The sequence below is a fragment of the Natrix helvetica genome (assembly GCF_964273705.1).
Source record: "Natrix helvetica genome assembly, chromosome: W".
NCBI lineage: Eukaryota > Metazoa > Chordata > Lepidosauria > Squamata > Natricidae > Natrix > Natrix helvetica.
This window is the reverse complement of record NC_138555.1, coordinates 763826-901336: the sequence shown is the minus strand read 5'-3', so window position 1 is coordinate 901336 and position 137511 is coordinate 763826. Positions and strand designations below refer to the sequence as shown.

General features: G+C 46.5%; 4 protein-coding genes across 4 annotated transcripts; 1 reads left to right on the top strand and 3 right to left on the bottom strand.

The window, feature by feature from the left end:
• Nucleotides 1-31794: 31794 nt before the first annotated feature.
• Nucleotides 31795-40265, top strand: LOC309400249 (uncharacterized protein; the record flags this gene model as incomplete). The annotated part of the gene is made up of 4 exons (XM_081968663.1): nt 31795-32179; nt 34573-37766; nt 38484-38538; nt 38674-40265. The coding sequence occupies 4 exons, from the start codon at nt 31795-31797 to the stop codon at nt 39303-39305; spliced, it is 4266 nt and encodes a 1421-aa protein (XP_081824789.1). The 3' UTR covers nt 39306-40265.
• A 13955-nt stretch (nt 40266-54220) lies between these two features.
• LOC309400648 (uncharacterized protein) lies at nt 54221-64288 on the bottom strand. Its single transcript, XM_081969213.1, has 5 exons — nt 64065-64288; nt 61365-61497; nt 56193-59413; nt 55340-55394; nt 54221-55236 (listed from the first exon to the last, which is right to left on the bottom strand). The coding sequence occupies exons 2-5, from the start codon at nt 61459-61461 to the stop codon at nt 54620-54622; spliced, it is 3990 nt and encodes a 1329-aa protein (XP_081825339.1). The 5' UTR covers nt 61462-61497; nt 64065-64288; the 3' UTR covers nt 54221-54619.
• A 19227-nt stretch (nt 64289-83515) lies between these two features.
• LOC309400649 (uncharacterized protein) lies at nt 83516-113230 on the bottom strand. The gene is made up of 5 exons (XM_081969214.1): nt 113107-113230; nt 111014-111146; nt 104046-107269; nt 84558-84612; nt 83516-84436 (listed from the first exon to the last, which is right to left on the bottom strand). Exons 2-5 carry the CDS (start codon nt 111108-111110, stop codon nt 83808-83810), a joined length of 4005 nt encoding a protein of 1334 aa, XP_081825340.1. The 5' UTR covers nt 111111-111146; nt 113107-113230; the 3' UTR covers nt 83516-83807.
• Nucleotides 113231-124710: 11480 nt separating this feature from the next.
• Nucleotides 124711-125521, bottom strand: LOC309400328 (GTPase IMAP family member 4-like; the record flags this gene model as incomplete). Its single annotated transcript, XM_081968741.1, has 2 exons — nt 124711-125360; nt 125491-125521. 2 exons carry the CDS (start codon nt 125519-125521, stop codon nt 124711-124713), a joined length of 681 nt encoding a protein of 226 aa, XP_081824867.1.
• Between the last annotated feature and the right edge of the window lie 11990 nt (nt 125522-137511).

Here is a 137511-nt window from a genome sequence, read left to right as displayed (position 1 = left end):
GGGTGGAGTCTCTGGCAGCCATAGCAATGGACTGTCACGGGAGAAGGCACCTGGTTGCCTTGAAAAGAGGGGGTGCTTTGAATAGAGGGGTGCAAAGTGACTTCTGTAGGCAGGGCTGTGTATGGGGAACATAACCCAAAAACAGGCATTGTGACTTAAGAGCCAAGGGGAGAGATGGCCTGTTTTGCATTAGCTTCTTTCTTTGGCCTTTTTATCCTCAATCACGTGATCTCCAGGCGGCGCAGGCACCAGAGATACCATTCACTTTTGCTTTCGCTTTCCTGCTGTTCAGATGCGTTTGCTTTCTCAGTGCCTGGGATCGGGAAGGGGAGGGGAGGGGGAGACGCAGGGAGGTGATGGATCCAGTTATGGTTGCAGATGAGGCATTCCCCAGGCAGGGGAGACATTCAGAGCCCTTGGGAGAACAAGCAGAGCAGAAGATTTCCCGATTGTTAGAACTGGGGAATCTCAGAACTGGAAGGGATTCTTGAGATCATCTGCTCACCCCAACTGCCCACCCAGAGCTTTGCAGATCTTTTTTTTTTTGTATTTTTTTAAATTTTTGAATAGTCACAAACAAGACACAACAAACATCATCAAAACATATTCCATTACAAATTATAAAAAGTGTGTCAATTGGTTACAAAGAACTTTCGTGCATCCCTTCCACAGTCATCACTTATAATCCATATCAAATTTATATATTTTACATCAAATATATTTATCTATATTACTATCATCATACCTCATCTTTCATGTGACTATAGTTGTTTTAACATCCCTTTATAACAAATATTCCAAAATTCAAAGCAAAACCACATAATGACATTCCATTGTCTGTTTTCAATATCATCCAACAACAGTCTATCTTTCTGAAACATTCTAAATAAAAATTAATTATGTTTGATAACAAAGTTTCTAAACCTCCTTTCTTAATCACTGTTTACAATTTATATCCAATTTCAATATTATAGGCTTTCATACATAACTAAGTTTCAAAACTTCCTTTCATGGTCACCATTTAAAAATTTATACCAAATTTCCTCTTGTCAAACCAATGTATATGTATACATTATATCATTATCAATTATTTATCTAACTATATATATGATCAATCCAATTTCAATATTATAGGCTTTCACACATAACAAAATTTCTACACTTCCATTCATGGTCACCATTTAAAAATTTAGACCAAATTTTCTCTTGTCGAACCAATACATATGTATACATTATATCATTATCAATTATCTATCTAGCTACATCCATTATCACTTCATTTTAACATAATGCTCTAATTTTAACTGTTTAGCTAGTATTTTGTTAATAGTTTTCACATCTCAACCTGTGTCTTTCCAGTAGTAGTACAGCCTTATTTCTTTTGCCTTGTGTGGGACGTCCTCCTGGACCAACTAGTGAGTGTGTGGTGTGAGGGACATGTGCTTGCAGCCCCGTTTATTGGCCAGAACCGAACTAAACCTCCAGTCTGGACTGGACGAGGCTCGAGCGCCTGAAATGTCTGACAGGTCAACAGCTGAAACAGTGGTGAAATCTAATTTTTTTTCCTACCGGTTCTGTGGGCGTGGCTTGGTGGGGTCATGTGACTGGGTGGGTGTGGCTATGTATTCATGTCACTGGGGGAATCAAAAGACAGAAACTCACTTTAACAATGTCCTGCTGGAGCAGGGTTGGACTAGATGACCTCCAAGTACCTTCCAGCCTTGGGTTATCCTCAGAAACTGTGTCTAGTGCCAGGTTTGTAGTCCTTCCTTCCTCTCCTTTTTCCCTCCCTCCCTTTCTTTTTCTTTCTTTCTCAGCACCCCCCCCCCTCCCCACATCTCCCATTTTTGGCCTAGCAGGCCTCAGGGAAGCCCAAGGAATAGATAAAGAGCCCCTGGCAGCTGTAGCAGGTATTCAAAGGTTCCATGATTACCTCTAAGGATGTTTTTTTTGAATTAATGACAAGCCTCTCTTGGCTCTGTTGGCAGGCGACAAGCAAACCCCTCAAATTCTGTCCACTCGCATGTCGAGGTGGACCATATTCCTAGCAGCATATTATTACAAGTAACACATTGTCACGGGAAGAATTTAAGCCATATTGATGCCCCCCCCCCCCTTTTAAATACTTTTTATTAAACATTTTAATCTTTAGAAACAGAAAGAAAAACACCAAAAGAAAAAAGAAAAAACCAAACATACATAACTATATAAAGTAATTATATAGCCTTCTGCATCGGCTTTCCTGTTTAGCCTTTACAGTTCTCCATTCTGGATTGCCTTCCTATTGTCTAATAATATAATAACAGTGCACATATGTATATGTCTCTGTTCTCTTGTATATATGTTTGTCTTATGTGTATTTTTTATCTGTTTGATTGTACGCCGCCCCGAGTCCTTCGGGAGAGGGTTGCGGCTAATCAAATAAAATTATTATTATTAGTAGTAGTAGTAGTTGTTAAGTAAGTAAGCTCCCCGTTAGGAGAGCGAGTGTGCAGAGAAGCGTAATGAGAGTGGTATGGATGAACATGCACAAACAGCATACAAGGACACTGAATAGTATAAAATATAGTAGTTTACTATGTGGAAATATAGAGATATTCAGAGTCTAGTTAACAGTCCTAGTCATACACAGTTCAGTCATTCAGTTATCAAATAGCCAGTCTAGCACACAAATCAGCTAACAGTAGCAAACCACAGTGCCTCACAATACACCGACCAGCGTCTAACAAACAGAGAGCTAACAGCCATTCTGGCTCCCTCTTATGGCTGCTTGAGGTAACAAGCCAATTACATCTCTTTAGCATTTAAAGTAACAGATACATTTGTTACAATCATAGCTTATATACCTTGCCAAGCCAAGCCTAGGGTTACATCCCTAACAGTAGTGACACTTGTAGTAATATTAATTGTTCATAACACCATTATATTTACATTCCCTATTTCCTGTTTTGGCTTCTGTTTTCTAGCCACTTATAAATTCTAATCCATATTTTATAGAAATCCGATTCTTCTCTTTCTTTTAGTTCTATTGTCATTTTATCCATCTCTGCACATTCGAGTACGTTTCTGATTATTGTTTCATCTGCAAGTGTATTGATTTTTTTCCAGTTTTGTGCAAAAACAATCCTAGCTGCAGTGAGTATTGCAATTCAATATATTGTTATGCATTGAAATTGTTTATCCATTTTTTTGGTCTAATAGTTCTAATAAGAATGCTTCTGGTTTCAGTTCTATTTTTTGCTCCGTAATTTCTTCCAACCATTTCTGAATTTTGCACCAGTATTTCGTTGTTCTGGGGCACGTCCACCACATATGGTAGAATGTTCCAGGCTTGTAGCAACATCTCCAACATTTGGGGGATAAATTTGGGTACATTTTGGCCAATCTCACGGGGGGCAAATGCCATCTATAAAACATTTTATAGAGGTTTTCTTTGTAAGATACTGCTGTCGTAAATTTATAAATTCTTTCCCATAACACAGGTCTGTGGCTAAAAAGCTGTTTGATTACATCGTTCTGCAAAAATAATTTTTCAAGAGCTGTTTTGGTTATTCCACGTAATCTTTTATGTTTTTTGGTGCGCTGAATCCGAAAATGACCTCCATTTTGTCATAGGACATCATGTTTCCTGACAATTTAGGTAACTATGTTAGATAAGGCAATACCTCAAAATAAATTGAAATAAGCGTATAAAATTAAAGTTTTATTACAATATTTTCATGAAAATCCTTTTTTGAACTGAAATGAGCTCACCTACAGACACTAAACTCGATTCTTCTTCCTTGTGAGGCTCCTCTTGGTGCATTTACGCTTGTGAGTAGCATCTGGAATGTCTCTCTGAAGTATCCAACAGTAGTCTGACATCATTGTAGTGCTCCATTTTCCCTGGTATCTCCTTTCCATCTCTTTAATGTCTTGGTGGAATCGTTCACCTTGTTCCTCACTCACAGCTCCCAAATTTTCAGGAAAGTAGTCAAGGTGGGACTGGAGGAAATGCACTTTCAAACTCATCAGGCAACCTAAAGCTTGAAATGCTTTCAGCATTCTTCTGATGATCTTTTTGTAGTGAGGATCTTTGTTATTGCCTAAAAATTTCTGTACGACTTCTTTAAATGCCATCCACCCTTCTTTTTGAGGATCCGTCATGGTATTGACAAACTCCTGATCAACTATAAGCCTTCTAATTAATGTCTGGTCTGACGAACACACCTTCCTTCAATTTTGCCTCCGACAGGCATGGAAACTTGGTGACCAAGTATTTGAAGCATTCTCCATCTCTTGGAAGTGATTTTACGAAATGCTTCATCAATCCCAATTCTATGTGGAGAGGTGGTAGAAGAACTTTATGGGAAGGTACCAAAGTTTCTTGGAGGACATTTTTTTCACCAACTGTTAGCACCCTCAGCTGCCAACTCTTCTTGGTCCAGTGATTTTGTCAGTCTACATGGGGCTTCCCTTGAGATGCACTCGGAGACTTCAGTTGGTCCAGAATGCGGCCGCGCGGGTGATTATGGGGAGTACGAGGTACTCCCATGTGACACCTCTCCTGCGCGAGCTGCACTGGCTTCCTGTGGTCTATCGGGTGCGTTTCAAGGTTTTGATAACGATCTTCAAAGCGCTCCATGGCTCAGGACCTAGTTACTTGCGGGATCGTATCTTGCCCCATACATCCCTGCGACCAATTCGCTCACACAGAGAGGGACTTCTCCGGGTGCCGTCCACCAGACAGTGTCGGGGGGCGACGCCTAGGAGCAGAGCCTTCTCTGTGATGGGCCCAGCCCTGTGGAATGACCTCCCCCCTGATATCAGGACCACCTCAGTGGTGGGTTTCAAAAAATTTTGGAACCTACTCTGTGGGTGTGGCCTCCTTTGTGGGAGTGGCTTGCCAGCCATGTGACCTGGTGGGAGTGGCTTGCCAGCCATGTGACCGGGTGGGAGTGGCTTGCTGGCCATGTCACCGGGTGGGAGTGGCTTGGCAGTCATGTGACCGGATGGGAGTGGCCAAGACAATGTCACTGAATTTTTTGCCCCAATGAATGATCTACAAAAAGAAGATATCAAAAAGGAAATTTATTATTTTGTGCACTTACTACTTAAATAAGATTAAAATAAGTACACAAAACAATAAAAGAGCTACTTACAGAAGGTAAGTAGCTTACTACTTACTACTTGCATTTCAAAGGAAATAAATACATATTTCATTTTACACATGTTAACAGCTGTTGGAATTGTGTTTGCACAACAGTGGAAAAAACAAAGATATGAAAATGAATAAATATTAGAATGTGCAAGAATGAATAAATTGACAATTAAAACCAAGAAGGCTTTGAATACTTTTTCACATGGAATTTGTTTTATCAATTGCTAACTAACAGAAACAGCAATTAGAAATCTAAAAGTATGAAAGAAAACACCAATTATGAAAGGAAAGGTCATTAAAATGTATAAGGAAATATTATTAGTACTTGATCATTATTAATGTGTAGATAACTGCAGGACATTACATACCCACAAACACAAACTATGACAGTGCCAGGAAAACACACACACACACACACACACAAAAACAATTTCCCCCCAAAAGACTGCAGATGAAACCAGTTTTTTTCCCTAACCCTAAGAACAGGAAAGACAAAGCCACAGGAATAAAAACCATCAAGGCATTGTGGGAAATTATAAAGGATAGTGCCAGGAAGCTCACAGAACCAGCAACCACCTCAGAATTACCTAAACAACCAGGTATCACACAGAAACACACAAAATATGGCAAAGCTGCCTTGCACCAACCTGGCCTGCCCATAGAAAAGAAGCCACCTTGAGACACATATCATACACCAACCTGTACACTTAAAAGCAACATATTGCATCACAAATAAAACATTTGCAAAAAGGAATAACATTTTTTGTAATAAACATTCTATAAACAATAAATAAATAAAAATTCCCTAAAAATAATTAAAAACCACCAGGTTCAGAGAACACCAAAGGACCCCACAGTCCTCTCCCTCCTTATCTTTTTCCTTTTTGTCCTTCGACTTCTCCTCCTCCTCCTTTCCCCACAACCCCATCTAGCACTGATGATGTTACCTAGTTTGGTAGTGAAATGTCTGTAAAAAAACCAGCAAGCTCAGAAAGCAGCAAGGATCCCACTTTCCCCCACCTCCTCCCTCTTTCTCCTTTTTGTCCCCCCCCCCCAAAGACTGCAAATGAAACCAGTGTTTTTTCCCCCCTAACCCTAAGGATAGGAAAGACAAAGCCACTGGAATAAAGACCATCGAGGCATTGTGGGAAATTATAAAGGACAGTGCCAGGAAGCTCACAGAACCAGCAACCACCTCAGAATTACCTAAACAACCAGGGTGAAACACATTAAATGTGGCAAAGCTGTCTTGCACCAACCTGGCCTGCCCATAGAAAAGCACCCACTTTGAGATATATAAACCTGGTCTGAACACTTTTAAGCAACATATTGCACCACAAAGAAAACATTTGCAAAAAGGAATAACATTTCTTGTAGTAAATATATTTTATAAACAATTAAAACATAAAAATTCCCAAACAATAATTTAAAAAAGATATTCTATAAATAAAAAAAAATCCTTAAAAACCATTGTTAAGTATTCCACCAGCAATAATTTATACTGTAACCATTTCAAACTATTCCACACACAATAATTTAAAATGAAACCATTAAAAACATTCAATACACAATAAATTACAATAAAACAATTTAAAACAATTCTATACACAATACAGTTTAAAGTATTGAGTATAGAATATTTTAAAATGGTTTATTTTAATTTATTTTGGATAGAATCTTTAAAAACAATTTAAAAAAAAGAATCCACAAACAATAATTTGAAGTAAACCATTTTAAAATATTCTACACTCAATACTTTTAAGTAAAATTATTTTAAAAAATTCTATGCACAATAAATAAAATATTATTTTAAAATACATTAAAAAAATAAAAGAAAAAAAAACCAAGTCACTTACCAGCAGGCAGAATCAGCAGCACTCCGATGCGATGGGTGAATGCAACAGGCAGCATACAGAGAGAGGCAGCAGGACAGGTAAGACTGTCACTAAGCAGGCCGCCTGGCAGGCTTAGCCAGCCAGGCAAGGCTGGAGAGGGGGGGCGGGGGGCTTTCAGCCCTCCATCGAGGAACCTTGCCGCCCGCCGCCCGCAACGGCCCTGCGAGTCCCCGGCTTCCGCGAGAGAAGGCCGCGAGGCCTTGCCTCGCGGAACCTTGCCTCCCGCCGCCCGCGACGGCCCCGCGAGCCCCCTGCTTCTGCGAGAGAAGGCCGCGAGGCCTTGCCTCACGGAACCTTGCCTCCCGCCGCCCGCGACGGCCCCGCGAGCCCCCGGCTTCCGCGAGAGAAGGCCGCGAGGCCTTGCCTCGCGGAACCTTGCCTCCTGCCGCCCGCGACGGCCCCGCGAGCCCCCTGCTTCTGCGAGAGAAGGCCGCGAGGCCTTGCCTCACGGAACCTTGCCTCCCGCCACCCGCGACGGCCCCGCGAGCCCCCGGCTTCCGCGAGAGAAGGCCGCGAGGCCTTGCCTCGCGGAACCTTGCCTCCCGCCGCCCGCGACGGCCCCGCGAGCCCCCGGCTTCCGCGAGAGAAGGCCGCGAGGCCTTGCCTCGCGGAACCTTGCCTCCTGCCGCCCGCGACGGCCCCGCGAGTCCCCGGCTTCCGCGAGAGAAGGCCGCGAGGCCTTCCCTCGCGGAACCTTGCCTCCCGCCACCCGCCCGGCCTACGCCAGCCCAGCGCTTTAGCGAGGAAATGCCCAGAGGCCTTTCCTCGGTGAAGCTAGCCTCCCGCCCCCCCCCCTCGCGCTTAGTTGCTTACCTGAGGGAAGCAGCAAGCTCCTGGAAGGCGAAGGGAAGAGAGTTTTGAAATGGAGGACCCGCTTTTTAACAGGTCGCCTCCAGACTGCTCACTGATTGGCTGGACTCCAGCCAATCAGTGAGCGGCGGCTGGGCTAGCTAGTTTAGTGCGGACGGGCGGGGGAGCGAGCGAGCGAGCGAGCTGCGTTGGGACAGCAAGGGCGATCGAGCGACAGGGCCGGTGCCGGTTCCCAGAAGTTACTTCCGGGTCCGGTTACTTCCGGGTTCCGTCTGGAACCGGTTCGCGCGATCCGGTGAGAACCGGTTGAAACCCACCACTGGACCACCTCTGACCTCCACTCCTTCCGCGTAAAGCTCAAGACCCACCTCTTTCAAGTAGCTGGCCTGGCTCAACCATAGTTTTATCATATCGCTCCTGACGGGTTTTTTAATTGTGTATTTTGTATTGTACTTGAGGGGATTTTAAATCGAAATTTTAATGCTATTTTATTCATTTGTTTACCTCCTCCATGCACATGTATATGTATATGTTTATGTATTGTTTATATTTGTATTTTTTATGTGTTTTAATTGTACGCCGCCCCGAGTCCTTCTGGAGAGGGTGCGGCTAATCAAATAAAATTTGATTGATTGATTGAGTCTCGACTGTCCCATAGACACAGAAAATAAGGGTATTTGGTATACCCAGCTTGTTGCCCGAGCAGCATGCACAAGACTTGCCCACACACTTGCCAACCATGGTCTTCATATTTAAGTTTACGAAGAACCAATTCCAAGTTCTCGTAGGTTTCCTTCAAGTGTACGGAATGACCTACAGGTTTGGAAGCGTAAAAACCGTTGTGGAGTAAAACTGCTTTGAGACTTCTTTTTGAAGAATCTATAAAAAGACGCGATTGCTCTGAATCATATTGGATTTTAAATTGACCCATCAGACCTTCGACATCGATGCAATAAACCAACTTGTCTCCCTGGGCGAAGTAAGGAACGAACTCCTTTTCACGATGTCTGAACCATGAAGATGACACTCCTGGCAACAATAAATTCCTGCTTTTCAGCCTTGACCCGAGTAACTCAGCGGCATCTTTGGGAAGATTCAAGTCTCTTACCAAATCATTCATCTCCTCCTGAGAAAACAATTTTGGTCTTGTATCATCTTCAAAGTCAGAACTCGATTCATCATCTGGTTCAGGTATGACTTCACCTTCATCGGAGCTAGGTATCTCTTCCAAGGAAGCAGGGGGCTTGGGAACTGGTATATCTGTGCCATGGGGGATGGGACGAATTGCTGAGTGAAGATTGGGGTATGAAATGGAATGCTTCCATTTGGAATTAAACCCTTTCACATTGCATGAACAAAAGTAACAGTCATCACTATGGTTCTTTTGCTCTCGCCATACCATAGGAATCCCATAACGGAAAGATTTTTTCTTACCCTTGAACCAGTTTCGGAGGTCCTCAACACACTTTTGCACACTTTTTGAGGCGCCCAAACTTTATCTTGATCTCCAATTTTTAGTCCAAAGTATGCAAAGTATACTTTTTTCACAAAGTCTGTAGTATTCTGCCGTTGCTTCAACACTGTATATTCACCACAGATGAAACAGAAACTGTCTGGCAAATTAATACACTTTTGCGGAGCCATAGCCTAACGGTTGAAGAATGACGAGGTAACATGAATTGCGATGAAAAAGTGTGAACAGCCTAGAACAGTGGTTCCCAAAGTGGGCAGTACCGTGATCTGGGGGGCGGTGGGATGACTTAGGGGGCGCTAAGAGGCAAGAGGGGCAGCAGGGGGTTGCTAAGAGGCAAGGGGGCTGCAGGGGGTTGCTAAGAGGCAAGGAAGGTGGCAGAGGAGTGCTGGAGGTGGCCCCCTTGCGGGGCGCAAGACTCTACTTGGAGTGACAGGGCCATAGAAGGGGATATGGTATGTTGTGTGTAAGTAACAAGCCCCAGAAAGGCCATCCAGCCTCCAGCGAGAGCCTCATACCAGCGATAGGGAAGAAAACGGAGAAACACACACCTATGGGTGCATTTAAAAGCAAAGCGGAGAAGCCGACTCATTTCTTTCCCAAGGCTCCTTCTCCCCACTTGGGAGCTCCTCTCAAAATCCTTACCCCCAAAGCAAGGGCTTTGCCTGGCTATTCTGTTTTGTGCCCCTCCTCCCTGATTTATTTATTTTTTAAAAACCCGGATTGAAAAAAGCGATTCAGGGTCACTGTAGGAACCGAGCTTCCTTCGGCGAGTTGAGGCACCAAAGTCCGAGCGTATCAGCCTCCTGTCTGCTTTGCAGCCCAGAAGTGGGAGAGCAGAGAGGCGGGTTCCTAAGTCCAGGAGGGAGGGAAGGAGGGAGGGAGAGAGAGAGGGAGAGAGAGGGGGGGAGGAGGGCTGCTGAGTCTCTTTGCAAGAGGAGGCAGAGGAGGGGGCTGCCTCTCTTTCTCTGCCAGCCTGCACTGGAGCAGCAGCCCTTGCCAGCCAGCAGTGCGGAAGGAGGGCGCTGCCCGTCCCACCGTTAGAGCCTCTGTTTCTCTCCCACCCACCCACCCACCCACCCACCTCGGCCCACCACATGTCAAGCCTGCAGCGCCCCCTCCAGCTGCTTCAGCCCACGCCCCTCCAGTTTCATTAAGCGCGGAGCAGGCCAAAGGTGAGGCGGAGCAGGTTTTGAGGGAAGGCGAGCATGCAAAGGGGGCTGCAGGGAGACCTAGTGATGCAACGGCAGAGGCCTTCCTGCATGGCGACAGAGCTTTATTCTCCTCCAAAACCACGTCTTCCCTCCCTCCGCCCCGCCTCTCCCAAAATCTCTGGCCCAATGCTCGGGCTGCTCCCTGGCCCCAGAGAGAAGAGCGCCCTGCCAATCATAAATATAGCAGGGAAGCTGAGGAGGCGGGTGGGAAATACATGGGGGGGGGGAAGGAATCCGTTGTACCCACAAGGGAGATTTGCGTGACAGTAAATGGAATGGTTTCATTGGAAGTCGGGAAGAAATGGGCCATTTCAATATTTAAGGTTTAAATCTAGAAATCGGGTTCTAGTTTTGGGTACCACAAGTTCCCCTTGTGGCTTGTGCAGGCAAAGAGAGGATCAGAGTCCTGAGCTCTTCCTCCGCCTGTGACCAGGTTTTTTAAAACGGGGATCCTGGAGATCTACAGTTTGGGAAATAGCTGATTGCCACTTCCTTTGAAAAGACATTCACTTCCTCAAGCCCATCCATCACATTAAGAATTTACTGAACAGTGAAGTAGTTACTAAATTTTACCAAGTTTACTAAGTTACTAGTTACTAAGGTTCTTGATAAATAACTATCAGACTTTGAAAACCTGGCATCACTGGATCATGTTCAACAATTTTGTTGAATTAACATTAACTAAAAAGTTTCTTAAATTGCATTGTGAATAAATGTGCAATTAATTATTAGTTTTGAATTTTACTGTTACTATCTTCCTTCCGTCATGCAAACCGCCCAGTCACATGACCCCCCCAGACACGCCCACAAAGACACGCCCACAGATCTAGTAGTAAAAAAAAATTGAATTCCACCACTGGGTGGGTGGGGGGGCACTGAGGATCAGTTTGTAGCACCAAGGGGGTGGCGGACTGAAAAAGTTTGGGAACCATTGGCCTAGAACCAAGATCCTGATGATGATTCGTGCACAAGTGTGGCATGCAGGAGATAGCAGCTCTGTGTCTGTACACGAGACATCCCAGTGCTGGCCACGCCCCTTGCACTGACCGGAGATGCTGCTCTCTGCCCTGTGTCTCCCTCCCACTGGATTCTTCAGGGGAGATTAACCCCTTCTACCATTAGAAGCACAGGCTTAAAACTTGCTTAGCTTATGTATATATTGCTGACCATCAGATTTACGGTGCTATTTTTTTTTACAAAACTCGGACAAACCCTTTAAAGTTTTTTTGGCATTTTATAGCTTAAATACACTTATCTGAATCAATTAATAGTAATTTGGAATTTAAATTTGGTTAAAAACCCATAATATAAAAAAAATACCAAAAATTTAAAAAATTTGATGAATTTGAAGACAATTTTGCATGTTGTAGCAAATCATGATGTCTAGGTGTTTTTTCAATATTTTATTTCTTTTCAGCACATCAAAATACATGGAAAGTAGATGAAAATTATAATTTATCCCATTTTTCTAACTCTATATTATGGCCAAAATTTCTTTCCCAGCTAATCATTGTCTCATTTACCATTTCTTCCTCCATTTTATGTCTTAAAAGAAAATTATATAATTTGGTAATCATTTTTCCTCCTGTTTCTAATAATATTTTAACTAATTCCATTTGTTTCTCGTGTATTCCATACTGTTCCCAATCTTTCTTTTTTTTGAATTTTTAAAATTGTTTTAATTAAACAAAAACACAAAAAAAGAATCATTACATCTTGCAGAAAGCGTGTCGATTGGTTACAAATAGATTTCATGCGTTACTATCACAATCATTATTTATACTTCCTTCATATTGAATTGTACATTTTAAATCAAAAATCGTTATGTATTTTATGATCAATGTACCACCATTCTCATTTAACTAGAATTATTTAAACGTGCTTTTACCTGGAATCATTTCTATTTAAAGACACAACTGCCTACTGGCATTCATTAGCCAGTATTTCAATAAACCTCCAATAATTACCCTTTTATAACATATTGTCCCCCCCCCCAATTCACTATTTAAGGCTTATATCTAATTGCTTTTACCAATGCCAACACATGTAGAAATCGTTAAACATTATCCATTAACGTTTCCTTGTTATTATTGTATTTAGCTAAAAATTATTTACTATTTATATCACATCTCCTCTCTTCAGACCCAAGAAAGATTATATCTTTATAACAAAATCTAAACAAAAATGTATTAGTAAAATTGATAAATCTTTTTCCCAGGCCCCGATTTGTAGTTTATATCCAAATTGCTTTTGCTAATTGAAATTATTATTTCATTATTATTGTCATAATGAATTATTTTTTAACGAATAAACATTTAAAGAAACATTCTAAAAGCATCCACATAATCCTACTTGTTAATCACCCAAAATTAACTAGGTTTTTAATTATCAACATTCATTATCAGCCTGTATCTCTCCAGTAACAAAACAATTTTATCTCTTTTGCCAGTTGTTGCGTCAATTCTCTTATTAACTTCTTTATAAGGTTTTTAAAAACTTCTCTCCGCACTTTTTTGCTTAAAAGATCTCTCATATAGTCTCGTTGCCCTTGACCTGGTGTTGAAATTAACATATCTTTGATTATCAGACATATTTCTGAAGCTGTTTCTCTTCTTAATTCCATCATCAAATCCATATCTTGACAGGAGGGATAGAGCTCCAGATTATTATTAAATTCACTTTTCCATATTCCCTTCTTTCCACTTTCACTCATGAATGCTCCATTAGTAAGTTCATCTGTTATCTTATCTTTATCTTCTATGTCTTCATTCTCTTCTTTAATTTTGGGGGCTCCAACCTCTTCATCTTTTGCTGTATAAGACAATAGTCTATCCAATTTCTTCTCAAATCTCCTAAATCCTTCCAATATATTTTGAATTCCATCCAAAAAATCTTGAAAACTTAAGGTCTCCTCATCTGCATATTGATACATATTTCCAAGAAGAAAAAAGGAAGAGAGAGGAGAAAGAAGGGGAAAAAAGTCTAAAATCCACTGCCACTCTAGCCTTCGATGTCTCTTTTATATATATAAGTGCCTTTATTTTGAAATGCCCGGCCACCAACTGTAGTCCTGCTGAATTGCTGATGGGCCAACGCGTCCGGACCAATTTAGACTAGCTGCACCCCAGTTACTCCACCGAAAAGCCCCTGGACTCAAACAGCCATGCCCAGACCTTCAAAATAGGGAACTGAGTATAGGACCAGAACTACTGGGGTGAATCCCGGTGGCTACCAGGACACATAATCCAAGTAACCAGGCCCTGCTCTTACAGGGTTGAACTGGACAATGGCCGAGTCTGGCGCTGCCACATTAACCAACTATGGGGGTGACAGTACAACACGACCAGGCCGCAGCACAACTGGCCCCAACCAGACCCGGCAGAAGCCACAGCCTCCCAGGACAACTCCAGTCCACGCAATCCACTCTATGGACAACGGAAACGGTCTTGTCACCTGACTCACCTGTGGAACCGGGCCTTCCGCAAAGAATGGAGCCTCCAGTTGAAGTTGCCATGCAGTCGCTCGGAGTTCCAGAGGACGGGCAGCAACATCCTCCTCCTCCTCCTCCTCCTCCTGAATCCGCCCCTGAAATGAGACAATCTGGGTGGAGCCATAGGCACCCTGCGTACTTACAAGATTACACATGTGCCATCCAGAAGGAAAGACCTGAGGGAAAGTAGAGAATCCTGAAGGAAAGGTGGAGAGAGAGGCCTGAGGGAAAGGGAAAGTGAGAGAAAGGCTGAGGGAAAGGTAAAGAGAAAGGGGGCTGGGGGAAATAAAGATACATCTAGAATGTTGGCTATTCCTTCCAACTGAATGTCATCCACAAATTTGAAACTTTGGTAAACAATGTTTGTACCTGTTGCAAACTGATGGGATCATCTAGGTGCTTTCTTGCAATACGTTTTCTCTAGCATGTTACTACATCAGGGGGAAACTCCGTTTAGATTTTTGAGGAAAATGTTATCATTTTCCTTCTGCTTTAAAGGCTGTTTTAGTTCCCCGAAAGCAAACGTTTTGTGGCGTTTTTTTTCTCTGCATGATTTGGTGGAGTAAGGGGAACTAAAAGCAATATTCTAAGCTATCCCCTCACTTTCTTGCTATGCTGCTCCCAGTTCCATGCCCAGCTGCAGGCACCCTGTGTACTTACAACATTACACATGGACCATCCTGGGGTGAATTTCGGTGGCTACCGAGACACATAATCGAAGTAACCAGGCCCTGCTCTTACAGGGTTGAACTGGACAATGGCCGAGTCTGGCGCTACCACATTAACTAACTATGGGGGTGACAGTACAACACAATCAGGCCGCAGCACAACTGGCCCCAACCAGCCCCAGCGGAAGCCACAGCCTCCCAGAACAAGTCCAGTCCACACAATCCACTCTATGCCCCGACAACAGAAACGGTCTCATCACCTGAATCACCTGTGGAACTGGGCCTTCTGCCAAGAGTGGAGCCTCCAGTCGCTGAGAGTTCCAGAGGACGGGCAGCAACATCCTCCTCCTCCTCCTGAATCCGCCCCTGAAATGAGACGATCTGGGCGGAGCCATAGGCACCCTGTGTACTTACAAGATTACACATGTGCCATCCAGAAGGAAAGACCTGAGGGAGTGTAGAGAATCCTGAAGGAAAGGTGGAGAGAGAGGCCTGAGGGAAAGGGAAAGTGAGAGAAAGGCTGAGGGACAGATAGAGAGAAAGGCTGAGGGAAAGGTAAAGAGAAAGGGGGCTGGGGGAAATAAAGATACATCTAGAATGTTGGCTATTCCTTCCAACTGAATGTCATCCACAAATTTGAAACTTTGGTAAACAATGTTTGTACCTGTTGCAAACTGATGGGATCATCTAGGTGCTTTCTTGCAATACGTTTTCTCTAGCATGTTACTACATCAGGGGGAAACTCCGTTTAGATCATCATCTGACTCACCTGTGGAACTGGGCCTTCCGCCAAGAGTGGAGGCTCCAGTCGCCGGGAGTTCCAGAGGACGGGCAGCAACATCCTCCTCCTCCTGAATCCGCCCCTGAACTGAGACAATCTGGCCGGAGCCGTAGGTAACCTGCGTACTTACAAGATTACACATGCGCCATCCAGGAGGAAAGACCTGAGGGAAAGTAGAGAATCCTACTCTAAGGAAAGGTGGAGAGAGAGAGAGCCCTAAGGGAGAGGGAAAGAGGCCTGAGGGAAAGGTAGAGAGAGAGGATGAGGGAGAGGATGAGGGAGAGGTGGAGACAGAGAGCTCTGAGCTGGAGAGGAGGCAATCGGGGAGAGAGGCCTATGGGAAAGGTAGAAATAGGGATCTGAGGGAAAGGTAAAGAGAGTTGCCTGAGGGAAAGGTAAAGAAAGAGAGGCCTGGGAGAAATGAAGAGACATCCTGAGCCTATCATCGAGAGCCAGGATGGCGAACCTATGGCATGCGAGGCGTTGCCCTGTCAGCTGGCCAGCGCGCATGCGCGCACTAGCTAGCTGAGTTCAGCCTTTTTAAAAGCCATTTTTCGCCCTCCCCAGGCTCCAGAGGCTTTATAGGAGCCTGGAGAGGGTGAAAAGTGTCTCCCCTGCGGAGGCTTCAGGAGCTTCCCTGAAGCCTCTGGAGTGCAAAGAAAATGGCTCTATGGGCAAACCGGAAGTTCGGGAACGGACTTCCAGTTTGCTTGTAGGGTCAGTTTAATTAATAATAATAATAATTTATTAGATTTCTAGACCGCCCCCTCTCCCCTCTCCCCTCTTAAGCCCTCTGGAGGCTTCAGGGACCCTCAGGAGGCTTCCCTAAAGGTTCCGGGGGACTAAAAACGTCCCTACGAGCTCATAAGGTCATTTTTAGTCCTCCAGAATCTTCAGGGAAGCCTCCTGAGGTCCCTGAAGTCTCCAGAGGGCCTCCCGGGAGGGGGGGCTGTTTTTGCCCTCCCCAGTCTCCTATAAAGCCCCTGGACCCTGGGGAGGGTGAAAAAAGCATGCAAAAATGGGGGGAGGACCTGTCATGCATGCATGCACACTGGGGGGGTCGCATGTTGCATTATGGGTGTGGCATGCCCGCGCATGACCCCCCTGCGCCCCCCCCACTTATGGCACACGAGCCAAAAAAGGTTCGCCACGCTGATCTAGAGTGTTGGCTATTCCTGCCAACTTAATGTCATCCACAAATTTGAGACTTTGGTAAACAATATCATCTGTACGCTGATGATACTCAGCTGTACATTTCCACCCCAAACCACCCCAACGAGGCTGTCGAGGTGATGACCCGGTGTCTGGAAGCCGTCGGGGTCTGGATGGGGGACAACAGACTCAAGCTCAACCCCTCCAAGACTGAGTGGCTGTGGCTTCCGGCACCTCGGTTCAGCCAGTTGACACCATCACTGGCCATAGGGGCGAGCAATTGCCCCCTGTGGAACGGGCGTGCAATTTGGGCGTCCTCCTAGATGCCCGGCTGTCAATGGACGACCATGTGGCAGCCGTGGCAAGGGGGGCGTTCCACCAGGTTCGCCTGGTGCGCCAATTGCGCCCCCTACTGGATCGGGATGCCCTACGCACGGTCACTCATGCACTGGTGACGTCTCGGCTGGACTACTGCAACGCCCTCTACATGGGGCTTCCCTTGGGACGCACCCGAAGACTGCAGCTAGTCCAGAACGCAGCCGCACGGGCCATCATGGGGAGTACCAGGTACTCCCACGTAACACCTTTCCTGCGCGAGCTGCACTGGCTGCCTGTGGTCTTTCGGGTGCGTTTCAAGGTGTTAATTACCATCTTTAAAGCGCTCCATGGCACAGGACCTAGCTACTTGCGGGATCGCATCCTACCGCATACTTCCCTGCGACCAATTCGCTCTCACAGGGAGGGATTCCTCCTGGTGCCGTCCACTAAGCAATGCCAACGGGCGGCGCCTAGGAGTAGAGCCTTCTCTGTGATGGGCCCAACCCTCTGGAATGACCTCCCCCCCCCCCGATATCAGAACCACCACCGACTTCCGCTCCTTCCGACAAAAACTGAAGACTCACCTGTTCCGTTTAGCCGGCTTGGCCCATTCATAGTCTTATTTTACCTCCTGGCAGATATTTTTAATTGGGTATTTTTAGGGGTTATCTTAAACATTGTTTTAATTGCTTTACTTTAGGTACAGTTTTTTACAGCCTCCTCTTTTAAGTATTTAGTATTTATTTATGTTTGTATTTATTCCTATGTATTTATGTGTTTTAATCTGACTGTACACCGCCCCGAGTCCCTTTTGGGAGAGGGGGCGGTATAAAAGTTTGAAATAAAGTAAAGTAAAGTAAAACAATGTTTGCATCTGTTGCAAACTGATGGCATCATCTACTAGTAGGTGGTTTCTTGCAATATGTTTTCTCCAGTATGTTACCACATCAGGGGGAAGCTCCGTTTAGATTTTTGAGGAAAATGTTATGTCATATTTGAAGTTCCCCAAAAGCAAATGTTTTCTATTAAAGGCTGGGCAGGAACAGAGGAATCAGAGCCTATTGAAGTACTTTAACAAGTTTTTATTCACAGAACACAACCAACAGAACAACAACTTAAGCACCTTTCTCTGCTTGCCAGCTATTTATAGGGAAGCTGTCAAGCAGAACAAGCAATACTGTAAAAGCCAGCTTTCAGTCCGGCGTGCCTTGACCAATAGGCGGGAGCCTTTGGTTGCTGGGCTGTCAGTCGTAAGTCGAGGACTTGTGGCTGGTCGTTGGTCGATGACCTAAGACCAGTCGCAATTCAAGGACTTTACATTTTGTATCAGATTTTTTTCTCTGCATGATTTGGTGGAGTAAGAAAAGGTAGAAGCAATATTTTGTCTTCTCAGCTATCCCCTTGCTTTCTTGCTATGCTTCTCCCAGGAGTGATCGGCTTATCCTCTCCCTGAGACAAAGGCTTTCCAGAAATGTTGGCTCACTGCTGGTCAGTGAAGCCTATGTGTGTTATAGTTTAAAATCCAGAATGTGTCAAGTTTATCAAGTTTTTTAATCCCTTAACATGGCATTTGAGGAGGGTGAAAGGGAGGTTGGCGGAGAAAATAAAATTTGATAAGCTTTGACAAAGCCTCCATAAAAAAATATAGTCTTTGTAACATGTGACAAATTATTTCTTTCTTAGAGAGAGAAAAGCAGGGAGGGAGAGAGAGAGAGTTCTGAGGAAGAGGGGCCTGAGGGAAGGGAGAGACAGAGGCTGGGAGAAAGGTAGAGAGAGAGAGGCTGAGGGAAAGATAGAGAGAAATGCCTGAGGGAAAGGTAGAAAGAGGCCACAGAGAAAGATAGACAGAGAATGTCCTGAGGGAAAGGTATAAAGAGAGAAGTCTGAGGGAAAGGGGGAGTGAGATTAGCCTGAGAGAAAGGGGGAGAAAGGGAGGATGAGGGAAAGGTAGAGGCCTGAGGTAAAGAGGGGGGGGCTGAGGGAAAGGTAGAGAAAGAGAGAGAGTTAGGCCTGAGGGAAAGGTAGAGTGAAGCTTGGGGATAGAGAGAGAGAGAGAGAGAGAGAGAGAGAGAGAGAGAGAGACCTAACTCCAACTCTCTCTTGCCTGAGAGAAAGGCTGAGAGAGAGGCCTGAGGGAAACGGAATGAGAGAGAGACCAGAGTATGCTAAAGGTGCCTTTTCAAGCAGTAACTGTACTTTCTGGTTTTTCTTTGAAGACATTTCGCTTCTCATCCAAGAAGCTTCTTCAGCTCTCAATTCAGTCTTGTATGAGAAACTGACATGAATGTTCTCAAAGAATAAGAAAATCCAGTTGTCTCTTGAAAAAACACCTTTGTGTCAACCATGACTTGGATGACAGAAAACTTCCATAGACAGAGAGACCTGAGGGAAAGGTAGAGAGATAGAGGGGCCTGAGAGGAAAGATAGAGAAAGGAGAAGGGGGAAAGGAAGAGATTCAGAGAAGTGGGGCTGATGGGGGAATTAACAAAGGAGGAACCAGCAAGCAGCAGGGGGAGACAAGGAGAGAGGAAGAAGGATTGCAGAACTCAGTTTCTGAGGAAACATTGCCCAATTTCGCTAGGAGTAGAACCAACCCTATGGAGCAGGGCGTCTGCAAATTGGCAAGTTGAAGACTTGTGGATCTGGGGGTCTTAGTGGACAACCAATTAAATATCAGCCAACATTGTTCAGTGGCAGCCAAAAAAAGCCAATACAATCCTAAATTGCATTAACAGAGGGATGCAATCAAGATAAATGAGGTACTGGAGGGAGGAGCCACGCGTCGCTGCGCTACCACGGGTTTTCTGGTTACTCCAGATGACCCGTTGAATCCTGATCGTTTGGACGGTCCATTGGACCCAAGCTGTCCCGAAGAGACAGTGGGAGGTAAGGGGAAATTCCGGGGGACCCAGAGACACTCGCAAAGTCTCTGGAAACCCTGGTGAAACCCCTTTTTGCCTGCGGTCAGGAGCCAGCCCCCGGGCTGCCAAAGCGGCTGACGGCTCCGTGAAGCAAGAGCAGGAGAGAGAGAAAGCATGCCGTGGTTTGGTGAGAGTACTTGAAGAAAGTTTTTCTTTTTTGCTTAAATTATACAGAGGACACTCTTAATTTGGAAGATTAAAGGAAATAGAAAATAACCGATGACTTAGCGGCGGGTTTGAATAGAGCTAATTGAAACCATTTGGGCTTTTTGTTCTTCCCTTTTTATTTACTGGAAACCAGACGGGACTTTTATTACTGTTGTTACAATTGCGGTTGAAGCTCTCTTTATTTTTAACTCCCCCTTCCTTATTTTTTCTTTTTTTTTTAAAGCGACTTTATCAGAGCCTTTTTTCTTATATACCTTTTAATGCCTGAAAGATTTTTTTTTTTTCCTCTTTGTGCTGAGCTTAACTTTCTCTTTTAGGCAGCGCTTCGAGGGGCTAGGGACTGGATACATTTTAACACTGTTACTTTAACACTGCCATCTAGCGGACTTTGAAACATTGTTGCCAATTCCTACAGCTGGGATTATTTTGAGAAAAAGACATTTATTCAAGGTCAGGACCTGATAAGAAGCAAGGAACACAGATGGTTTTTGCAGGCTGTTCCTTGTGGAGCTGTAAGGTCTGGAAACTTATCTTGGAAGACTTATAAGAGAAAACTGGAGTGACTTTGGAAATTACATCAAGTGTTTATACTATTCTCCTGGGGATGTGATGACTTTTTCCCTTTTCTAGTTGGTGCGTGTGTTGTTTCTTTCTTTCTTTTTTTTTTTTTTGAAGTCCTGGAGCCTGGAAGCGCTGAACAATTTTTTCCTTCTTTTTTTTTTCTTCCTTGGTCTGCAATTTTTTCTTTTTCCATTTTTCTTATTTCCCCTTTTTTTTTCTTCTTGAAATAACAGAGATACATTTTTTTTTCTTTCTCTCCTCCCGCTCCATTTACCCACCCTTATTTTTCTTATACAGATTGTCTTTTTCTTTCCCTTCCCACCCACTTTCTCTCTGTGCCCCTTTCCCTCTTCTGCCTCTCTCTTATATCCTATATCAAACCTTGCTTTCTCCCCCTATTACTTTTATCTAACTACTATACACTCTCTTCCCCTATTTCCCCCCCCTCCCTCTTTTCCCCTTTCTACCTTCTTTTTTTTTCTAGTGTTAACTGCAATTGGACTGAACCACAAAACGAAGAAGAAGAGAGAGTAAAATAGCAAGATGAGTAGAAAGCCAACACCAGTGGGTTCTACAACAACAACCCCTGCCTCCTCACCGGCAGGAGGACAAAGATCAATACAATCTATGATCCAACAGGAAAAAGAGAAGACCATATCATTAGATTCAATTATGCAAGCAATACAGAAACTTCAAACAAGCTCTGATGAAAAATTTGATACACTTGTAAAGAAGTTGGACAATGTGGAAACGAAGATGGAGAACATAGAAAAAAAAACAGACGAAGCAGAGAGAAATATAAAAGATATACAACAGTGGGTCAAAAAACAAGAAGATGTTATGCAAAAAATTGCTGAAAGAGAGAAGCAGAGAGAGAAGAGGGATGAAGAGTTTGATTCCAGATTGAATGAAGTGGAAACAGAAAGCAGTGTAATAATTGGACTGGAGATGGAGCGCTCTGAATATTTTTTGAGGTTTCAAAATATAGTAGAAGAAAAGGGTGAAAATCTGCCACAAATAATATCCCAAATTCTCATAGAAATACTAGGGATACCTGAGGAGAAGATAATGGACGGGATAGATGAGACATTTCGAGTTAACACAAGATATGCAACGAGGAACTCCCTCCCAAGGGAGGTCCATGTAAGATTTACGAAAAAAGCACTAAAACTACAAATCCTGCAAAACACAAGAGATAAAAAACTGCAATACAAAGGCAAGGAGATTGCAATTCTTAAGCAAATACCAAGACGGGTGAGAGAGAAAAGAAGAAAATATCAATTCTTGACTACAGCCTTACTTAAAATAGGAGTTAACTATAGATGGTTGATTCCGGAAGGCCTCATGTTTGTATGGAAAGGACAGAGATATAGAATTGATACAATTGAGAAGGCAGAAGCTTTCTACACAGAACATTTGAGAGGAAAGCCAGAAAAGCCTGGAAATGAAGAGCCACCGGTGCAACTGCTGGATCTACCCATAACCGAAATTGAGAGGACAGAGGGTGCTGTAGGTGGAATTGACATTGAAGAAGGTGCTGTTGGGGGTGTAGAGAGTAGAGCACAACGGGAACCAAGATCAACTAGAGCTATAAATCCTATATATAAAACATAAGGATGGAAGGAATAAAATTACTCTCAATTAATATAAATGGACTTAATTCGCCATGTAAACGAACGAAAATATTCCACAAATTAGGGAAATTAAAATTAGATATAATTTGCTTACAAGAAGTACATATTCAACAAAGTAATAGTCATTTATTAGTACAACCAAAACTGGGAAAAAACTTTACTTCGTTAGCGGACTGTAAACAAAGAGGTGTGACCTTCTACATTAAAGATAAAATCCCTGCGAAACAAATCTACACAGACGAAGATGGAAGAATTTTAATGGTGGAAATAATGGACAATGCTAGGAAAATACTGCTAATTGGAATTTATGCCCCTAATGAAAAACAAGATGACTTTTATAAAAAAATTCACAAGAAAATTTCTGATCTAGACTATGCTGACATTTGCATGATGGGAGACTTCAATGGTATTGTAGACCAGAAACTGGACTATAAGACCCACAAAACAACAAAACAAAATAGAAAAACACTCCCAAAGTCCTTCTTCAGGATGATGGATGAAATAAATCTAAAAGATGTGTGGAGAGAAAGGAACCCCATTAAAAAACAATATACCTTTTATTCAAATAGACACTCATCGTTCTCTAGAATTGATATGATTTGGGCTTCAACGGGCATATCCAGCAGCGCACTAGATGTGGAGATTGAACCAAACATCTGGGCAGACCACAATCCAATGGCAATAGGTTGGAGACAACAAAGAAGAAGATCGAGATGGACACTAGATAACAGGATATTGAAAGAGAAAGAATTTGTAAAGAAAATGGAAAAAGAATTGACTTTCTTCTTTAAAGAAAACAAAAAAGAAGATACGTCTTTACAGAATCTTTGGGATACAATGAAGGCCTTTTCTAGAGGTTTGATAATAGACTATATAAGAAAGAGAAACTTAAAGAAAAGACAAGTGTCTAAGGATCTAGAAAAAGATTACAGCACATTGGAAAAAGAACTACAGAAATCTCCACAAAAGAAAGAGATTAAAATAAAGATGGACACAATAAAACACAAACTTGACCTATTGGAAAAGGAGGACCTGGCCCAAAAAATCAGAGGCGCCAAACAGAACTATTTTGAAAATGCAAATAAACCAGGCAGATGGCTGGCTTATAAACTGAGAAAAGAAAGAGAGACCAAGAAAATACTACAACTAAGAGATGAACAAGGACAATTGCATCATGGAAATATGGAAAAAAGGAAAATTATTCAAGATTACTATGCCAAGCTGTATGAACAAGAGAACATAGAAGAGAAAGAAGTGAAACAATATTTACAAAACGCCAAACTCCCCCAAATACCAAATGATACTAGAACTATATTTGAAGATAAAATAACAATGATGGAATTAACTGAGGCCCTTAAAAGACAAAATAATGGGAAGGCCCCGGGACCGGATGGCCTTCCTGTGGAATTCTATAGAACATTAGAAAAATCCTTGGCCGTTCCATTACTAGAAGTCATGAATGAAGTAATGATTGAAAGTAAAATACCTAATTCATGGTTGGAGGCATATATTACATTAATACCCAAAGAGGAGGCAGACCATACGCAAATTAAGAACTATAGACCTATCTCCTTGTTGAACTCAGACTATAAACTATTTGCCTCAATACTGGCAGAGAGACTGAAAAAATACCTAAATGGGTTTATCCACCCGGACCAAAATGGTTTTTTACCAAAGAGGCAAATTAGAGATAACATAAGGACAATTCTAAATACCTTAGAATATTATCAGGTCCACTCTGAGAAGCAAATGGCTTTGATTTTCTTGGATGCGCAGAAAGCCTTTGATAACGTGAATTGGACATTTATGACTCAACAAATGGAACAAATGAATTTTGGCAAGAATTTTATTCAAGCCATACAAACGATATATCACAAGCAAACAGCCAAGATAATGATAAATGGAGAGCTGACGGATCCAATTGAAATTAAAAGAGGTACGAGACAAGGCTGTCCACTGTCACCACTGCTTTTTGTTTTAACATTAGAAGTACTAAATAGAAAGATTAGAGAAGAGGAAGAAATAAAGGGAATGATCATTAAAAAGGAAGAATACAAGTTGCAAGCATTTGCTGACGACTTAGTCTTCATCCTTGAGGAGCCATTTCAATCTGCACCTAAACTGATAGGAGAAATCGAGGCGTATGGAAAAGTTGCAGGTTTAAAAATAAACAAAGACAAAACAAAGATTTTAACAAAAAATATACCCCGAAAACAAAAAGAAGAATTGGCGGAAAATTTGGAAATGCAAATCACAAACAAAGTTAAATATTTGGGGATTCACCTAACAGCCAAGTGCAGCACTCTCAAAGAAGATAATTATATTAAATTGAAGCAACAAATTGTAACAGACTTGGCGAAATGGAAGAATCTTCAATTATCAATGATTGGTAGAATCGCAACAATCAAAATGAATATCTTACCTAGACTGTTATACCTGTTTCAGACTATTCCAACTAAGTTGGGGAAAGGATATTTTGAAGAATTAAATAAAATAGTGTTGAAATTTATATGGCAAGGGAAAAAAGCAAGAATAAAATGTAAATTGTTACAAGATTCCAAATCAAGGGGAGGGTGGGGTTTACCTGATTGGGAGTTATACTATCAGGCAGCTAGTCTGATGTGGATCAAGGAATGGATAATGCTAAGAAATGATAGGCTTTTGAATCTAGAAGGTCATGACTTGCTGTTGGGATGGCATGCATACTTATGGTATAAAGGAACTAAAAAACATGGTTACTTTAGAGACCATTCTATAAGAGAGGCTCTGTTATTAAACTGGCAGAAGGTTAAGAGGTCGCACTACTTGAAAATTCCAGTCTGGATATCAACTATTGAAGCCTTTTCATATCCAATAATATTTAAAAGGGAAGAAGCAGTTAGATATGCTGAATTATTGAATGCAGAGGGTGAACTTAAATCTATACAAGAATTGAAACAAGAAGGTATTGAACTCAATTGGTACTCATATGTGCAAATACATTCTAGATACAATGAAGATCGAAAAAATGAGGGTTTTTATGATAAACTGACTGAATTAGATAAAATTTTAACAGGTAACGATGAAAAATTAATTAAAAAATTTTATGATTATTTATTAGAGGTGAAATTATATGAAGAACAAGTGAAAGGAACTATGTTAGCCTGGGGAAAAAACTTTGGACATGGGATTGATTTAGAAAAATGGCAAAAATTGTGGACTCAAAATTATAAAATGACAATGTCAACTGCATATAAAGAAAATTTGTATAAGATGTTTTATAGGTGGCATTTATCCCCATCGAGAATAGCAAGAATGTCGAAGAATAAGTCTGAAAAATGCTGGAAATGTCAACATACACCGGGCACATATTACCACATGTGGTGGACTTGTCCTGAAGCTAAGAGATACTGGACTAAAATACACATGTGGTTGGAGAAAATGATACATAAACATATAGACTTGAAACCAGAACTTTTCTTATTGGGAATAATACCAGAAACATACAATAAAGACTTGAAATATTTGATCATAAATGTCTTAACAGCTGCTAGAATTGTATTTGCTAAATACTGGAAAAATGAGAAAGTACCAACAGAGGAGGAAATTGTTTGGAAGATAATGAACTGTGCAGAAATGAGTAAACTTACATTTGAAATTAGAGAATTAGAGGATGAGCAATTTTATAAAGTATGGGACTTGTTTTATCAATGGTTGGATAAAAAAACTTGGAAGTGAATCTTTTCTTTTTCTTTACCCTATCTTATATGTAATAATAATAGAAAGTTATACTTAATGTTTTGAAAAAATCTCTCTCTTTTTTCTTTCTTTTTTTTTCTTTTCTCTTTCTATACATATTAAGCCTTTATTATGAAATAGACCATTTACTTATACGAGATAAGAATAATAATGTATTTAATATATAAGAGTGAGATGATTTAAACTGTTAGGTATGATTATGGCTGGTGACTATTTTATAATATAAAATGGAATAATGATGATGTAATGAACAATGGATGTGAATATAGATTAAAATATTTAATGACTACATGGATTGACAAATAATAATGGGAAATTAAATTTGGAGTTGAGGATGATTGGAAACTTTAAGATTAATGGAAAATAGAAATGTCTTATATGAAGTAATGAGTTTCTTTTTTTCTTTGACTTAATCTCCACTTTTATTTTTGAGAGAATGGTGATACAATTTTATAAAGACCTATTGTTACCTAGTACATAATTGTAGAGATAAAGAAATAAGGGTTGTCATAAAAGAAAGAATACTATGGTAACTTGAACATGCAATGCTCAATGAAATATTTAACTATATTTAATGGATAATTAGTGAACGCATCCTTAATTGTAAAAACCATCGCACAAAAACTTGTAACCAAACGACATGCTTGATGAAAATGTGTTTTTTTTTTACTTCCCTGCTCTTGTATCTTATGTGTTGTCTTGTCTTTTTAAAGAAAAATAAATAAACATTTATAAAAAAAAAAAAAAAAGATAAATGAGGTACTAATACCACTCTCCAAAGCCTTAGTAAGACCACACCTAGGATATTGCATCTAGTTTTGGTCACCACACTATAGAAGAGATGTTGAGGCTCTACAAAGAGTGCAGAGAAGATAACCAGGATGACTAGGGGACTGGAGGCTGAAACACGATGAACAATTGCAGGAACTGGGCATGGCTAGTCTAGTGAAGACAAGGACCAGGGGAGACAGGATAGCAGCCTTCCAATATTTGAGGGGTTGCCATAGTGAGGAGGGGTCAAGCTATTTTTCCAAAGCCAAAGGAATAATGGATGGAAACTGAACAGGGAGAGATTCAACCTAGAAATATTCTCACAGTGAGAACAATCAACCGATGGAACAGAAGTTGCTTTCGGAAGTTGTGGGAACTTATCCTTGCAAGCTTTCAAGAAGAGGCTGGACTGCCATCTGTCAGAAACAGTGGAGTATCTCTTGGTTGGGTGGTGGGTTGGACTAGATGACCTACAAAGTCCCTTCCAAATCTGTTAATCTGTTAAACTCCTAGAAATCCCCAGCCGGCTATGCTACCTAAGGAATTCTGGAAGTTGAAGTCCACAAGTCTTACAAAGATGTCCAGCTTGGAAACGTCCTCATAGAGGACTGATGGCCCGAAAAACGGTATTTGCTCCTTTCTGCTGGATGGTTGTGAAGGTCATTGCTGAAAAACACCCCTTGTTTCTCTTCTTGCAAAGCAAACAGTCTTAAATGTGAATAATTAAACAGTCAGGCAGTTTCAAAAGAGGAGATGAGAGTTTATTCCCTGGTCCTTCCTCTTTTCTTTTCGGAATGCACTGAACATAAAGCAGAAGACAAGGCTTTCCTTAATCATTCCCTTGGATATGGGGCTGGACAGGCAGAGTGGGGGGCTCTAACCATTGGGGGAAGTGAGCTGCAGCTGTCCATCCCCTGCTTGCCAGCTGCAGAAGGTAGGGCGTCTGAGGGCTTCACGGGGGCTTTCCACTTTGAATAAGAACTTCTACTTCCTCCCTCCTCTCCCCCACCCTCCCAGATGCCCAAGAAGACCTTAAAGGATGGGGAGGAACCCCCCCCCCCCTGTTTCATGGACCCTTTTTAAGATAGGAAACCCAGAAGACCGGATGAGATGCAATCTTGCGGCAGGAAACACTGATTGCTTCAAAGAGTTTTATAAACCTCTGTTTCCACCACAAACTCCACCAGCGTTTCCAAGGAGATCCAGCAGAGAAGAAGCAAAGGAGACCGGTAGATCCACCCTCCACCAGGGATTCCAGATCCTTCCAACCAGGTGAGCCCCCTAGAAGCGTCAAGAAACACCCCCCCAAGTTAGCAGTGGAGTGGAACTGAGCGAGGAAAAGGCTTCACCTCAACATCTGAATAGAGCTGAAAGGGACCTTGGAGGTCTTCTAGTCCAGCCCCCAGCTCAAGCTGGAGAACCTGTAGCATTTCAGATAAGGGACTCTCCAGTCTCTTCTTAGAAACCTCCAGTGATGGAGAGCCCACGATTTCTGAAGGCAACTTCTGTTCCACTGGTTAATTGTCCTCCCCGTTAGGAAGTTTCTCCTTAATTCCAGGTTGCTTCTCTCTTTGGTTAGTTTCCATCCATTGTTTCTTGCCCTGTTTGTTGTTCTTCTCTGAACTTTTTCCAAAGTCTCAACATCTTTTTTTTTTGTAGCATGGTGACCAAAATTGACTGCAGTATTCCAGGTGTGGTCTGACTAGGGTTTTATAAAGCAGCAGTAATAATTCATATCATCTTGATTCTGTGCCTCTGTTTAGACAACCCAGGATTGTATTAGCTTTTTTGGCTACTGCTGCTGCACACAGCTGACCCACATTTAAGTTTATTTAAGCAATCATCCACTAAGACTCCAAGGTCCTTCTCACAGTTAGTGTTTTTGAGCCAGGTCTCGCCTAATCTGTACTTATACGTTGGATTTTTCCTGCCTAAATGTAAAACTTTCCTTTTCTCCATATTAAAATTCATGCTGTTGAATGGGGCCCATTGTTCAAATCTGTCAAGATCTTTTTTTGAGCCTGAGCTTGTCTTCTGGGGTCTTGGCTGTTCCTGCCAGTTTAATGTCATCTGCAAATTTGATGAGTTCCCCTTCTATTTCTTCATCTGTCATTGATGAAGATATTGAAGAGCACCTGAGTCGGGCCCTTGTGGTATCCCACTACTTATTTCTTTCCAGGTGGATGTAATTACTATTAAGGACTACTCGTTGAGTACAGATTTCAGCCAGCTACAAATCCCTCTGGGGGTGATGCTGTCTATTCCACATTTTCCTAGCTGACCAAGAAGTTGGTTGTGGTCTACTTTGTCAAATGCCTTACTGAAATCTAAGTATACTATGTCCACAGCATTTTGCTGCTCTGCTAATTTGGTCCCTTTGTCAAAGAATGAAATTGATTCGGCATGATCTGTTTTTAACAAACCTATGCTGGCTTCTAGTTATAACTCTGTTTGCTTCTGGTTATTCGCATATCTGTTTTTTGATTACCATTTCCAGGATCTTCCTAGGTATTGATGTTAGACTGATTGGTTTGTAGTTTCCTGGGTCTGTTTTTTTCCTCCTTTTTTGAAGATGGGAACTACATCGGACCTTTACCAATCTTCAGATACTGGTGCTCCAGGATTTTTGAAAGATCTGGTACAATGGTTCTGAGATAATATCTGCCTGCTCCTACAGAACTGTGGAATGTAATCTGTCGGGTCCCTGTGATTTATATTCGTCAAGGTCAGACAAGTGTTCTCTTACCACTTTCTTGCTTATTTTAATTTTTATCTCTAGTTTGTCTTTTGCAGTAGCGTTTTTTGGTATGTTGAGCTATAGTTTCTTTTTGCGTAAAGATTGATGCAAAGAATGAGTTAAGCAGCTGTTTCCTCCCTACTATCTATTCCTTGCCATCTTCTCTCTTTAGTGCACCTACAACTTTTTAAATTTTTTTCTTGTTGTTGATATGTTGAAAGAAACTTTTTAAAATTATCTTTGACTTTTGTTGCAAGTTCTGAGCCTTTGCTTTCCTGACTTCATCTTTGCATATTCTGGCTGTCTGCTGATAATTAGTCTTAATTATGTGTCCCTCTTTCCATTTTTTGTAATTGTATTTTTTGTCTTTTAGTTTGTCAGAGAGACCTTTGTGCAGCCATACAGGGTTTCTTCATGAATTTCTTGTTTTTCTTTTTCAGTGGTATTGTGCTGGTATGGGCTTTTATGGTGGCAATTTTCAGAGTTTCCCATGCTTCTTGAGTTGCTTTCCCCTTAGGATTTTCTGCCACGGAATCTTTCCTAGGCTCTCTCTGAGTTTGTTAAGACCAGTTCTTTTAAAGTTTAAGACATTGGTTGGATTATTTTCTATTTCTTGTGTTTGCATTATATTGAATTTCAGGATGACGTGATCATTTTCATCCAAGGTTCCGGTAACTTCAACTCCCTCCGTCACTTCTTCTCTATTAGTATGAATTAAGTCCAGTATATTTTTACTTTGAGTTGCCTCCTCCACCTTTTGGATGACAAAGTTGTTGGCTAGGTTAGATAGGAATCTGTTTGATCTCCCACTCGCTGCAGAGTTTGTCTCCCCTTCGATATCTGGATAGTTAGAGTCTCCCATTACTACTGTGGTGTGCTTCCCACATACGTTTGTTAACTGGTTGGCCACAGAGTTTGTCTATTTCTTCTGATTCATTGGGTGGCCTGTCACTTGGTCCTCCAAAAAGAATCCATCCATGTGTGTTTGTGTGTCGGGGAGAATGGGAGGGGCTTGATGCCTGGAGATGAACCTGTCTTCGCTCTTCTTCCTCCTTCCTTGAAAGCCTCTAATGGGAAGGAGACCTTGGCTGAAGACCCAGCCCTGAGGGGAAAAGGAGGAAGTGGGCAGGTGTGTGAATTTGAGTGTGTCAATGTGTGTGCGTATGCACAGACACATTCTTGGCTGGCATTATTCCCCTCCCCCAAATATAGAAAACTTTGAGATGTTACCTGATTCTCACCAGGGACCCTATTTTTAGGAAGGAAGGCCTCTGCATCCCCCCCTACAGCCTCCACCCCCAAAGAATCCCCAATATCAACACCAAGGCAGCCCTTTTCCCTCTGGGGAAACAGAGTCATGACCCTGCATTGCCCTCTGCTGGTGCATAGAGCAATTGCACCTATCATGTTTATGTAGTGCAGGGGTGTCAACTTGATTTCGTTGAGGGCCACATCTGGGTTGTGTGGGTGGGTATGGCTAGGGAGGATGTTGCAAACTCAACATCACTTGTCGGGGGAACCTTTGGTGCCTGGGCATTCTGCCAGCAAAAACGGGTTCCTGAGCTCCATTTTCAGCTGCGATGGCTTCCTGCAACCTTCTATCAGAAAAAAAACAGATCTTGCGGAGGGGGCACACAGCCCTTGCAACAGTGGTGAGTTGCAGGCGGTACGCTCTGGTGCAGGCATACCGGTGCCTGCCTGGAGCACTGGGTACCATTCTGGTATGGTGCTCCAAAGGGCCCGCCCACCCACCCAAGCTCCTTACCTGTATTTGTGCTCTTTGGCACTTTCGCACATGCACACCTGTGCAATGCTCCGCTGAGCAGCTGGAGTGTTGTGGAGGCTCGCAGAGGTGTCGCAAGAGGTAAGGACGCATGCATGCACTCATTTGTGTAGTGGACGCCGGGCCCTGTTGCAACCGGACCAGTTGCAACGGGATCCAGAACCCACCACTGCCTTGCAAGCTCCGTATTCAGGTGCGATGGTCTCCGACAACCTTCTGCCAGGGAAAATGGAGCTTGGAAGGGCCGCTTGAAGCCTCCCCGAGCTCCATTTTCCCTGGCAGAGGCACTGCAGGCCAGTCCTTCACTGTTTCCAGGGTGGTGGATTGGGCCAGATCTAAGCATACATTCAAGGCGACAATAATTCTAGGTTCTAAATCTTCCACCTAAAACAATAATAAGACTGGAAGGACAATGATGTTATTCAAACCCTAAACATCATTTAAGGGGCCCCGTCCATTTTGATGGGGGCCAACCAATCCCAGGCGGAGTTTTGACTCAAGGGGTGTGATCCTGACCTGGAAGTTGTTCCTCTGCCCCAAAAATGCCTGTTCCGCTGTACCCCATCCTTGCCCCAGGAGCTGACCATTTGGGGACCCCAGCAGGCGTCGGTGGAGCCATCAGCTGTCCACTTCCTCACTACTCTGTCCAGAGGGACCCTTGCCCATCCCCCACCCCCATGACCAGTAACTCTGCCCACGCAGAAACCGAAACCTCAGCGCTCAAATCCTGCAGCCCCTTAAAAGAGAGTCGTGGATCAGATGTGGCCTCCTCCAGAAGGTTCTTCTCTCTTGCAGGGCACAGAATCGTCAGCGATACACACGACCTGAACATGGCCTGTGCAGAGGACACCATTGTGACCCCAGCCTTGGGACGCCCCTTCCAGCTGGGCATGCTGTACGATTGTCGCAAGGATGAACTGATCTCTGGTAAGAACTGGAAGAGAGGCGGAGGGGTCTCAGGAGGGAGGAAGGCAGGCAATGCCATCAATGCACTGAACACTTCCATTTTTTAAAATATGAATCGTATTAGTTTACAGTATAAGATAAAGAAAATACAAAAGTAAAAAGTAGGAAAATTGGGGAAGTGAAAAGTGGGGGAAAGCAGATGGGGGGAAGGAAGAAACAAAAGCCACTGACTTGAAACTCCCATTTGTGCAATAGAATAGAGCCTGAACATCAAAGCTCAACTTTTTACTTTTACATAATTTTATAAATAAGGCAATTCACTAACAATGAATCTATCTCATCGGTAAAATCCAAAATTAAATTTTCACTTTTTTGCCCACTTCAAGCACAAAGTCCAGAAGTGGTTTCCATGTACCGGTAGAAATAAAAGTATTAGTATTTTTTTTCTTCTGTCAATGTAGCTGTCCCTGCTAGTTTTTGAAGCCATTTGTCCAGTGTGGAGATCGAGGTGATCTTCCATTTCTGTGGATAGAGTGGACTTGCTCCCATCAACATATAGAGCAGGGGTATCCAAATAATCCTTTAAGTGCCTCGACTATATCCTCCCTTATTTCTTGGTTACGTGTTTGGATTAAATCCTTAATACCAGATATTTCATCAGAGACATCTTTAAAGGCACTTGTAATTTCCCCCTCCAAGGCAACTGCCTGTTCTTTTAGTGCATTTTGTAAGTTATTTTGCAAAGCCTCCAGTGTCAGGGTTTGTGCCAGGGTTTGTGATTGTGTTTCCACCGGAGGTAATAAAGTTTCTAGCTTTGAAGTTTGCGCCCGTGAACTCCCCACACTTTTTGAAGTATTGAATTTAGTCTGCTTAGAGGCCATTTCAAAATATTTAGATCAGGCTTTCAGACAGCCAACTTATTCAGGTCAGAAAGGTCCAACTACTCTTTAAAGTCTATCGACCACACTAACAGGCACTTAACAAGTGCTAATCAGTTTCCCACTTCACTTTCGTTTTCAACACATCCTTTGTTCCTCCGGTGCCATTTTTTTTTTGAAAAGTTCCTTTTAAGTTTAAAGAAAGAGATATAATCTACGGAGCTAAGGCCAGTACTTGCAATTTTTGTTGACCTCCCGGTTTGCTCTGCCAGCTTCTTATTCAGATGTAAAATAGACTTGAAGTTGCTGGTGTGGACGCTGCCTTTTGTTCTGCAAATGCAGAAGCGTCCCGTGATGAGGAGATCATCAGGCTTCCTAGGGAGCTCGCACCTTTCACGCCACGTCACATGCTCCTGGGGCCGCTGGGCGAATCTTCCCTCTGCCAGAGTGCTCACCTCCCCCCCTTTTCCCGAGGGGGAGATTTTCAAACTGCTGGACAGCTGATTTATGCTATCCTAACCACTTGTTACTCAAACACGGGCTGGCGTTCCCGAGGGAACGTCTTCCAAGGACAGCGGCGCCACCGGAAGTAGGGGATCCCAACGTCCTGTGTGGATGCCTGACTTGGTGCACCGAGACATGGTGGGACAGAATGGGTAATGCATTGGGATCACCTGCCCGCACCCAATGGCTCTGCCTCTGCCTGTCTCTGCTGCACACTTTTCACCCAGAGGGAGACTGGAAGCTTCATCCACTTGCAAATGGGGCAAGGAGTCCTTTAACAATTTTAAATCCAAATGTTTAAAAATAATTTCCACAATATTAATGACCTTAAGGAAAAAGCAGGCTGCGGCTAGGGGAATTCTCTTTTAAGAAGGAAAGGTAAATATGCAAAAAAGAGTATCTATGAAGCAATGACAGAATTTATTGTCCATTTAAATGGCAGGTTCCTACACTGAGCCATTTGAAAAATGCTTTTAAGAAGGAGTCGAGATCCCACACAGAGTGGTGAAGTGAGGGATGTAATTCTCAAGTTGTGGGGCTGGTGCCTTTCCTGGGAGGGGCAGATTTGAACAGAAAATACGCCTCAGAACCAGTGGTAGGTTGCTAACCTGTTTACTACCGGTTCGCTCATACTGGGGAATGTACACGTGCTCCTGTGCATGTGCAGAAGCATCCGGGTGGGTGGGCGGAGCCTCCCACCTTCGCCACTAGAGCCAAACTGGGAGCAACTCACCTCTGCTCAGAACCCCTAATGAAAAACAGTTTCTCAGGGATTGGAGATGTCTCTTGAGATCCATAGGTGCATAGCAATTCCCATTCCTCTCTACTCAGTCGAAAGCTTTTGGAGATCCTGGTATTTTGAAAAACAGGCAGGGGGCTTCCCTGGTGATGGGTGGACAGAAAAAATGATGGAACCCTTCAGGGGAAATATTGTCTCCCTTGTCCCACCTCTCTGGAGCTTCTCTATCCAGCTGCAGGTATTTTGGAAGATAGTGTTCAATTCATGTCCCTGTTTTCTTCTGTTTCATGCAGGGGTCACCCTTTGGGACTACAGGTCTCTTCAGAAGCAACTGACCATCAAGCCTCAGCCCAACATAGCATCAGAAATCATTATGTCTGACAGCATCGATGACAAGACCTCTGCCCTGGAGGTCTCAGCAAGCCTCAAAGCCAGCTTCCTGTGGGGACTGATTGAAGTGGGGGGGTCGGCTACATATCTTCACAACACCAAAAAGTCCAAGGAACATGCCAGAGTCACCCTTCAGTACAAAACCACCACCAAGTATGAACAGCTGACAATGAGTCAACTAGGAATCCAGAATATCTCTTACCCAGCCGTCTTTGAGCAGGGCACAGCCACCCATGTGGTCACCGCCATCCTGTATGGAGCCAAGGCTTTCTTTGTATTTGACCAAGAGCGTACTTCAACGGAGACAGTACAAAATATTCAGGGAAGTCTCCAGTTTGCAATCAAGAAGATTGTATCAATCATGGGAGAAGGAGACGTCAAATTGAAAGATGAAATCAAAAAGATTAATTCCAACATTAATTGCAAGTTCCATGGAGACTTTTCTCTGGAAAAACCTCCGGTGACTTTCCAAGATGCCATGCAAGTTTATGAAACTCTACCAAAAATGTTAGGGAAAGATGGAGAGAAGGCCGTGCCTATGAAAGTCTGGCTCTACCCACTGAGCAAGCTGGACTCCAGAGCAGCTAAGATAGGCCGTGAAATAAGCCTATCTTTGATCTTTGATACTGAAAGGATCTTGGAGGAACTCAATGAAATCCAGATGCAAAGCAATGATCTAGCCAAGAATTCCACTGTTGAGACCTTCCCTGAGATCCAGAGAAAGATCCAGAAGTTCAAGGACCTGTGCAAACAACACAAGCAGACTTTCCAGAAACAGTTGGCCAGAATGTTGCCTTCCATCCGGGGAGGAGGGCAGGAGGAAAGGACCGTGGTGGACATCTTGAGGTCTGTCAACCAATCTCCCTTCAACAGCAAAAGACTCCGTGAATTTCTGGACACCAAGAAAAGAGAAATTAACTTTATCAAATCTTATCTGACTATTCTAAATAATATAGAAGTGATCTCATCTCAGAACAAGATGGAAGAAATATTTCTTGACCCTGGGAATGTATATGTTGTCTCCTTCATATTTACTTCTCTGCATGAAGACGAGTCATTTCTCTTGAGCTTACAAAAGCAATTATCGCAAGAATCAGATAAGTCAACAAAGTCCCCTCCTGAGGTGAAGAAAGGCCTGGCCTGGTTTGAGGACAAGGAGAGGACCCGCAATGCTCGCCGAGCAGCCAAATCTATCCAAGACTTTTTCAGCGTCAACCAATCCAAGGAGAATGTCCGCTTTGTTGTGGCCTCTCTCCCAGATGTGGACAACCCAGGAGCTTCAGTATACCTTTACGAAGATGGAGAGCTGGTCAGCAAGAACTTTGAGTTGCCCGCAAAACCTCTCCCTTTCCTGATCAGTGAACTCAGACATGACAGCATTCAGCTGAAGTTTCAGCCAGCTGAATATGGAAAGGCTACAATCTCCAACTATGTGGTAGAGTACAAGGTTGCAGGGGAAGAAAAATGGAATACTGTGAGGACAGAGGATGCCAGGGAGATGTTCCTGCTGAAAGATTTGCCTCCAAACACAGAGTACCAGTTCAGGTACGCTGCTTGTTGCAAGGTAGGCCTTGGTAAATCCAGTGACCTGAGCGGGTCCATAAAGACCCTTTCCACCAGCCCTCCTGAGAAATTGAGAATGGTCACTGCGGCATCTTCTGTCATCTCTGTGGCCTGGATAAGTCCCAGCATCGTTGCCTCAGGAATTATGGTTGAGGAATACAAGGTGGAGTACAGAATGGTGGAGGCTGGAGTTGGGAAGGACCAATGGATTGGAAAAAGAACTGGGAAGAAAACAGAATTTTATCCCATTGACGGTCTGAAGCCCCAGACAACATATAGAATACGGGTGTCTGCCGTGTGTGACAGTGGAGCTCTGAGTGTTCCCAGTGAGGAGGTGGAGGTCTCCACATCACTGAAGGGAGAAGGTGCAGACAATGTAGCCTACCAATTCCTTCAGAAAAACTCCCTGGTGGAGGAAAGACAGCCATTAGTGTTCGCCCTTCCTCTGGAGAAAGTCCCCTCAGATGCCTCCACCTCCTCTCTCTTTTACCAGCTTGGAAAGGAGAACCCAGAAGTGCCCAACAAAGTGATCCTGATGATGGGAGCAACAGGAAGTGGAAAAACCACTCTGATCAACGGGATGATCAATTATATCCTGGGTGTCCAGTGGGAAGACAATTTCAGATTCAAACTCATTCATGAAACCACTCAGAGAAGCGAAAGTGGAAGCAGGACGTCTGAAGTCATAGCCTACGTGGTGAACCATCAGAAGGGCTTCCGAATTCCCTATTCTCTCACAATAATTGACACTCCAGAATTTGGAGGCACACAAGACACAGAGCAAGACAACCTGGTTGAGAAGCAACTCCTGGAGTTTTTCTCCACCCCAGGGGGCATTGACCAGGTGGATGCCATCTGCTTTGTGGCCCATTCAACTCACGCCCAGGAACGCATCTTACATTCCATGCTCTCCATGTTGGGAAAAGACGTGAAGGATGACGTCCAACTCCTGATCACCTTTGAAGATGGGGGGACCCTACTTGATCTGGAGGATCGCAAGTTGGTTGTTCCATCAGATGCTCAGGATGGGTCGGAAATCCCTCAGCTCTTCAGATTCAACAATTCAGCTCTCTTTGCTCCCCAAGAATACAAAGGAAGCCATAATGTTGCTGCTGAAAAGTCCTGGAAAATGAGCACTGAGAGCATGAAGGATTTCTTTGACTCTTTAATGAAGCTGAAAACCAAAAGTTTAACCATGACTATGGAGGTCCTCAAGGAACGTCAGGATCTGGAAGCTGCTCGTAGGAGACCTCCGCCTCCTAAGGTTGAGCAACTGCATCCAAATACCTTCCAGATTAGTACTGATCCGGCAGCCATCAGGAAGCCTTCAGTCTCCAGTTACCAGGTGGAGTATCGGATTACAGAACAGAATTGGAAAAGTCTCCAGGCAAAAGGCCCTAAGGATCAATTCACCCTGGAAGATGTCCACCTAAATCTTCAGTACCAATTCCGATGTGCAGCTGTGACTCCAGGAGGGCTCGGTCAATGGAGTGAGGCGATCACTTCCATCTTTCCCACTGGGAGGCCTGCTGAGGTAACTAGAAGGAGGAGGAGGAGGAGGAGGAGGAGGAGGAGGAGGGGGGGGGGAGGAGGAGGAGGGGGAGGAGGAGGAAGTAGAATAGTTTGACACCTCCTGCAGGATTTAACAGGAATTGAGGTGACCTTCCCAAAATGTATGTGCAGGGGGCAGAGGAGTTTCCCAAAGGGTAAAACGAGGTGGTGGGGAGGAAGGGCACGGGTTCAAGTCCATATTCTCAGCACAGGCTGCTTGCCCAGGATTGCAGGGGATGCAGGAAAGAGCCTCCACAAAAGGATCCTTCCCCTCAGGAAGGATTCGATTTAGACCACCTTGGAGGGGCAGCTGGGAGGTCAAGGAGCGAGTGGCCGGAGGGAACCTAGAGGAAGCCCACCTGGGGCAGCCCCGGGGCGACCCTTGGAGACAATTTGGAGCTGCAGCAGGAGCAGCTGAAGCCCCAGAGAACAAGGTCCCTTCCATGGAACCAGCTTTGGGAAGCTGACAGCCACTCTGGACATCAACACACACACCTCCGTTCCGGAAACCCTCAAAGTGCAGGATCTCAAGGAAAGAGGGCGTGGGGGGAAGGATGAAATGGGTCAGCCTCAAGGATAGTGAGGAGGGGGGGTGCTTTTTTTAACCCTCCAATTGTTGCTGGTGGGGGAGGAGAATTCCTGGCAACCTCTGAACAAGGCAGCCTCTCCTTTGGCTGATTCTGTTTTGCTTTTCACACAGAACTCCCGAGTGGTGTGCTGTGCGATGTGTCTGGAAATGGCTGGAGGCATCCGAGGTAAAGTCTTGGGCCCTGGGGGGTGGGGTGGCAGGCTGGCGTGGAAGCAATTGTCCTGGGTGGAGGGACAGGCTAGGATGGCTTTATGCTGCTGACCATGCCTCCTTCTTCTCTCCTCTCCCCTTTGGGTTGCAGGGCCTGAACAGAGGATCGTCCTGGTGGGCAGAAGCAGAAACGGGATAAGTGCGACGGGAAACACAATTCTGGGGAGCAAAGTCTTTGAGTGTGGGGAGTCAACTGAGTCTGTAACACAAGTATGCCAAAAGGAGGAGACGCACCTGAAAGGCAGGAAGGTTGTGGTTGTTGATACGCCTGGCTTTTCCCATTCCAATCTTGCAGCGGAGGATATCGTTAAAGAAGTGAGAAAGTGCGTGAATATTTGTTTCCCGGGTCCTCACGTCATTCTGCAGGTGATGCGTCCTGTTCCTTTAACCCAGGAGCAGAAGGACAAGCTGGATCAGCAGATCAACGAGATTTTTGGCCTTAATGCCAAGACTTACATGATCCTCTTGTTCACCCGTAAAGATTTCCCGGAAGGAAAATCTCTTGAAAACATCATAACTTCTGATGAAAACCTGCAGAATTATGTTGCTGAATGCGGGAACCGGTACCTAACTTTCGACAACGAGGCCAAAGAGGCAGAAAGAAAGGCTCAGGTGGACCAACTGATGTCCAAGATTGATGATCTGGTGTCAGGGAACACAGATGCTCCTTATTACACAGAAGACATGATGAACGTCAACAAAAGAGACATATGGGAAAAGTAACAAAACAACATACAGGAAGCGCCAGGTGAAGCTAGGCAAAATCACACCACATCCCTGCACAATTAGCACAACGCCACCCCCCCTCCCAGGGCTGTGTGCTTTCTCCACTTCTCTTCCACTTCTCTTCTCTCTATATACCCACGACTGCATCTCCTGTTAATGGACTGATGTTTGCAGATGATACAACAGTGATTGGCCTTGTGATACGACCATAACAATCTTGAACTAAACACACTCAAAATTGTAGAAATGAGGGTAAATTTTAGGAGAAACCCTCCTATACCACCACCTGTGATGATACTAGGCCACACAGTAGCAACCTTCAAGTTTCTAGGTTCTATAATATCTCAAGACTTAAATTGGACACCTACCATCAAAACTGTCATCGAAAAAGCAGAACAAAAATGTTCTTCCTGTGCCAACTCAGAAAGCTCAGGCTGCCCAAGGAGTTGCTGATTCCGTTCTACAGAGGAATTATTGAGTCTGTCACCTGCACCTCTATAAATGTCTGGTTTACCTCTGCAACCCAACAGGACAGACACGGACTTCAATGGATAATTAGAACTGCAGAAAAAACAATGGCTACCAACCTGCCTTCCATTGAGGACCTGTACACTGCGCGAGTCAAAGAGGGCTGTGAAAATATCTACTGACCCCTCACATCCTGGACATAAATTGTTTCAACTTCTGCCCTCAAAACAATGCTGTAGGGCACTGCACGTCAGAACCACTAGACACAAGAACAGTTCTCCCACCCCCCCATGCCATTACTCTGCTAAACAACTAATTTCCACAGCATTGTTAAACTACTAAGACTGTATGACTATTATTCTTCTCATCTTTCCTATTACCCATCTCCTTTTCTACTTATGAGTAAAACTTTGTTGCTTGTATCTTTATGATTTATATTGTTTTATTTAGTTTCCTAGTATGATTTATGCGGATTGTTTATTTAGTATCCTATCACTGGGTATTGACTCTTACGGTTTATGATGTAGTCTTAGGATGACTGTGATCATGATTTACCATAACTTTTATGTACACTGAGAGCTTATGCACCGGAGACAAATTCCTTGTGTGTCATATCACATTTAGCCAATAAAGAATTCTATTCTATTCTATTCTGATCTATTCTATTCTAAAAGACACAACTTCTGATTGTTTCCCTTTCCAACAAAGACCAAAATCTCTCTCTCACTGAACCTCTGCTCCCACGGTGGCAACTCTGCCAAAGGCCACAGGCCTTCTGTCCTGTGTTATAATCCAGCCCTCGCCATGTGACCCCTGAAGAACCCCAATCAGAGATTCGTGGCTGAGTTCAACTAAGCCAATTCCTTCTCCCAGAAACCGGTTGTTCTCCTCAGATGACACAACTTTCTTCAAGGGCACGTGAAGATTATGCCCCCCTCCCCATTATCAACTGGTTCCACAGCCTAATTTTGGAACTTTGGAACTTCCCCGTCTGTTAGTCCTCTGAGGTAGACCAGGCCAGGAAGCCACCAAAGAGCAAGCTCAAATGTATTGATATAGATGAGAGCAACATAATCGTGACAACATCTCCCTTTTGCTCCCTCAGGCACCAACGAGCCTTGATGTTCTTTCTTACCTGTTCCTTTTTTCCTGAGGTGAATCCATGTTTTCCTAACAGCTGCCACATATTTTCTGCAGGACCAGCTCTGTATTCCTCTGCACCAGGGGTCCCCAACTCTTGGGCCAAGGACCAGCACCAGGTCATGGCTCACCAAGAACCAGGCTGCACCAGTGAGCAAAGATCCATCCGTGTATGTTTAGGATCCAGGCAGCGTGTGAAACTACACCCACTCCAGTCCATGGAAAAACCATCCTCCACAGAATCATTCCGTGGTGCCCAAAGGATTGGGGGCAGTTGTTCTATACCACCTTCCAGGGGGTAACATCTGGACTCCCTAGGAAGGGCATCTTTGTTTCAGTCAAAGATCTTTTTATTAAATCTCCTTTTTTTTACAAAAGAGGCTGTGTCTTACAAAAAAGGGTGGGTCAGAGGGCCTGCTGAGGCTCAGCATAAACAGATTTGTGCCACGATGAACTCAAAAGGCAGAGGAGGGTTGTGCTAATATCCTGAGGAAGGGGACATGGAATTCAGTAGCTTATACTCCAAAGGTGGGTCAGGTCGCCCCTGAAGTTTTCACTCTGGGTCCAGGGAGGGGGTCCTTCTGGGTGGAAATCATGCTCCTGCTGGGTCCATCCTATCTTTTAGCATCCTTCAACTCCACTCCAGATGTTTCTATACATTGACTCGCTTTGGGTTTTCTGGTCAAGGAAGAGGATGAAGGAACCTGCTCAGCAGCCAAATTTGCAGCAGGAAGTTCTGGTCTGTCTCCTGAACAAATTTGGGGAAAACGATGCTGCACCCTGTTGGGGATGATGGACCATATCTTGTTTGGCCATGCCTCTTCCATGCCCTCTCCCATTCCTCCCCCAATTTTATTTATTTATTTTATTTATTCACATTTCTAAACCGCCCCCTCTCCCAAAAAGGGACTCGGGGCGGTGTACAGTCCACAATAAATCACAGATAAAATACAAATATAAATAGGGCTATAAATATATGTATGTATGTGGAGGAGGTTAAAATTAAGAGTCCTGTACAGAAGAATAAATAAATATGAGGCTAAAAGCCCTAAAAACAATTAAAACTAAAACATTACCCTTAAAATAACCAGATGAGAATATACTACCAGGAGTTCATAGATGTAACATTTATAATCATGCCAGGCCAGCTAGTCGGAACAGGTGAGTCTTCAATTTTTGACGGAAGGAGCGGAAGTCCGAGGTGGTTCTAATGTCGGGGGGGAGGTCATTCCAGAGGGTTGGGCCCATCACAGAGAAGGCTCTACTCCTCGGCGCCGCCCGCTGGCATTGCCTAGTGGACGGCACCTGGAGAAGGCCCTCTCTGTGAGAGCGGATTGGCCGCAGGGATGTATGTGGGAGGATGCGATCCCGCAAGTAACTAGGTCCTGAGCCATGGAGCGCTTTAAAGATAGTAATCAGGACCTTGAAACGCACCCGAAAAACCACAGGTAGCCAGTGCAGCTCGCGCAGGAGCGGTGTTACGTGGGAGTATCTAGACCTCCCCATGATAACCCGCGCGGCCGCGTTCTGGACTAGCTGCAGTCTCCGGGCGCGTCCCAAGGGAAGCCCCATGTAGAGAGCATTACAGTAATCTAGGCGAGACGTCACCAGCGCATGAGTGACTGTGCGTAGGGCATCCCGGTCCAGTAGGGGGCGCAATTGGCGCACCAGGCGAACCTGGTGGAACGCCCCCCTTGCCACGGCTGCCACATGGTCATCCATTGACAGCCGGGCATCTAGGAGGACGCCCAAATTGCGCGCCCGTTCCACAGGGGGCAGTAGCTCGTCCCCTATGGCCAGCGATGGAGTCAGCTGGCTGAACCGAGGTGCCGGAAGCCACAGCCACTCAGTCTTGGAGGGGTTGAGCTTGAGTCTGTTGTCCCCCATCCAGACCCCGACGGCTTCCAGACACCGGGACATCACTGCGACAGCCTCGTTGGGGTGGTTTGGGGTTGAAATGTACAGCTGCGTATCATCAGCGTACAGATGGTATTCAACCCCAAAACCACGGATGATCTCGCCCAGCGGCTTCACGTATGCATTGAACAGAAGGGGCGAGAGAACCGACCCCTGCGGCACCCCACAAGAGAGTGGCCTCGGGGTCGATCTCTGCCCCCCTGTCAACACATATTGCATCCGGCCGGAGAGGTAAGAGTCGAACCACCGTAACACGGTGCCTCCGACTCCCATCCCCTCCAGCCGGCGCAGAAGGATACCATGGTCGATGGTATCAAAAGCCGCTAAGAGATCTAATAGGACCAGGATAGAGGAACAACCTCTATCTCTGGCCCTCCAGAGATCATCAACCAACGCGACCAAGGCTGTCTCAGTGCTGTGCCCGGGTCGGAAGCCGGACTGGCGTGGGTCTAGATAATCGGATTCATCGAGGTGACGCGGAAACTGCTGCGCCACCACATTCTCAACAACCTTCGCCAAAAAAGGGAGGTTGGAGACTGGACGATAATTAGCTAGCTCCAATGTGGACACCTCCCCTCTTTGTGTCCTTAGGAGCTGTTCTTCACCCTCCCAGACATCCGATCAACTGGCCCATGTTTCTAGCTGACCCCAGAACTTCCTTCTGACACCCCAATATCCCCCCAAAAGGCAAGGCTCTGCTAGCATCTGATTTTCAAAGGAGGGGGGGGGAATCTGTTTTCTGGAGCCTCTACTAAAGAAAATTGAAACTTTTCTCAGCTGAGCCCCACTACTCACCCCCGCCTCCAAAACTGGGAAATGTAGAGAAAGAAGCCTAAGGAAAAGGAAGAAGTGGGGCTGAGGAAAACATAGAGAAATTAGCCTAAGGGGAAGATAGAGAAATTAGTTTCAGGGAAAGATAAGAGAGAAAGGCATGAGGGAAAGTTGCAGAAAGAAGCCTGAGGAAAACATAGAGAAAGTAGACTGAGGGAAATGTGGAGAAAGAGGCCTGAGCTAAAGGAGGAGAAAGAGGCCTGAGGGAAAGAGAGAAAGTAGAATGCGAGAAAGGTGGAGAAAGAGACCTGAAGCAAACATAGAGAAAGTAGACTGAGGGAAAGAGGCCTGAAGGAAAGATAGAGAGAGAGGCCTGAGGGAATGAGAGAAAGTAGACTGTGGGAAAGGTGGAGAAAGAGGACTGAGGAAAAGAGAGAACGCAGAGTGAGGGAAAGGTGGAGAAAGAGGCCTGAGGGAAAGGTGGAGAAAGAAGCCTGAGGGAAAGAGAGAACGTAGAGTGAGGGAAAGTGGAGAAAGAGGCCTGAGGGAAAGGTGGAGAAAGAAGCCTGAGGGAAAGAGAGAAAGTAGACTGAGGGAAAGAGGCCTGAGGGAAAGATAAAGAGAGAGGCCTGAGGGAAAGAGAGAAAGTAGACTGAGGGACAGGTGGAGAAAGAAACCTGAAGCAAACATAGAGAAAGTAGACTGAGGGAAAGAGGCCTGAGGAAAAGACAGAGAGAGGCCTGAGGGAAAGAGAGAAAGTAGAGTGAGGGAAAGGTGGAGAAAGAGGCCTGAGCTAAAGTGGAGAAAGAGGCCTGAGGGAAAGAGAAAAAGTAGAGTGAGAGAAAAGTGGAGAAATAGACCTGAAGAAAACATAGAGAAAGTAGAATGAGAGACAGAGGCCTGAGGGAAAAAGGGGAAGTAAACTGAGGGAAAGGTGGAGAAAGAGGTCTGAGGAAAAGAGAAAGTAGAGTGAGGGAAAGGTGGAGAAAGAGCCCTGAGGAAAACATAGAGAAAGTAGACTGAGGGGAAGAAGCCTGAGGGAAAAAGGGAAAGTAGAGTGAGGGAAAGATAAAGAGAGTGGCCCGAGGGAAAGAGAGAAAGTAGAGTGAGGGAAAGATGGAGAAAGAGGACTGAGGAAAAGAGAGAACATAGAGTGAGGGAAAGGTGGAGAAAGAGGCCTGAGGAAAACAGAGAAAGTAGAAGTAAACATAGAGAAAGTAGACTGAGGGAAATAGGCCTGAGGGAAAAGGGGAAAGTAGACTGAGGGAAAGATAAAGAGAGTGGCCTGAGAAAAAGAGAGAAAATAGACTGAGGGAAAGGTGGAGAAAGAGGACTGGGGAAAAGAGAGAACGTAGAGTGAGGGAAAGAGAGAAAGTAAGGGAAATGTGGGGGAAATGTGGTAAAAGAGACCTGAGGAAAACATAGAGAAAGTAGACTGAGGGAAAGAGGCCTGAGGAAAAGGTAAAGAGAGAGGCCTGAGAGAAAAGATAGCTGGGGATTAAAACTGCAACTGCCAGTGGGCAGGATGCGGGACGGGGGAAGGGTTACTGTATTCTTAATAGGCACCTTGGATTAGTTGTAACCCCTGAGGACCTATCCAATGGGACCAAAGGGGAGGGAAAGGGGCGCCGCGTTAGGGACCGGGTATAAAAACCCTTACTTTTGAATTCAGGAGTGTTGTGTTTGGTGCTAGAACTTACAGTTGAAGTCTTGCTCAAGCTCACCGCGCTTTGCAAACTGCTTTTTCTTTTCTTTTCTTTTGTTAATAAAATTCTTTTCTTACCAATCCAAGTTTTTGTAAGGATTTATTGCCAACAAATTGGCCCCCAACATGGGGCTCGAGGCTTCTGTTCTGTGGCCCCTGGACAGCTGAATCGATTGGGGAAGGCATGCCCCATTGATTTCAATGGTCCACAGGGGTTTCTGCAGTTCAGGAGTGCGAAGCGGGACCCGGGCCCGCAGATTGAAATAGAAGTCAGTGAGAACAGAAGGGGAAGGGGATCGGGAAGGAATTGCTGGGAACAGACTGGGCAACCTCATGTACGAACCAAGTGAGTAATTCTGGTGAAGTAAGAATGCACCTAGGCGGTTGGAGGTTGGGTAGGACTGCGAGAATCGGAGACTTGTGTGAGAAATGTGTGAATCCCTGGCAGTCCATAAGATTGTGGTAAAGGACAGGGTGAAGGAGGAGTGTGGATCCCAGCCCCACACTTCCTTCTGATGCCCCCTCCCCCACCAGCCCCGGGGAAATCGGGGTTCTCTTTTATGGGGGGGGCTCCCCCATTCCCCAAACTCCCGTGGCTGACCTCTTGAGGGTGCCCACCATGTCCCTGGGGCGGACCTGGCCAGCCGCTCCGTCTCGTTCAGGCACTTGAGCCGCAGAATGAGGTGTTCCAGGTTTGCGGAAGAAAACCAGATACAAATGTAAGATGATGCAAAACAAGTTTTAAGTAATCACTTTTGTTTAGTATCCCTTAATTCTTAAGAAAATATATCCAGGCTGGATGGCTCAAAGCATTTATTTATTGAGTTCAGGACTTAGGGCTCTGCAGTTCTCTGGCTATGAAGGGGGAAGTGATTCAGAGCATGTGGGACCCTCACACTACACCTGTCAGCAAAGACGCATTTGATTTAAGGGAATGCGGATTCAAATCACCCTTTGAATCCAGATCACTGCACAGCCTTTTATGGAGTTGCATTAATCAAAGCCAGTGCAAGTAACCATCTATTTTACCCGAAGCTGTTCTTGCAATATTTACAATTGCACCATTCAAAAACATCTCCAGCGCTATCATCTGATCTAAATGGGCTTGTACAGCATTAGAAATTAGACACCATAATTCAGTTAAGTTTCCTTACAAATTTGGTAAGATTGCCGTTCAAAAGATGGGGGCAATAAAATCATTTATCCCATTATTAACTAGTGGGAGGGGGGGAAATGAGAATCAGGGGCAAAAGAATATAGGTCAGTTTTCATGCCCCTCTTCATTTCCCCCAACTTTCATGGAACCACAATTTCATAATTTCCTCTATTGGTGCCAGAACAGAAGCCAACCCCTTTTTTTAAAAAACTGGTCTGCCTTGCAGAATGTTACTAATGGACTTCTTTACATCTAGAAATATCCTGAAAGGGGGGGGGGAATCCCCCCCAACATAAGCCTTGTGTTTAACCATGCAAGTCATCCACCCACCTAGAAAGGGGGGGGGGACAAAATATCCATTACGGTGGAGACAGGCACCCAAGAATATATTCGTAAAAATGTATGCAACCTAATGGAGGGCTCACATTAAGAAAAAAGAGTAAAACATAAAAAGCTGAAGGGTTTTCCAATGCTTCTGCAGGCCACAGTTGTCTCAAGAGATGTGTAAGTAGGAGGAAGAAACCAACCAACCTCACCACCCAGAAGGTCTGTGTAAATTCTCAATCCTCCAGGTCACCTTTGTCCCCAAAGTGCTTTTTCAAAAAGGCAACTGGACTGTTGTTTTTCCCCCCTTGAAAAAAGGGCATTCAAGAAGCTTCTTCAGCTCTTCAGTGAGTTGAGGAAGCTTCTTGCACGAAGTCTTCAAGGGGGGAAAAACAGTTGCCTTTTTGAAAAAGCACTTTTAATAGCAATTCTGTGTCAGTGCACAACATACGTACAATGAGATTGGTTGAGCTCCCTCAACGCAACCCCGACACAACACAACTCAGTGAAGACCAAAAAAGAGAACAATATCCCTAACCCAATAAATCCTATTAACCCCCAGACCCATTGCACCAGTGTGAACACGTTACACGTTGTGCAAGCCCTTTGTACTACGTGATTATTTCTCATTCAGGAGCCTGTTCTTTCGGGGCTGGCAGTCAGGACTAAGCGTGTCCCCGGGACGAGGCCCACTCTTTCGACTTCCTTCGCCCGCGTTGCTCTTTCGAGGGTCCCCACCATTCGCCCCTTAATCGACGCAGGGAAAGACCGTGAGATGCAGAAGCAACTGCCGGTTTTTGGGCCCAAAAACCCGCCCCAAAAATAGGCAGGGGCAGGGCCAGCCAGTGGTGGGATTTTCCGGTTCAACAAAGTACGTTTAATCTTAATTACCAGTTTACCAGAACCGGTACGAACTGGCAGTAACCCACCTCGGTCTATTGCAGGGGTGGCGAACACGCGGCTCGCGAGCCGCATGCGGCTCCCGGCCAAAATAAATGAGGCTCTTTGCCTCTTATCATTATTTAGTATACTGTGGCTCGGATCGCGCGCTCCCTTTCGGAAGCTGGGGAGGTCCTTTGCAGGCAGCTAGAACGGGCCGCCTGCAAAGGACTTCCCCAGACTTGCTTTGAGGAGCACGGGGTGACTGAGGCTAGTTGTGAAGCCCCAAAGCCCCCACCGCCACCGGAAGAACTGCTGCCACCTCCTCCTCATCCTCCTCTAACAGGCAGCACTGCCGGATTTGCCGCCCGGCGCTGCGGCTGAGATGAAGCCGCCAAAGCTCCAGCCGGCATCTCTGCGCGTGGCAGCGGCGCCTCCCCTCCGCTCGGAGCAGCTGAGCTCAGTCAGCGCTGGGTTACCCCTGCCCCCTCCTCCTCCTCCGCCGTGCTTTTGAGGAGCCATGAGGCTGCAGGAGCCAGTAGGAAGGCGGGGGGGAGCAGGGGGAAAAAAGCCTCATGGCTCCTCAAAAGCACGGAGGAGGGGGAGGGGCAGAGGTAACCCAGCGCTGAGCTCAGGAGCAAATCTGGTGATTCTGTTGGAGGAGGAGGAGGTAGCAGCAGTTATTCTGGTGGCAACTCGTACTCGTCGGCATCTTCAGCAGAAGCCCTGCCCACAATGAAGAAAGCAAAGATGGAGCAGATCCACGCAGATGGCGTCGCTGCAACATGACTGGAGGAGGAATTCTGGGAGCTGAAGTCCACAAGTATTAAAGCTGTCAGGTTTGAAGACCCCTGGGGGTTTTTTTCCCTAAAGGGTTAGGGGTGCAAGGGTCTTGTAACTTGACAGCTTTAAGAGTTGCGTGCTTCAAATGCCAGAGTTTCTGAGCCAACATTTTGGTTGCTAAGCAAGAGCGTTGTTAAGTGATACTGATATTATATAACACTTTGAATTAAGCGAGTACCTTGAAGAAACATAACTTTGAGTTTCAAATAATACTGATTTCGTTGTTGTCTTAGGTGACATCTGTGAAAAAAATTCAGGTGCTGCTCAGGCATGAAAATGTGCCGCTCAAACACTATACTTTTCTGCTCACATTGAAAAAAAATTAGAGGGAACATTGCTTCCGGGTCTGTTTTGGCAGGTCACTGCGTGGTGTGGCTCTCTGACTCTCACAGTTTAAAATTTTGGCTCTTTTTGTCGAACTTGTTCGCCACCCCTGGTCTATTGCATTTTCTTTCATCGCTTCTCTTGACGTTATAAATATTTTAGGTCAACATGTTTGCTTCTGTTTTTTTACACTCTCGCCTATTGCCACGTATTATCTTCAGACACTGGTATAGGTATCTTCTCTTTAATATCCACATCCTTCAACTCTTGTGTCTACCGTGTTAACTCTGAACACAATTCTGACAACGCTATGAGCTCCGCCTCAGCCTTGGAAATGGCAACGGCAGCCTGTTTGCTCAATGGCCAATCAACTAGTTGTGTGTTTGCACACAGGACAATACAATTCTGACGTTGACTTTCTATCTTGTACAGAGATCATTGAAAAGCGCACCCAATGCCGTTTCTCTCACATATCCAAGCCTGAATTATGACGACTGCTAAAAGGTCCAGATAATCCATTTCCTCCACAAACCTCTGGAGCTGCCACACAACCACCCTCTCCAGAACTTTCCCCCAAAAGGAAGATGGGTCCATCTTTGGAATCTCCAGGAGGCAACCCCTCCCATTCCAATTCAGAATAACAGAGCTGGAAGGGACCTCAGAGGTTATCTAGTCCAGCCCCCTGCTCAAGGAAGAAACCCTTAAAGAATAATAAAATCACAGATTTGGAAGTTATGAAGTCCCCATGACGTCTGCTGGCAAGCCGTTTCACTGGTTAATTATTCTCACTGTCAGGAAGTTTCTCCTTAATCCCAAATTGTTTCTCTCCTTGATTAACTTCCATCCATTGTTGGAATCTAACCAAGGAGAAAATCACCCCCCATCTCACGTTAAGAGAGCAAAGATCATCCTTCCAAGAAGACCAAAATTTGGAATTCTGGGTGGGGGAGATGGACTTGAGGAGGATAATGGGCGAGTGGGGGTGGTTGGGAAGAAGATGTTGCTTCCCTGATCTCAATTCCTGGTCTCACCTTATTTGGCTGCCAGGAGAGAATTCAGCAGCCTTCAGAAAGCCTCCCCAAATTACCTACAACACCCCCCCCCAACAACAACACAGGTGCTTCCGTGCCACACTTGTTACTAAGTCACCTGTTTTCTCCTCCTCCCCCCCCCCAACCTGAAGTTGCCTTTCCTAACAAGAAAGACGGGATCCTAAATATCTCAGGATCCCCTTCGCAATGTTAGGATCTCATCTACTAATTTCCCTCCATTGGCCTCCCTCCCCTCCCCCATTGACTTTGCTAACATTAGGATCTCCTCTGTCCCATCCCTCTATTGGCTTCTCCCAGAGACCATCAGCCTCTTGCTCTCTGCTGCTCCCTGACCCGCTTCCCCCCACAGGCCCAGGAGGAGCTCTGCCCCTACTCCACCCTGCGGCCCTGTGAAATGCCCACTTGGGGGTCCCGGGAGTCCTGTGGGGTCCCCTCTGGTTGGAGGGATCCGGAATACCGGGGGGGGGGGGGGGGGCAAGTGGATCTGCCAGTCTCATCAGCTCTTCTGGGTTAACTATCCTACAAAGTCTCCCTGAAATGGGGACAACTTTTCCTCCCCATCCTTTGAGGTCTTCTTCAGGGTCTGCTGCAGCCTGCGAGGCTTTGGGAAAGGATGGAGGAAGCAGAGGGTCTTCCTCAAAGCAGGAGACCCTGCGAAGCCCCTTACCTGCCTGACCCTCTAAAGCTGTCCAGGGGGGAGCAGCTGCACCCCGCTTCCTCCAAAGGCTGGACCTCCGCTCTGCCCGTCCAGTCCCGGGTTCAAGGCTCAGCCTGGGAATTGTAAGGAAAGCTTCGTTCCCTGCTTTGTCTTCAGGGAGTTCAAAAACGAAAGGGAAAAAAACGTTCACCTCCTCTTTTGAATCAGCTTTCCTGTTTATTCACACTTAAGTCTCTTTACTTTGCAAATGGGTTTGAGAAAATGAGTTCCACAACCATCCCGCTAAAGAATGGAGCAAATACCTCTCTTGGTCCTTCATCTTTTTTTTTCAGTCAAGTTTTTTTCTAAATTTATATGTAAGTATTTTGAATACAGTGTAGTTGTCCTTCATTCTTCTAGGCAGGGGTTCTCAAACTCCACAACTTTAAGATTTGTGGACTTCAACTCCCAGAAGCCCATCGCCTGCTATGCTACCTGAGGAATTCTGGGAGTTGATGTCCACAAGTCTTAAAGTTGCTGAGTTTGGAGACCCCCCTGCTCTTTAGAGCTGCTTCTACTCCTTGGGAATTTGGGCAATGTTCTCCCAAAATCTGCATTCCTAAAATTTGCATCTCCTTTCAAAGAGGAAGAAGAGTTGCGGGACTTGTGGAAGGAAGCACCTCCCACTGCCCCCCCCTCTATCTTGTCTTAGATAAGATAGGTTAGGTTAGGTTAGAGACCCTCCCACTCCGCACCCCTTGGTTATCCCACTGGGCTCTCTCTCCAATTGGTCAGAGTGGGGGGAGGAGTCCAGAGGTGGCCCTCGGACTTCCAGGATGTCTCTAAGAGAACTGAGTTTGGCATACTCTGATGAGGCTGCCCTCACTCTAACTTCTCTATGGTTTCCTCAGGCCCCTTTCTCTACCTTTCCCTCACTCTAATTTCTCTATGGTTTCCTCAGGCCCCTTTCTCTACCTTTCCCTCACTCTAATTTCTCTATGGTTTCCTCAGGCCCCTTTCTCTACCTTTCCGTCACTCTAACTTCTCTATGGTTTCCTCAGGCCCCTTTCTCTACATTTCCCTCACTCTAATTTCTCTATGGTTTCCTCAGGCCCCTTTCTCTACCTTTCCGTCACTCTAACTTCTCTATGGTTTCCTCAGGCCCCTTTCTCTACCTTTCCCTCACTCTAATTTCTCTATGGTTTCCTCAGGCCCCTTTCTCTACCTTTCCCTCACTCTAATTTCTCTATGGTTTCCCCAGACCTTGTTGGAGGAAACGTCCTTCTGGGTTCAGTTCCAAGTGGGGGGAAAAGACACTGGAAACATGGAGGCTGCTTGGAAAGATGGTTTAATGGTGGACAGGACCACGTGGCTTGAGGTCCTGGGGAAAAAGGTGATCACGTGCTTCCAGATGTTGGGTGGAGAAGAAAGAGAGCAAAGAAGGGGCTTTCTGAGTTTTTATACTTTCTGTTCGGCCCCCACCTCTCTGTTTCCTGTTCCTGTGTAAGAAATGTATTCTGATTGGTCGTCAGAGTCCCATAGGGCCATGCAGGGGCAACTCTCTAGGCCAGCGATGGCCAACCTTTTTTGCCTCACATGCCATAAGCGGGGAGAGTGCAGGGGGGGTTGTGCGCAGGTGTGCCACACCCATTATGCAATGTGCAACACTCCCCCAGCATGCACATGCGCAAGACAGGGTTACCCCCATTTTTTGCATGCTTTGTTCGCCCTCCCCAGGCTCCAGAGGCTTTATAGGAGCTTAGGGAGGGTGAAAACATCCTTCCCCGCCCTCCTGGAGGCCCTCCAGAGGCTTCAGGAGCTTTCCTGAAGCCTCCGAAGGGCAAAAAATGACCGTAGGAACAAACCAGAAGTCCGGGTTGCTCCTAGGGTTGGTTTTGTCCTCAGGAGCATTCAGGGAAGCCTCCTGGGGGCTCCTGAACGCTCCAGAGGGCTAAAATTGGCACTATGAGCAAACCGGAAGTCCGGTTTGCTCGTAGGGTTGATTTTTGCACTCCGGAGGCTTCAGGAAAGCTCCTGAAGCCTCCAGAGGGGGGGAGGATGTTTTCGCCCTCCCCAGCCTCCTATAAAGCCTCTGGAGCCTGGGGAGGGTGAAAAATGGCTTTAAAAAAAGGCTGAACTCAGCTTGTCAGTGCGCGCATGCGAGCTGGCCAACTAACAAATGGCTCCGCGTGCCACCTGCGGCACACCTGCCATAGGTTCGCCATCCCGGCTCTAAGCTGTATTTTGAGTCCAGGTTTTGTTGAGCATTGCTTCTTCCCAGGTGCCCTGTGGGGAGATGGGTAAAGAGCTAATACTATCATGCTTTAATCCCATCACCCTGGAGCTGGGGGAGATCTTTGTTATGTAGAATAGACTAACTCAGGCCTTTTAATGGCCCATTGACAAAGGTGGGGGCTATTAAGAGGGAGTCTGTTTCCTGCCTAAAACATGTTTCTCCATTTCTGATCCAGGGAAATATAATATTCTGCCTTTTTCAGTAATTCCCAGGATATTTCATTTTTCTAGGAGAGGGATGGGTGCTAACTTCCCACAGCCTTTCTCTTTCCCTCAGGCTAATTTCTCAATGGTTTCCTCAGGATTCTCTCTCTCTCTCCTTTTCCCACAGGTCTCTTTAACTTCCCCTAAACCTATATAGAGTGGGGTGGATGCTGCTGCAGTCCTCTAATCAGGGATGGGGGAGGGGTCTGCTATGAGCTGGCTCCCCCCACATAGAGAGGGGATTCAGGGCCCATTGGGGTTCCCGGTTGGGGACCTGAAAAGAGCTGAGGAATGGCCCCAGAAGGGAACACCAGTTTCCTGGGTTTGGTTGGGCCTTTCAGCCAGCTGGAATTGGGGCTCTCAAGCATCACAGGGTAGGGTAGGGGTCTACTTGTCAATCATTCTCAAGGAGAACATTATTTTATTCTATTCGTTCTCTGCCCCCCTCCTCCAGTAAGTCAGGGCAATATCCTCTCCTGCATTGGGTGGAGTCGATTAGGCTGAGTGGACCAAACTCCCCAGTTGCCCGCAAAAGAGACGCCTCTTTTATAAAAAAGGAGGAGATTTACCAAGAGGTTCTTTGGTTGAAACAGAAATGCTGTCTCTAATGAGTCCACGTTGGCCAACGGAAGGTGATGGAGAGCAATACAGAAACAGCCTTGCAGAACATATGTGGCAGCTGTTAAGAAAATATGGATTCACCCCAGGAAAACAGGAAAGGGTGAGAAAGAACCTCAAGGCTGCCCTGCCTTGATGCTCTTTGGTGTCAGAGGGAGTGGAGATGCTTTCAAGATTCTGCTACTATAATCCATATCAGTAAACTCAGTTCTAACATTTCTTGTGATGATGGCTTCCCAGCCTGATGTGCCTCAAAGGACTGACAGAGAGGGAAGCCCCAAAGAGTCTGTATTTCCGAAGGAACATGGGTCCAGGATGGTAGGGAATTAGGCTATGGGGCCAGTTGATACTGGAGGGGCTGGATTTTCTCGTCCGCTTGAAGTCTCCTCATATCTGAGGGGAGAAACCAGGTTCTCTAAGAGAAGGAATTGGCTCAGGGAGACTTGGCCATGAATCTCTGACTCGGGTTCTGCAGAGGTCACATGGCGAGGGCTGGATTAGAACACAGAACAGAAGGGCTCAACGTTCTGACTGACGAACCCAATCAAAGCAAACACGGTCGAGACGATCCAATCTCCTAATGCCAAACTTTATTGAGTTGAGACAATCTGAGGGCAAAACCAGATCTAGCCAATTCCCACGCAGAGCCACACAGTTAAAATTCAGGTTCTCCCTCCCCCTATTGGACCAGGTCACATTGTCCAATGGAATCTCCTGGTATTGTTGTGAGAAACTCCTGGTAAACACCTGATGAAGTGTCCTTGGTTCCCACAGCTGCATCTTGATGTCTGAAACCTCAGTTCTATCTCCTCCTTTGTAATTCGTTGGAAGCTGAGAAGCGATAATAGCTGCGAGAGCAAAATCGCCTTTTGAAGCCTGAGAATGGCCTTTGGCAGAGCTGCCACCTCGGGAGCAGAGGCTCAATTAGAGAGACTTCCTGGTCTCTGATGGAAAGGGAAACAATCAGAGGTTGTGTTTTTAGTTGACCTTCATCAAGTCTTCTGTGAAACAAGGAGCATGGCTGTTCGTTTCCACCAGATCATCAATCATGGCCATCAGTTTGGCCACCTGAGCTTCTCGTTCTTTCCCTTTGGCCTTGTTGTTGAAAGCCAATAACCGGTTCCCACATTCCGCAAAGTATTCCTGCAGGTTTTCATCCTGGGCAGAGATCATACTTTCAAGAGATCCACCTTGCAGTTCGTCTTTATGGGTACACAAGAGGATCGTGTAATCCTTGGCTTTCAGGCCAAAAATGTTTGTGATCAGCTGAGCCACGTCCTTCTCATACTGAGTGAAAATGTCATCGCGCATTACCCACAGAAAGACGTGGGGACCCGGGGAGCAAACCCTGACACACTTGCTCACTTCTGCAGTAATGTCGTATGACTCCTTTGGACCTCTGGTGTAGGGAAGGCCAGGCGTATCAACAACCACAACCCTCCTGCCCTCCAGGTGCTTCTGCTCCCTTTGGCATGCTTGTGTTACTGAGTAACGCGATATATGAGACTTAAAGACTTTTCTTCCCAGAATTGTGTTTCCCGTTGCACTTTTCCCAATTCCTCTTCTGCCCACCAGGACGATCCTCCGTTCAGACTCTGCAATCCAAAGGGGAGAGGAGAGGAGAAGGGGACACGGTCAGCAGTGTAAAGCCACCTTGGCCTCTCCCTTCCACCCCACCCCCAGGACACAAGGCTTTACCTGGGATGCCTCCAGCCATCTCCACACACATCGCACAGCATAAAACCCGGGATTTCTGTGTGAAAAGAGAAACAGAATCAGGCAAAGGAGAGGCTGCCTTGCAGGGAGGTTGCCAGGAACTCCCCTCCCCCAGAAGACACAGGGAGGAATTAGGGGGGGGATAAAAAATGACTGCCTCCTCACTGCCCTCCAGGCTGACCCATCTGATCCTCCCCCCATGCTACCCCCCCTTTTAGGCACCCCTTCAATTATATGGACCCCGCATTTGTTTCGGGATTGATGTCCGAAGAGGCTGTCAGCTCCCCCACGGTTGGCTCCGTGCTCGAAGGGACCCTGTTCTCGGGTGCTTTAACTGCTCCTGCTGCAGCTCCAGATTGTCCCCAAGGGTCACCCCAGGTCATCTTCCTCCAGGTTCCCCCCCCCCCTCTGCCCCTCCCGCCACCCACTATTTGGCCTCCCAGTTTCCCCTCCAAGGTAGTCTGAACTGAATCCTTTCTGGGAGGATGGGGGGTGGGAGGCTCCTTTGGTGGGGGCTTTTTCTTGTATCCCCTGAGATCCCAGGAAATCAACCTCTGCTGAGGATGCTGATTTGCATCTGTGCCCTCCCCCACCTCCACCCAATTCTGCCCCTTGGGAACCTCCCCTGCCCCACGGCTCTCCTCCCTGGGTGCAGAGTGGGAGACTTTGGGGGTCTTCTCACCCAACCCCCTGCTCAAGCAGGAGACCCTTTATCATTTCAGACAAGTGGCTGTCCAGTCTTTCCTTAAAAATCTCCAGAGATGGAGACCCCACAACTGGTATCAAGATATTCTACTCTCTCCTCCTCCTCCACGTCCCTCCAAGGTCGAGTTACCTCAGCAGGCCTCCCTGTAGGACAGATGCGATGGATTACTTCGCTCCATTGACCGAGCCCTCCTGGAGTCACGGCTGCACATCGGAATTGGTACTGAAGATTTGGGTAGACATCGTCCAGGGTGAATTGATCCTGAGGGCCTTCGGTATTGAGACCTTTCCAATTACCTCCTGCAATCCGATATTCCACCAGATACCTGGAGACCGAAGGCTTCCCAATGGCTACCGGATCAATACTAATCTGGAAACTATTTGGGTGCACTTGCTCAACCTTAGGAGGGGGAGGACTTCTGAGAGCAGCTTCCACTTCCTGATGTTCCTTGAGGACCTCCATGGTCAAGGTTAAACTTTTGTTCTCCACCATCTCTAATGAGTCAAAGAAATCCTTCATGCTCTCAGTGCTCATTTTCCAGAACATTTCAGCAGCAGCATTACGGATTCCTCCGTATTCTCGGGGAGCAAAGAGGGATGAATGGTTGAATCTGAAGTGCAGAGGGATACCCGACTCATTCTGAGCACATGACAGATCAGCCTCCTTGAGGGCCTCCAGGACAGGTGGGGTCCCCCCATCCGCAAAGGTGATCAGGAGTTGGACTTTATCCTTCACGTCTTTTCCCAACATGGACAGCATAAGATCAAACATGGGTTTCTGGGCATAGGGTGAATGGACAAGGAAGGCCTGAGCCACAAAGCAGATGGCATCCACGTGGTCAATGCCCCCAGGGGTGGAGAAAAACTCTCGGATTTGCTCCTCAACCAGTTTGTCTTGCTCTGCGCCTCTTGGGCCTCCAAATCCTGGAGTGTCAATGATTGAGAGAGAATAGGGAATTGGGAAGCCCTTCTGATGGTTCACCACGTAGGCTGTGACTTCAGACGTCCTGCTTCCACTTTCGCTTCTCTGAGTGGTTTCATGAATGAGTTTGAATCTGAAATTGTCTTCCCACTGGACACCCAGGATATAATTGATCATCCCGTTGATCAGAGTGGTTTTTCCACTCCCTGATGCTCCCATCACCAGGATCACTTTGTTGGGCACTTCCGGGTCCCCCTTTCCAAGCTGGTACAAGAGAGAAGAGGTGGAGGCATCTGAGGGGACTTTCTCCAGAGGAAAGGCAAAGACTAAGGGCTGCCTTTCCTCCACCAGGGAGATTACCTGAATGAAATGGTCAGCTACATTGCCTGCACTTTCTTCCTCCAGTGAAGTGAAGACCTCCAACTCCTCGCTGGGGAGACTAAAGGCTCCATTATCACACAAGGCGGACACCCGTATTCTATATGTTGTCTGGGGCTTTAGACCTTTGATGGGGTAAAACTCTGTTTTTCTCCTTGTCCTTATTCTAGTCCATTGGTCCTTTCCAACTCCAGCCTCCACCATTCTGTATGCCACCTTGTACTCCTTGACCGCAACTCCTGAGGCAACGATGCTGGGACTCATCCAGGCCACAGAGATGACAGAAGATGCCGCAGTGACCATTCTCAATTTCTCAGGAGGGCTGGTGGGAAGGGTCTTTATAGGTGGGCTCAGGTCACTGGATTTACCATGGCCTACAATGCAACAAGCAGAGTACTGGAACTGATAATCTGTGTTTGGAGCTAGATCTTTCAGCAGGAACATCTCCCTGGCATCCATTGTCAACACAAACCTCCACATTTCTTCCCCTTTGATCTTGTACCAAACCTGATAGCTGGAGATTGTAGCCTTTCCATGTTCAGCTGGCTGAAACTTCAGCTGAATGCTGTCATGTCTGAGTTCACTGATCAGGAAAGGGAGAGGTTTTGAGGGCAACTCAAAGTTCTTGCTGAGCAGCTCTCCATCTTCGTAAAGGTATATTGAGGCTCCTGGGTTGTTTGCATCTGGCAGTGAGGCCACAACGTAACAGACTTCCTCATTGAATTGATTGGCACTGAAAAAGTCTTGGATGGATTTGGCAGCTTGGCGAGCACTGCAGGTCCTCTCCTTGTCCTCAAACCAGGCCAGGCCTTTTTTCAACCCAGGGGAGGACCTTGTGGACTTAAGTGATTCTGGCAAGAATTGCTCCTGAAGCCAATCCTGTGAGCTCAACAGAAATGGCTCTTCTTCATGTAAAGAGGTGAATACAAAGGAGACCACATATGCATTCTGGGGGTCCAGAACTATTTCTTCCAGCTTGTTCTGAGATGAGATAACTTCTATTTCATTTAAAATAGTCAGATAAGATTTGACAAAGTTCATTTCTCTTTTCTTGGTGTCCAGAAATTCATGGAGTTTTTGGCTGTTGAAGGGTGACTGTTTGACGGACATCAAGAGGTCCACCAGGGTCCCTTCCTCCTGCCCTCCTCCCCGGATGGAAGGCAACACTCTGGCCAGCTGTTTCTGGAAAGTCTGCCTGTGTTGCTTTAACAGATCCTTGAACTGCTGGATCTTCCTCTTGATTTCAGGGAAGGTCTCAGCCATGGGATCGTTGGCTAGATCGTTGCTTTGCATCTGGATTTCGTTGAGTTCCTCCAAGATCTTTTCAGCATCAAAGATCCACACAACGTTGATCTCACGGACCATCTTAGCTGCTCTGCTATCCAGCTTGGTCAGAGGGTAGAGCCAAACCCACACAGGCACAGCCTTCTCCCCATCTTTCCCTAACATTTTTGGTAGAGTCTCATAAACTTTCATGGCATCTTGGAAAGTGACTGGATTTTTCTCCAGAGAAAAGTCTCCGTGGAACTTGCATCTGAACTTCAGAGCATTCGCTTTCTCCTCCTCAGTCAGCTGGACCTCTGCTTCTCCTCCAATAGACATTTCCTTTATGAGTGTAGAATTGAGGTTTCCTTCTATATTTTTCACCATCTCCGTTGAGGAAACTTCTCGGTCAAAGACGAAGAAAGCCTGGGCTCCATAGAGGATGGCGGTGACCACATGGGTGGCTGTGCCATGCTCAAAGACGGCTGGGTAAGAGACATTCTGGATTCCTCGATGACTCATTGTCAGCTGTTCATACCTGGTGGTGGTTTTGTACTGGACGGTGACTCTGGCCTGTTTCTTGGACTTCTTGGTGTCATGAAGATATTCGGCTGACCCTCTTATATCAATCAGCCCTCCCAGGAAACTGGCCTTGAGGGAGGCTGAGATGTCCAGGGCAGAGGCCTTGTCATCTATGCTGTCAGAAGCAATGATTTCAGTGGCTGTCTTGGGCTGAAGGTTGGTGGTCAGGTCCTTCTGAAGAGAACTATAGTCCCAAAGGGCGACTCCTGCATGGAACAGAAGGAAACAGGCAGATAAAAGTGAAACCAGACCTCCGAAATACCTGCAACTGGATTGAGAGGATTCAGAGAGGTTGGACAAGTGAGACGTTATTTTCCATAGAGCAGTGATGGCAAACCTTTGGTACCGAGTGCCAAAATGGGAGCGTGGCGGTACGCATGAGAAACTGGAAGAGCAGCACGTAAGAGAGAGAGAGCACCGGAAAACACAAGCTCAGCTTCCCGGTGGGCGCATGCATGCCGGCCACATGGTCTTCTGGTTTTCCAGTACTCTTCCATTTTCTGGCACTCCCATGCACACGAAGAGCAGGTGGTCAGCATGCATGCGCGCGCTAAAACCCAAAAGACCAACCGATGACAGCTGGCATGCCCGGAGAGATCGCTCTTCGTGCCACTTCCCACATGTGTGCCATAGGTTCACCATCACGGCTCTAGATGGCTTCTTCATTTCTTCTGTCTGGCCATCACCAAGGAAGCCTCCTGTATGTTTTGCAAAATACCACAAACTGCAAAGGCTTTTGACTGAGTAGAGGGGAATGGGAATTCCTAGGCACATCTTGACCTCAAGACAGATTTCTCACTCCCTGGAGAAACTATACTCTGACACTTCTTCTCTGTTTGACTGCTTTTGACTGAGCAGAGAGGAATGGGAATTCCTCAAGAGAGATTTCCCACTCCCGGGGGAAACCACGTTTTTCATCATGTGCATCGTCTCTGTTCAGACCCCCTCAGGAACAGCACCTGCACATCCTTCCCTTCACCACTCTGTGTGAGGTCTGAACTGCTTTTTTACACCATTTTCCAAACCATTTCAGTGACTTTGGTTCAGGAGAGGAAAATTCATCCCGTGATTGGCAGTCAAGGGTGCCCTGCTGTGTGCCTGGCGAAAGGGTGGATATGAATTCACAGGCAGAAGCCCCTGCTTGGCTAGCTGCTACCGTGTTTCCCCCAAAATAAGAACCCCCCCTGAAAATAAACCCTAGCGTGATCTTTTGGGGTGGGCTTAATATAAGCCCTACCCCAAAAATAACCCCCCCCCGAACAGTACAGATACCGTTAAATCTGACTGCAGAGGGAGAGTCTGGGGGGTGGGAGACATCCGGATTTGCCATACAGCTGCCTGGTTCACGGGAGACTCGTGGGAGGCTTGTGCGGTGACACCGGCAGCAGGCAGAGACGGAGGCATGGGAGGGGGGAAAACAATCCTGATGCCTCACATGGGCGCCTACTCCATGCAGCCACAAGCAAGCCCAGAGACGGTGGGATGGAGTGGATGGTGCGTTGGGATAGCCCGCCTCCCCCCTGTGCCTCTGCCGCCTCCTAGTTCCACCACACACTTTTCATCCAGAGGGAGAAGAAGCTTCGTCTGCTTGCAAAGGGGACACTAATTGCTCTGTTTCAAAGTGTCCCATTTGCAAGCAGACGAAGCTTCAAGTCTCCCTCATTTCTCCATCCGGGGAAAAAGTGTTTGGGTGCCTATGGAGTGCTTGCGAACAGAGCGTTTTGCCTGGCTCCGTCACTTGGCCTTCCGCTGTGGTGCCGCGCTGGTGCCAGAAGTGAGCCAGTGGCCATGTGGATTCCGGCTGCACGTGGCTGTCAGTGCTCCCGCAGCAAGGCAGTTCTGCTGTGGAGCCACAGGGCCTCTAAGGTCGGCCGGTGTGCGTGTCGTTCACTTCCACCCCTGCCTCGTCATGGTGGCATTCAAAAGAAGGCAAGACACTCCCTGTAAATAAGCCCTAGTGCTTATTTCAGGACCCAAAATGAAATAAAATGGGGTTTTATTTTGGGAGAAACATGGTATTAGCAGACCCTGGGCCCAGGAATCCCACTCTGAAGCGTCCCTGGGCTGAGTCTGTGCATTGATGGCAGCTCCAGTCTGCTTTCCTCCAGAGTTTCCCCCAGGAGATGCCCCTCTGCCTTCTTCTCTTCCGGCTCCTACCTGGGATGAGGGCGTCCTTGCGGCAGTCGTACAGCATCCCCAGCTGGAAGGGGCGGCCCAGGGCTGGGGTCCCAATGGGGTCCTCGGCCTGGGCCATGTTCGGCTCTTGCGTGTCGCTGAAGCTTCAGGTTCCCTGTAAGAGAGAAGAAACTTCTGGAGGACGCCAGAACTAACCGATGACTCTCTGAGGGGATGCAGGATGTGGGCACAAGCCACCCTCCACCCACTGATGTCGATTCGGTTTGTCAGGGAATTCTGCAGCCTGTGTCCAAACCGAGTCAGAAAACTCTGATGCGACCTTTACGTTTTATATAAATGAATTTATATTTACAATATACGGCAAACAAGGTGGCCACGAAAGCTGGAGCATCATGAGGTAAATCGTCAGGTAAACCCCAGAACAGCAGACGCAGAAGAAAAAAGGCGGGAAAAAGAGAAAGTGCCCCTTCTCCCCCAGCAACCAATCATAATGTAGATTGCCTCATGTAGGGGCCTATCGTGCCTTCCAACCAATCGGCTACAACCATGTACTCTGTCCATTGTACACTTTGATTTATTGAATGAAATATCTTAGAACGGGGTTGTCAAACTCACATCGTCATGTCATCATCATGTGACGTATCGGGACTTTTCCCCCCTTCAGTAAACTGGGGGTGCGGATGATCTCAGGCCATGAGTTTGACACCTGTGTCTTAGAACCACTCCAATTTTACACCTGAACAGCATTTAAGCCGAGTTATTCCACAAGATCTTTGTCTCTTTGTATACTCCGTGGCTTTGTGATGACATCAACCAAATTGTTTTCTGATGGAGAATAAATTAGGGCTATTCTGTGTTGGGCTGCAAATTTTTTAACAACTGGTTCTCTTGCCATTTGTGTACATGATGTGTTGTCTTCAGACACTGGTATAGCCCTCTTCGCTTCAATATCCACATCTTTTAACTATTGTGTCTACCGTGTTAACTCTGAACACAATTCTGACAACGCTATGAGCTCCGCCTCAGCCGTGGAAACGGCAACGGCAGTCCGTTTGCTCAATGGCCAATCAACTAGTTGTGTGTTTGCACACAGGACAATACAATCCTGACGTTGACTTTCTATCTTGTACAGAGATCATTGAAAAGCGCAGCCAATGCCGTTTCTCTCACAAATCCAAGCCTGAATTATGACGACTGCTAAAAGGTCCAGATAATCCATTTCCTCCACAAACCTCTGGAGCTGCCACACAACCACTCTCTCCAGAACTTTCCCCCAAAAGGAAGATGGGTCCATCTTCGGTGTCTCTAGGCAGCAACCCCTCCCATTCCGATTCAGAATACCAGAGCTGGAAGGGACCTCAGAGGTCATCTAGTCCAGCCCCCTGCTGAAGCAGGAGACCCTTACAGAATCATAGAATCACAAAGCTGGACAGGTCCTTGGAGGTCATCTACTCCAACCCCCTGTTCAAGCAGGAGACTGTTACAGAATCATAAAAGGACATAGTTGGAAGGGACCTCAGAGGTCATCTAGTCCAACCTCTTGTTCAAGCAGGACATCCTTACAGAATCAGAGAATCACAAAGCTGGAAGGGACCTTGGAGGTCCAGTGATGAAGCCCCCACGAGGTCTGGTGGCCAGATGTTCCACTGGTTAATTGTTCTCACTGTTAGGAAGTTTCTCCTTAGTTCCAAGTTCTTTCTCCCTTTCATGAATTCCCACCCATGGTTTGAAACCAACCAAGGAGAGAAGCAACATAGAACCAAGGAGAAAATCCCCGCTTCCTTCCACTCCCCCCCCCCACAGAGGGCTAAGTGTGATCCCTCCAGGAAGACCAAAATTTGGAATTGTGGGTGGGGGAGATGGAATTGAGGAGGATAATGGGTGGGTGGGGGTGGGTGGGAAGAAGATGTTGCTTCCCTGATCTCGATTCCTGGTCTCACCTTATTTGGCTGCCAGGAGAGAATTCAGCAGCCTTCAGAAAAGGAGCAACTCCCCCTCCCCAAATTACAACACCACCCCCAACAACAACACAGGGGCTTCTGTGCCACACTTGTTGCTAATCCACTTGCTTTCCCCCCCCCCCACCTGAAGTTGCCTTTCCTAACAAGAAAGACGGGATCCTAAATATCTCAGGATCCCCTTCGCAATGTTAGGATCTCATCTACTAATTTCCCTCCATTGGCCTCCCTCCCCTCCCCCATTGACTTTGCTAACATTAGGATCTCCTCTGTCCCATCCCTCTGTTGGCTTCTCCCAGAGACCACAGGCCTCTTGCTCTCTGCTGCTCCCTGACCCGCTTCCCCCCACAGGCCCAGGAGGAGCTCTGCCCTCACCCCCCTCCACCCTGCGGCCCTGTGAAATGCCCACTTGGGGGTCCCGGGAGTCTGGTTGGAGGGATCCGGAATACCGGGGGGGGGGGGAGTGGATCTGCCAGTCTCATCATCTCTTCTGGGTTAACTATCCTAAAAAGTCTCCCTGAAATGGGGACAACTTTTCCTCCCCTTCCTTTGAGGTCTTCTTCAGGGTCTGCTTTACTTTTACTTTACTTTATTTTAAATTTCTAGACCGCCCCCTCTCCCAAAAGGGACTCGGGGCGGTGTACAGTCAAATTAAAACACAAGGAATACATAAGAATAGATATATTCTTCTGCGAGGCTGGGGGAAAGGATGGAGGAAGCAGAGGGTCTTCCTCAAAGCAGGAGACCCTGCGAAGCCCCTTACCTGCCTGACCCTCTAAAGCTGTCCAGGGGGGAGCAGCTGCACCCCGCTTCCTCCAAAGGCTGGACCTCCGCTCTGCTTCTCCAGTCCCGGGTTCAAGGCTCAGCCTGGGAATTGTAAGGAAAGCCCCGTCTTCTGCTTTGTCTTCCGGGCGCCCAGAAAACGAAAGTGAAAAGACCAGGGGGGAAACAAACAAAAAAGTTCACTTCCTCTTTTGAAGCGCTGCAGCCTCTTTGCAAGAAAAAAGAAACAGGAAATGTGTTTGAGAAATGAGTTCCACGACCGTCCAGCAGAGGGCAGCAAAGAACTCTCTTCCTCCTTTCCCAAAGTCAGCAACTTCAAGACTTGTGGACTTCAACTCCCAGAATTCCCCGGCCAACCACGCTACCTGAGGAATTCTGGGAGTTGATGTCCACAAGTCTTAAAGTTGCCGTGTTTGGAGACCCCCCTGCTCTATAGAGCTGCTTCTGCTCATTGGGAGTTTGGGCCATGTTCCCCCAGAATCTGCAATCTGTTTAAATCTGAAATTTAAACCCCCTTTTCCAAGAGGGAGAAGAGTTGGGGGTCTTCTGGAAGGAGGAGGCTCTTCCTCCTATCCCCCCCCCCCCCGCTATCTTCTCTTGTGAAGGTTAGAGACCCTCCCCACTCCCCACCCCACGGTCAGCCCTCTGGGCTCTCTCCCCAGTTGGTCTGAGGGGAGGGGTCCAGAGGAGGACCTCGGACTCTCATTTTTCCAATTTCTTTGCAAATACAATTCTGGCTGCCGGTGAAACATTTACGATCAAATGTTTCAAGCCTTTATTGTATGTATCTGGTATAATACCCAATAAAAGAGTCTCTGGTTTAAAGTCTATGCGTCTCTGTGTCATTTTTTCCGATCACCTGTGATCAGACTCTCCAAGACTCCGATGATGCTGTCAGAAATCACACTGACTTTCGGGCGTGTCTGCAGGATTTCATCAAAACTTGAGATGGTGCCCAACGGAGCCATTGAGCCTCTGTCCATCTTGCAGGCATCTCCAGTCGGCTTTGTGGTGTTCGGTCCAGCCTCGGCTTCCAGGCCTTTCCAGCCGAAAGGGTCGCTGGAGTCCGGTTCCCCTGGCCCTCTTTTCCAACCAGCCAGGTGCCTTCCCTTGCGACAGTCCGTCGTTATGGCTGCCAGTCCACCCTGGTCCCTCGCTCAGGCAGCTCCAGTTGCTTCGGTCACCTGGACTCTGCTGTCTTGTCCTTCCAGCCAGTCCCATATGAAGTCTCCTCCCAGCAGGAAGGAGCCCTTCTTCCCCTCCCTCACTGTGTCCTCCTCCTGCTTCTCCTTCATTCCCTCTGCTCCTTCGTTAATTCCTCTGCTTCCCTCCCTTTCTCTCAGTCTCCCCTTTTCCCTTCCTCCTCCTTTCCCTACCTTTCCTCTCAGTCTAATTTCTCTGTTTCCCTCAGGTTCATTTCTCCACCTTTCCCTCAGTATAACTCATCTATTTTTTCCCCAATCGGATTTCCCAGGGTGGATAAAAATCAATTATTTTTTAAAACATCAAAAGAATCGGATTTTTGAAAATTTAGATCCGATTTTTTTTAATCTGATTTTTTTATTTTTATCAAATTTATTTTAATAAAATGCTTTTGGAGTTAAAAATCTATAAGACAGTTTTCCATTAATAATGTAGTTTATTCAGCATGAAAGGGAGCTTCAGTATGTAGCAGGAGGCTGTGTATATTCCTCCATACGTACATTTTTGGTAAACTCATTCAATGAATCCAAAGTCTGCAAGCTAAATAGGAAACCTTCATTTTCCTATGTTTACAAATAATGATATTGTGATAAACAGTTCACGTTTGCATATGGAACTACCCGAGACAATAAATTGAAAGTAGCAAAGAATTTTATTAACGTATTTGCAAATATAGGTACAGCGGAATGGATGCGTGTCAAGGCACCTGTCAGTCCTTTTATCCCCCTAACACTGACCCATTTCCTCCCCCTCCCCTTTTCCTGTTCAGAGCTTCACAGTTTTAACCAACTTTTACTTGACATAAGCTGCATTGCCCCTTTTGGGCCCTGCTTGCAGTTACAGCTGCCACCTTCTGGTTTGACATTCATCTAATACCCGTTTTATGTTTTTTATAGACAGCTTATACTTTTTCCAGTTACGTGCATTTTATGCCAAGCGTTTTGGAAACCATGCACACCAGTGGTGGGTTGCCAGGGTTTTTTTTTTTTTTTTGGTATATAAATTTTATTTTATTTTCTTTAAAAAAAGACAAAACAACACATACAGAGCAAGAGCATGGAGGAAAAAGAAAAAACACAATTTCATCAAGCATGTCGTTTGGTTACAAGTTTTTGTGCAGTGGTTTTTACAATTAAGAATAAAGTCACTAATTATCCATTAAACATAGTTAAATATTTCATTGAGCATTGTGTGTTCAAGTTACCATTAATATTCTTTCATTTGTGACAACCCTTGTTTCTTTACATCCATAATTATCTACTAGGTAACAATAAGTCTCTATAAAATTGTATCACCAATCTGTAAAAAATAAGAATAAGGATTAAGTCAAAAAAATTCTCATTAATTCATATAAGACATTTCTACTTTCCATTAACCATAAAATTTCCAATCATCCACAACTCCGAATGTAATTTTCCATTATTGTTTGTCAATCCATGTGGTCATTAAGTATTTCAGTCTATATTTATATCCATTATTCATTACATCATCATTATTCCATTTTATATTATAAAATAGTCACCAACTACAATCATACCTAACAATTTAAATCATCTCACTCTTATATATTAAATACCTTATTATTCTTATATCGTATAAGTAAGTAGTCTGTTTCATAGTAAAAGCTTAACACATATAAAAAGAGAGAAAAAAAAGGATATTTTTTTCAACATTTGTGGGAATGAGCTCGCCATGGTATATGTGCAGATCAGTTTTCCTGATTGGAACACGTATACGGAATTTGGGACTGAAATAAATTGAGTATTGAATGCGGGTTGAGCTGGATGCCCACTGGGAGGACCCCATCTAGAAAGCTGTGTCTGCAAAATAGAACAATGCACAACGGAGACTTTCCAGGCTAAAGCAGCCTAGGGAACATATAGTCCAAGCTGATAAGATACTAACACCAAAAAGCACCGCTTGAGCGACAGGTAAATGTATTGTATGTAACCAATGATAATTCAGAATGCTTTTGTTTCCGCATACGCTGCTAATAAAAGGGGGGTCCAGAATTCCTTCTGGGCCCACTCGCCCCGAGGAAAAACCATGCGTTTGTCTTCATTCCCCCCTGAGTGGTCCCGCCTTGATGCGGTCACCCCCGGAGGAGACCCGGGAAATACCGCAAACATTAAGTATAGCTTTCTATTATTATTACATATAAGATAAGATAAAGGGGGGCAAAATCATTTCCAGGTTTTTTTATCCAACCATTGATAAAACAAATCCCATACTTTATAGATCATCCTCTAGTTCTCTAATTTCAAATGTAAGTTTACTCATTTCAGCACAGTCCATTATCTTCCGAACAATTTCTTCCTCTGTTGGTACATTCTCATTTTTCCAGTTTTTGGCAAATACAATTCTAGCAGCTGTTAACACATTTATAATCAAATATTTCAAGTCCTTGTTGTATATTTCTGGTATTATTCCCAATAAAAAGAGTTCTGGTTTCAAGTCTATATGTTTATGTATCATTTTCTCCAACCACATGTGTATTTTAGTCCAGTATCTTTTAGCTTCAGGACAGGTCCACCACATGTGGTAGAATGTGCCCAGCGTATGTTGACATTTCCAGCATTTTTCAGACTTATTCTTCGACATTCTTGCTATTCTCGATGGGGATAAGTGCCACCTATAAAAGATCTTATACAAGTTCTCTTTATATGCGGTTGACATTGTCATTTTATAATTTTGAATCCACAATTTTTGCCATTTTTCTAGGTCAATCCCATGTCCAAAGTTTTCCCCCTAAGCTAACATAGTTCCTTTCACTTGTTCTTCATATAATTTCACCTCTAATAGATAATCATAAAAATTTTTAATTACTTTTTCATCATTGCCTGTTAAGATTTTATCTAATTCAGTCATTTTATCATAAAAGCCCTCATTTTTTCAATCTTCATTATATCTAGAATGTATTTGCACATATGAATACCAATTGAGTTCAATACCTTCCTGTTTCAATTCTTGTATGGATTTAAGTTCACCCTCTGTATTCAATAATTCAGCATATCTAACTGTTTCTTCCCTTTTATATACTATTGGATATGAAAAAGCTTCAATAGTTGATATCCAGACTGGAATTTTCAAGTAGTGCAACCTCTTAACCTTCTCCCAATTTGATAACAGAGCCTCTCTTATAAAATGCCCTCTGAAATAACCATGCGTTTTAGTTCCTTTATACCATAAATATGCATGCCATCCCAACAACAGGTCATGACCCTCTAGATTCAAAAGCCTAGCATTTCTTAGCATTATCCATTCCTTAATCCACATCAGAATAACTGCCTGGTAATATAACTCCCAATCGGGTAGGCCCCACCCTCCCCTTGATTTGGCATCTTGTAACAATTTACGTTTTATTCTTGCGTTTTTCCCTTGCCATATGAATTTCAACACCAATTTATTTAATTCTTCAAATGCTTGCAACTTGTATTCTTCCTTTTTAATAGTCATTCCCTTTATTTCTTCCTCTTCTCTAATCTTTCTATTTAGTACTTCTAATGTTAAAACAAAAAGCAGTGGTGATAGTGGACAGCCTTGTCTCGTACCTCTTTTAATTTCGATTGGATCCGTCAGTTCTCCATTTATCATTATCTTGGCTGTTTGCTTGTGGTAAATCGTTTGTATGGCTTGAATAAAGTTCTTACCAAAGTTCATTTGTTCCATTTGTTGTATCATAAACATCCAATTCACATTATCGAAGGCTTTCTGCGCATCCAAAAACATCAAAGCCATTTGCTTCCCAGAGTGGACCTGATAATATTCCAAGGTATCCAGAATTGTCCTTATGTTGTCTCTAATTTGCCTCTTTGGTAGAAAACCATTTTGGTCCGAGTGGATGAACCCATTTAAGTATTTTTTCAGTCTCTCTGCCAGTATGGAAGCAAATAGCTTATAATCTGAGTTCAACAAGGAAATAGGTCTATAGTTCTTAATTTGCGTATGGTCTGCCTCCTCTTTGGGTAGCAATGTAATATATGCCTCCAACCATGAATTAGGTATTTTGCTTTCAATCATTACTTCATTCATAACTTCTAGTAAGGGAACGGCCAAAGATTTTTCTAGTGTTCTATAAAATTCCACAGGGAGGCCATCCGGTCCCGGGGCCTTCCCATTATTTTGTCTTTTAAGGGTCTCAGTTAGTTCCATCATTGTTATTTTATCTTCAAGTATAGTTCTAGTATCATTTGATATTTGGGGGAGTTTGGCATTTTGTAGATATTGTTTCATTTCTTCCTCTTTTATGTTCTCTTGTTCATACAACTTGGCATAGTAATCTTGAATAATTTTCTTTTTTTCTATATTTCCATAGTGTAATTGTCCTTGTTCATCTCTTAGTTGTAATATTTTCTTGGTCTCTCTTTCTTTTCTCAGTTTATATGCCAGCCATCTGCCTGGTTTATTTGCATTTTCAAAATAGTTCTGTTTAGCGCCTCTGATTTTTTGAGCCAAGTCCTCCTTTTCCAGTAGGTCCATTTTGTGTTTTATTGTGTCCATCTTTATTTTAATCTCTTTCTTTAGTGGAAATTTCTGTAGTTCTTTTTCCAATGTGCTGTAATCTTTTTCTAGATCCTTAGACACTTGTCTTTTCTTTAAATTTCTCTTTCTTGCATAGTCTATTATCAAACCTCTAGAAAAGGCCTTCATTGTATCCCAGAGATTCTGCAAGGACGTATCTTCTTTTTTGTTTTCTTTAAAGAAGAAAGTCAATTCTTTTTCCATTTTCTTTACAAATTCTTTCTCTTTCAATATCCTGTTATCTAGTGTCCATCTAGATCTTATTCTTTGTTGTCTCCATCCTATTGCCATTGGATTGTGATCCGCCCAAGTGCTCGACTCAATCTCCACGTCTAGTGCGCTGCTGGATATGTCCGATGAGGCCCAAATCATGTCAATTCTAGAGAGCGATAAGTGTCTATTTGAATAGAAGGTGTATTGTTTTTCAGTTTCTCTCCAAACGTCTTTTAGGTTTATTTCATCCATCATCCTGAAGAAGGACTTTGGGAGTGTTTCTCTATTTGGTTTTGTTGTTTTGTGGGTTTTATAGTCCATGTTCTGGTCTACAATACCATTGAAGTCTCCCATCATGCAAATGTCCACATAGTCTATATCAGAAATTTTCTTGTGGATTTTTTTGTAAAAGTCATCTTCTTTTTCATTAGGTGCGTAAATTCCAATTAGCAGTATTTTCCTAGCATTGTCCATTACTTCCACCATTAAAATTCTTCCATCTTCGTCTGTATAGATTTGTTTCGCAGGGATTTTATCTTTAATGTAAAAAGTCACACCTCTTTGTTTACAGTCCGCTAACGAAGTAAAGTTTTTTCCCAGTTTTGGTTGTACTAATAGATGGCTGTTTCTTTGCTGGATATGTACTTCTTGTAGGCAAATTATGTCTAATTTTAATTTTCCTAATTTATGAAATATTTTCTTTCTTTTATTTGGCGAATTAAGTCCATTTATATTAATTGAGAGTAGTTTTATTCCTTCCATCCTTATGTTTTATATATAGGATTTATAGCTCTAGTTGATCTTGGTTCCCGTTGTGCTCTGATCTCTACACCCCCAACAGCACCTTCTTCAATGTCAATTCCACCTACAGCACCCTCTATCTTCTCAGTTTCAATTAGAGGTAAACCCAGCAGTTGCACCGGTAACTCTTCGTTTCCAGGCTTCTCTGCCTTTCCTCTCAAATGTTCTGCATAGAAAGCTTCTGCCTTCTCAATTGTATCAATTCTATATCTCTGTCCTTGCCATAAAAATATTAGGCCTTCCGGAATCAACCATCTATAGTTAACTCCTGTTTTAAGTAAAACTGTAGTCAAAAATTTTCTTCTCTTCTCTGTCACCCTTCTTGGTATTTGCTTTAGAATTGCAATCTCCTTGCCTTTATATTCCAGTTTTTTATCTCTTGTATTTTGCAGAATTTGTAGTTTTAATGCTTTTCTAGTAAATCTTACATGGACCTCCCTTGGGAGGGAGTTTCTTGTTGCATATCTTGTATTAACTCGAAATGTCTCATCTATCCCATCCACTATCTTTTCCTCAGGTATCCCTAATGTTTCTATGAGAATTTCAGATATTATTTGTGGCAGATTTTCTCCCTTTTCTTCTACTATATTTTGAAACCTCAGAAAATATTCAGAGCGCTCCATCTCCCATCCAATTATTGCACTGCTTTCTGTTTCCACTTCACTCAATCTAGAATCAAATTCTTCATCCCTCTTCTCTCTCTGCTTCTCTCTTTCAACAATTTTTTGCATAACATCTTCTTGTTTTTTGACCGACCGTTGTATATCTTTTATATTTCTCTCTGCTTCATCTGTTTTTTTTCTATGTTCTCCATCTTCATTTCCATATTGCCCATTTTCTTTATAAGTGTATCCAATTTTTCATCGGAGCTTGTTTGTAGTTTCTGTATTGATTGCATAATTGAATCTAGAGATATGGTCTTCTCTTTTTCCTGTTGAATCATAGATTGTGTTGATCTTTGTCCTCCTGCCGGTGAAGAAGCAGGAGTTGTTGTTGTAGAGCCCACTGGTGTTGGCTTTCTACTCATCTTGCTAATTTATTCTCTCTTCTTCTTCTTCGTTTTGTAGTTCAGTCCAATTGCAATAGAGACTAGGAGAAAGAGAAGATAAGAAGAAGAAAAGAGGAAGGGAGGAGGAGAAAGAAAGAAAGGGTGTATAGTAGTTAGATAAAAGTAATAAGGGGAGAAGTCAAGATTTAAATAGAGAGCACAGAATATGGGAAATATAATAAAGGATACGGAAAAGGGGTAGAAGAAAGAGAGGGGCAAGAAAAGAAAGAGAAAAGAAAGGCAATCCGTATAAGAAAGATGAGGGTAGATGAAGGGAGTGGTAGGAGAGAAAGAAAAAATTGTGTCTCTGTTATTTCAAAAAGAAGAGAAAAAAAGAAAGAATTTAGGGACCAGGAAAAAGAAAAGAAAAGAAAAAAATTATTCAGTGCTTCCAGGCTTCAGGACTTCGGGGTGGGGGGGTGGAGATTTAGAGAGTGACAAACAGCACAATCACCAACCAGGAAAAGGAAAAATCATCCCATCCCCAGCAGAATAGTATAAACACTTGATGTAATCTCCAAAGTCACTCCAGTTTTCTCTTATAAGTCTTCCAAGATAAGTTTCCAGACCTTACAGCTCCACAAGAAACAGCCTGCGATAAACAGCTGTGTTTCTTGCTTCTTATCAGGTCTCGACCTTGGGTGGATGGTTTTTTTCTCAAAATAGTCCCTGCAGAAGGAATTAGTAACAGTGTTTCAAAGCCTGCTAAATGGCAGTGTTAAAATGTATCCAGTCCCTAGCCCCTTAAAGCGCTGCCTAAAAGGGAAAATTAAACTAGGCAAAAAAAAAAAAAAAAAAAGATCTTTCAGGCATTAAAAGGAATAAAGTAAAAGAAAAAAATGGCTCTAATGAAGTCACTTTAAAAAAGAAAGGGAAGTTGAAAGTAAAGAGAAAGCTTCAACAACAATTGTAACAGCTGTAACAAAAGTCCAGTCTGGCTCCGGTAGATATAAAAGGGGGGGAGCCCAAATGGTTTCAATTAACTCTATTCAAACCCGCCGTTAAGTCTCCGGTTATTTTCTATTTTCCTTAAGTCTCCGATTTAAGGGTGTCCTCTGTATAATTTAAACGGAAAAAAAACTTTTTTCAAATAGTCTCACCAAAACGCGGCATGCTTCTTTCTCTCCTGCTCTTGCTTTGCGGAGCCGCAGCAGCTTCGGCAGTCTGGGGGCTGGCTCTTGATCGCAGGCAAAAAGGGGTTTCCCCAGGGTTTCCAGAGACTTTGCGGGTGTCTCTGGATCCCCCGGAATTACCCCTTTCCTCCCACTGTCTCTACGGGACAGCTTGGGTCCAATCGGACCGTCCAAACGATCAGAATTCAACGGGTCATCTGGAGTAACCAGAAAAGCCACGGTAACGCTGCAACGCGTGGCCCCTCCTCCGTCTTTAGCACCTTTTGCTTCCCCCTTGTCACCTAGCCCGACCTCCTCTTATATCCGCATTTCCTGTTTTTTCCTCCACTATATTGGAATCTTAATTACTTTGGTCTCCCTTCTTGGGCTATCTGTTTTTATGGGGGTTTTAAATGATTATCTATTCCAATGTTTCCTGTTTTTCCTAAAAAGCTTCTAGTGGTGCCTTTGTTTTAGGATTTTATCCTTTATTTTTCTTTTAGTGGTGGTAAATTCCTCCCATTTCCTTCCTACAATCCCCAATTTTTATTTTTATTTTGTTCTTAGTGATTCTCTTTATTGTGTGCTTCCTCTAATTGGATGTCTGAATATGCTTGGTATTCGTGGTCAATTTGAACCATCATTAGAGCTGCCTGTTTCCCTGGGATATTTGATTGAGGGGCAGGCCTACAGGCTCTTATGCAACTAAGGAAGAGAGGTATGAATTGACAGAGACAACACAGGAGAGCTCCCAGGACATAAATAGCGACTATGGTTGCTATGAGGACTTTGAGCCAATGAAAATCTGGTAGCCATGAGAAGAACCAGGAAAAATCGAAGAATGATTGTTCTTGGCCAATATTTTGGGCCAGCTCTTTCAGGTGGTGAATGTCCCTCTCTACAAGTCCAGAAGTTTGGTCAATTTCAAAGCAACACATCCCTTTGAATGCTTCGCAGCCATAGTTATGTTTCAATAATAGAAAAGCTATTGCTGTCCTATTCTCCAGGGTGGCTTCTCTGACCTCTCTCAGTTCTCTGTTGAGGGCATCCTGGGCATGGGAGGTCAAATTTAAACTTTTGGCTAGGGTACATGCTAGGCTACTCAAATTCCTGGAATTCCGTACTGCCAGCCCTGGCACTCCCACTAGCGATACTGCCAATGAAACATCTTCAGCTTTTGTGAGTAGGGAGACTTTGGAGTCACAATCTGGGTCTAAAGTGTGAAAAGCTCTTCTGTGTCGCCTCTGTAAGGAGGGCATAAGCATTGTCAATCTCCCAAAGGTGCAGGAATGCCTCCTGTGGCATTCACAGGGAGATACGAAAAGGCTTTTAACCCACATAAGAAGAACCATCCTGGTGGAAGCCTCAGGTAGCTGAAAGAACATGGGATTGTTTCTGTGTGACTGCATTGTAGATCTGTATTGCTTAAGTTGATGCCTTCTGTGACTTTCGATGGCCTACGCCCTGTTAGATTAAAACACTGCTCAGAAGCAGTAACTGCGGCAATGTGTAGTCTGTACATAGTGCAGTCCTTAGTGTCTGATGAATAACCCCAGTTGAAGATGCTTTTGTAGGAATCAGGAAGGTGGCGGTCTCTTAAGTGTAGTGTGGTTGAGGATACCACATGGTCTAGATGCTACTCCCATTAAGCATGTGGTTAGAATATCCTTGACTGATTTTCCTCCTGCTAAGCAAAAGTTGGTGATGTTGAGTATTTCCTTTGCTAAATATTCCCATATGTTTCCTTTCTCTGGGATAAGGTTTGGCTCTAAGAATGCTGTTACCTGCGTTACAACTAGTACAGATAGTAATATACAATATTAGCTACACAGTGTGTTTACATAGAATTTTTTGTTTCCCGTGGTTGGATCGACCCTTTTTCCTCCCCCTCCCTCTTTTTTTTAAAAGGTGAAAAATAAAAAAAGGTCTAGTCCCTTGGAGAGAAAGGGGAAAAATAATAATAATTTTAAAAAATTAAAACCTGTTAATTCCTCCTTAAGACAAAAAATGAGTATTAATTAGAACATTTTTAAAAAAAGAGGAATAAAATGAAAGTTTGTTATTTCTTCTTAAAAAAAAAATACAGTCCACTTTGTTGTATTCCAGTGTTTATATCTTGGCGTCCAGGTTCTATGTTGTCAAAAAATGTCTGCAATGTGCACTGGTCTGTCTCAGGGATTTTCCTCAACTTGATCGTTGGAATTGATTGTGTCAGTGCTGACGGTGGGATGTGGTCTACGACTGCAGGCTTGGCATGTGTCCAATGAATCCAGGAGTCCTTCTCAGCAACCCTGATGGCCGTTTGAGTGGTCAGCAAGACTTGGTAGGGCCCTCTCCACTTAGGTTGTAGGGGCGAGGTCCTCGTGAAGAATTTGATCCACACCCAGTCTCCTGGTTCAAATGGGTGATCCCTCCAAGGGCAAGGTCTGTGTCAAGGCACTTTGAGTCCATAGGATCCGCAGTCTTTTGTGTAATGCTGAAAGATAAGAGAGAACCATATCCCCCTTTTCTAAAGAGAGGGAATGTGGGTCCAGGCCTTTCAATGTATCTGGGGGTCAGCCAAAAAGGATCTCAAAGGGGGAGACTCCAATATCTCGTCTAGGTCTAGTTCTAATGTAAAAGAGTGCGATTGGGAGCATCTGTGGCCAGAAAAGGCATGTCTTCTGGCAGAGTTTGCCCAGCAGGGTCTTCACTTCCCTGTTGGCCCTTTCAGTCCCCCCAGAGGATGTGGGCGAATGCGGCACGTGTAGGTTTTGTGCAATGCCCAAGGCTTGAAATATGTGTGTGAGGATCTGGGCAATGAAATGTTTGCCTCTATCCATGTCCAGGACACTGGGTGCCCCATATCTGGGTACTATATCCTTAAGAAGGTGTCTGGCTGTTTCAAGGGCCGTGGCACGTCGGCAAGGGAAGGCCTCTATCCAGTGAGTCAGTTGGTCCCTACATACAAGGACATATTGGTACCCGTTTGCCTTTGGGAGTTGTATGTAATCCATGTGTGTTTTTTCAAAAGGCCGCTGTGCCCAGGGCCTTCCTCCCTTGTGAATGGATTTCCTGGAGTTGGAGTTATTTGCTTGGCATGTTTGACAGGTGCTTGCCACTATCCTAGCCTCACTGTAGGCACCCGGTGCATGCCATTCTCTCCTGATAGCATCTACCATAGCTTGTGTTCCACAATGTCCCTTGGCATGCAACCTTTGGCCAATTAACCCAAGGAGGCGGCGTGGGGCTATAGGCCTTCCATCAGGGACCCTCCAAAATTCCTCCTTAAAAATTGCTCCCAACTTTTCCTCCCATTGTTTCGCTTCCCCGTTATCCAAAAATTCTTTGTAGGACGCTTCAGGAATGATTGTTAATGCTGGTGTCATAAGATGGTGAGGCAATGGCTGTGTTGCTGCCCATTTGGCTGTGGTGTCTGCATACTGGTTCCCTTTTGTTATTAGAGAGTCATCCTTTTGGTGTGCTCTGCAATGTATGACGGCCAAAGCTTTTGGTAGTTGGATGGCATTTAATAATTGGGCTACCAGTGTTGCGTGTGCAATTGGTTGTCCAGCAGATGTAAGGAACCCCCGTTGCTTCCACGGGGCTCCTGTTGCATGGAAAACCCCAAAAGCATACTTGGAATCAGTATATAGGTTGGTAGATTGGTTCATTGCAGCTTCACAGGCTTTCGTTAAAGCTATAAGTTCAGCTGCTTGGGCGCTATGTGAAGGAGAGGGCGAGGATGCCCAAATGATCTCATGTAGGGAGACTACTGCAGCTCCCGACACCCTCCTTCCTCCGTGTGTGTATGAGGAGCCATCAGGAAAAAGTTCTAAGTCTGGGTTTTCTAACGGGGTCTCTGTCAGATTGGGTTGGAGTAGTTCAGCACTAGATGGAGGCAGTCATGAAGACTTTCCCCAGTTTGCTCTAATGGGAGGAATGTGGCAGGATTGAAAGTTGTGCATTTCTCAAAGGTGATGTTTTCTGATGTAAATAATTCAGCCTCCTATTGAGCCAGTCGCTGTTGGGTGAATGCTTGGGTCTGGGACTTTAAGAGTATTGCAAAAACCTCATGAGAGAGGGACCTTCAAAGTTAGAGGTTGGCCCAATACCAAATCCTTAGATTTCTTTACAATTTCCACTGTGGCTGCGGCTTAAACTCTTAAGCATGGAACTGCTCCTTTTGCTACTGGATCTAATGTGACAGAGTAATACGCCACCAGTCGGTTGATGTGTCCAAATGGTTGAGTTAAGACGCCTGAAGCGATGCCTGGTTTTTCATGAACAAAAAGGGTGAAAGTTTTCTTGTAGTCGGGTAGCCCAAGGGGGGGAGGGGGCAGAGGCTAGAGTTTGTTTTATTGCTTGAATGGGGCGATCTAGTGATTTAGACCACTCAATGGGATCAGGCATGTCCTTTTTAGCCAGTTGTATTAGAGGCCTGGCAAGTACCCCAAAGGGGGGGATCCATGGCTGGCAAAACCCTAAAACTCCCAATAGGGCTCTTACTTGTCATTTTGTTTTGGGGGCCTTCATGGCTAGGATGGTCTGTATTCAGCTATGTGCCAGTTTCCTAATTCCTATTTATTTATTTATTCTTCGCATTTCTAAACCGCCCCCTCTCCCAAAAAGGGACTCGGTGACCCCTATCTGCCAATGCCTTAGTAGGTGTAGGGTATCTAGTTTACACGCTAACTTGGTGCTGGATGCCGTTAACAAATCATCCACGTATTGAATTAAAGCTGACTGATTTGGTAAGGAAACGGAAGAGAGATCATCCTTCAAAATTTGAGAAAATAAAGTAGGAGACTCGGTGCAGCCTTGAGGCAAGCGAGTCCACATATATTGTTGGTCCTCCCAAGTAAAGGAAAAAAGATATTGGGATGCCTGGTCTACCGGGATACTGAAAAAAGCTGAGCATAGGTCTATGACTGAAAAAAATGGAGCAGAAGCCGGTACTCCAGTTATTATAGTTGCTGGATTTGGCACTATGGGGTCACGTGGGATCACAGGGGAGTTAATGAGGCGGAGGTCATGTATAAGACGGAAGATAGGGTTCCCTTCACTACCTACCTTTGCCTTCTTTACTGGAAAGATGGGGGTGTTGCAAGGAGATGTGCATTTTCTGAGGACCCCCTGTTCTAAGTACGCCTTTATTAGTTTCCTTATAGGTTGGACTGCCTCAGCTGAAATTTTATATTGTGGCACACATGGAGGTGGCCCCTTTCTTACTTGAATTGTGACTGGTGTTGCCCCTTTTAATAGTCCAACCTCTGTGCTATCCCATCCCCATAGAAAAGATGCTAATGGTCTGAGATCCTCATGCAATTGGTTAGCATTTACCACTGTTAACAGTAGGCGTTTGGCTGGGATATCGAGGGTTAATCCAGCTTTGCTGCAAGTGATCTTGGCCCCTGATTTGCATAGCACGTTTCTTCCCAGAAGGGAAAGAGGAGACTGGGGGCATATAGGGAATGAATGATTCAGAGAAAAAGGACCAATTTCCACTCTCATGTCCTTGGTATGTGCCACGGGAATGACTCCTACCCCCATTATATTGTCCTTTGCCCCTGGCGTTACTGCACCTTTAAAGGGGGGATAATAAGTGAGGTGGTTGCCCCTGTGTCAATTAAACATTGATATGGCCTTCCTTCTATTACGATTTGGAGCATGGGTTCGCCCTCTGGGCCATTCTTTAAGGGAATGGCAAGACCACTGAAGGTCGCTTTAAAATCTATATCCTCCTGATCTAGTCACTGCTGTTGAGAATTATTTTCCCTCTGGGATTCCCAGTATGACCTCCTTAAATCCTCCCTATCTTGGTAACGGTAGGAATCATTTCTTGGAAAGGGGGGTTGAGGGCGGGTGTCCTGACGATCATTGCGTGGGGATTGTTGCCTGAAATTTCGGCTGATGTGTCCCTCATTCCCGCATTTGTGGCAATGTCTACACTCACGGGGGATGAGGGGTGGGTGTTGATTTTCCTTTTCACAACGCCGGCATCTTCTCATGTAAGAGAAGGGCTGGCGGTCTGTCTGCCCCCTATGATTGATAGCTGCAAAAACCTGCAGGTCTTCCTGTCTTTCGATTCTCCTTTTTTCTATCTTTTTCCTTCTCTTTTAGTTTTTGTCTTTGATCATAAACAAAGTTGGCTATTCTTCGTAATTCTGATATTTCTAAAGCTGACCAGTTTGAGACGATCCGCTGGAAATGATCACGGATGTTGCCAGCTGATCGATCAACAAAAGCAGAGGCCAGGATCTTTTGATCTTTGGGGCAGCTGAGATCTAAACGAGAATAAGTGGCTGCTGCTTCAGAAAGGCGGACCCAATACGCACCTGGGGTCTCTGTCTCTCTCTGTGTTGTCCTATGGAACTCTGACCAATCCAGAGGTTTTTTCCCTATTTCATCCAAGGCTTCCAAGAGGTTTTCCTTTGCTCTAGTGAATGTGTCCCAATGGTTTGCATCATTATAATCCCAATTAGGACGTTCTAATGGCCAGGCAACTCGTGCAGGGTTTCTTTGTCCTGGGACAGGTAGGATTGGCCGTTTGGCTATATCCTCTGTTTTTTCAAACAGTTTGAGTTGCTCATCTTTTGTTAAAAAGACTTGCAATAGTTGGGTCATGCCTCCCCAGGAAGGATTATGGCTATCTATTATGGTTTTTAGCGTCTGGATTACTGTTTGGGGATCAGACCTAAAGGTTGGGGTGTCCCTTTTCCAAATCACCAGGTCAGCTGCTGAGAATGGTGTATGAGTTACCACATATTCGTGTTCACCTCTTGCTCTTCCTGGAACTGTTTTTAAAATAAGGGAGCTATGATTTTAGTAAGTTTCTTGTCTTCCCCAGGGGAAGAGTTCCCTGTGCTATCCAGTTCCTTTCTCCCTGTTGGATCTCTAGATCGGGATAGTTCAGCCCAGCAGTACCAGTATGGTATTTGGCTGGGCTTGATTTTAGATCTAAGTGCTTTTATGGTTTGAAAGTTAAGAGTACCATTTTCTGGCCAAATTTGTTTCCCTGTATCATCTCTCAGTAAAGCCCATTCCCTGCATGTGTTTTTCTTCTTTTCCATACCAGCTAGGACTGGCATTTGCCGTTCGTCCCAGGCTTCTAATAACTCTCCGAGGGGGGGTCCATTCAGGACCTTCGAACTACAGCTGCCCATGGTTTTTTCCCCGTTTCCGATGTGGGATTTTCACACTTTGGCGTAGTCAGGTCAGCAGGCTGTCAGTTTGCAGACAAAAAAGGTGTCTGGTGGAGACTTTGATTCCCTGTCAAAGTAAGTGCCCTCCCCTGCAGAGGGAATTCTCAGACTGGAAAAAAAGGAACAGTCCGGGAGACTTTCTGCCCCCAGCAGAAAAGTACTGACCCTCCTTTATTCAGGCCAAGGTTTTTGGATTTGGAAGAGTTCAAATCCAGGAGACTTTTGTGTTTATGTGCAGACAAGTACTGGCTCTCCAATTTAATTTAGTCTAATCTTTCTGATTTCCTAGGGTTTCTTCTATTGATAGTCACAGGGTTCCTTAGAAGTCCTTAGTACAGCAATTGTGCCTCACTCGGCTCCTCTCCTTCAAACAGGAGGTTTCACATCTGGCGACCCCCCCCCCCTTGCGTTCTCTTGTCCTGTCGGTCACAGCTCGGGGGAGCTAGCAACAGGCAGAGGTGCGGCTGGGGATCAGTCAGGGAGGGGATAGCCCACTGTTATTCAGATTAAGCCCACAACCACACATACACACAAACACACGCACTCCCACACTCACTCCCCTTATTTCTACAAATTTAAATTTAGTATGGTGCTCACCTGCTTTCAGGCACCTGTCAGGAGGGGGAAAAAATCCCAAAGACTCCCTTTATTACCCAATGCCCTGGGAAGGGCCCGTAGATATCTTCCCTGGACTAAAAAAGGTCCATGCCAGCTGGGATTTTATCTCTGGGCCCTGTCCGGTGGCTGGGAATCCCGCTGGCTCTCCAATTGTTGGAAGGTTTCAAATCTTCCTTTGCTAGGTTCGAATTTCCCGCCGGGAAGCGTGAAAAATAGTTTGAGCGGAAAAGCTGCGTGGAAGCCAGGTATTTTATTTTTCAGGAAGGAGGTACAAGCAGCAAGGACACCGTTCCTGGACTAGCTACTAAACTGGGATTGACTCGATATTTTATACTCTTTTTACCTTTGAAGTCTGATGCTAATGATTCTGGCTTTTGCGTGATTCCTGTGTTAATGGTTTCATTAACTTTATTTCAACTTTATTTGCCCCAAGTAAGTTCCCCAAAACTGATACCATCTTTATAACCTGTCTTCAACATCTTTTTCCTTCCTTCCTTGTCATCCTGGCCTCTCTTTAGCCTCTTTTCCTTCCCCCTTGTCACCTAGCCCCAACTCCTCTTGTATCCGCATTTCCTGTTTTTTTTTCCTCCACTAAATTTGGAATCTTAATTACTTTGGTCTCCCTTCTGTTTCTATGGGGGCTTTAGATGATTTTCTATTCCAATGTTTCCTCTTTTTCCTAAAAAGCTTCTAGTGGTGCCTTTGTTTTAGGATTTTATCCTTTTTTTGCTTTTAGTGGTGGTAAATTCCTCCCATTTCCCTCCTACACTACCTATAGAGGATAAGCCAGAAATATTTCTGTTAGGTACAGTACCAGAAAAATATAATAAAGGGAATTTGTATTTCACCTTTCTTCCTCTTCCCGTGAACTCCTCTTTCCCGCCCTGTCTAGGATCCTGACTCTTTGCTCCAAATCCATCAGGCGCTTCCCCATTGGTCCACTGGAGGGCTGGCTTTCCGGAGGAACCTGGGAAGGAACTGACATCACAAGCAATTGCCGCTCTAGGACACTGCACTCACTCTCCTTAATGGCCCAGTCTCTCCCTCCCATGACACCACAAACAATTGCCACTCTAGGATGCCACTCGCTCTCCTTAACAGGCCAGGCGTTCCAGAGTTATGCTGAAGCAGACATACATACATACATACACACATACATACATACATACATGTAAAGTTCCAGCAGTTTTCTCTGAGCCACTGAGATGCCAAAGAGAGTGAGACTCCAGACGAGGCTTGCAAAAAGTATCAGCTTTCATTGATGGCCGTAGCAAAAGCTGGGTGACAAAACACACAAACAAAATCATGGAAGGAATAGCGACCCCCTGCAAGAGGGGCTCAGAGTATTATATGCATCTTAGGCAAATAGAAGCAAAGTTTATCCAATCAGAGGCAAAGATTCGTTACCAACGTTGATCTTGAAAGCCTCCTTTGGTTCCAGCTCCTGCCTCTGTCTCCCTTTTCTATGGAGGGTTCCTAGAGCCTCGGATAGGGGGTGGCAGCCCCCCTTTGCCAAGTTGTTTTCCGGCAGAATGCTTTAAGGGTTTATGAGCCAGGAAAACTCCCTACTTTGGTTCCTTTATCTACACAGTTTGATATTCCCGTGTAACAATTTCTTCTGCTAGCTTTCAAAAATGTGCCAAGCTTTGAAGCCAAGATTAGAAGTGAGACGCAGCAGTGAGATAACATTTGCAGTCCGGTGTTAAGGTTAGAATTTGCTAGGCTAGAAAACAACTAATTTCTGACAGTATAGAATAATATAAGCAGAAGCCAATATGGATACATATTGATTCATATACTCCTTCACATACATACATACATTCATACATATACATATAGATATACATATGCTGGTCTTGTTGTATTTGGGTCTTTTCCCGTGTAAGATTGAGATTGTCTTGGCAACGTTTCAGCGAGGTCTCATTTGCCATCTTCAGTCTGGGTTTTGGGCTTTTAGCTTTTAGCCTTTAGCTTTTACAAAATCGCAGGAAGGATTACTACCGCTTTGTAAAGCTTTAGTAAGGCCCCAGACCTGGAATCATGCTTCCAGTGTGGTCACCCCAATGCTATGAAAAAGAGATTGAGACTTTGGAAAAAGAACAATCAAGAACTGAGATGAAGAAGCTTCTTGGAGGAGGAGTGAAACTTCTTCAGAGACCCAAGAGAAAGTCCAGTTGCCTCTAGAAAAAAGCACCTTTGGGGCGAAGGGCAACTGAGATGATTAAGGCAATTAAGATTATTAAAAGGCCTGAAAGAAAAGAAGGACTGTCTGGAATGTTATGTTTCCTGGTTGGGGGGGGGGGGTTTGGGTTGGATGACCTCCAAAGTCCCTTCCAACTCTTTGATTCTGTGATTCTGCAAGGGTCTGCTGCTTGAGCAGGGGGTTGGACTAAATGACCTCTGAGATCCCTTCCAACTCAGTCCTTCCAAAGCACCAAGTGGCAGGACAAGAAGCAATGGATGGAAACTAATTCGAGGACAGAAGAAACTGGAATAAAGGAGAAACTTCTTAACAGTGGGGACAATCAACGAGTGGAACTGCTCGCCACTAGAAGTTCTGGGCGCTTCAACACTGGAGGTTTTCAAGATGAGACTGGACAGACACTTGTGTGAAATAGCATAAGGTCTCCTGTTTGAGCAGGGGGTTAGACTAGATGACCTCCCAGGTCCCTCCCAACTGTGTCCTTCCATGAGTCTCTTTGGGGTGGACTAGAAGACCAATGATTCTGCTTAATATTTTGCATTTATTTGATATAATTATCTTCTTTAATTGTTGCACATCTTACACGGAAAATTCCGTTTATATCTGCATCTTGTCTAACATTTCTATTTAGCACTTCTAATGCTGGCATAAATAACAGTGGGGATACTGGGCATCCTTGACTAGTACACTTTCTTATATTAAAAGTCCCCATCAAGTCCCCATTAGCGATCACTTTTGCTGTTCGTTTGGAATATGTTGACGGAATCATTTCTGTATCTTTTTCACTAACGTTCATGCATTACAATTGTAGCATGAATCGCTAAAAGAAGTTGCGTCTTTTCTTGACGTTCATCATGTCTTCTGTGTAACAAGGAGCATTTCTGTTCTTGCGCACCAGATCATCAATCATGGCCATCAATTCGGCCACCTGAGCCTCTCGTTTTGCCCCTTTGGCCTTGTTCTCGAAAGCCAACATCCTGTTCCCACATTCAGCAGCATATTCCTTGAGCTTTTCATCATGGAATGACAAGACATTCTCAAGAGATAAACCATCCAGGTCATCTCTGCGGGTGAACAAGACGATCATATAATCGTTGACTTTAGGGCCAAAAATCTCTTTGATCTGCCGACATGTCACCTTCTCCTCCTGGGGGAAATGACCAGGACGCATCACATGCAGAATGACGTGGGGACCGGGGGAACAAAGCTTCACGCACTTGCTCACTTCTGCGGCAATGTCGTCGTGTGGACGACTGTGGTGGAAAAAACCAGGCACATCAACAACCACAACCTTCCTGCCATTCAGCTGCCTCTCCTCCCTTTGGCATGCTTCTGTTGCTGCATCATATGACATCCCAAACTTAAAGACTTCGCTTCCCAGAATTGTGTTTCCCGTTGCACTTTTCCCATGTCCAGTTTTGCCCACAAGGACGATCCTCCGTTCAGGCCCTGCAACCCAAAGGGGAGAGGAGAGAAGAGGGGGACACAGTCAGCAGTGTAAACCCACAGTTGCCTGTCCTTCCACCCAGGACAGTAACTTCCACCCACCCTCCAGGTCCCAAGACTTTACCTGGGATGCTTCGAGGTATGTCCAGACCGGTCGCACAGCACAAAACCCGGGATTTCTGGATGAAAAACAGAAGAGAATCAGCCAAAGGAGAGGCTGCCTTGCAGGGAGGTTGCCATGAACTCTCCTCCCCCAGAAGACACAAGCCGGGGGTGTGAAAAAGAGCCACCCCCTCCTCCCTGTCCTTGAGGCTGACCCATCTGTTCCTTCTCTCTACCTCACCCCCATTTTATGCAGACCTTCAATTCTTGGGATCCATTCAAATCATTCAGCAACCGCTTCTCTGCCCTAATGACTGCTGGGTAGGGGTGGCTGGGTGGTCATGTGACTGGGTGGGTGTGGCCAACGTCATGTCACTCACATGGAGGGGCGCCTGGCTTCTCCTCGCCCCTCCCCTCCCAGCCAGTCCTCTCCTCGTCTTGCATGTGATGGTGAGAGAGGAAGCTTTTTCATCTTGCCCTGGATACTAAGATGAGATTTTGCCATCAGAAGACCTGATGTCCATTTCCAAGTATTGTCTATCACCATTCTCTTGGTAAGGCTGAGTGGAGATTTATAAAGAATCACAGAGTTGGAAGGGACCTTGGAGGTCTTCTAGTCCAACCCCCGCTCCAGCATGAGACCCTATGCTACTATGGGCAAGTTTCTTCTTAAAACTACTCACTGACATGGAAAGATGATGGGAAGGGTGAGAAAATGAGGCTCTTTCAGTAAGAGGGACTCTGCTAACCTGGTACAACCTTTTGCAAGGGGGGAGAAAACATTGGAAGTCTGGACTGACCATGGGAATCTGGAGGCCCTTAGGACCCCTGTGGAAGCCATCGCCTGAACAAGTCCGCTGGGCCCAATACTTTAAACAATTCAGCTAAAACACATCCCAGGGGGGAGGAACTTCCTAGCTGATGCCGTCTCCTGCTTCCCCCAATACAAGTGCGGGCAGGAGAAGGTAGTAGATGCTACAATTCCCCTTACCTTAGCCGTGGCTCAAGTGACCACCCACCAACGATGCCACGGCCAGCAAGGCCAACTCGAAAGCGATTTAACCATGGAGCTCAAAACCAGACTCCTAGCAGACCCCTGGTTCCGTGACAACCAACACCGCTTGACAAAAAAAGGGAGGACCCAGCGCCATCATGGCGAACCTATGGCACATGTGTGACAGGTAGCACACGGAGGCATATCTGACGGCATCTCCATCCGGCCAGCTGATGTTTGGCCTCCCGGAGGGCCAAGGAAGGCTGTTATTCAGAAACAAACTTCTGGTAGGCCCATTGGGCCTGTTTTTCACCCTCCCCAGGCTCTGGAGACTTTCCTGGAGCCTAGGGAGGGTGGAAATGGCCTCCCCCAGCCCCCTGGAAGGCCCTCTGGAAGCCCAAGATGGATTGTTTCCAAACTTCCGGTTGTCCTGTTGGGCTCGTTTTTTGCCCCCCCTCCAGCCTCCAGAGGCTTTCCTGAAGACTGGGGAGGGGGAAAATGACCCCCCTGCCCCCCGGAGGAAATACCAAGATCAGCTTGGAGGTGAGTAGTGAGGCGTGCATGTGGGGGTGCTTTGCATTATGGGTGACGACAGGCAGGTGCGCTATTGCCGCCCTCCCATTTTTGGCACCCATCAACGAAGAGGTTAGCCATCCCTGACCTAGCATGAAAGGGGGTGAAATTCTCTGTCCCCGAGTTCCTCCGCTCCTCAATCCTCCGGAGAAGCCATGATGTCAAATTTGGGTTCATAAAAACTTTATATTTAGTGAGGAGACAATTCTGGTGCCCCCGCATGAAGAAAGACACAGACAGTTATGTGAAAAGTTGCAATATCTGTGCTGTTATGAAAAAGAGACGAGGAAAAACCTCCCGGGTTGCTGCAACAGATGGTTGAGCCAACGAAGGCATGGGAGGAAATGGCAATAGACTTGATACTTGAGTTGCCAAAAAGCAGGGGAAACACAGTGATCTGGACTGCGAATGACTTATTCTTCCAGCAGGCCCACTTCACACCCTGCAGCCGACTACCCTCAGCCCACCAGCTGTCCAAACGCTTCCTGAAGCACATCTGCCACCTGCATGGGGTATCACACAGAATTATGTCAGACAGAGGGGTCCAGTTCACAGCTAAGTCCTGGAGGGAGTTCCTGCGACTGATTGAGTCATCCCAGGGCCTTAGCTCAGCTTCCCATCCGAGCACCAATGGCAGGGCAGAGAGACTTAACGCCATTGTAGAACAGAGCCTGAGGTGCTACGCGAACTACCAACAGTCCAATTGGACGGACCTCTTGCCATGCACAGAGCTTGCCTACAATAACGCTGTTCACAGTAGCACGGGACTAACCCCTTTCAAAGTAATAAGCAGTATGGACTTCATCCCAATGCCGGAATACCCAAGGGAATCCCCCTCCTCAGTCAGTTTGATGGATTGGCTGTCAACACTAAAAGGGGCTTGGGAAAATGTCTGCTAGGTAAAGCATTGCAGACCTACACTGAGTCCCACAAAGGCCATTCCAGGTGGGGGAGAAAGTCTCTCTCTCCAACAAATGCTTAAGGCTAAAGACCCCCAGCAAGAAGCTGGGACCTACATTCATGGGGCCAATTAAAGGTCATCAACCCAGTCAAGGTGCAACTAAAACTGCCCCAGCTGCTGGAGAGAATACATCTGGTATTCCACAGCAGCCTCCTAAAACCAGTGGTTGGGTTGACCCTCAGACCACCACCCTGTGAGCCCCCAGACCCAGAAGCAATAGGGAGCCAAACCCATTATGAGGTGCAGTGCATCCATGACTGCAGGTAGCACAGGGGGCAACTCTAATACGTAATCAAGTGGAGGAGCTACCTTCCATCGGAGGCGTCCTGGGTAAAGAGCAGAAAACGACCGTTGACTTACCTGAACGGTCCTTCTATGTGCGCTGCGAGGGGAATCCAAGCATGGGTTAACTTTGTCCATTAGCCTAGAGACTGAGTTATGTAAATTAGATGACCACGCCTCCTCTGCCTGGAAAGGTCAGTTTTGTACGAAGGTCAGCCGTAAGAAGATGTGTATCGATTGACAGTCACGACTACAGACCGACAGGTACCAAAAGTCACATCCAGTGTAAGTCAGTCAAAGGAGCCAGAGGCCCAGAGTGCCCGGACCAGCCGAAGCTGCGGGTGGGTTTGGATTCCCCTCGCAGCGCACATAGTAGGACCGTTCAGGTAAGTCAACGGTCGTTCTCCTGTGCGCTGCTTGGGGAATCCAAGCATGGGACATGCCAGAGCAGTGAAATTAAGGGCGGGAGCCAGGCTGGTCAGGGCCCGCAGAGGAGGCGAGCACCTGCTGCAGCACACGTTGCCCAAATGATGCTTCTGCCGAAGCGTAGGAGTCCACCTTGTAATGTCTAATAAAGGGCGATGGCGATGACCAGGTCGCCGCCCTGCAAATGTCCTCGACTGATGCTTGAGTGGCCCAGGCCGCCGTTGTAGCCGCGCTCCTGGTGGAGTGGGGAGTGATGCGTCTGGGAACCAGCCGGGACTGGGAGTCATAAGCGAGAGCAATGCACGCCTTCAGCCAACGTCCAATGGTGTTGGATGACACTTTCTGCCCCATGGTGGAGGGCTGGAATGGGACAAAAAGCGCTTCTGACTTCCGGAAGGCGGCCGTGCGCTTCACATAGCGACGGAGGGTTCTCCGGACATCCAGATGATGCCACTGGCGCTCCTGCGGATGGGAGGGATTCGGGCAGAAGTCTGGAAGGATAAGTTCTTGTGCCCTGTGAAACCAGGTGTTGACCTTAGGCAAGAAGGCCGGATCGAGGCGAAGAATTACTCTGTTGGAATGAAAGATGCACAAGTCAGATCTTATTGACAGGGCCGCCAGCTCGGACACCCTTCTGGCAGACGTGATAGCCACCAGGAAGGCAGTCTTAAGAGTCAGCAACCGGAGGCTGATGGTGCGGATGGGCTCGAAGGGCTGAGATGTAAGTGCCTTGAGCACCAGGGGGAGATCCCAGGTAGGGTAGCAATGAACGGTCTGAGGCCTGATGTTAGCAGCGCCTTTCAGAAATGACTTGACCTGAGCGTGCTGAGCCAATGGGCGGGCACGACCGCCACTAATCACGGTGGAGAGGGCTGCGACTTGTCGGCGAAGCGTGTTGGGCGCCAAGCCTTTGTCAAGGCCCATTTGCAGAAAGTCAAGTACCTGTGGTACGGACGCCTTGACTGGGTCTATAGAGGTACGGCGGCACCACCTGCAAAATGCCTGCCAGGTGGCCTCGTAAATATGAGTCGTGGATGGCCGACGGGCCGCTTGGATGGTGTTTATTACCTCGTTGGAGAAATGCAGTCCTGTCAGGATAGCCCGCTCACGTGCCACACAGCTAACTGTAGGAGCTGGGGGTTCGGATGGACGAGAGCCCCCTGGTTGAGCTGGATCTGGCTGTCTGGGATCCTCCAGGGGCGGCCGATTGACAGATGGACCAGATCGGCGTACCACGGGCGTCGGGGCCACATTGGGGCCACGAGGAGGACTTCCGCTTGTTCCGACAGTATCTTTTGTATGACTAACGGAAGAATCGGTAGAGGTGAAAAAGCGTAAAGAAGGCCTGCCGGCCAAGGGCTGCGGAGAGCATCAGTGCCTTCCGCCCCCGGGGTCTGGAATCTGGTGTAAAATCGAGGTTTCTGCGCATTGTTGGGCTGCGCAAACAGATCCACCATCGGGTTGCCGAAGTGGCGAGAGAGTTCCTGAAAGAGGGCGGGGTGAAGACGCCATTCTGACTGATCCACAGTGGCCCGGCTCAGCCAATCCGCCTGTGTGTTGGAAGTCCCGGAGATGTGCTCCGCTCGTAGAGATAACAGTCTGGCCTCCGCCCAGTGGAGAGTTCTCTCTGCCTCCAACATAAAGAGCCTTGGATCGGGTGCCTCCCTGGCGATTGATGTGGGCCTTGGAGGCCACATTGTCTGTTAGAACCAGAATGTGTTGGTTCGAGATCATGTCCCTGAATTCAAGGAGGCTCGCAACTCTAGCCAATTGATACTGTTTCTTAGTTCCTGGCTCGACCAACGGCCCTGAGCGACCCTGTCCAAGGCGTGAGCTCCCCACACGAATAGGCTGGCATCCGTTGTTACCTGGATGTGGACCGGTTCCTTTAATGGACTCCCCCTGAGAAGTTTGGAGGAAGTCCACCACCGGAGAGACCTGAGTGGTTTGGGTGGCAACCGAACTTTGGTTTGGGAGTGACTGGTGTGGGCTCTCTGGAAGGGGAGCAAGAACCACTGGAGTGGGCGAGAATGAAACCGGGCCCAGGGAACCACGTCGATGCATGAAATCATTTTCCTGAGCAATTGGGATAGTGTTGCCAGTGGTATGAGTCTCTGAGAGGAAATGCGACTCACCAGCGCGTGAATGCTGCGACGCCTGTCCTGAGACAGGAAGACCTCGCATGTCCTTGAATTGATGACCGTGCCCAGATGAAGCAACGACGTGGTCGGTTGCAGGTGGCTCTTGGCAAGGTTCAGGACGAAACCGTGGTTCCGCAGTGTGTCCATTGTGACCTCCAGGTCCTGGATCGCCTGGGCATGTGATGGTGATAGAAGAAGAATATCGTCCAGGTAGCAGTTGATTCGTATAGGCACTGTGCGAAGGGAGGCCACTATGACTGTCAGGAGTTTGGTGAACGTTCGAGGGGCCGATGAGAGGCCGAATGGTAGGGCCCGATACTGGAAATGGAGACCGTTGAAGTGAAAGCATAGGAATCTCCGATGTGCCTGGTGGATTGGCACATGGAGGTACGCTTCCCTGATATCGACTGATGTCATCAAGTCGCCCTGGCGGATGGAAGCCAAGATGCTCTTGAGGGATTGCATCTTGAACCTTTGGTACTTGATGAAGAAATTGAGCCGTTTCAAATCTAAGATGGCCCGCCATCCTCCCGAGCTCTTGGGCACTAGGAATAATATTGAATAAAATCCTAGCCCTTCTTAATAATAATAATAACTTTTATTTCTAGACCGCACCCTTTCCTAGGCAGGACTCGGGGCGGTATACAGTCATGTTAAAACCATATACAAATACATAGACATGAACGTAGACGTAGACGTAGACATAGACGTAGACGAAGACGTAGACGGAGGAGGTGAAAAATATACTGTACAATTCTTAGTTAAAATACAAATACAATTAAAATTCCCTTTAAAAATTCCCCAATAAAATGTTTGTCAGGAGGTGGAAGATGGAACTATCAATCGGCTAAGCCAGCTAGTCGGAACAGGTGAGTCTTGAGCTTCTGTCGGAAGGAGCGGAGGTCGTTAGTCGTTCTAATATCGGGAGGGAGGTCATTCCAGAGGGTTGGGCCCATCACAGAGAAGGCTCTACTCCTAGGCGCCACCCACTGGCACTGTTTGGCAGATGGTATCTGGAGGAGTCCCTCTCTGTGAGAGCGGATAGGTCGTAGAGATGTATGAGGTGAGATGCGGTCCCGCAGGTAACTAGGTCCCATGCCATGGAGCGCTTTGAAGATGGTGACCAACACCTTGAAACGCACCCGAAAAACCACAGGTAGCCAGTGCAGCTCGCGCAGGAAAGGTGTTATATGGGAGTATTGTGATCCTCCCATGATAACCCGCGCGGCCGCATTCTGAACCAGCTGTAGTCTTTGGGTGCATCTCAAGGGGAGCCCCATGTAGAGAGCATTGCAGTAGTCCAGGCGAGACGTCACCAGCGCATGAGTGACTGTGCGTAGGGCATCCCGATCCAATAGGGGGCGCAATTGGCGCACCAGGCGAACCTGGTGGAATGCCCCCCTCGCTACGGCTGTCAGATGGTCATCCATCGACAGCCGGGCATCAAGGAGGACGCCCAGATTGCGCGCCCGTTCCACAGGGGACAATAATTCACCCCCTATGGCCAGTGATGGCGTCAACTGGTTGAATCGGGGCGCCGGTAGCCACAGCCACTCAGTCTTGGAAGGATTAAGTTTAAGTCTGTTGTCCCCCATCCAGACCTGCACAGCTTCCAAACACCGGGACAACATTTCAATGGCCTCGTTGGGGTGGTTTGGGGTGGAAATGTACAGCTGTGTATCATCAGCGTACAGATGGTATCCAACCCCAAAACCACGGATGATCTCACCCAGCGGCTTCATGTATGTGTTGAACAGGAGAGGCGAGAGCACCGATCCCTGTGGCACCCCACACGTGAGTGGCCTCAGGGTCGACCTCTGCTCCCCTGCCAACACACACTGCGTCCGGTCGGAGAGATAGGAGCGGAACCACCGCAGAATGGTGCCCCCCATGCCCATCTCTTCCAGCCGGCGCAATAAGATACCATGGTCGATGGTATCGAAAGCCGCTGATAGATCTAATAGGACCAGGATAGAGGAACAACCCCTATCTCTGGCCCTCCATAGATCATCTACCAACGCGACCAAGGCCGTCTCCGTGCTGTGGCCGGGTCGAAAGCCGGACTGGCGCGGGTCAAGATAGACTGCTTCCTCCAGGTGACGTGGGAACTGTTGCGCCACCACACTCTCTACAACCTTCGCTAAAAAGGGAAGGTTGCAGACAGGACGGTAATTGGCTAGTTCCTCCGGGTCCAGGAAAGGCCTCTTGAGTAGGGGTCTCACCACCGCCTCTTTCAAGGCGGTCGGCAAGGACCCCTCCCCTAGTGAAGCGTTCACCAGACCCAGGAGCCAGCCTCGTGTAACCTCCCAGGATGCCAGTACAAGCCAGGAGGGACACGGGTCCAGTAAACATGAGGTGGCTCGCAGTCGCCCACGTAACCTGTCCAAGTCCTCGGGGGCAACAGAATCAAACTCCTCCCAGCATGGTGTCTCAAGACTTGTTTCCGACGTCTCCCCTGGTCCACTGAAGGGGGGCCATCCACTCCGGATCTGATCGATTTTGTCCTGCAGATATTCCCCAAACTCCTCTGCTCTACCCTGTAAAGGGGCTTCCCGCGACCTCTGAGATAAGAGAGAGCGGGTCACCCGAAACAGGGCGGCAGGGCGGTTATCCGCGGACGCAATAAGAGCGGCACAGTGTCTACGTTTGGCCGCTCTTAGAGCCACGAGGTAGGTCCGTAAATAGGCTCTTACCTGTGTTCGGTCAGATTCGGAGCGCGAGGACCTCCACCTGCTTTCTAGGCGTCTCTTGTGGCGTTTCATCACCCTCAGCTCCTCGGTAAACCAAGGAGCCAGGGTGGTTCGTTGCCGCAAGAGAGGCCGCAAAGGTGCTATCCGGTCCAAGGCCCCCGCAGCCGCCTTATTCCAAGCGGCCACTAGGTCCTCCGTCTGGGAGTGGGTCAAGGCTACTGCAATGCCCTCTACATGGGGCTTCCCTTGGGACGCATCCGAAGACTGCAGCTAGTACAGAATGCAGCCGCGCGGGTTATCATGGGGAGTACACCTTACTCCCACGTAACACCGCTCCTGCGCGAGCTGCACTGGCTACCTGTGGCCTTTCGGGTGCGTTTCAAGGTATTGATTACCATCTTTAAAGCGCTCTATGGCATAGGACCTAGTTATCTGCAGGATCGCATCCTACCACACACGTCCCTGCGACCTATCCGCTCACACAGGGAGGGACTCCTCCTGGTGCCGTCCGCTAGGCAGTGTCAGCGGGCGACACCTAGGAGTAGGTCCTTCTCTGTGATGGGCCCAACCCTCTGGAATGACCTCCCCCCCGACATTTGAACCACCACCGACCTCCGTTCCTTCCATCAAAAGTTAAAGACTCACCTGTTTCAATCAGCTGGCCTGGCACTCTCTTAGTTTTACCTCCCGGGGATTTATTTTAATTGGATTTGGGTTTTAATTGGGGATGTTTTTAAGGTTTTAATTGCTTTACTTTAAGATACAGTCTTTTAACCTCCTCATTTAATTTAAGATTTGTGTATTTATATTTATTCCTATGTATTTGTGTTTTAATTTGACTGTACACCGCCCCGAGTCCCTTTCGGGAGAGGCGGCGGTCTAGAAATCTAAATAAAAGTAAAGTAAAGTAAAGTACAGGAAGTGGCCCAAGCTCCGTCTGGAACCTATCCAGTTCCATCAGTCGCTTGGGGCGGAACCATTTGGGACAATCAGGTTCCGCCTCCCCGCGGTGGGGGGTAGCGCCGGGGAAGTCGAGCCAGAGAGAAGAGTGGTCTGACCATGACTGGGGTGTGATAACTATATCCCCTATTCCCAGATCACTCGTCCACTGTCCAGATACAAAAACAAGGTCCAGTGTGTGTCCACCCTCATGTGTGGGGCCCTGAATTAATTGGGACAGGTCCATGGCTGTCATGGAAGCCATGAACTCCCGAGCCACCTCGGAAGCTTCACCCGTCGACGGCAGATTGAAATCCCCCATAACCACAAGTTTGGGGGTATCAACTGCCGTCTCCGCGATCAGCTCGAGGAACTCGGGCAGGGCCGCTGATGCATAGCGAGGAGCCAAGTATACAATCAGCAAGCCCAGCTGCCTCCCTGGGCCCCATTTCACACCAAGGGACTCACATCCGGAGATCTGTGGCACAGTGAATTCCCTCGGCTCCAGACTCTCCCGTATAATTACCACCACCCCGCCATCCATACCCTGGGCCCGCGGCTGATGAAATGCACGATAACCTGGCGGGCACATCTCCACGAGTGGCAAACCACCCTCGTGGCCCAGCCAGGTCTCCGTTATCCCTGCAAGGTCCGGCTCCCCCTCTGAGATCAACTCATTAATGAGGGGGGCCTTGTTAACAACGGACCTTGCATTGCAAAGCATCAGCCTGTAGCAATCACTGGCCTGGATTGAAGCTGGGCCCAAGTACAAGATAAGTTTCGTTCTTCTATAAGTTTCTATTCCTGAACATTTACAAGATTTCCTGTAAATCATATGATCATGAACAAGCTATGTGTAGCATCATGTTTCTGTATATGTGGCAGCAGTTATCTATGCTTATGCTTGACTCTCTGACCAATAGAATGTTACTTCTTTGTGTAAGCTTTCCAATAAAAAGAGGTCGCACGGAGCAATCGGTGTGCACCCACCTCGAGGACTTCATGGTGTCGAGTCGTTCTTGAGCCAGGTGCCCCCGTGCTGTGGCATGCACCCTTGCGAGGGTCCCCGGAGAAGCAAGCCTCCCCCCCGGTCCTTGCAGGTGTCAAGGACCCCGAGCACCAGGGCAATCTCACAACTGGTGACCCCGACGTGATTCCTGTCTAGGTTTGCATCGCCTTCACCCCCCCGTCTTACGCACCTGGCAAAGGCTTGATCATCGTAAATATGGGTTCCTCACTTTTCAAAGTTTCGTCAGTACAGGGACAAACTTTTTACCTTGGTGGAGAAGGAAAATTGCTTGCAAAAGGTTAACGGCACCACTATCTATCCTCTTTCTAAAGTTTCTTTAAGTAAATTTTTCCAGTACTTAGAAAAACAATGTCCGGCTTATCTGGAAAAGGCTCCATAAAAATGTCTATGTGGGAGATTGGGAATTTATTTCCACAAGACACAGAGCCCCTGCAAAAGTGTTATTTATCAAGTAAAAAAATTTTTTCTCCAAAATTATTTTCAATTGGCCTTTCAACTCCTTATGGAGATGTTAATTTTTCAACTCCTCCATGGTTAGAGGAACAATTAGCAAAAGAGGAGGGGAATAAACATATGTTTTCTGCCTCTCCACCTAAATTTATTCCACAAGATCATGAAGTAATTAGTTTAAAGGATTGCTTTTTTCTACCCTTCCTTACCCTGCTTCGCAAGAAAAGTTTGACTCTGTGTGTCTGCTTCTTACCCCCCCCCCTTCTTTTCTTTCGAAAGAGTTTTGTGCTGGTTTATGTTTCCTCTCCCCCCACCTCCCCCTCTCCGGGATGTCTGTTGTTTCCCCCCCACACACACACGCACTTTTCCCTCTTTAGAAAGACTCTGTGTCGGCTTCTGCTTGTTGCTTTCCCCCCACCACCACTTTCTTTTCTTTTGAAATGTTCCCTCCCCCCCCCACCTTCTCCTTTTTTTTTTTTTTTTTTTTTTTTTGAAGAGCCTGTATCGGTGTAACAAATTGCAGGAAAATAACAGAGAGATAATTTTCAGGCTCAAATGGAATTGTTGGTGAAATTAGCAAAGGGAAATGTTACATTTGAATGCTGGACTGCAATTATTGGTTTTGAGAATGATTTTGATATGGTAGATATGATTATATATTTATTTAGTTTTTTGTTGATTTAGATTTATGTTGTAGAATTGAATTTTTTATATAAGTGTTAGTTATTGGCTTTGGTAAATTATTATATGGATGATATTTTGATTGGAGCCCCAAAAATATAACCTAATTGGCTTTTAAAAATAAAACATGATTTTTTATTGGAAGGAGTGCAGAGAAGGGTAACGAAGGTGATTGATGTGAGGTTGCAGGAACTGGATATGTTTAGCTTGAGAGAAAGAAGGAGTAGGGGTCAAGGAGAGAGGTGGCTTGGAGCTGGGGAGAGATTTCCTAACAGTTAGAGCAGTTGGTCAGTGGAACGGCTTGTTTCCAGGGGTTGTGAATGCCCCAACATTGAAGGTCTTTGAGAGGATGTTGGATGGTTATTTGTCTGAAACGGTATAGGGTTTCCTGCCTAGGCAGGGGGGTTGGATTGGAGAACCTCTAGGGTCCCTTCCAACTCTGTTATTGTATTGTATTGTATGAATTGTAGATTGTTCCAGTAAAGTATAACTGCATGAAATGTTATAATCTTTTTTGCTCCAAATTTTTTTTTGTTTAAATGAACACGGAGTTATTTTGCTAATTAATTTATGGCAGCTATTGGGGAATCTTTATTTGGGTTCGTCCGTCTGTGTCTGCCGCTACTTAAAGTTTTTTATTTGATTTTTTTTTCTTTTTCGTGCCCTTGCTATAGTTGAAAAGATTAATGAGATTTTGAGCATTCCATTTGTGGTTTGCGTAACTTGTCAGCTAATTCTTTTGATGTTTTTTTTTTAAGATAAAAAGGCTCCGTTTTAAAATGTTTTGCCATTATTATTTTTTTAGGCAGTTGTGAATTAATAACCTTGGGTTTGTTGTAGAAATTGGACTGATTTAATTAATATTATTTTTCCTATTCCAAAATTTGATTTTTAATTTTGTTTTTAAAATAACTTCTTTTTTCAGTGTGCTTTAACTGACTATGTGGTCTGTATGACTTTTTTGCTTGCCTATTGTTTTTGATTTTTTGCTTTCATAAGACTGTTTTTTTTTTTTTTTTGGATGGAGGATGAAATTGCTTATAAGGACTCTTATGAAAGTTTCCTACCTTGCAATACTGTTGTTTTTGCAACACTAAAAATTGTTTGTTGTTATTTTAACTTTTTACATCTTTTTTTAACAAGCTTTTTAACTATATTTCTGACTTTCATTATGTGTGTCAATTTATTTTTAATTTTTTAGGTATTTTTTTTAAACTGTTTTTTCTTCAGATTTATTTTTGATTATTATTTTTTTATCAAAATGCCTAAGGACTGGCATAATCTTGCCATATGCCACTCAACCAGGCCAACCAAATTGTTTCATTTTGCCCCCAGTGTTCTGGGGCATCCCCCTCTGGGGACAAGAAAGTTAATTCCCATGATTTGGCCTCTAATCACTATGGCAAATGGATGTCACCTATGTTTCCTTTTCTTTTTGGCTCCTTAAAAGTAAATTCATTTATCTAGTCAGGGGGTTGGACTAGAAGACCTCCAAGGTCCCTTCCAACTCTACTATTATATTATTATTGTATTATCTATTTTTTAATTTTTGGCCACATTTTTTCATCTTTTTTTAGCCTTTACTGCCTTGGGCAAACTTTTTCTTTTTAAAGACTGACAATGGCCTGGCCTATTTTTCATTGGCCTTTTTGTAATTTTGGATTAATTGGAATATTGTTTTAAATTTTTGGGTTTTTTTCCTTACAATTCCACAGGTTAAGCCATTGTGGAACGTGTTAATTGGTCCTTTAAGGACTGTTTTTTCAAACAAATAAAAAGAAAGAGGGATTTTGGGTACCTAACAATTTGGTGTACCCCAATTTGGCTAATTTGGCATAGGTAACATAATAGATTTAAAAAGTTTGTTTGCCTCCCCCACAAGGGGGACGAGAATATGCTGTGCTTGCTTTTACAGATTTTTATGGATTCTAGTACGTGATGTTTGTCTAGACAAGAATATTGTCGTACCAGTTTCCAAATCCAGTTCCAGAGATGACCAAGATGACTTTACAGACAGCACAGTGGCCAATACGATCTTGCCAAAACAGCTGTCCAGTGATATGAAAAACCAAAAACCACCAAAGCAGTGCTGAAACAACGACACGACAACTTATGTGCTGCCATTTTTGCCAAGTTCTTAGTCATCATTAGTCATCATTTGTTTATGTTTATTTGTTTTGTCATCTCACCAAAAAACTCATTTGAACAGTGACTGAAATAAAAATCTATGGGTGCAACTAACATTACACACACTGACTTGAACTGTACATGAAACATTTATTTTCTACATGCTTGGATCCTGTTTGAATCTTGCCTGCAATAATTCAACACTTCTTTGGTTCGAATTATAAGACTATTTTTCATTGAGGATTAATTGTTTATGATCCTCCCCCTGATGCAATTGTTTTGTATATTTCCATAGTAGCAGTTCCTAAAAATGTAATATGTGTTAAAGTAGTTAACTGTATATTTTTAAGTAATAAGCTTCACTGTTTGTATATTAGTTCACCTGTTTTAAATTGTACAGCTTTGAGGAGATTTCCTTTTATTTTGCTCTTAATAACAGTCATGCCTTTCCTAATGCTGATCAGGAGTGTTGGATGTGCCTTTCTTCCCAACCACCATTTTATGAGGCCGTTGGCTCACCCTTCCCCTTTGTAAATGCTACTTCAGATACCACATGTCGTTGGAGTAATTCTTCTATTACTGTTTCTTCTATTATTGGTCAGGGTTGTTGCATAGGCTATGTTCCCTCTAATTATTTACAATATTGTATTAATGCCTCTACAGATTTATATCATCAATGTATGATTTATTTGCCTAAATCTCGGATGTCTTTTTCTGTCCAGTCATCTGGTATTTATGGGGGCTGGGTGACTTTGTTTTCTTCCCACTCCACTGCCGATTTTTCCAATTATTTTACAGGATATTTTTTTATTCCCACCAACGGCTCCATTTGGGCTTGCTCTACAGGAGCCACTGCCTGCGTCCAAGGAGACATTCTTCAACAACAACGCTCCCTTTGTATCCAGGTCCACTTGTTGCCTAAGATATCTGTTTTTTCCAACTTTCAATTTATTGATGTCATGGCCCCCTCACTATTTTTTGAAAGCCAAACGAGAGGTCGTTACAGCACTCACTCTATCGGTCCTTTTGGGCCTGGGGGCAGCAGGAGCTGCCACTGGAATTGCTGGTCTCGTGGTTAACGATCAGCAAATTCGCCGCCTTAGCACTGACGTTGATGCTGACCTCCAGCGCATAGAAACATCCATTGTGGCCCTCCAAGACTCTTTGACCTCTCTTTCTGAAGTTGTCTTGCAAAACAGACGTGGGTTAGATCTTTTGTTTTTGAAAAGCGGGGGATTATGTGTTGCCCTAAAAGAAGAGTGCTGCTTTTATACAGACAGCTCAGGTATTGTACTTGACTCCATGGCAGAATTGAGCAAACGCCTTAAAGAACGAGAAAGGGAAAGGCAAGCAACACATAGTTGGTATCAAGGTTTGTTTACTCTTTCTCCTTGGTTGACTACTTTGCTTTCTGCCATCATAGGCCCCGTAATATTCCTCCTTTTTGTTTGTACAATAGGACCATGTGTGCTGGGAAGATTGCTTAAATTCTTAAAGAATCGCTTACAAACTTTGGATGATAATGTTGCTGAAACACGTAAGATGGTTCAATTTCTTAGTCATGTGGTTAAACATTCAGGTGATGATGTCAAACAACCGCTTTTAAATTTCTTTGATAATGAAAGCGACTTAGAGGGGGAACTGGATGCCAAAGAGGTGTTTGGTGAGAGTGGTAGGTTGGAACCGAAGGGTCTCAGCCTGCTACCTCAGACCTGCACTCTGGAGGCATCGAAAGCCCCTGGTTTTGAATTGCTTCAAGAAAATAAAAACAGAGGAAATGTAGCAATCACTGGCCTGGATTGAAGCTGGGCCCAAGTATAAGATAAGTTTCGTTTTTCTATAAGTTTCTATTCCTGAACATTTACAAGATTTCCTGTAAATCATATGACCATGAACAAGCTATGTGTAGCATCATGTTTCTGTATATGTGGCAGCAGTTATCTATGCTTATGCTTGACTCTCTGACCAATAGAATGTTACTTCTTTGTGTAAGCTTTCCAATAAAAAGAGGTCGCACGGAGCAATCGGTGTGCACCCACCTCGAGGACTTCATGGTGTCGAGTCGTTCTTGAGCCAGGTGCCTCCGTGCTGTGGCATGCACCCTTGCGAGGGTCCCCGGAGAAGCAAGCCTCCCCCCGGTCCTTGCAGGTGTCAAGGACCCCGAGCACCAGTGCAATCTCACATCAGCCTCAGGCCTGGCTCTGTAGGTCCTGACCACCTCGGCTGCGAGGGTTGGTACAAGCGACCGGGCGTGTCCAACAGCCACGGTCTCCCAACCGACTACAGGATTTTGTTCGGTCTTCTTGACCTTTCAGGACCGGCTCTATGGCTTCTATGCCTAAGAGATGTTGTATCTCTGCCTCCATGAGGTGTTTCTTTTCTTGGGACCTGGGGACGGGGCACCTGAGGAATCGTCGTGGGGGAGTGGAGAGAAATTCTAAGGTGAGTCCCTGCCTCACAATTTGGAAGGCCCAAGCGTCGGATGTGGTCTCCGCCCACTGATGGGCGAAGGCCAGTAGCCGCCCGCCAATGGCCCTGTCCCCGTACGAGTCACCGGTACCTCCGAAAGGACCGGTTGCCGGCGCCACGAAATAGCCGCCTTGCCTGAGGTTGTGACTGACCCTGTTGGCGACCTCTATCTCTGGCCCCCAAACGGTCTTGGTTCCTGTCTTGTGCCTGGCCATAATTCCTGTTATATTGTGAGACATAGGAGGTGTTATTGAAGCCCGAGTCACCCGCCCGGAATGGCTGACGCCTAGTATATGGCTGCTGTCTTCTATCAGTACGCCTACTGGTGGAAGGGAGTACCTTACGTTTATCCCAGGTTTCGATGAGGATGGGATCGAGTACGGACCCAAACAAGCCCCCCCCCCTAAAGGGTGTGGAAGCCAAGCACCATTTGGAGCACACGTCCGCTTGCCAATGGCGGAGCCACAGCAGGCGGCGCGAAGCCACGTTGGAAACTACAGCCCGAGATGCAAATTTTGCTGCATTAAGGGTAGCGTCTGCTGAAAACTCTAAAGCCGCCATCAATTTAGTAACATCCTGATGGAGACGCATCTCCTCGGGGGCAAGCCTACTCTGGAGTTGTCTAAGCCAAACCAGGGATGTGCGATTGAAAAAGGATGCCGCGGTGGCAGCGCGTAGGGCCCAGGCCGCGGCCTGATGAGTCTTTTTAATGACTATCTCAGCCTTGCGATCCTCCGCTTTCAACCCTTCAGAGATCTCCGATGGGATCAGTGCAGGTGAAGCCAGAGCCGCAATGGGGGCATCTACAGTGGGAAACTGGAGAAGAGTTTCCAGTTCTGGGGTAGAGTTGTATAACTTCTTGTCCCCATTACTGGGCGGAGTCACAGCAGTTGGCTGATTCCACTGCTTTTGGACAATATCCATAAACAGCTTGGGAAAAGGAATGACTTCCTGCTCAGAAACTTGTTCTGCAAATAACAAGCCTAGTTATCTGCGGGATCGTGTCCTGCCCCATACATCCCTGCGACCCATTCGCTCACACAGAGAGGGACTCCTCCGGGTGCCGTCCTCCAGAGAGTGTCAGAGGGCGGTGCCCAGAAGTAGGGCCTTCTCTGTGGTGGGCCCTACCCTTTGGAATGACCTCCCCCCAGACATTAGAACAACAACTGACCTCCGCTCCTTCCGTATGAAATTGAAGACCCACCTGTTCCGACTAGCCGGCCTGGCATAACTCTACAGCTTCTCCACCCCTTGGTCATTTTTAACTGTTAATTTTAGTTTTTAAATTTTTACTGTTATTGGGGTTTTAACTTTTTCTAAGCACTGTAATTTATTTATTTATTTATTTTTACCTCCTCTATATGATACTGTCTTGCTTGTTGCTTTTGTACGTCGCCCCGAGTCCCTGTGGGGAGAGGGCGACTAACAAGTTCAAATAATAAATAAATAAATAAATAAATAAATAAATAAATAAATAAATAAATAAATAAATAAATAAACGTTCAGTTGCATCCAAGCCTACTTCAGTAGTAGCCTGGGTGGTAGCTCCACCCATATTAGTGGTGGCCTTGGCCTTAAACAATAATGACTTAAAGAGTGTAGGCCGGAATAAGCCAGAAGAGGTGTTCTGGTCTTGGACCGGGCCTTCATCATCCGAAAATTCAATATCTAATACTTCCCCTTCTTCCACTAAGGCTGATTCCTCACTATATTCAGAAGGTACAGGTGAGGAAGGCTCGGCCTGAGGAATAATCAAATCCCTAGGCGCGGCTGGGGCCCTGGGAATGCTTGATCTACGATGCAGCTCCGCATCCACACCTTTGGAAATCGCTGCTGAGATCATGCGGTATAAATCTGGGGGAAGGCCCAGATCCTGGTTCTCCACAGGCCTGAGGCCTGCAGCGGTGGGGGTAAACGTGGCAGAAGGGCCTGCTACCGGGGGATCATGGGCCGAAGCCATGCTTATCTCAGATAGGCCCGGAGGAGAACACGCCCCCAATTCCCCCTCCTCAGAAGTGGGTACCTGGGGCAGATGAAGGTCAGGGGACCACCCTTGGTTTCCAGGAGGGTGCAGAGAAGCGCTGGGGGGAGACCGCTGAGGCGCTAAGATAGGGGGTGAGCTACCGGCCACACGAGGGGACTTGGCCACTGCTTTTGCCTTCTCTTTGCGTTTAGTGGCCCTATCAGGGGCTGCGGAAGAAGGACGAGGCCTATTAGAAGAGGCCCTGGTCGTGGCCCTGCCAGGCCTCGGGGAGCCTTGGGCCTCGCTATGGGGTGGGGGAGGATTAGTGGGCTCCACAATACCTCCGGAGGTAGCAGACTCTGCCATAATAAACTCGAGTGAAGAGAAGTGAAAAGGCTCAATCTCCCTGCACAAAGGCTCAGAAGCACTAAAAGTGATCAAAGAGCTCTTGCAACAACCGTCTCACAGCCGAGCGAACAAGGCAATAGAGAAAGCGAGGGAAGGAGCCGTTGACGCAACGTCGCTAATTAGGTGGGAAGAACAGGACCGCCCCTTAGCTTTGCAAAGCGCGCAAAATCAAGCCGTCCAAAATGGCGCCCGCCATTCAGGCGGGACTTTTAAACTGCCGGTTTGAATTGCCGACGCCTGAAGCAGCCGGCGTTCGCAAACCTGCGCTGGGAGACCTTGCCAGCTCAGCATTCAAGCTATTAGGATGAAGCCTCTGCTCAGTAAAGCGGTGCGGCGCGGCGAACCAACACCAGAGCGCTCAAAACAGCTGGGGAGCGGCGAAACGACTCCCGATCGCTATAGCGCTATGTTAGGCAGCGCGAGCACAGCGCTGTTCGTCCAATCGTTTCTGGAACCAAATGCAGCGCTAAAAGGAATCGAGCTGACAGCGAACTGCCGCTACCACCTTTTTATCAAAATCACCTCATTCCATACAACAGTAGAAACATTGAGAATCCAAGAAATCCTGAGTAATTTGTCGATTAGTCTAGAGAGAAAATAGATATTCGTCTCTTCAGGCTGGACTGAGTTAAAAAACTGACCTTTCCAGGCAGAGGAGGCGTGGTCATCTAATTTACATAACTCAGTCTCTAGGCTAATGGACAAAGTTAACCCATGCTTGGCATCCCCAAGCAGCGCACAGGAGAACATCCAAGCGGATCGCCTCATAGCCAGATTCCACAAAAAGAACCCTACGAAGCCTGGGGGGAAATCACCCCCTTAATAGGCACACCTGTACTCAAATTATTTTTGCCTTGCACAGGTTGCTTTCCAGGAGTGACGGAGGCCAAATGCCAACTTGTGAAGCTTTCCTGGTCTGCTCCCCAGTTGCCATAGGAAAGGGGATGGGAAATCACAACTCACAGCTGCACCCAGGAATTCACACCCCAGTCGAAACAAAACACATCCTAGCTGCCCGAAATCAAGGCCACAGTGACCCACAACGGCTGGAGGGAGTGACTTCTACGACCCACAAAATTGCTTCATTGGGGAATGCAACTGGTGAACACACCTTGGGAGGAAGGGAAAACAGGGTGAGGGACAAGGTGTGACCTAGGTGAAGTCAGAGCTGGCATGGCACTCCTAAGAAACAACTGGATTTTCTCACTAAATGGTTTGAGGCTCTTGCTTTTATTAGGGTGCTGGATGGGACACTGACATCAACTATTCTACTATCTCCACCTTGTCAACGTAGTCATCGTTTTCCTCCTCCTCCTCCTCCTCCTCCTCCACCACCACCACCACCACCACCACCACCAGCAGCAGCAGAAAGTTACCTCAGTAGGCCTTCCCATGGGACAGATGCAATTGATCACCTCACTCCATTGATTGAGCCCCACTGTAGTCACAACTGTATATCGGAATTGGTACAGACGATTTAGGTGGATACCTTCCAGGATGAATTGATCCTTAGGGCCTCTTGCCTGGAGACTTTTCCAATTCTCCTCTCCTAAGAACCGATATTCCACCAGGTACCTGGAGACTGAAGCCTTCTGAATGGTTCCTGGATCAATAATGATCAGAAAACATTTTGGTTGGACTAGGTCAACCTTAAGAGAGGGAGGTCTTCTGAGAGCAGCTTTCAGCTCCTGTCGTTCCTTGAGGACCTCCATGGTCAAGGTTAAACTTTTGTTTTCCAGCATCTTTAATGAGTCAAAAAAATCCTTCATGCTCTCAGTGCTCATTTTCCAGAACATTTCAGAAGCAGCATTATGGATTCCACCGTATTTTTCATGAACAAAGAGGGCTGAATGGTTGAATCTGAAGTGCAGAGGGATTCCTGACTCATCCAGAGCACACGGCAGGTCAGCCTCCTTGAGGGCCTCCAGGACAGGTGGGGTTCCCCCATCTGCAAAGGTGATCAGGAGTTGGACGTTATCTTTCACGTCTTTTCCCAACCCGGAGAGCATGGAATCAAAGACGCATTTCTGGGCATGAGTGGAATGGGAAAGGAAGGCCTGGGCCACGAAGCAGATGGCATCCACCTGGTCAATGCCCCCAGGGGTGGAGAAAAACTCCAGGAGCTTCTTCTCAACTAGTTTGTCTTGCTCTGCGTCTCTTGGGCCTCCAAATCCTGGAGTGTCAATGATTGTGAGAGAATAGGGAATTTGGAAGCCCTTCTGATGGTTCACCACGTAGGCTGTGACTTCAGACGTCCTGCTTCCACTTTCGCTTCTCTGAGTGGTTTCATGAATGAGTTTGAATCTGAAATTGTCTTCCCACTGGACACCCAGGATATAATTGATCATCCCGTTGATCAGAGTGGTTTTCCCACTTCCTGTTGCTCCCATCATCAGGATCACTTTGTTGGGCACTTCCGGGTTCTCATTTCCAAGCTGGTACAAGAGAGAAGAGGTGGAGGCATCTGAGGGGACTTTCTCCAGAGGAAGAGCAAAGAATAAGGGCTGCCTTTCCTCCACCAGGGAGCTTTCCTGAATGAAATGGTCAGCTACATTGCCTGCACCTTCTCCCTTCAGTGAAGTGAAGACCTCCAACTCCTCGCTGGGGAGACTAAAGGCTCCATTATCACACAAGGCGGACACCCGTATTCTATATGTTGTCTGGGGCTTTAGACCTTTGATGGGGTAAAACTCTGTTTTTCTCCTTGTCCTTATTCTAGTCCATTGGTCCTTCCCAACTCCAGCCTCCACCATTCTGTACTCCACCTTGTACTCCTTGACCACAACTCCTGAGGCAACGATGCTGGGTCTCATCCAGACCACAGAGATGACAGAAGACGCCACAGTGACCATTCTTAATCTCTCAGGAGGGCTGGAGGGAAGGGTCTTTATGGTCAGGCTCAGGTCACTGGATTTACTAAGGCCTGGCTTGCAACAAGCAGCATACTTGAACTGGTACTCTGTGTCTGGAGGCAAATCTTTCAGCAGGAACATCTCCCTGGCGTCCTCTGTCCTCACAGTCTTCCAGTTTTCTTCCCCTGCAACCTTGTACTCTACCACATAGTTGGAGATTGTAGCCTTTCCATATTCAGCTGGCTGAAACTTCAGCTGAATGCTGTCGTGTCTGAGTTCACTGATCAGGAAAGGGAGAGGTTTTGCAGGCAACTCAAAGTTCTTGCTGACTAGCTCTCCATCTTCGTAAAGGTATACTGAAGCTCCTGGGTTGTCCACATCTGGAAGAGGGGCCACAACAAAGCGGACATTCTCCTTGGATTGGTTGATACTGAAAAAGTCTCGCATGGATTTGGCAGCTTGGCGAGCATTGCGGGTCCTCTCCTTGTCCTCAAACCAGGCCGTGTCATCCTCCTGCCCAGGAATGGACCTTGTGGACTTACCTGATTCTTGAGAGAATTGCTCCTGAAGCCAGCCCTTTAAGGTCAACAGAAATGGCTCCTTTTTATATAAAGAGGTGAATATAAAGGAAACCACATATACATTCTGGGGGTCCAGAACTATTTCTTCCAGCTTGTTCTGAGATGAGATCACTTCCATATCATCTAGAATAGTCAGATATGATTTGACAAAGTTCATTTCTCTTTTCTTGGTGTCCAGAAATTCACGGAGTCTTTGGCTGTTGAAGGGTGACTGGTTGAGGGACATCAAGAGGTCCACCAGTGTCCCTTCCTCCTGCCCTCCTCCCCGGATGGAAGGCAACACTCTGGCCAGCTGTTTCTGGAAAATCTGCCTGTGTTGCTTTAACAGATCCTTGAACTGCTGGATCTTCCTCTTGATCTCAGGGAAGGTCTCAGCAATGGGATTCTTGGCTAAATCGTTGCTTTGCATCTGGATTTCATTGAGTTCCTCCAAAATCTTTTCAGCATCAAAGATCAACATTAGGCTGATTTCACGGACCATCTTAGCAGCTTTGGTGTCTAGCTTGGTCAGTGGGTAGAGCCAGATCCTCATAGGCACAGCCTTCTCCCCATGTTCCCCTAACATTTTTGGTAGAGTTTCATAAACCTTAATGGCATCTTGGAAAGTCACTGGATTTTTCTCCAGAGAAAAGTCTCCGTGGAACTTGCAACTAAAGCGCAGAGCATTCTCTTTCTCCTCCTCAGTCAATTTGACCTCTGCTTCTCCCGTGATGGATATCAGCTTCTTGACTGTAAGCTGTAGACTTCCTTGAATATTTTTCACCATCTCCATTGAAGAAACTTCTCGGTCAAAGACGAAGAAAGCCTGGGCTCCGTAGAGGATGGCGGTGACCACATGGGTGGCTGTGCCCTGCTCAAAGACAGCTGGGTAAGAGATATTCTCGGTTCCTAGGTGGCTCATTGTCAGCTGTTCATACCTGGTGGTGGTTTTGTACTGAAGAGTGACTCTGGCCTGTTTCTTGGATTTCTTGGTGTCATGAAGATACTTGGCTGACCCTCCCACTTCAACCAGCCCTCCAAGGAAACTGGCCTTGAGGGAGGCTGAGATGTCCAGGGCGGAGGCCTTGTCATCAATGCTGTCAGATGCAATGATTTCTGATTCTGTCTTGGGCTGAGGTTTGATGGTCAGGTCCTTCTGAAGAGAGTTGTAATCCCAAAGGGTGACCCCTGCATGGAACAGAAGAAAACAGGCAGATAAATATGAAACCAGACCTCCAAAAAACCTGCAGCTGGGTAGAGAGGATCCAGAGAGGTTAGATAAGCGAGACATTATGTACTCTAGAGGGTTCCTTCATTTGTTCTGTCTGGCCATCACCAAGGAAGCCTCCTACATGCTTTGCAAAATACCAAACTGCAAAGGCTTTTGACTGAGTAAAGGGGAATGGGAATTCCTCAAGAGAGATTTCCCACTCCCGGGAGAAACCATGTTTTTCATCATATGTTCCAATCAGTGGTGGGTTTCAAAGATTTTTGGAACCTACTCTATGGGTGTGGCCTCCTTTGTGGAAGTGGCTTGCCGGCCATATGACCGGGTGGGAGTGGCTTGCTGGCCATGTGACCGTGTGGGAGTGGCTTTGCAGTCATGTGACCGGATGGGAGTGGCCAAGACGATGTCACTGAATTTTTTGCCCCAATGGATGATCTACAAAAAGAAGATATAAAAAAGGAAATTTATTATTTTGTGCACTTACTACTTAAATAAGATTGAAATAAGTACACAAAACAATAAAAGAGCTACTTACAGAAGGTAAGTAGCTTACTACTTACTACTTGCATTTCAAAGGGAATAAATACATATTTCATTTTACACATGTTAACAGCTGTTGGAATTGTGTTTGCACAACAGTGGAAAAAACAAAGATATGAAAATGAATAAATATTAGAATGTGCAAGAATGAATAAATTGACAATTAAAATCAAGAAGGCTTTGAATACTTTTTCACGTGGAATTTGTTTTATCAATTGCTAACTAACAGAAACAGCAATTAGAAATCTAAAAATATAAGAGAAAACACCAATTATGAAAGGAAAGGTCACTAAAATGTATAAGGAAATATTATTAGTACTTGATCATTATTAATGTGTAGATAACTGCGGGACATTACACCCCCACCCCCACACAAGCTATGACAGTGCCAGGAAAACACCAAAAACTAACAATTTCCCCCCAAAAGACTGCAGATGAAACCAGTTTTTTTCTCTAGTAATGAAATGTCTGTAAGAAAACCACCAAGCTCAGAAAGCAGCAAGGGTCCCACTATCCCCCACCTCCTCTTTCTCCCTTTCTTTCTCCTTTTTTGTCTTTTCTGCTCCTTCCGCCCCCACCCCACTCCCTTCTAGCACTGATGATGTTACCTAGTTTGGAGACAGTCAGTGAGGTGAACCGCGTGGTTGCTCGGATCGCACGGGTGCAGCCCAACCGGAGAAGTTTCTCTTCTCAGAAATGTCTTCTCGGTGGAGTCTGGCAGCCTGCCTGTCCCTTTCAGGAGCTCCACTGAGAAGACAATTCTGAGAAGAGAAACTTCTCCAATCAGGCTGCACCCGTGCGATCCGATCAACCACGCGGTTCACCTCACTGACTGTCTCCTTGGCGATGGGGCGACGGCTGCCGGCGCTTCACCAGCTCGGGCGCAACCGGAGAAGTTTCTCTTCTCAGAAATGTCTTCAGTGGAGCTGTGGCAGCCTGCCTGTCCCTTTGAGGTACTTCGAACCCCGGGAGGGAGGGGGCGGGTGGGGCGTAACTCCAGCCTCACACACACACAAACGTTGCCCAGTAACCCTAACCTTCGCGCTCTTATCCGCGCTCTCCTCAGCTTCTCACGACTGCAATAGATGTCCAGAATTGGCTTTTGGGGCTAGGGTTTCCGGCCCCCGCCGCTTCTGGACGTCTATTGCTGTCGCAAGGAGCCGAGGAGTGCGTGGAGAAGAGTGCGAAGGTTCTTGGAGCTCCGGGAAGATACGAAAGTGGCTGGGAGAGGCACGGGGCTTGGTTTAGCCTCCCTGGACATCGCAGCAGCAGCCCCAAATGTAACGATCTCACCATTTTTTGCATCGGGGCATGCTGCAAGGGGGGGGGAGTGAAGACCTTTTCCAGCTGGTGCAAAGGACTTCCCTGGACTTGCTTTAGTGAGCACGGGCCCGCACCTCCACCACCAACAGTCCGGAAAAGGTCTTTACACCCTTTCTTTTGCAGCACGCCCTGATGCAAAAAACACCAAGGCCTTGCAAGGGCCCCGAATTTGGGCCGGCCGCGCCGCATAAGCTCCCGCCACCCCCTCCCACCCCCGTGCTTTCTGGCGGACCGGCACTATAAGTGAGCCTGGGATCCTTGCAAGGCCGCAAAAGGTCACCGGACTCGCTTATAGTGCAGGTTCATGGCAGCCCTTCCCCCCGCCCCACGCTTAGTTGCAGCTTACTTACCTTCTTGGAGTCGGCAGGCAGCAATAGAGCGCCAAACAGGAAAAAAGGTAAGTGGGTTTAGATAGGTTTCTTAGAGGCGGGCGAGGCAATTGGTGAGGTAGCCAATCAGTGAGCGGTGGGCGGGGCTAGGATAGTGCAGACGGGCGGGACGAGCGAGCGGGCGAGCGAGTGAGTGACAGGGGGGGGTCAGGAACTTACTTCCGGGTTCATTGACCATCCGGTTCGCCAAATCCGGTACAAACCGGCAGAAACCCACCACTGGTTCTAATGCATCTTCTCTGTTCAGACCCCCTCAGGAACAGCACCTGCACATTCTTCCCTTCACCACTCTGAGTGAGGTCTGAACTGCTTTTTTACACCATTTTCCAAACCATTTCAGTGACTTTGGTTCAGGAGAGGAAAATTCATCCCGTGATTGGCAGTCAAGGGTGCCCTGCTGTGTGCCTGGCGAAAGGGTGGATATGGATTCACAGGCAGAAGCCCCTGCTTGGCTAGCTGCTACCGTGTTTCCCCCAAAATAAGACCCCCCCTTAAAATAAACCCTAGCGTGATCTTTTGGGGTGGGCTTAATATAAGCCCTACCCCCAAAATAACCCCCCCCCCAGAACAGTACAGATACCGTTAAACCTGAGCGCAGAGGGAGAGTCTGGGGGGTGGGAGACAGGCGATCCGTATTTGCCACACAGCTGCCTGGTTCACGGGAGACTCGTGGGAGGCTTGTGCGGTGACACCGGCAGCAGGCAGAGACGGAGGCATGGGAGGGGGGAAAACAATCCTCACATGGGCGCCTACTCCATGCAGCCAAAAGCAAGCCCAGAGACGGTGGGATGGAGTGGATGGTGCGTTGGGATAGCCCACCTCCCCCCTGTGCCTCTGCCGCCTCCTAGCTCCACCACACACTTTTCATCCAGAGGGAGAAGAAGCTTCGTCTGCTTGCAAATGGGACACTAATTGCTCTGTTTCAAAGTGTCCCATTTGCAAGCAGACGAAGCTTCAAGTCTCCCTCATTTCTCCATCCGGGGAAAAAGTGTTTGGGTGCCTATGGAGTGCCTGCGAACGGAGCATTTTGCCTGGCTCCGTCACTTGGCCTCCCGCTCTGGTGCCAGAAGTGAGCCAGTGGCCATGTGGATTCCTGCTGCACGTGGCTGTCAGTGCTGCCGCAGCAAGGCAGTTGTGCTGTGGAGCCACAGGGCCTCTAAGGTCAGCCGGTGTGCGTGTCGTTCACTTCCACCCCTGCCTCGTCATGGTGGCATTCAAAAAAAGGCAAGACACTCCCTGTAAATAAGCCCTAGTGCTTATTTCAGGACCCAAAATGAAATAAAACCGGGTCTTACTTTGGGAGAAACACGGTATTAGCAGACCCTGGGCCCAGGAATCCCACTCTGAAGCGTCCCTGGGCTGAGCCTGTGCATTGATGGCAGCTCCAGCCTTCTTCCCTCCAGAGTTTCCCCCAGGAGATGCCCCTCTGCCTTCTTCTCTTCCGGCTCCTACCTGGGATGAGGGCGTCCTTGCGGCAGTCGTACAGCATCCCCAGCTGGAAGGGGCGGCCCAGGGCTGGGGTCTCAATGGGGTCCTCGGCCTGGGCCATGTTCGGCTCTTGCGTGTCACTGAAGCTTCAGGTTCCCTGTAAGAGAGGAGAAACTTCTGGAGGACGCCAGAACTAACCGATGACTCTCTGAAGGGATGCAGGATGTGGACACAAGCCACCCTCCACCCACTGATGTCGGTTCGGTTTGTCAGGGAATTCTGCAGCCTGTGTCCAAACCGAGTCAGAAAACTCTGGTGCGACCTTGAAGTTTTATATAAATGAATTTATATTTACAATATATGGCAAACAAGGTGGCCACGAAAGCTGGAGCATCATGAGGTAAATCGCCAGGTAAACCCCAGAACAGCAGACGCAGAAGAAAAAAGGCGGGAAAAAGAGAAACTGGTTCTCTTGCCATTTGTGTACATGTTGTGTTATCTTCAGACGCTGGTATAGCCCTCTTCACTTCAATATCTACATCCTTTAACTATTGTGTCTACCATGTTAACTCTGAACACAATTCTGACAATGCTATAAGCTCTGCCTCAGCCGTGGAAATGGCAACGGCAGTCTGTTTTCTAGATTGTCAACCAACTAGTTGTGTGTTTGCACACAGGACAATACAATCCTGACGTTGACTTTCTATCTTGTACAGAGATCATTGAAAAGCGCAGCCAATGCCGTTTCTCTCACGTATCCAAGCCTGAATTATGACGACTGCTAAAAGGTCCAGATAATCCATTTCCTCCACAAACCTCTGGAGCTGCCACACAGCCACCCTCTCCAGAACTTTCCCCCAAAAGGAAGATGGGTCCATCTTTGGTGTCTCTAGGCGGCAACCCCTCCCATTCCGATTCAGAATAACAGAGCTGGAAGGGACCTCAGAGGTCATCTAGTCCAACCTCTTGTTCAAGCAGGAGACCCTTACAGAATCATAAAAGGACATAGTTGGAAGGGACCTCAGAGGTCATCTAGTCCAACCTCCTGTTCAAGCAAGAGACCCTTACAGAATCAGAGAATCACAAAGCTGGAAGGGACCTTGGAGGTCCAGTGATGAAGCCCCCACGAGGTCTGGTGGCCAGATGTTCCACTGCTTAATTGTTCTCACTGTTAGGAAGTTTCTCCTTAGTTCCAAGTTCTTTCTCCCTTTCATGAATTCCCACCCATGGTTTGAAACCAACCAAGGAGAGAAGCAACATAGAACCAAGGAGAAAATCCCCGCTTCCTTCCACTCCCCCCCCCCACAGAGGGCTAAGTGTGATCCCTCCAGGAAGACCAAAATTTGGAATTGTGGGTGGGGAAGATGGAATTGAGGAGGATAATGGATGGGTGGGGGTGGGTGGGAAGAAGATGTTGCTTCCCTGATCTCGATTCCTGGTCTCACCTTATTTGGCTGCCAGGGGAGAATTCAGCAGCCTTCAGAAAAGGAGCAACTCCCCCTCCCCAAATTACAAGCCCCCCCAACAACAACACAGGGGCTTCTGTGCCACCCCTGTTGCTAATCCACTTGCTTTTCTCCCCCCCCCCAACCTGAAGGTGCCTTTCCTAACAAGAAAGACGGGATCCTAAACATCTCAGGATCCCCTTCCCACTGTTAGGATCTCATCTACTAATTTCCCTCCATTGGCCTCCCTCCCCTCCCCCACTGACTTTGCTAACATTAGGATCTCCTCTGTCCCATCCCTCCGTTGGCTTTTCCCAGAGACCACAGGCCTCTTGCTCTCTGCTGCTCCCTGGCCCGCTTCCCCCCACAGGCCCAGGAGGAGCTCTGCCCTCACCCCCCTCCACCCTGCGGCCCTGTGAAATGCCCACTTGGGGGTCCCGGGAGTCTGGTTGGAGGGATCCGGAATACCGGGGGGGGGAGCAAGTGGATCTGCCAGTCTCATCATCTCTTCTGGGTTAACTATCCTACAAAGTCTCCCTGAAATGGGGACAACTTTTCCTCCCCATCCTTTGAGGTCTTCTTCAGGGTCTGCTCCAGCCTGCGAGGCTTTGGGAAAGGATGGAGGAAGCAGAGGGTCTTCCTCAAAGCAGGAGACCCTGCGAAGCCCCTTACCTGCCTGACCCTCTAAAGCTGTCCAGGGGGGAGCAGCTGCAGCCCACTTCCTCCAAAGGCTGGACCTCCGCTCTGCTTCTCCAGTCCCGGGTTCAAGGCTCAGCCTGGGAATTGTAAGGAAAGCCCCGTCTTCTGCTTTGTCTTCCGGGCGCCCAGAAAACGAAAGTGAAAAGACCAGGGGGGAAAAAAACAAAAAAGTTCACTTCCTCTTTTGAAGCGCTGCAGCCTCTTTGCAAGAAAAAAGAAACAGGAAATGTGTTTGAGAAATGAGTTCCACAACCGTCCAGCAGAGGGCAGCAAATACCTCTCTTCCTCCTTTCCCAAAGTCAGCAACTTCAAGACTTGTGGACTTCAACTCCCAGAATTCCCCGGCCAACCATGCTACCTGAGGAATTCTGGGAGTTGATGTCCACAAGTCTTAAAGTTGCCGTGTTTGGAGACCCCCCTGCTCTATAGAGCTGCTTCTGCTCATTGGGAGTTTGGGCCATGTTCCCCCAGAATCTGCAATCTGTTTAAATCTGAAATTTAAACCCCCTTTTCCAAGAGGGAGAAGAGTTGGGGGTCTTCTGGAAGGAGGAGGCTCTTCCTCCTATCCCCCCCCCCCCCGCTATCTTCTCTTGTGAAGGTTAGAGACCCTCCCCACTCCCCACCCCACGGTCAGCCCTCTGGGCTCTCTCCCCAGTTGGTCTGAGGGGAGGGGTCCAGAGGAGGACCTCGGACTCTCATTTTTCCAATTTCTTTGCAAATACAATTCTGGCTGCCGGTGAAACATTTACGATCAAATGTTTCAAGCCTTTATTGTATGTATCTGGTATAATACCCAATAAAAGAGTCTGTGGTTTAAAGTCTATGCGTCTCTGTGTCATTTTTTCCGATCACCTGTGATCAGACTCTCCAAGACTCCGATGATGCTGTCAGAAATCGCACTGACTTTCGGGCGTGTCTGCAGGATTTCATCAAAACTTGAGATGGTGCCCAACGGAGCCATTGAGCCTCTGTCCATCTTGCAGGCATCTCCAGTCGGCTTTGTGGTGTTCGGTCCAGCCTCGGCTTCCAGGCCTTTCCAGCCGAAAGGGTCGCTGGAGTCCGGTTCCCCTGGCCCTCTTTTCCAACCAGCCAGGTGCCTTCCCTTGCGACAGTCCGTCGTTATGGCTGCCAGTCCACCCTGGTCCCTCGCTCAGGCAGCTCCAGTTGCTTCGGTCACCTGGACTCTGCTGTCTTGTCCTTCCAGCCAGTCCCATATGAAGTCTCCTCCCAGCAGGAAGGAGCCCTTCTTCCCCTCCCTCACTGTGTCCTCCTCCTGCTTCTCCTTCATTCCCTCTGCTCCTTCGTTAATTCCTCTGCTTCCCTCCCTTTCTCTCAGTCTCCCCTTTTCCCTTCCTCCTCCTTTCCCTACCTTTCCTCTCAGTCTAATTTCTCTGTTTCCCTCAGGTTCATTTCTCCACCTTTCCCTCAGTATAATTCATCTATTTTTTCCCCAGTCGGATTTCCCAGGGTGGATAAAAATCAACGATTTAAAAAAAATCAAAAGAATCAGATTTTTGAAAATTTAGATCCGATTTTTTTTAATCTGATTTTTTTATTTTTATCAAATTTATTTTAATAAAATGCTTTTGGAGTTAAAAATCTAGTTAAAGACAGTTTTCTATTAATCATGTAGTTTATTCAGCATGAAAGGGAGCTTAGGTATGTAGCAGGAGGCTGTGTATATTCCTCCATACGTACATTTTTGGTAAACTCATTCAATGAATCCAAAGTCTGCAAGCTAAATAGGAAACCTTCATTTTCCTATGCTTACAAATAATGATATTGTGATAAACAGTTCACGTTTGCATATGGAACTACCCGAGACAATAAATTGAAAGTAGCAAAGAATTTTATTAACGTATTTGCAAATATAGGTACAGCGGAATGGATGCGTGTCAAGGCACCTGTCAGTCCTTTTATCCCCCTAACACTGACCCATTTCCTCCCCCTCCCCTTTTCCTGTTCAGAGCTTCACAGTTTTAACCAACTTTTACTTGGCATAAGCTCCATTGCCCCTTTTGGGCCCTGCTTGCAGTTACAGCTGCAAAACCTTCTGGTTTGACATTCATCTAATACCCGTTTCATGTTTTTTATAGACAGCTTATACTTTTCCCAGTTACGTGCATTTTATGCCGAGGGTTTTGGAAACCATGCACACCAGTGGTGGGTTGCCAGGTTTTTCACTACCGGTTCGGTCTCTCTCACACACGGGCAAAACTTCTGCGCATGGACAGAACTCTCCGGGTGAGTGGGTGGGACCTACCGCCACAGCTACTCCTGGTTCGGCTGAAGTGGGCTGAACTAGAAGCAACCGACCATTGATTCATGCGCCATTTTCTTTTGCTTATAATGATGATATCATCATCTGTTTATTTATCAATATGGAAGATCCTAACTACCAGCAAGAGTGAGTCCTTACATTGAAAGAGCACCTGTCCTTTCAGATCCACCATGGCGGCATCCCCTCACCTGCTGCCCGCAACATCCCTCACTTGACCTGCTTTGCACCAGAGAAGCCCACCCCTCACCCAGTTCCACTCCGCTGTGCCAACTTGGAGGTCTTGGCGCTTCTGGGGGCCTCGCCTGGTTGGAGGGATGAGGAATCTCCTCGTGGACCATGGATCTACTGCTCTCCTTTGCTTCTTCTCTCCTGCTGGGTCTCCTCGTCCTTGGAACCGCTGGCAGACTTTACGATGGGAATCCAGAGTTTGCAAAACCCTTCGGAGCAATCAGAGTTTTCTCTCGCAAGATTGCATCTCATCTGGTCCCCCATTTTTCCTATCCTTAAAAAGGTCCCTGAAACGGGGAAAACTTTTCCTCCCCATCCTTTACGGTCTTCTTCGGTCTCTGAGGATGGGGGAGAGGAGGGGGGAAGCAGAGGGTCTTCCTCAAGCAGGAAGCCCTCACTTGTCCTACCCTCTAAGCAGTGGTGGGTTTCAAAAAGTTTTAGAACCTCTTCTGCAGGTGTGGCCTGCTTTGTGGGAGTGGCTTGCTGGCCTTGTGACCAGGTGGGAGTGGCTTACCAGCCATGTGGCCGGCTGGGAGTGGCCAACTTGTAAAATGTGGTGAAACTCACTTAACAACGCTCTTGCTTAGCAACCAAAATGTTGGTTCAGAAACTCTGGCATTTGAAGCAGCCTGTATCCCGTGGATGGGGCTTCGCTCGTTTGTGCGGCCCAGTTTCTGGCATACTGCGGACCGGTTCCAGTCCACGGACCGGAGGTTGAGGATCCCTGGTTTAGATGCTTTTGCTTTCTCAGTTCCTTGGATTGGAAAGTAGAGGGGGGGGAGGTGCAGGGAGGCCTTATAGTTTTTGAGTTTTTCACTGGAGGTTTTTAAGGAGAGACTGGACAATCACTTGCGTGAAATGGAATAGGATCTCTTGCTTGAGCAGGGGGATGGACTAGAAGACCTCCCAGGTCCCTTCCAGCCCTGTTACTGTTAATGGGGACCCTGGGGAGAACGAGCAGAGCAGAAGAGCTCCTGGTGGATGAATTGGGGAATCTCAGAACTGGAAGGGTCTCTTGAGGCCATCTAGTCCATCCCCTGCTCAGAGCAACTACCCCCCTAGATCCTCGCAGGCTGTCTGATCTTCTCAAGATTAACATTCCTCCTGATCTCCAACCTCTTTTCAGGTTAGGAACCCGTTCTAAGAGTTGGGCTACCTCTGCCTTGTAAGTGGATTGTAGAATGGTATAAATTCAGCTGAACGGACCAACCTCACCAGACCTCCCCTCCCCCCCAAAATACACGACCTCTTTTGTAAAAAAAAAGGAGGAGATTTAATTAGAAGACCTCAGGTTGAAATAGAAATGCTCTCTCTAGTGAGTCCACATTGACCCCTGGAAGGACTACAGAGGCTGCATTGCAGAAAATTGAGGCAGCTGTTAAGAAAACATGAAGTTGCCCCAGGAAAACAGGAAGGGGTGAGAAAGAACCTCAAGGCTGCCCTCTCGTTCATTTTTTATTCAATCAAATTTTTCATTTTTTATATTCTTTATACATATCACTGCGTGAATGGTGTGATAACTGGGTAACATACATTTCAGTACACATAAACATAGTCTTATTATTCCTAAATATTTCATTTCATTTCAATTGTTTCATATTATTTATACATGTTTTTTTATAATCACCCTTCATTTCCGAACCAACTTTCTGTCCTTTTGTATATCTTAACATAATAATATATAATTATTACTTTTCCCCCCACTATTTTGTATCCCTCTTTTAACTTCACCCCCTTTCATATCTCTATAATATTCAAAGATGTGACACTCTTTTGCTGTTCATATTTCCATAGTTAAATCAACGTTCCATCCTTCATTCTTCCATTTTTTCAATATCTCTTTATAGTTTTAGTATCAGTCCCAATCATTTATACATTTATACAGGTATTTCTATTCATGTTCTTTCCAGTTCTTCAATCCATATAATTCTACTATTAATACACATGTTTAGATTATACGTATATTTATAGATATTTCCCTAATTGCCCCTTAAGTTCCACTGTTATTCATCTTTTTATACACATTTAGTAGTCATTCAAAGTCTATTTTTTCCCATTCTTCATATCCATCTATATTACAATATTATCCTGATGTCTGTCACACTGCAAGAATAATAATCCAACCTGTATAATTCTATTATTAGTACACATTATTGAAATGTATTCATAAAATTATTATTTTGCTCTATTTTCCTTTATCCTTCATCTCTTACCCGCTTCGGATCTTTTAATTGTATTTTCTTTTTAGTTTTCCTCCCACATTTGTTTCTTGGGTCTTTTATTCCCTCTGTTTGGCTATGCAATCTAACTTTTCCTCCCAACTCTACCTTTGCCCACTGTCTAACTCCAGAACTATCCATTCCGCCTCCTATCCCTTTTCCCCAGTTCTCTTCCTGTTTCTCCCATTCCCTTTTAAATCTTTTACATTATCTCCCTCCTATTTTAGTTCCTTAATCACTGTTTGTTTTGGCAACATCTCCTTGTTATCGATACTCCCCCCCCCCGGGGTTGCAGCAAGAGAATAGTAGTTTCCACTCAGGTCCTCTCTTTTCCGGCAGGAACAGAGAGGCCCCTGATTGGCTGGAGTGCCGGACAGCTCCCCTTTAAAAAGGGAGCTGTCCGACCATGCATTCAGTCGATGCCTGTCCTTATACCAATAAAGAGCTGTTGTTATCGCTAGCCTTTTGTGCCTTTCATTACCCGATCTAACACTGGTGACGAAGGTGGGATTGGAAGGCAATTAGGCGGATAAAAGAGCGAAATTCACTGACAAAAGAGCTTGATCACAAGGCAGCATTCTGCCTGGAGTGCAGGAAGGCAACAGCAGGGCCATTATGAACCCAGAAAGAATCACAATGGTCACCTACACCAACCCCCTCAGTTCAACCCAGCCACGGACGATTGGGATGCGTATCTACTGCATTTCGAGGTCTTCCTGGAGGCGGACGATCTCTGTGGCGTCCCGGAGGCCCGGAAAAAGAACCTGTTCCTGGGTTACTGCGGCCCTGAAGTTTTGGAGACCACCAAGAACCTTTCCAAGCAGCTGCCGCTGCACACCGTCTCCTGGTCCACATAACAACAGACGTTGAAGACCCACTATGCCCCGAAGCCGTCCAAGTACATTCGGCGATACCATTTCAACATGCAGAACCAGATGGAAGGCGAGTCGATAAATGAGTACATAGCAGCACTCCGGAAAGCCGCAGTCCATTGTGAGTTCTGTGAGCTGGATGATGTTCTCTTAGATCGAATCATAATGAGGGTCCAAGACTGGGCTCTACAGGTGATGCTGCTGGCGAGTTCCAACCTTTCCCTCCAGATCGCTCTTGATGAGGCGAGGGCAGCCGAGTCAGCGAACAAGTCCGTGGAGATCCTCCAACGCCTCCATGCACCCACGGAGGCACCCAAGAGCGCCCATGTCCACCGCAAAGCCATCGAGTCTGAGAGCTCCAAGAGCGACGAGGAAAGCAGTTACCGCATGCACAGTAGCCGCGAAACACTGGCGCGGAAATTCAAGTCTCCCGGCCTGCCCTGTGCCAGCTGCGGAGGCGATCACGCTAGAGCAACCTGCCGTTTCCGAGATACGACGTGCCGGTGGTGCGAATGAAGGGGACACATCGCCAGAGTGTGCCGCAGCGAGTTCCCTGCAACCACTTGTCGCCCTGAAAGAGCAGAGAAGGGACCGAGCCGGAGACAGCAACCCAACCAGAGGCCCCCCAATAGGACAGAAACCGGCGACCAGATAGCCAACCTCACAGGGACGGCCCGGGGATGCCAGGGTCACATCAGGAAGCTGAACATCACGGTTCTTGTGCGGCACATCTGAACCAGCCTCCCCAAAAAACTAAAGATCACCGTTTTCCTCGAAAGCGCCCCTTGCGAGATGGAGATCGACACCGGATCGTCTCTGACAATCATCTCATGGTCGGTCCTGAAACAGACGGTCCTGACCATACAGAAGAAGGACCTCAGATGCCCAGACGTCTGTCTGCGGGATTACCAGGGGAACCTGGTTCCCCTCGTGGGCCAAGGCACGTTCCAAGTGCGCTACAAACAGATCACCAAGGAACTACAGGCAATCGTGGTCCGGGACGATCTCCAAAGCCTTTTGGACTGGACTGGTTTCAGGCATTGGGGATGGTCGTAGCTGAAGTAAACATGCTGAATGAGACAGGAAAAGCACCAGCCGCTACTGCCATCGGGAACGCCGTGGAAATGATATTTAAGGAGTTCAAGGACATCTTTGCCTCCGGTCTGGGTGAGTACAAGGAGGACCCTATTTCCTTTAGCCTAGACCCAAACGTGTCCCCAATTCGGCTAAAGCCCAGGAGAGTGCCTTTTGCCCTCCGACCAAAAATCGACAAAGAAATTGACAAACTGGTGAGCCAGGGGATCCTCGAACCAGTCGATCACGCCTGCTGGGAAACGCCGATCGTGACCCCGGTTAAGCCCAACGGGTCTATCAGATTGTGCGCCGACTATAAATGCACAATCAACAAGCGGTTACAACAAAGTGCGTACCCCGTACCCGTAGTCCAACATTTGTTGCATTCCCTCAGCCCGGGAAAAATATTTGCAAAACTGGACTTGGCGCAGACGTACCAGCAGCTGCCAGTAGATGGCGCCACTGCAGAGGCCCAAACCATCGTGACACACAGGGAGGCGTTCAAATGTAACCGCCTGCAATTCGGTGTTAGTATCGCCCCTGGGCTGTTCCAAAGTATTATGGAGCGACTTTTGCAGGGGATACCAGGAGTCATCCCCTATTTCGACAACATATTGGTATCCGCCACAAACGAAGTGCAACTTTTCAAACGAGTTTGTGCTGTACTAGACAGAATCAGGAAGAAGGGCCTCTGCCTAAAAAAGGAAAAGTGCAGAATAAATGTACCCAGGGTAGAATTTCTAGGCTACATGATCAATGGTTCCAGGATCCACCCAACTAACCAGAAAATCAGAGCTATTAGGAAAGCCCCTACTCCGAGGAATCAGACCAAACTCCAGGCGTTCCTAGGGCTCCTTAACTGTTATTAGCATGTTCCTCAAGCAGAGAGCAACAGTTGCTGAACCGCTCCACCGCCTGCTAGCGAGGAACGCGGAGTGGACATGGGGGAGGACCGAGGCCAAGGCATTCGCCGCCGTGAAGGGACTGTTATCGGCGGACTCCTTCTTGGTGCAATACAGCCAGACTCTGCCCCTGGTGCTGACCTGTGACGCCTCCCCCTTCGGCGTCAGAACAGTCCTGAGCCACCGGATGCCAAATGGCACAGAAGCCCCCATCGCATTTTACTCGAGGACGTGGTCCACTGCGGAATGAAACTACAGCCAGCTGGATCGTGAAGCCCTGGCTGCAGTGGCGGGAGTCAAGCGTTTCCATGAGTACTTGTACGGCAGGGATTTCAAATTGGTGACCGACCACAAGCCCCTGTTGGGACTATTGGCTGGGGACCGCCCGACACCAGTATCACTTTCCCCCCGCATGACCCGATGGACTATCTTCCTGGCGGCCTATTCCTACCGGCTCATCCACCGTCCAGGCACCACACTGGAACACGCCGACGGGCTAAGCTGATGCCCCCTACCAGATCTGCTCACCGACTCCACCCCCGAGGCCCTGGTACTCCTGCTCGACTGCCTAGACTCGGGCCCCATCTCCTCCAGTGACGTCGCACGCCACTCCTCAAAGGACCCCATCATCAAACAAACTTTGAACTGGGTGTGGAGGGAGTGGCCCAAGGGGCCGGTTGGAGCTGAATTCAAACCGTATTTTGCAAAGCGGGACGAACTGTCAGCCATCAGGGGGTGCCTACTGTGGGGGGAACCGGGTAGTCATTCCCAAGCAACTACTAGTAGCCGTGTTAGAGGCTCTGCACATGGGTCACCCGGGGAGTGACCCATAATCGTATATGCTTTCTCAAAGTGGCTGGAGGTAGCCCTGATGACATCCACCACCACGGATGCAGTCATCAAGGTGCTACGCAGGCTGTTCGCGACCCACGGATTTCCTGATGTGCTAGTATCAGATAACGGCCCACAGTTCACGGCCAAATCATTTGAAGAATTCTTAGCGGCACAGGGAATCCGAAATGCACTAGTCACTCTGTTCCACCCAGCGTCAAATGACCAGGTGGAACGGATGGTAAGGTCTACCAAGGAAGCCCTAAACAGGATGGGCTGGACGACTGGCAAATGCGATTAGACCATTACCTACTGATACGGCACATCACACCCAGCGCCACCACCGGCAGAAGCCCAGCCAAGCTCCTCATGGGCCGCCGTCTCAGGTCTCACCTAGACCGGCTACACCCCAACTACTCCTCAGAAACACCTCCTGACTCCACAGGCAAAGTCTGGACATTTAACATAGGCGACCCGGTTTACGCCCACAATTACACAGGGGGGACCCTGTGGATACCCGCGACCATCGTCGGAGTCTCGGGCCTGCGGTCCTACTCCGTCAGGCTCGAGGATGGGCGACATTGGAGGAGGCACATCGACCAACTCCTCACTCCGACAAACGCCGACGACACCTTTGCAGCCCGATCGCTCTGGAAGCTTCAAGGGACTTATCTGACTCCGACGGGGCCCAGGAAGATCCACCTCCAGAAGTTCGAGCCGAGGCCTCCGAAACATTCCAGAGGGTTCCTTCGGACAGGTTCGGAGAAGCAGCAGGTCGAACTGACCTGCGTGAGGGAAACCAACCAACTGAATTGCGCAGGTCCAGCAGGACGACACAAAGACCCACCTACCTGCGGGACTACATCACCCGTTAGAATGTTCCATCCTAGAGGGAGGGGTTTTAGATAACCCCCCCCCCCGGGTTGCAGCAAGACAATAGTAGTTTCAACTCAGTTCCTCTCTTTTCCGGCGGGAACAGAGAGGCCCCTGATTTGCTGGAGTGCCGGACAGCTCCACTTTAAAAAGGGAGCTGTCTGACCATGCATTCATTCGATGCCTGTCCTTATACCAATAAAGAGCTGTTGTTATCGCTAGCCTTTTGTGCCTTTCATTACCCGATCTAACACTCTTCTTGCTGGTTTCTCTCCATTTTCCCCTCTGTTTCTTCTGGGAGCTCCATTATTTCTTCCTGATCCTGATCATTGTCCGTTATTCTTTGCATTAAATTTGCCAATTTTTGGCCTATATGATCAAATATTTTCTCAATGCTTTGAAAAACCTCCATTCTGTTTAGATTCGCCTCACTTCTGTCTTATGTTGTGTCTGTGTTTAGTCAAACTCTTTTTTAGCCCTCTGTCCAGAGTTCATTAATTCAAAAAGCCAAACTTCCAAGTCACAATTGTAAATGTCTCATCAATGGTCAGTCCAAACAGTTTGAGGTCACCAGGAGGTTATCCACGCCTCTTCAAATTACCTTATATGTTCAATAATATTCAATGATGTTAATTGAAGTCCTTAGTTAATAATCAGCTCTCTAGTGGTCTTAGAATAAGTCTGCATTTAACACATATTTTCATTATTATTTTTTTAATAGTGATTTCCAAGTTTGCACATTTTCCTTTTTGTCAGCAAATGGCGCTCTCGTTTTTGTCTGCTTCAGACTCTTTGCAATAGTGTTAAGAGTTCCGATTTCAATTATTTTTTCAATTATTCAAATTATTCTTAAATTATAAATCCAATAATTGAGCAATTGAGCAAAGTTTGTAAAGAGAGATTTGGGACTTTAATTCCAGTATTTTAAAATCCTCTCAATACCACATCTTTTAGCTTTGAGGAACCAAATTTCTATTTATTATTTAAAAAGCAGATTTTTTTCCTTCCTCAATTCTTGGTTATTTTTCCTGTGTGCCCATTCGCAGCTTCAACAAGTAGCTTTAAAATGCTTTCCCCTTGGATTTCTAGGGTCAACTTCCAATAAAAAGTATTTTCTCGCCCCGCTCAAACTCCATTCATTTCTCTCCAGCACAATCTTGGGTATTCAGGCTGTCCCCGCCTTCATGGCAGCCGTTTTGACTGCCGCTGATCCTAGTCGTCAGATGAGGGGGCTTTCCCAGTCAGGGAGGAGAGATGCGACAGTCCCACCTTACTTCACTCCCCCTTCAGGGGGGCGATGGTCCAAAATTGAACCCCCCGACAGGGAGAGGTCGGAGCTGACTGCAGAGCTTGCAGATCAGGCTTCCGAGGGTGCCAGAAGTACAACCAGAAGTCCAAGGCTGCCCTCTCCTGATGGTCTTTGGTGTCAGAGGGAGTGAAGGGGAAACCTTTTCAAGATTCTGCTAGTACAATCCCTATCTGTAAAACAGAGTTCTAATGTTTATTGTGTTGGTGGCTTCTCAGCCTGGTCTACCTCAAAGGACTGGTGGGTGGGAAGCCCAAAAGAGCTTCCAAAGGGACATGACTCTTAAAGAATGGCTGGTCCTCGGGTGGGGGTGGGGGATCTTCAGGTGGCCTTGAAGAAAGTCCTGTCACCCGAGGTGAGAAACCATGTTTCTGGAAGAAGGAATTGGCTTAGCCACGAATCTCTGACTCGGGTTCTTTGGAGGTCACATGGTGAGGGCTGGATTAGAACACAGAACAGAAGGAGGGAAACGCAGAGCTGTTGACCTTGACAGAGTTGCCACCTTGGAAAGAAGCTCAGTTAGAAAGCTTTTCCGGTCTCTAGTTCAAAGAGGAAAAATGTCAGGGTTCCAAATAGCACCCAAAAGTAAATCAGAGTCCGAGGCAAAGGATTCCTCAAAGTTTCAATTGGCACATCTGGGAAAACCCAATTCTGAAAGCTTCCCTGTTTTCCCCACCCGGTTGAAAGTTCACGATCTTTCCCCCATACCCACAAGCCCATCCCATGGTCCCATCTCCCACTGCCATGCTGGCAGTTCCACCCATCCTATTCCAGTCAGGTGCAGAGGTAACAAGACAAAGGATGATCTTGGCCTTCTAGAAAGAATTTTATTTTGGTTACCTCACATCCTACTCCTCACTATCCCCCCCCCCATTTCCCCACTATAGAAACAGCATAGTAGATAGAAGTGCAGCAGGCGAAAGATTCCAAAAGGAACATGGCTGCAGGCCTGACAAAAACAGGGAGGAGGCATTTTTATTTCATTGGTTCTCTACATCTGCTTTTTTGTGTCTTCCATGTAACAAGGAGCATCTTTGTTCTTCTGCACCAGCTCATCAATCATGGTCATCAGTTGGGCCACCTGAGCTTCTCGTTCTTCTCCTTCGGCCCGGTTGTCAAAAACAAGGACCCGGTTCTCACACTGGGACACTTGATCCCTAAAAGAGGGATCTCCCTCGGATATGAATTCCCCCAGCGCCTTCCCTCCCAGCTCCTCTTTGTGAGTGATCAAGAGGATCACGTAATTCTTGCCTTTACGGCTCAAAATCTCTTGGATCACCTGAGCTGCTTCCTTGTGGGTGAAACGAAAAGGACAAATGGCCCAGAGAATAACGTGGGGACCTGGGGAACAGAAGCTGACAAACTCTGTAATTTCAGTTGTAATATAATCATGGTAAAAGATTGGATTCCAAGGATTAAACCAAAAGAAAACGGCAGGCATATCAGGCTTAAGAAAAGGCGAATCAGCCAAGCCGGGTGTATCAACGACCACAATCTTCCTGCCCTTCAGCCACGTCTCCTCCTTTTGGCAAAGTTTGGTGGCCGAATGGCATTCAAAGACATGGCTTCCCAGGATTGTGTTTCCTGTCGCACTTTTCCCATGTCCGCTTTCTCCCATCAGGACGATCCTCCGTTCAGGCCCTGCAACCAGAAATGTGAGAGGAGACAAAGAAGGGAACCAGGTCAGCAGCCTACGGCCATCACAGCCTGTCCCCTCCATCCCAGTAGCTCCCACCCCACACTGCCACCCCTCCAGGGCCCAAGACTTTACCTCGGATGCCTCCTGCCATTTCCAGACACATCGCACAGCACAAAACCCGGGATTTCTGGATGAAAAGGGAAACAGAATCAGCCAATGAAAAGGCAGCCTTGCTCAGAGATTGCCAGGAACTCCCTTTCCCCAGAAGACACAGGGAGGAATTGGAGGGGCCTAAAAGAGGGACACCCCCTCTTCACTGCCCTGGAGGCTGGTCCATCTTGATCCTGCTCCCTTCCCCACCCCCTTTCATGCAGCTCTTCAACTCTCTGGATCCTGCACTTTGGGGGTTTCATATTTAAAGGTGTGAGCTGCGACCTGGGATACATAGGACTTTTCTGTCTAAACCAGGGGTGTCAAACTCAAGGCCCAGGGGCCGGATCTGGCCCGTGGGATGCTTAAATCTGGCCTACGGGGCTGCCTTGGAAACACCAAAGGGCTGGCCAGCAGTGCTTGTTAGGGATGTAACCCTAGGCTTGGCTTGCCAATGTATATTAAGATGATTATGGTTACTGTTACTTTAAATGTTAGAGAAATGTAATTGGTTTATTACCTCAAGCAGCTATAAGAGGAGGCTAGAATGGTTGTTAGATCTCTCTCTCTCTCTGTTTTGTTAGAAGCTGGTCAGGTGTATAGTGAGATATTGTGGTTTGCTACTGTTTAGCTATAGTTTGTGTGCTATACTGACTATTTAGATAACTGAATTACTGAACCGTGTGTGACTTGGACTGTTAACTGGACTCTGAATACCTCTATATTTCTACATAGTAAACTACTATATTTTTATACTATTCAGTGTCTTTGTATGCTGGTTTGTGTGTGCTTTTCCATATCACTCTCATTATGCTTGTCTGCATACTCGCTTTTCTAACGGGGAGCCTAATTACTTAACAGTGCCTCGGCCCAGCCCAGCCCGACAGGTGCTGATCTACAATCTGGTGGTGGCCATTTTCATAGGCAGAGTGCTACTGGAGGCCATCGCAGCTGAAAATGGAGTGCCCCTCCCGAGCTCAGTTTTCGCTGGCAGAGTGCTAGCAAAGCTTTCTGGACAGCCTGCGCCACCATCCAGGGTTCCTCTGTGTGGGCATGAGAGAGACGGCGAGGCTCCTCTGGAGGACAAGAGTTTGGCATTCTCCCTGGTCTCGCCTTCCTCTACTGGAGACAATGGATCCCCCGAGTCCCGCCTGGGCCACCATACGCACCCCCGACATGAATGACATTGAGCTGGCCATGCCCACCCTGGTCACACCCTGCCCAGAGGTCAAGGCAACCCTGATGTGGCCCTCAATGAAATCGAGTTTGACACCCCCGATGAAGAAAATCCAGACCAGAGTCTAGGAAACCAAAGTTCTCTGGATGGCAAATTTTTAAGCCAGTGGTTTGTTTCTGAAATCCTTTGCTGTCTTGCTGGATGTTGGCCTTTTGTTGGAAGGATAGATGAAAAACTACCTGTACTCCTAAGTCCCTAACTTCCTTCCCTAGCTGTTCATAATTTCTTTTTATTGCTTTCAGGTTGGTTTCTGTGTCATTTGCCCCCTAGGTAGTAGATATTTGCTTGTTTATCTTTTAATCATGTTTTTGAAATTCAATAACAATAATATTAAAGAAAGAAAAAGAGTAGGGCAAGGAGTCCAAAAATCTTCACTCTCACACAAACCAAGTTGGTTTAAATTGTCATTTTGTGGAGAAGATCCCCATTTCTGGAGCAGCAGAGAGAAAAGACCTCTGAAGGGGACAAGCAAGGATTCTGGGATCACCATCTCATCCTCCCCTCATCTCCTCCTTCTCTTCTTCTTCCTCCCCCTCCTCCTCTCACCTTCCTCCCTGCTCCTCCTCTCCCTGTCATGTTACCTCAGCAGGCTTCCCCGTGGGACAGATGCAAGTGATCGCCTCACTCCATTGACCGAGCCCTCCTGGAGTCACGGCTGCACATCGGAATTGATACTGAAGATTTAGGTGGACATCTTCCAGGGTGAATTGATCCTGAGGGCCTTCAGTATTGAGAGTTTTCCAATTGTCTCCTGCAATCCGGTATTCAACCTGGTACCTGGAGACTGAAGGCTTCCCAATGGTTACTGGATCAATACTGATCTGGAAACTATTTGGGTGCAGTTGCTCAACCTTAGGAGGGGGAGGTCTTCTAAGAGCAGCTTCCAGATTCTGACGTTCCTTGAGGACCTCCATGGTCAAGGTTAAACTTTTGCTCTCCACCATCTCTAATGAGTCAAAGAAATCCTTCATGGTCTCAATGCTCATTTTCCAGAACATTTCAGCAGCAGCATTACAGATTCCTCCGTATTCTCGGGGAGCAAAGAGGGATGAATGGTTGAATCTGAAGTGCAGAGGGATTCCTGACTCATCCTGAGCACACGGCAGGTCAGACTCCTTGAGGGCCTCCAGAACAGGTGGGGTTCCCCCATCTGCAAAGGTGATCAAGAGTTGGACATTATCCTTCACATCTTTTCCCAACATGGAGAGCATGGAATCAAAGACGCATTTCTGGGCAAGTGTTGGATGGGCAAGGAAGGCCTGGGCCACCAAACAGATGGCATGAACATGGTCAATGCCCCCAGGGGTGGAGAAAAACTCCAGGAGCTGCTTCTCAACCAGGTTGTCTTGCTCTGTGTCTCTTGGGCCTACAAACCCTGGAGTGTCAATGATTGTGAGAGAATAGGGAATTCGGAAGCTCTTCTGATGGTTCGCCAGGTAGGCTGTGACTTCAGACGTCCCACTTCCACTTTTGCTTCTCTGAGTGGTTTCCTGAATGAGTTTGAATCTGAAATTGTCTTCCCACTGGACACCCAGAATGTAATTGATCATCCCGTTGATCAGAGTGGTTTTCCCACACCCTGCTGCTCCCATCATCAGGATCACTTTGTTGGGCACTTCTGGGTTCTCATTTCCAAGCTGGTACAAGAGAGAGGAGGTGGAGGCATCTGGGGGGACTTTCTCCAGAGGAAGGGCGAACACTAACGGCTGTCTGTCCTCCACCAGGGAGCTTTCCTGAAGGAACTGGCGAGCTATGTTGTCTGCATCTTCTTCCTCCAGTGATGTGGAGACCTCCACCTCCTCACTGGGGACACTCAGAGCTCCACTGTCACACATGGCAGACACCCGTATTCTGAATGCTGTCTGGGGCTGCAAACCTTCAATAGGGTAAAACTCTGTTTTTCTCCCAGTCCTTTTTTCAGTCCATTGGTCCTTCCCAACTCCAGCCTCCACCGTTCTGTACTCCACTTTGTACTCCTTGACCACAACTCCTGAGGCAACGATGCTGGGACTCATCCAGGCCACAGAGATGACAGAAGATGCCGCAATGACCATTCTCAATTTCTCAGGAGGGCTGGAGGGAAGGGTCTTTATGGGTGGGCTCAGGTCACTGGATTTACTATGGCCTACATTGCAACAAGCAGCGTACTTGAACTGGTACTCTGTGTCTGGAGGCAGATCTTTCAGCAGGAACATCTCCCTGGCATCCTCTGTCCTCACGGTCTTCCATTTTTCTTCCCCTGCAACCTTGTACTCTACCAGATAGTTGGAGATTGTAGCCTTTCCATATTTGGCTGGCTGAAACTTCAGCTGAATGCTGTCATGTCTGAGTTCACTGATCAGGAAAGGGAGAGGTTTTGCAGGCAACTCAAAGTTCTTGCTGACCAGCTCTCCATCTTCATAAAGGTATATTGAAGCTCCTGGGGTGTCCACATCTGGGAGAGAGGCCACAACAAAGCGGACATTCTCCTTGGATTGGTTGATACTGAAAAAGTCTCGCATGGATTTGGCAGCTTGGCGAGCATTGCGAGTCCTCTCCTTGTCCTCAAACCAGGCCGTGTCTTCCTCCTGCCCAGGAGTGGACCTTGTGGACGTACCTGATTCTTGCGAGAATTGCTCCTGAAGCCAGCCCTTTAAGGTCAACAGAAATGGCTCCTTTTTATATAAAGAGGTGAATATAAAGGAAACCACATATACATTCTGGGGGTCCAGAACTATTTCTTCCAGCTTGTTCTGAGATGAGATCACTTCTATATTATTTAGAATTGTCAGATATGATTTGACAAAGTTCATTTCTCTTTTCTTGGTGTCCAGAAATTCATGGAGTTTTTGGCTGTTGAAGGATGACTGGTTGACGGACATCAAGAGGTCCACCAGTGTCCCTTCCTCCTGTCCTCCTCCCCGGATGGAAGGCAACACTCTGGCCAGCTGTTTCTGGAAAATCTGCCTGTGTTGCTTGCACAGATCTTTGAACTTCTGGATCTTTCTCTTGATCTCAGGGAAGGTCTCAGCCATGGGATTCTTGGCTAGATCGTTGCTTTGCATCTGGATTTCATTGAGTTCCTCCAAGATCTTTTCAGCATCAAAGATCAACATTAGGCTGATTTCCCGGACCATCTTAGCAGCTCTGGTGTCCAGCTTGGTCAGCGGGTAGAGCCAGATCCTCATAGGTACAGCCTTCTCCCCATCTTTCCCTAACATTTTTGGTAGAGTTTCATAAACCTTAATGGCATCTTGGAAAGTGACTGGATTTTTCTCCAGAGAAAAGTCTCCATGGAATTTGCAACTAAAGCGCAGAGCATTCTCTTTCTCCTCCTCAGTCAATTTGACCTCTGCTTCTCCCGTGATGGATATCAGCTTCTTGACTGTAAGCTGTAGACTTCCTTGAATATTTTTCACCGTCTCTGTTGAAGAAACTTCTCGGTCAAAGACGAAGAAAGCCTGAACTCCATAGAGGATGGCGGTGACCACATGGGTGGCTGTGCCATGCTCAAAGACGGCTGGGTAAGAGACATTCTGGATTCCCAGGTGGCTCATTGTCAGCTGTTCATACTTGGTGGTGGTTTTGTACTGGACGGTGACTCTGGCCTGTTGCTTGGATTTCTTTGTGTCCTGAAGATACTTGGCTGACCCTCCCACTTCAATCAACCCCCCTAGGAAACTGGCTTTGAGGGAGGCTGAGATGTCCAGCGCGGAGGCCTTGTCATCAATGCTGTCAGATGCAAAGATTTCAGATTCGGTCTTGGGCTGAGGCTTGATGGTCAGGTCCTTCTAAAGAGAGCTGAAATCCCAAAGGGTGACCCCTGCATGGAACAGAAGAAAATAGGAGGATGAATTGAACTATCTTCCAAAACATCTGCAGCTGGATAGAAGAGCTGTACAGATGTGGGACAAAAGAGACACCATTTCCTCTGGATATTTGTTCTCTCTGGCCATCACCAGGGAAGTCTTCTACCTGTTTTGCAAAACCCCAGTATCTGCAAAAGCTTTCGACTGAGTAAAGATGACTTGGAATTTCTATGCACCTGTTGAGTTCAAGACAGATCTCCAACTTCCTACAGCAGGGGTGTCAAACTCAATTTCATTGAGGGCTGGATCAGGGCTGTGGTTGACCTCGGGGGGGGGGGGCGAGCTCTGTGGGCCAGATCCAACCAAATCACAGGCCAGATCCTGTGGGAATGAGGTCGCCATGGTATATGTGCAGATCCGTTTTCCTGATTGGAACACATATATGGAATTTGGGACTGAAATAAATTGAGTATTGAATGCGGGTTGAGCTGGATGCCCACTGGGAGGGCCCCATTTAGAAAGCTGTGTCTGCAAAGTAACAGCTTGCAAAGCAATGCATAGAACAGGAACTTTCCAGGCTAAAGCAGTTATCAACAGCCTAGGGAACAAATGGTCCAAGCTGATAAGATACTCATACCGAAAGCACCGACTAAGCAAGTAAAAGCTAATATAACCATATTAGGCAATGAATTGTATGAAACCAATGATAATTCAGAATGCTTTTGTTTTCGCATACGCTGCTAATAAAAGGGGGGGTTCAGAACACACTCTGGGCCCACTCGCTCCGAGGAAAAGCCGTGTGTTTGTCTTCATTCCCCTGAGTGGACCCGCCTTGATGCAGCCAACCCCAGAGGAGACCCAGGAAATACCGCAAGATCCTGCCCGCGGGTCTTGGGTTTAATGCCCCTGGCCTAGAGAAACCACGTCTTCCATCAGGGGTTCAGAGAGACCTGCACCACAACTTGACAATTACATCCAACACCCTGGATGGAATATCTGCTCCTTTTTCCAAACCAGTTTTGAAGCCAATTTCTCTAAGCATTTCAGAGACTTTGCTTTTGGGCAGGAAACCCGTCCCATGTTTGGTAGTCCTTTTGCATGCTTGGCCAAGGGCTGGATATGCATTCCAGGCAGAAGGTCCCACCCGGCACCTTCCATTCCCTCATCTACATTTGACTCGAGGCCAATTTTCCCCTTTGAAAGTCCATCTGTCTACTTATTAGTTCTGAGTGAGACTATTGAGCAGACAGGAGATGCCAAAATCCTGTACAACAGTGGGCTGAATATGAATTTTAAAATGCCATGCGTTTCCTTTCCTTTTCCATTCCTTTTGCTTTATTTTTAAATCAAAACATTTGGGTACATTCGTGTGTCCGTGTGAATGTGTTTCTTTAAAAGCTCCCTGCGTTAATTTTATTTTATTCCCTTTTTTTTAAAGGTTTCATTTATCCTATTTCAACATGATCAATGAAATGCTGTGGACATGGCATAGTTAGATTTCAGTAAGGCAGTTGACAAAGGAAACCACAATCTACATCTTGGTAAGCTAGAAAAATATGAAATAGGCAACATCGCCACCAGATGGATTTGTAGCTGGCTGACAAACCCTACTCAATGAGTAGTCCTTAATGGTACTATATTCACATGGAGGGAAATAAGCAATGGTGTACCACAAGGCTCTGGCCTGAGCCCAGGACTCTTGAATATCTTCATAGATGACTCAGATGAGGAAATGGAAGGAGAACTCATCAAGTTTGCAGATGACACTAAACTGGTAGAAATAGCCAAGACAACAGAGGACAAGCTCAGCATCCAAAAAGATCTTGACAGACTTGGACAATGGGACCTATCCAGAGGTGCGTTCCTACCGGTTCGGAACGGTTCAGCCGAACCGGTAGTAACTTGGCAGCCTGGGTACCTGGAACCGGCAGTGACCCAGGACTGCCATGTGCCGTTCTCCCGGCTGCACCATAGATGCCGCCATCTTCCTTTTTGCTTCTGCCCATGCACAGAGCAATTTTAGTGGTACTGCGCATGTACACACAGCAGGCATCAAGCGAGCGTGGGGGGGGGCGCCCCTGAGCAAACCGGCAGTAGCGGCTGACGGAGGCCACCCCTGGCCCCATCCAACGAAATGAAATTTAATGTGGAGAAAAGCAATGGTTTACATCTGGGCAGGGAAAAAAGAGCTACAAGTACAATCAGGCGAAACCTGGCTCAAATCCAGTAACTGCCGAGAGGGACCTTGGAGTCTTAGTGGGCAATCCCTTAAACCGGAGCCAGCCGTGTGCGGAGGCAGCAGCCGGAAACGCTTACACAATCCTCGGTTGTATAAAGAGAGGCATAGGATCAAAATCATGTGAAGGGTTGGTACCGCTTTATAAAGCCTTGATAAGGCCACACCTGGAAGACAGCATCCAGTTTTGGTCTCCGCCTTACAAAAACGATGTTGAGATTTTGGAAAAAGTGCAGAGAACAGCAACTAAGAAGATGAAATGCCTGTGTCAGGCCTAGCAGCCTTCTTTTCTTTTGGATCTTTGTCCCTGCCACACTTTCTATCATCCTACTATGCATTTTCTATGGTGGGGAAATGGGGGGGGGGGAATAGTATGGAGTTAGATGATATGTAGCCATAACAAAATTCTTTCTAGAAAGCCAAGGTCATCCTTTGTCTCTGCACCTGACCGGAACTGGAGGGGTGGAAGCTGCCAGCATGGCAGTGGGAGATTGGACCATGGGGTGGGCCTGTGGGTGTGGGGGCAAGATCTTGAACTTTCAACCGGGTGGGGAAAACTGGGAAACTTTCAGATTGGGATTTCCCCAGATGGGCCAACGTGGCTCTCTTCATCAATGGGAACTTTGAGGAATCCTTTGCCTCGGACTCTGATTTACTTTCGGAGGCTACCTGGAGCCCTGACAGCCTGGAGACTAAGAAAATATGAAGAACGGTTGCAGGGTTTAGGGTTGGCCAGTCTAGAGAAAAGGAGAACTGGGGGGGGGGAGCATGATAGCATATTCCAGTACTTGAGGGGCTGCCCCAAAGAAGAGGGGGGGCTCAAATTATTCTCCAAATCAAAGAGAGAAGCAAGCAGGAATGAAGGAGAAACTTCCTAACAGGGAGGACAATCAAGCAGTGGAACTGCTTGCCACCAGAAGTTCTGGCTGCTTCATCAATGGAGGTTTTTAAGAAGAGACCGGACAGGCACTTGTCCGGAATGATCTAGGGTCTCCTGCTTGAGTGTTGGGGCTGGACTAGAAGACCTCCAAGGTCCCTTCCAGCCCTATTCTGATTCTTCAGCTGATGAAATTGCAACCTCCTGTTCAGGGATATTTCTCCTGAAATGTCTCAGGCTGAGCCTGTGCATTGATGGCAGCTCCAGCCTTCTTCCTCCCTGAGTTTCCCGCAGGAGGTGCCCATCCGCCCCCTTCTCTTCCGGCTCCTACCTGGGATGAGGGTGTCATTGCGGCAGTCGTACAGCATCCCCAGCTGGAAGGGGCGGCCCAGGGCTGGGGTCTCAATGGCATTCTCAGTGTGGGTCATGCTCGGCTCCTGCGTGTCACTGAAGCTTCTGGTTCCCTGCAAGAGAGGAGAACCATCCACAGGAGGCCACGACTGACCGATGTCTCTACCAGTTGTGCTGGGGACCCTTCCCACTCCATCCCGAAGCCCCTTCCCCAAGATTCTCCCCCTCTGCAATATCCAGAGAGCCAAGAAAGTTCCACTTCCAGGCACAGTCCTTCTCTTCAGCAGGAGAGGGCAGGGCAGGATTGTGACTCAGTTTCCCCGTCGGGAAAGGACTGCCGTGGAATGTCAGAGGGTGCTTTGGGGGGGGGGGGGGGAGGAAATCCAGAGAGCTTATTTCCTTCTGCTGAAAATAAGGATACTTGGAGAGGACCAGTAGCATATCTGAGTGTTTTTGCGAGGGAGGGGAGGGGGTAAAAGCCCCCTTGGAATTCCCTCATCCTGTCCCGCCTGAGGCACGAAAACCAGCTAGGTTCTCTCTCCCTCTCTCTCTCTTTTTATCCCTCCCTCTTTCTTTATTTCTTTCTCTCTCCCTCCCCCCTCTCTTTCTGTCTCTCCCCCCCCCTCTTTCTCTCCCTCCCTCTCCCTCCCCTTTTCCTTTCTCTCTCCCTCACACTCTCTTCCCTCTCTCTTTGTCTCTCCCTCCCTCCCCCTCTTTCTTTCTCTCCCTCTCTTTTTCTCTATTTCTCTTTCTCTCTCTCATTCTCTCCCTCCCTCCCCCATCTCTCTCCCTCTTTGTCTCTCTCTCTCTCTGCCACACACACACACACAGACAGAGAGAATCAAATGCACACAACTGCCTACTTCCTCTTTCCTGCTTTCTGCAAGTTCCCCACAGCTCGGGAGCTTCAGCCAACACTCCCCTCTCCCCAAATGACCTGGAATATCCCCCCTCCCGACAGCACAGGTGCTTCCGTGCCACACTTGTTGTTCTCTTCCCCTCCTTCCTCTGCCTCCAGTCTCCTCTGCTAACAAGGAAGACAGGATCCTGAGGGTCTCAGCTATCCCACCCACCCATTTCAGATGTGGGATCCCTCTTTCTCGTGCCAAAGCAGCAGCTCCTTGACTCTGCGTCCCACCTGATGCCCAAGAAAAATCTTGCCCTCCTCCCACTCCACTCCACTACCAATATGGGGGTCCCTGGGGAAGGGGGGGTGTCTCACCTGGTTGAAGAGATCAGGAATCCCCAAAGGCAGGTGGATCTGCTGCTCTGCTTTTCTGCTTCCCTCCTAGATCTCCTCGTCCTTTTAACCTTCGGTGGACTTTATGATGGGAACAGAGTCCGGCGATCGTAAAACCCTTTGAAGAAATCAACACTTCTAGCAGCCCGATTGCCTTATCTCGCCTCAAAAACCGGAACTGGGAGAGGGAAGTCAGAGTCCTAGTGGACGATCACTTAAACAGAGCCAACCCTGTGTGTCAGCAGTCAGAAAAGCTAACACAATCCTCAGTGGTCTAAAGAGAAGCATCGAATCAAAATCACAGTCACACCAGGCACATACTGTCACATGTGGTGGGCATGCATGAAAGCAAAGAATGTTTGGATAAAAATACAGACATGGTTAGAAAAAAAAACCCATGAAAGCTACCTATAGATGATAAGCCAGAAATATTTCTGTTAGGTACAGTACCAGAAAAATATAATAAAGGGAATTTGTATTTCACCTTTCTTCCTCCTCCCGTGAGCTCCTCTTTCCCACCCTGTCTAGGATCCTGACACTTTGACCCGAAGCATTTGTCTGAGAGGGAGCCATTGAGAGGGCCTTTCCTCCCCCTACTCCCATGCCCATCATCCCTGCCCTATCCCTTCCCCCCCTCCCATGAGCTCCTCTTTCCCGCCCTGTCTACGATCCTGGTACTTTGCCCCAAATCCATCAGGCGCTTCCCCATTGGTCCACTGGAGGGCTGGCTTTCCGGAGAAGGAACGGACATCACAAGAAATTGCCGCTCTAGGACACTGCACTCAGTCTCCTTAATGGCCCAGTCTCTCCCTCCCATGACATCACAAACAATTGCCACTCTAGGATGCCACTCGTACTCCTTAACAGGCCAGGCGTTCCAGAGTTATGCTGGAAGATTCATAAATACATACATACATACATACATACATACATACATACATACATACATACGAAAGGTTCCAGCAGTTTTCTCTGAGCCACTGAGATGCCAAAGAGAGTGAGACTCCAAACGAGGCTTGCAAAAAGTATCAGCCTTCATTGATGGCCGTAGCAAAAGCTGGGTGACAAAACATACAAACAAAATCATGGAAGGAAGAGCCTCCCCCTGCAAGAGGGGCTCAGAGTATTATATACGTTTTAGACAGATAGAAACAAAGTTTATCCAATCAGAGACAAAGATTCGTTACCAACGTTGATCTTGAAAGCCTCCTTTGGTTCCAGCTCCTGCCTCTGTCTCCCTTATCTATGGAGGGTTCCTATGGCCTTGGGTGGGGGGTGGCAGCCCCCCTTTGCCAAGCTGTTTTCCGGCAGAATGCTTTGAGGGTTTATGAGCCAGGAAAACTCCCTAGTTTGGTTACTTTATCTACACAGTTTGATATTCCCGTGTAACAATTTCTTCTGCTAGCTTTCAAAAACGTGCCAAGCTTTGAAGCCAAGATTAGAAGTGAGACGCAGCAGTGAGGGAACATTTGCAGTCCGGTGTTAAGGTTAGAATTTGCTAGGCTAGAAAACAACTAATTTCTGACATTATAGAATAATATAAGCAGAAGCCAATATGGATACATATTGATTCATATACTCCTTCACATACATACATACATTCATACATATACATATAGATATACATATGCTGGTCTTGTTGTATTTGGGTCTTTTCCCGTGTAAGATTGAGATTGTCTTGGCAACGTTTCAGCGAGGTCTCACTCGCCATCTTCAGTCTGGGTTTTGGGCTTTTAGCTTTTAGCCTTTAGCTTTTACAAAATCTCAGGAAGGATTACTACCGCTTTGTAAAGCTTTAGTAAGGCCCCAGACCTGGAATCATGCGTCCAGTCTGGTCACCCCAATGTTATGAAAAAGAGGTTGAGACTTTGGAAAAAGAACAATCAAGAACTGAGATAAAGAAGCTTCTTGGAGGAGGAGTGAAACTTCTTCAGAGACCCAAGAGAAAGTCCAGTTGCCTCTAGAAAAAAGCACCTTTGGGCCGAAGGGCAACTGAGATGATTAAGGCAATTAAGATTATTAGAAGCCTGAAAGAAAAAAAGGACTGTCTGGAATGTTCTGTTTCCTGCTTTGGGGTGGGGGTTGGGTTGGATGACCTCCAAAGTCCCTTCCAACTCTTTGATTCTGTGATTCTACAAGGGTCTGCTGCTTGAGCAGGGGGTTGGACTAAATGACCTCTGAGATCCCTTCCAACTCAGTCCTTCCAAAGCACCAGGTGGCAGGACAAGGAACAATGGATGGAAACTAATTCGAGGACAGAAGAAACTGGAATAA

Coding starts and splice junctions, on each gene's coding strand:
- LOC309400648 (XM_081969213.1), bottom strand. CDS start 61,461: ATGGCCCAGGCCGAGGACCCCATTGGGACCCCAGCCCTGGGCCGCCCC. Junction 55,395..56,192: donor CTACAGGGAGGCCTGCTGAG/GTAACTCGACCT, acceptor CTTTTCACACAG/AAATCCCGGGTTTTATGCTG. Junction 55,237..55,339: donor GATGGCTGGAGGCATCCCAG/GTAAAGCCTTGT, acceptor TTTGGATTGCAG/AGTCTGAACGGAGGATCGTC.
- LOC309400649 (XM_081969214.1), bottom strand. CDS start 111,110: ATGGCCCAGGCCGAGGACCCCATTGAGACCCCAGCCCTGGGCCGCCCC. Junction 84,613..104,045: donor CCATGGGAAGGCCTACTGAG/GTAACTTTCTGC, acceptor TTTTTCATCCAG/AAATCCCGGGTTTTGTGCTG. Junction 84,437..84,557: donor CATACCTCGAAGCATCCCAG/GTAAAGTCTTGG, acceptor TTTGGGTTGCAG/GGCCTGAACGGAGGATCGTC.